Source organism: Leucopleurus acutus (assembly GCF_964270905.1).
Source record: "Leucopleurus acutus genome assembly, chromosome: 2".
NCBI classification, from domain to species: Eukaryota; Metazoa; Chordata; class Mammalia; order Artiodactyla; family Delphinidae; genus Leucopleurus; species Leucopleurus acutus.
In genome coordinates, this window is record NC_139143.1 from 190483074 (window position 1) to 190626425 (window position 143352).

At 54.0% G+C, this 143352-nt stretch overlaps 1 protein-coding gene across 1 annotated transcript; it reads right to left on the reverse strand.

Moving 5' to 3' along the window:
* Positions 1–8591: 8591 nt before the first annotated feature.
* On the reverse strand, positions 8592–116334 carry AJAP1 (adherens junctions associated protein 1; the record flags this gene model as incomplete). The annotated part of the gene is made up of 5 exons (XM_082861328.1): positions 8592–8664; positions 10447–10689; positions 12948–13035; positions 62199–62998; positions 116306–116334. 5 exons carry the CDS (start codon positions 116332–116334, stop codon positions 8592–8594), a joined length of 1233 nt encoding a protein of 410 aa, XP_082717454.1.
* Positions 116335–143352: the final 27018 nt, after the last annotated feature.

The following is a 143352-nucleotide window of genomic DNA, read 5'->3' on the forward strand; positions in this document are numbered from 1 at the left end:
TGAGGGCTGGCAGGGAGTATTTTCAGTGAAGTGTGTGGTTGGGATCCTCTGTAAGGAGACTCCTGTCTGGGCCCCTATTTCCACTGGCAGGCTCCACAGTAGAATTCTTGATGGTAGAGCACACAGGTTGACCAAGGGAGCCGACAAGAGACAGCATCTTTGCCACCATCTGCACCAAAATTTAAAGTCACTCGTGGGCTCAAGAAAGAGCAGGCAACCTCTGAGTGCCAACATGTGGGAAAGAAATGCAGAGTACACTGGCACTCCTTGCCAAACGAACGGGGAGCTCACATATTTCTGAGTTCTGCTCTGACATATGCACACACATTACAAGGATCTATTCCTTTAATTTTTGCAACTGGAAAATTTCTTTAATTCGGTCTATGCCTGTATAACACAAAGATGGCCAAGAATCCACCAGCCCCCACCAATCTGACACTCAGGCCCATCTGTAGGTGGCTGGCCACACACGTGTGCACATGGCTGTTAGGTAGCTTCTTCAAACAATTCAATGAAAAAAGATCGCATTTATGTGTATATAGATTACGTATATGTATGGATGTATATAAAACCATGGCATCCTTCGTTCTGGCCCAAGATAATAAATCACACATCGCGCCACTCACCAAACGCCTAGCAAACGCAGGACATGCCATTCAAGGGCCAGTTGGCGTGCATCAAGGCCACCTGGCACGGATGGCAGTGGGACACCAGGTCACCAGGAAGAAGACGCTCGCTCGCGGAACTGCATTTCCGATATATGCATATATATGTGCGTACGTGTGTGTGTATGCACATGTATGCCTGTGTGTGTCTGCGAAGTAGAAAACACCAGTTCATTCTGTTCATACTAAGCATGTTAAAGAAATCAGATTTTGTGACCGAGAACACATTTTTTCTTTAAAAAGGAACATTGAAGGTCTTCAAAAATTGCTACAGTACAAAAAAGGGGTGTGTGTGTGTGTGTGTGTGTGTGTGTGTGTGTCTTTATATATTTATATATGTACATTAACCAGAAAGAGCAGCTCTGTCGGAAGAGATGCCCGCTCCTGTTTTCTGTAAGATCTCTCCTCGCGGTTTGCTTGGCGTCGGCTTTGTCACCAAGTCTCTCGGGTCAGTACATGGCACATAATGGTATTATTGGCACAGGTTCAAAATCGCAGTACAAATCCCAGCTTCCGGTGTGTCCTCCTGCCCTTTCTCTGTCTCCAGCTCTTTCTCTTGGACCATCTTCTTTCTGTTCCCCAAAGAAGCTCTCGGAGAAGGCAGTTCCCCATAGGCGTCGGCATTTTTATAAAAATATATTTGGCCTATAGCGTCCTGCTCTGTGAGTTCCCCACCGGCAAACAGAAGTGGTAGGTGTGGGGACACTCCCCTTAGATAGTTTAGTTTTAGGTTTTGTGTTTTTTTGTAATTTGTAATTTTTTTTTTTTTTTTTTTTTACAGGTTCACCAACGGAATCCTGCATGGAAAGAAAACAAGGAGAGATTAAATGGCAGCGAGCTGAGGGCAGGAGGTGTCTACGCAACTCCTCTGAGCCTCGGTCACCGAGACCCGGGTGCACAGCTCCCTGGCTAATGACACTCAAGTGTCCTGGGGATGCCAAGGCTGTCTCACTGGACTTGGTCACCAGGGGCTGGTACACATGCTAGGAATCCCGGGGGGAACCTCGTGTTAACTACGGTAACTGATGGAGTGGTCCTCCTGCTTACGTGGGAGGGGGTCTGGGCTTCACAAGAGGGTGCTAGGCCCACCCCCAGCATTAACTTACAAGGGGTGCGGCACCCCAGGCCTGCAGATGACTGAATGCATCCAGCATCCTGCTCGCTCCCTTTCAGCTCCCACCACCACAGGCAGAGGGACCGCCAGCTCCACAGAGGGGCTATGGGAAGCAATGGAGTCCATTTCAATCCACTGCTCAGCTGGACGCTCGCTGAGGCTGGGACTCAGGAGAGGCTAATGGATTTCAGAAAAACCACCTCCCGGATCTCCCCAAGAGGTGATCCTGCTGGAGACAGAAAGAACGTGAACCACCATGCTTGCAGGCCAGGTCAGAGGGCTGCAAAGAAGCCGGCGGCTCTTGCCCAGCCTGGGGTGCCACCTCGGAAAATGGGGACGCCAGAGTCATCCTACCTCAGTGACACACCGCGAAGTCAGCATCCCCCAGGGACTCAGAGAACTACAGCCATCCCAGGCACGGCCAGGTGAGTCGGGACGCCCCACGGCTCGGGCCAGAGGGGCTTTGGCTCAAAGCTGCAGCTCCATTATGAGGATGGGGCCACGCCTCTCTCTGCTGTCACTCAGAGCCCTCACCTGCACCCACACTGCAGGAAACGCGGGCCCTCAAATGGTATAAAGAAGAAGGTCATGGCACCCTTCTTCGAAAGAGACTAGGGGGTAGGGTTCTTTCTCCTGAATCAAATAAGCCCCCTGGGTGATCCTCGACAGGACAGAGGGCTGAAGGGCATCCAGGTGGGGGGACACACCTGCAGCCCGCAGGAGAGCATCTGGTCAGCACTGACTCCGTCATCTTCTCCAAGGGCATTGGCATGCCAAAGTCTATTCCACGTGGGGAGGGGGTGGCGGTGCCCATTCCCTCTCCAGGACCCCTCCCAGTCTGGACGAGGAAGGCAGGGCCCCTGCTCATCACCTTGCCTTGCCTTTTACCTCTAAATGACACCTGTTTGGGCAACTCCAGGAGGCCAACATGGGGCATCTACTCATCTCCTGTGGGATGGCCTGCCCTGCTGTGAGCAGGGGTGTCATCGCGTGTGACGAAACGGACATCCCGTCAGATGTGTGCTGGACCACTCTCGGCAGCATTATTCCAGCTGTGCCCTGGCCCCTCCCGCCCCCTCCGCTTTCTAGGATTTGGGGGTGGGAGGTGGTTAAAACAGAGAGGAATGTCCCTCTTGTATGTCTATCTGTTTTCTAATTTTTTTTTTTTTTTGCTGTACGCGGGCCTTCCACTGCTGTGGCCTCTCCCGTTGCGGAGCACAGGCTCTGGACGTGCAGTCCCAGCGGCCATGGCTCACGGGCCCAGCCGCTCCGCGGCATGTGGGATCTTCCCGGACCGGGGCACGAACCCGTGTCCCCTGCATCGGCAGGCGGACTCTCAACCACTGCGCCACCAGGGAAGCCCCTTTCTAATCTTTTGAAAGTTAAAAAAATGTGGAGACAAATCCTATGTGATACCCCCTTATATGTGGTCCCTAGAGTCGTCATGGAGATGAAGAGTGGAATGCTGGGTGTTAGAGGCTGGAGGAGTTAGTGTTTAAGGGAGACAGAAAATCAGTTTGGGGAAATGAAGAGTTCTGGAGATGGATGGTGGTGATGGCTGTGCAAAGCAATTGTGAATGTACTTGACGCCAGAGAATTGTCCTGTTACAAACAGTTAAAATGATCAATTTCATGTTCTGTATATTTTACTACAATTTAAACATTTAAAAAAATACATTGAAAAAATATGGGGACACCAAAAGCTGGGCCTAGTGACCATTTGCCCAGTCCTGGGACAGTCTCCGGCTTGAGCTGCTGCCCGCTGTCCCAGCAGCAGGATGACCACCGGGCCCCTCTCCACCCTCAGGCGGGTCCAGGGTGGGGCTGTGAGCCACAGGGCCTCCTTCCCTAAGAAGGAAGGTTTCCTTGAGAACTGTAGCCTGGGGCTGCTCTCCTGTCCTTTCTTGTGACCTTAACCAGACAGATCAAGGGAGGTGCCGCTTCTGCTCCTTCCCTGGGGCTAGTGTCTCCTAGGGGTTTTTCCAAACAGATATTATCTGCCACTTAAAAGTCTTCAGTGCTTCTACAGTGTCTCCTCAGATTCTTCAGGACGAGGTCCCGCCCCCTCTTCCCCCATCCCTCCCTCTCCCTCTCCCTCTCCCCCTTCCAGGTGGCACCCTGGCCTCAAATCGCAGATCTCCTACCTGAAGTCCCCCAAGTTTCTGCTGACGGTCACCTCCCTGGGGAGGCCTTTGTGGATACCCTCTCCTTTCCTAAACATGTTCTCTGTTTCATTTCTGTTAGAGCATCGGTTCCATGGCTCCGTAGGCACAGGACGACCTGCACTGGTTTGTATCTGAGCATGTATATGTCACATATCACCCAAGTGTCACAGGGTGCCTGCCAGGTCCACCTAGGTTTGCCCAGGTGCCAGCTTGGAGCCTGGCCTGGGGAGAGAAATCAACACTGGATGAAACTCAGAGAAGAGGCATCTCTGTGAAAGGAGCTTTGTCCTATCCCCTTATCTGCCTGGAATGACCTTCACATGTTGCCTGTCTGGGAGGATGGATGGAGGGGCTCCTGGGCCACATGGGGGCCAAGCCTCTTCCAAACCTTCCAGCATCTGCTTCTATCTGGCATCTCAGGATGAAAAAAAAAGGAGAGAGAGAGAGAGAGAGAGAGAGGGAGCGATGGCTCCAACTCTGCGCCTTGAGTTGCCATTGGAACAGCAGTGCTGGCTTCCTGCTGAGGTGACTGTCCCCTGCAAGAAGAAGGAGGGGTCTGAGGCTACCTGGCCATCTTCCAGGCCTGCTCTACATTCCAGCTGAAACCGAGCTGCTTACACTCAGCTCGTGGAGGAGGGCTCGGGTTTTTCTGCTCCAAAGGCTCAGAGCAAGAGCCTCTCAGCCTGGCAATAACCCTGGAAGGGGCGGGACGGGGAGGTGCGTCCTGCTTGGAGAAGGGCACCGGCGAGGTTGTGTACCCGGCGAGGGTGTGCATGCAAGACTCTGGGCCAGAAAGCAAAGCTGTGGCTGCCGAGAGATCTGAGCGATCGGATCCGGTATGAATTCTGACTTGGGAGAAACCAGTGCCCTCTGCTGCCCAGAAGGGGATGCTCGGCTCCTGGGCACCCCAGGCTGCGAACCACACAGGGGGTCCTGGGCTTAAAGATCAGCATCAGCTTTTGCAGAACAAAGAGAACAGGCAGAAGGCAGCAAGGCCTCCTGGAGCGTGGAGCCTCTAGCTAGTTTCTCCACTTCCCGAAAAAAGCTCCTTCCCCACCGGTTTCCTTGGTGCTGGTTCTCAGCTTGGGGAGAGGATGGTTTCCAGGAGGGTCTGGATGTTGCTTTGAAGAAAATGTTCCTTTGACTTACAGAAGGTGGATATTCTGTTAATGTATTTTTTAGAACACAGTGGGAAGGCTCAGGTGCGTTTCTTGTTTTTTTTTTTTTATTAGTTATATCTTTGGCGTGTTTTTGAAAATAATAATAACACATGATTTATTTCTCACTTGCTTCAGATGCAAGAGCTTTTATGACTTGTCAGGCTGGGTTTGGAATGAAGTGGCCTTGGCAGACGGAAAGATCTGAACACTGATGAGGTTTCCTGAAGTTTACTCGCTACGTGAAAAATGACAGGAAATTAGCCCAAGAGCCAATGAAAGGTGTGTGTCCAAGGTCCCTTTCCTCGGAGCAGGAAAGGCCACCTCATTTTGTCTTGTCCAGAGCGTTCAATCAGGCTCCACCACGGAGGGGGTTTGAGGCAAGAGTTTGCCGGAGTCTCTCGTAGAGGTTGAGTCTAGGCAAACAGGCTTAACTTCTGCCCAGGCTGGGTCACCCGTGTGCACAAGCCCCAGCACTGGGCGGGGCTCAGGTCCCAGCTGTACGTGTGGGTTAGCGTGCACACGCAAGATGGTGCGGCAACAAACTGCTGTAGCATCATTAAAAATACATTTGGAGAGGCTTAACAGTTATGCAAGAGATAAATATCTCCGCTGGCTCTTAAACCTTAATTGAATGTTTTAGTATTAATTGCTATTTATTTAAGGGACAATAAGAACCCCAGTAAATCTGAACCGTCTTCCTGGCTCTTCACCACTCCATCTTCATGTCCAGGCACTAATTGTAAGCATCAGGGATACTTTGAATCCAAATGCTTTCCTCCCAGTGAGTGATAAACAGTCCGTCCGAGACACAGCGAAGGGATGTGGAAGCATTTATCAAGGACTAACAAGGCTGCTCGCGGGGTCTTCCTGGTCCGTGTCTGCGGGAGGAGATGGCTGGAGGCAGCCGTTGCCCCGAGTCTGCAGGCACGGTGTCTGAGCGTGGCCAAGCTCCCAGTAAGTCCCGTCGCCTCTTCTCACCTCCCCAAACTGCCCACCTGAGATCCATGTGAGTGGGTTGAACTCTTCCAACACAGAGGTGCCCCCTCCTGTAGATGGGGATGGTCCTGAAATAGCTCCTTGGGCGGAGCTGGGAAATGGGGTCCAGACACCTTCTGGAGAACATGGTCCCCGGGGCCATCTAGGGTGGCACGTGGGGAGAGCCTACCCCACTCCTTCTGTGCCCCATGCTGCTGGAGACAGAAACAGGCTAATGGGACAGGAAGGTCTTCTGGAGCAAAGACGTGAAGAAAAGCACTTTTCCCCCCAGTTTGATTTTCTTTTAAAGCCAGGGAGGTGGCTCCAATATTCCGATGTGAATGAGGAGGTCCTCGGCCCAGGCGTTTGGAGGCTCGGGGGCTGGCCTCCCACCTGCAGTGTCCCTGCCCTGCAGAGTCAGGCTGAGTGTCCCCAGCAGGGATGCCAAGGCAGCTGGAAAGCCCACCCTCATCTCCCACAACCCAAGCCTCTTCTCACTTGGTCGGGCTGGGGACAGAATGGGGCAGAGGCATCCACAGGGGATGGCAGTCAAGGCTCTCTGACCGGTGGTCGGAGCATGGCCCTGGAGCCAGGTGACCTGGGGTCACGTGGCCCTACCACTTACAACCTGCCTGCCCTCAGGCAAGTCACCTCCCCTCGCTGGGACTCAGTTTCCCCTGTAAGATGCACTGCTGAGAAGACCAAATGAGTCTCTAGACATCAAGAGTGCTCCAGTGAGCTGCCATGTGAATGTCCCATTAGGGAACTGTCCCCACCCCGCCCCAGGTTGGTGCTACCTGGAGTGGAAGGCATGTCCACCTCCAGGGCCGCAGGCCTGCAGCTCTTGGAGGAAGAGAGCAGAGGTCTTTGATGCGCACGGCTGGCATCTCCCAGGTCAATGCCTTATGCGTTTATGCATTTTTGAAATCCCTACAGAGATGCTGGTGCCCACCTGGCTGCCCTGCAGAGGCCTCATCAGGCAGGCAGGAACTCTGCAGCTAACGGGCAGGCTCCCCATCGCTGGCCTGGTCAGAACTCCAAAGGGAGCTCACCCGTGGCCTTAATGAGGAATCATATCCAGGCAAAGTCACAAATTTCTGGTGGATGAGCCATGCCATGGGCATCTGGCCCTTGAATGCTGGGGACAGACCTCCTCTCACCTGCCTCACCTGCACATCTCTACAAAGGCCTTTGGGTGGGGAGGGTCACTTACCCTTTTAATCTCATCATATTCCTTCATCCACCAACTGAACATAGAGCTAAGTGGATCATTTTGGCTTTGGGACAGGAAGTGAGGGCTGCAGATTTGATTTGGAGCAAAGATGCAATTCACTAGGGCTGGGATTAGGAACTGATTGATTCACACCTGCATCTCGAAGCAGCTGGGCCCCCCGGACCCCAGCTAAGTGTTGCAAGCAGAGCCTCTGAGGGTCCCATGTGCACCCCAAGAAGACAGCACCCTCGCCCCAGGCCCTCCCCTGACTCTGACAATGGCATTTTCCGCTCAGTCCCCGTATCAGAGGATGAGCAAAAATAAGGAAAAAAAAAATTTAAATATCAATAAGCCTAGAAATTGGGTTCCCTACTCCTGGCAGGGATCTGACGTCACACTTAGAAGGAATATCTGGGGGGAAAAAGATGCTCTCTGTGGATGAGCAGATGTCATCCTTTGAAAAACCTATAACATCAGAAGAGAAAATGATAAAAAACCAAAAGCCCTGGTCGCCTCTATTGACTGTGCATCCAGAATGTGCAGTCACGGGGTGAGATGCTCTTCCCCCCAGCAGCTCGCGTGTTTGGGAGGTTCGGCACAGAAGAAAGCAATTTAACGTGAGCATCAAAGTCAATATCATTGAAAGCAAACCAAATGTTCCTATCCAGCAGAGCGTGGAAAACTCATCCTGTTTTGGTACCTGTCCCTGGCTTCAAATTAGTAGATGTCTCAACTCTTCACTTTCTTTCTTTACCATTGTCTTTCTTATCTCTTATACTTATATTTCAAAATTGTATTTTAATTCCACTCTGTGTTCTCCCACCTTTCCCCGCCATGTAAAGATGTGATGGAGGCATGACGTCTGCCCACGTGGCTGGGGCCCTGAGCTCTTCTCATTGCGGGAAATGAGAGGTATACTTGTAGCTCGTTTCCAGAACTGGTGTTCCCTGCCCTACAGGCCATCCTAGGGGGTGGAACGGCACTGACGGAAATGGGCAGGGTGCCAAGCAGGGGGTTCCTGAGTCTGTTACTCCCTTCCACCAGGACATGGGGCATTTCTAACGAGTGCAGCAGAGAGACCACAATCCCAACCCTCTGGTTTGCATCCAGAACGGTGATGCCCTTGGAATTTCACCTGCCATGTCCAGAAGGGCTCCCAGTTATCCCAGAGGCGAGACGGGGGGTGGGAAAGGGGAGGCCAAGGGAAAACCAGTCAAGGTCCAATAAAAGAGGTACGTACCATAAAACAGACACATGGCGTCTGCCCTGCCCCCAGGAGGTAAAAAAGCCTTCGGCCAGTCAGCAGGAGATTTCAAACCATTTCTCAGACACAAAGGCCACAGGAATAAGATGCCGATCAGAAGAAGAGGGTCTGCAGTAAGCAGAAAAACGGGCTCACCAGGGCTGGTACATAACACCTGACAACCAGGCCGGCTCAGACCTGTGGCAGAAAACTGGCTTCTCGAGTCGAAAAGAATCCCAGGAAGGTGATGCTCGGCCTGGACCCACTGGCCTCCCCTCCCCATGCTGCCCAGGGCTCCCTTCTACCCTGGAAGGCCTCGGAGGACACGCAGCCTGAGGGATCCACACGTGGGAGGAATCTGGTGCTGAGACCCACGGTGGTACCATCTCCACATTTCAGTGTTTGATTTCCAGGACAAGGCAAAGCTCAGGGTCTCTGCCTCTGAGGGCAGAGATTCTACCCACTTTACTGCACATTCTAGAGACGGCAGGGCCTGATGACTAAAACGCGCACCCCCCCCCCCCCCCCCCCCGTCACCAGGTGTTTCATCCCCTTTGAGACCGAGCTACCATTTCCCAAGGCCAGTGAGACCCAACAGAGCATCGCCTTCAGCCCCAGGGCAAGAACCTGTTCCATCCAGCGCTTCCACACCAGCCAGCTATGCCCACCCTGCACGTGGACAGGGCTCTCCTACGACATAGGGCAGAGAGAGACACAGCGAAACACCAAGACCCATCCACTCCCTTCCCCCTCTTCCCCCAAAGCCTGAAGCACTGGTTGGCCGGGATTTACATCCAGACAGGCACACACGCATTCAGTGAAATGGTTTGAAAACGCTTTTGCCAATTCTTTGTGAACTCGTCCTTCTGGAAGGCTGCAGTGCAAGCCACGAGCTCCCCAAATGCTGTCGAGTAAAAGCGAGTCATTCAGAAGGATGGCCCTGAGGTTTCTGCTCTCTGAGGTTTCTCCACCCTCCTCCTCTGGGGAGGGAGCGTCTCAGATAGACAATACGGCAGAGTCTGGTGTGGAGACACAAGCAGAGGAGAAGCAGAAGGTGTTTAAGGAACACCCACTCGCTCTCCAGGACGGGACAAAGTGACATTAACTACGGGCACAACAGCTGAAGGTCCCCCCGAGTCTCCTCGACCTGGGTTCTGGGAGAAGCCCCGTAGGGCACCTTGGGCAGTGTCCCCAGCCGCCACTCCTGCCACTGACTGTGGGTCCCTCAAGTCAGCCTGGTGTCCTGCTCATTTCTTCCTAAGATCTCTAAGTTATTGGAGAACTCTTTTCTCTTTTAATTTACTAAGTGATTCATGAGTGTGTGCTCCCTTTAAAAAAAAAATAGCTATTGATGTTTTAATCTAATTCCGGATAAACCTTCAGAAGCTGACTCAAGGGTTTCTTAAATATTCCCAGGGATGGTTTTAGAGGCATGTCTTCTTTGAGGGATTACATATGATTCATAAAAAGGAGTGTTTAATAACCGGGAGTCTGGTTGGTATTTGATATCTTTGCGAGATTTGCTGCTGACATTTTAGCGATGGGGGTTCAGAGATATTGACCGGGGAGGGGACCGATCGTGATTTGTTGACATTTGGGAGGCTTGAGACTGCGAGGCTGGCTTTGGATCCTGCACCATAATGCCCGCTCAGCCTCCGCCATGCGGGATCCAGGGCCGGGTAAGACAAGTCCGTCCACCAAGCGCAGGGGTCTGGAAGTGAACCCCGGCTGCTGGATGTCTTGGCACCATTTTACGTCTACTGTGCCCCTCTGGTCTCATCTCAGCAAACTTAGCTGCCTGCGTTTGCTTGGACCATCACAAAGAAATGGGAAGGCCGCCTGACACAGATGAACAGCCCCTGCATCCCCAGGAGGGGACAGCGGCCGGGTCTGGCCCAAGCCTGTGCTTACCGGTTCCCGTTAAACGTGGATTTGTACTCCCCAGCTGGGTGCAGCGTCTCGTCGGTGTACACGGGCACAGACGCCCGGACACACTCGTGTGAACACTGGAGGGTTTCGTTATAGGCCGTGAAGATGTCCAGGCTGCTGGGCACCCGGGCGGTCGTGAAGTCCGTCAGGTTCTGGCAGCTCTCCTCCTGATGGTTTGCCTTCCGCTGGTGGCTGTTCCTACGAGGGTTCCCGCTCTGGGCGCAGCTGGAGGAGAGAGGAGTCAGGGTGGGGGTGGGGGGACGGGCAGACGCCGAGACCCACAAACACCTCCGGCGCTTACACTTGGAACCTTTATCTCCAGGCATGAATTACACATCATTTAATATTAAATGGTAATTCCTGGCCTCTTCAGAAAGATCAACCACAATCAAGCAATCAGCTCTTTTTTCAAAAAATAAAATAAAATAAAATTTGAGTTTTAAATGCGGCTGTTATTGCTGGGAGGATTAGAAGGTAAGGGGTTGACCTGTGTTATCGGAGAGCGGAGGCCTGGTTTGGCCAAAGAATGTCAGCTTGGGCAGAGGCGCTGACTCAGTTTCCCCAGGAACACCTGGATGGGATGGAAACTGTGATGGGTGCCCATGGGGAAAGCCATGTGCACGGGTCGGGGTGGCCATCGTTCATTTGGAATGGACCATGCAATTATCTTTGGGGAGAGTTAAAACTGGGGAACCCTTATCCTCAGCCCCTCCTCTGCCCAGGCTCACAAGTCGGAAATGAAACTGGACCATCGGGACCTATGGAGAGAACTGTGCTTTGTGCCCCGGGAAGTACCCACCTTAATTCCCTGTTCTTCTGGACCACAGAGGCTTCCAGATGCTGTGTAGCCCAGACACGGGGGTCCCACCCTTGTTGGCCAAGGGATTTGATGGAGAAGGTACGCAGGGACCCCTCCCGACCCCCGGAGGGGCAAGTTCACAAGGATGGAAGGAAGCGCTATCCCCACAGAGGAGGGGAGAGAGGAGGAGACGGGGGGCGCCGCATCAGGACACCAGTTCTCCTCCTTTCCCCCCCTTCACGCTCAGAGCCTTTGCGAAGCGAGGGGGCTCTGCAAGGGGCGGGAGTGTGAGCCCGTCGCCCCATACATTGTGTTAACTTCCTGCCTTGTCTTCCCAATGAGAGGAATCCTGATTGCTGGCGGGGAAGATCCACCCATAAATGGAGGTAAGAAGATGGATGTGGAAGCCAGGGGACACCCCCAAGGTCACGGAACCACTCATCCACCGCCCTGAGCTGTCCTTCCCAAAGGACTCTTTGAGGGTTTGCTGTAAACCCAAAAGTGTGGGCAAACCAAGAGGAAGCTTGCCTGCCTATTACAAAGTCACAAAGTCTGAGGTCTCCTCTGGGGGAGGGGCTTTCCCTCACCAAGATGGCCAGCGGGACTGGACCCGCTAAACATCCCTGTGGTCCAGGGCTCCGGAGCCCCTTCTCTGGACAGCCAGCCTTGCCCAAGATGCCCTGTTGGGAGCTTACAGTTATCCTTGTCATCTGCCCCAGAAAATGCCCCAGGTCCTGGGACTGCCGGCCATCAGGAGTGTCAAGGCCTCGCTGGTCTGTTCTGGGTGATGCCACTCCCCTCCCCACCCTCTCTAATCCTGGAGACTGGCTTTCTCTTGCATTTCCATGCATTTCTGTTACCTGGAGGCTGCAGGTAACAGAAGGATGGGAGGGCAGCTCCCTCCCATCAGCCTGTCTGACTTCCTACCACGGGTCAGCAGGGGGATGATTTGGGCGTATGACTCTACAAGGGCCGTTCAGCTTTGATGTTAACAGGAGCCTCGTTTGCTGGAGGAGTGACTGCAGGCAGACAGGGGCCTGGGAGGCATGCGAGCAGCAGGGTTAGCCAGAAGCTCCCTGATTTTCCCAGGGGTGTAGCAGGTGTGTACACCCAGCCAAGGCCAACCTCAAAGTAGGCCAATTTCCAGGAGGAAATAGGCAAAGACAGGCCGCCTGGAGCAAAGCAGTAACCTAGTTCAGCAGACACAGAACGGCTGTGAGAAGAAGGCAGGAGAAAGAGACCAGGACAGCCCAGGACAAGGAGGGGCAGGCGGGGACCCCACCCAGGCTGCTGGTGGGAAATAAGGATAAACTGCGCTGGGAGGGTGACATTCAAAGGTGCACTGGGATCCAAGGGATGGGCTTTGGGAACAGGACACCTGCTGCCTGAGGAACTAAGTCAAGGAGGCCGGGCTCGTGTCCTGCTGCAGAGAAAGCCACCAGAAGGACAGTGTCAGGGAGCGACACCCTCACCAGCCAGCCAAGCTGCCCGGGGCAAAGGTGAGCGGGTTTAGCAGATCAGGAGCTGCATGCTGTTCTCCATCCCAAACAGAGAAACAATTCCCTGGGCTGTAAGCCGAGATTGCGTTTGAAAAGTAAGGACTTTTCAGGACTTTTCTGTGCGTGCTTCCCCGGGGACCCCTACTGATCCCTGTTTCCAGGCCAGAAGGGCCGAGGATCCTTACCAGTTTTTTAAGACAAGAGTTGTAATCAGAGCAGCTATGACCATGATGAGGGAGACGGTGATGGTGATGATCTGATGGACCGCCAAACCTGGAAACAGAGAAAGGGGGAGGGGGGCAATGAAACCAGGGGCATGAGATGAAGGGGCCCAGGAAGGGGGGTGTGGCGACCTGTCCCATCAACCCGGCTCTGAATCCCGGGTCCCATCTTGTGCACACACCCTAGCAGGGGGCCCACGTTGACAGGGCCTGCCACATGCTGTGGGTACCGGGGCTGCTCTCACCTGGAGCCCAGGAAGGGAAGCCCCAGCCTGGCCTCTCTCAGTCCCTGAGCTATGACCCGGCCCCTGGGCAGCTGTGTCCTTTCTTGCACCTGCCGAGCCCTTCACCTGGCACAGGTAAGCACTGTCACCCCTCCTTTCTCTCCTCCCAACCTGGGTAAGTTCTGCTCCTCAAGTCTGGGCACCAGGGCACCTGGCCTGCAAGTGGGAGCAGGGTTTGGCCAGACCCAGGAGGAGCCAGGATGGCCCAGGATTTACTGGGAAGGTGGGGAAGAGAGACATGTATGTTGACACCCTTATAGACTCAGGCACTTGGATCACTGGGGAGCATCTTCCCCTTTCCAGAATACTTTCCAAGAAGTTCACTGCCAGATGAGCTTCCAGGGAATAAAAGATCCAGGCCCAGCCGCAGATGCTTCCCGAAGTCCCAGAAGAGGATCTGCAGTCTGGCCTCGTGGCTCCGTCTCCACTTGTGTGTGTATATACGTGGTGGGGGGAGGGGACAGGGGAAATGGCAGGACAGGGACAGCAGGACTGGCCACTCCAGAAGCAGCCAGAGAGCTGACTGAGAGCTGTCTGCAAACCCCACACGAGGACCAGGATGGCAGAGGACCGGAATTCTCTCCTCTGCCCCCCTCCTCCTGTATCATCTTTCATCAACCACAGATGCAGAGGGAGAGAGAAAAGACAGGCCGGTAACACCTCTGGTCCCCTCCCTGGCTAGGTTCCTGACAATTCATCTGTTACATCCTTTCTGGGACGTGGACACTAGGGCTGAATCTGCTGGTCAGTGAGGGACACTTGAAAGGTCAGGGCTCTGGCCCCACCCTCCTCCCGTCAGCAAGAACCACACCTGAGGAGCTGGGGGCCAAAGGCTGTGAGGGGCTCTGCAGAGACCCCTGCAAGTGGCAGCACCCTGCCCCCTGGGAGTGCTGACTTCCCATGTTCCTTCACCTCTGCCATTTGAGCATCTGTCTCTCTACATTCCAGACATCCATGTGCAGAGGCCTACCCATCACACTTGAGAACCCGGCATGTCCTGGGGTGAGAACACCGCGTGTGCATGGTCCAGTGTGGAGGGTTTCAGAGTGTAAGATTCTTCTGGTGGCCTCTCAAGGACACAGTCTCACAAACAGGTGTTACGTCTCTACCGAATATGATCCTCACGGGGGGAGTTGTTAATAAATGATTCAAAGTTGGCATGACCAGAAAACAAGCTTTCTCTTCCTGGCGGCCTCTCTTCCAGGCTATTTCTGTTTGTCCCAAGGAATTCCCTTCCTGAGTCCGCAGGATAGGCACCACTTGGAAAACGAGAAAAATCCATGAATGCCATGGGCCTCCCTTCATTCATTCTTTTATCCATTGATTCAAGAATAATTTACTGAGCACCTATTGCATGCCAGTCAGTGACAGTTTTGACTAACTCAGCCATGGTGTCCACCCTCAGGAACAGATTCTCCGGTGCACATTTTTTTAAGTGGCAATGTTCACTGTTGGTTCTGGCCAATGACTTCCCATGCACCTGTGCCCAATATGTGGCATGTATTATAAATTTCTGAGCCGGCTTGCCCTCCCTCTAGGACTGCCAAATCAGCTTGCCAGTGGGGCTGAAAGCTAGTTATGCCAATAGGGACCACCCTCAATCTCACCATGAAGTGCCCAGCTGCCTCAGTAATCTCTATGTATTCACCAGCTTCCCTGAGACCCAACTCAGACTTTGTTGGCAGAGGGAGGTTGAAATGCATGTCCAGTTTAACGGACAACCAGAAAAGATGCCTGCTCGGTCTTCCCTCACCCTCCATCTACACAATCCTTCTGGTCCAGTCAAGAGATGGCCATGCTGTCATGAAGAGTATGTGCTCATCCTGTGTCTGTGCTTCCTGTGATGAGAAGGAGGCTGATGATGGTGATGGTGATGGTGATTATGATGGTAGTGATGTTGATGATGGTGGTGATGATTATTATGATGATAATGAAAGTGGTGATGATGATAATGGTGATGGTGCTGTTGCTGATGGTGATATTGATGATGGAGTTGGTGATAGTGGTGATGTTGAGAAAGTGGTGATGATGGTGATGATGGTGGTGGTGATGATGATGGTGATGATGGTTGATGGTGGTGATGGTGGTGCTGATGATGGTGATGATGGTTGATGGTGGTGATGATGGTGATGATGATGATGATGGTTGATGGTGGTGATGATGGTGATGATGGTGGTGATAATGATGATGGTGATGATGGTTGATGGTGGTGATGCTGGTGATGATGATGGTGGTGATGATGGTTGATGGTGGTGATGATGGTGATGATGGTGGTGGTGATGATGGTGATGATGATGATGGTGATGATGCTTGATGCTGGTGATGGTGATGATGATGGTGGTGATGATGGTTGATGGTGGTGATGATGGTGATGATGGTGGTGGTGATGATGGTTGATGGTGGTGATGATGGTGATGATGATGGCAATGACAATACTGATAGTGATTATAATGATGAAAGTGGTGATGATGTTGCTGCTGCTGATGGTGATGATGATGATGGTGATGGTGCTATTGCCGATGGTGATAGTGATGATGGAAATGGTGATGGTGATGATGGTGGTAGTGATGATGGTGGTGATACTGATGGTGATAATGAAGGTGATCGTGATCATATTGATGTTGGTAGTGATGATGGTGATCACAAGTATGCTCAACAAGTATTAGCAATTGTCAGGTGTGTGTTATCCCATTTATTCCTGGCAACAACCCTCAGAGGCAGATACAATCATCATAAATTATGGAAGTGAAAATCATCTGGGCAAGCTTGTGTAAATTCCTTGGGTCATATAGAATGTGCTGGTCCCAAAGCCCATACTAAGAGCAGTAGTATTGTATGATTTTGAGCTCAGACTTTGTTCATCTGTTTGGGCTTTGATCTGGGGTCCTTGCATCTTCCAAGAGAGAGGCTGGCACCTCTACCCTCTATATCCTTGAGGAGAATAATCTTCTAAATTATGGAGGCTGGTGCTTGAGCCTAACCACCCCTTCCATGGATAGGTCTCTTAAGGAGTGCTCCAGGCTCATTCCAAAAGCCTCTCAGCCATCTTGGCAGGTCACACCCCCAAACTCCATGGCAAGAACTAAACCATTGTTTCTTGGGCTAAACATGCCATCTTCTAGGTCGGAACAATCAACATCTATGGAGTGTAAACGAGCACACTGAATGGGAATGAGCCGACAGGAGTAGTAGGGATTTGTCCAAATTCAGGCCAAGCCCAGCTAGAGGCACTGAGAGTTCCCCTGGAAGAGCAGGGCACTCTGTGGTCCATGCTCTAATGTCTGCAGGGCCAGAGAAGGCCCCAGGCCATCACCGGATTTTTGACCTCACATCTTGTTACCCAGGGAATTCTTCTGTTGAGTTGAGTATTTGCAGTGACCAAAGTCCTTGGAAGGGAAGTGTTCCATGAACAGCTGTATCTTAGATGTTTAATTCTCTCCCACTCCCTCTGTGGGTGAGGATGGGAAAGCATTGATTCTCTCCTTCTGGTGGATGAAAGAAACTGAGGCCCAGAGGGGAAGACAGTTGGCTCAAGGGACCCCCTCACTGATGACTGCAAGAATAGAAGACCAGCCCTTTGCCTGAGGTTCTCATGAATCTTTGAGGCCCTTAAGAAAGAGCCAAATCTTCACCATCTTTATATCCACCCCTACATGCCCGCCCCACCACACACATAATGCCTGACACAGTACCTTACAAGAGTAGCTGTGTGGCATATTATTAAATTGATACCTGAAAAGTAGAGAATAAAAAACTAGGGGAGCAGGGAGAAAGGTAATGACATAATTCCAATATCTGCCTTGTTCTGGAGGTCCTCCTCCTGCCTTCTGTGTGAAATTTCTCCATAGGACTTGCCAAGTTAAAATTTGGAAAAAAAATGATATGTAGGTTAATAACCAGCTAGGATCATCTGGGCAGAAATACAAGAATAATATAACAGCTATGCTCTCTAGAAAGACTTCTCTACGCCTGTCTTCACACCCATGATCAATTTAATCCACTGCCTATCCTGCAGAGCCAGGACACAAGGCAATTCTCTACACTGGAGTTCCAGGGAAAAATCAAACATCGAACTACAGACGAACAAATCTGTAACCACATTCTTGGTAACAAAACTGGTTAGAGGCAAACTCCTTACTGCTCCTCACGTACTTTTCTTGCAAAGCAAACAAACAGCCTTGTGCTTCCACTCCTGGCCCATGTGTTTTGATGGGTCACTGGGCCCCAGACATAAGGAATCAATGGCTACAAGAAGACCCCACAGACCCCACAGTCATGATGGTTGAACAAGGACCGGGTCTTCATGTGGTAAGAACGATATTTGTAGGAAGCAGATTGGAAGATGGAAACCCCGTAAGGATGCCTCATCCTTTGCCTCTCTTTGGGAGGTCACTCCTAAGAAGATAATAGAACCACTCATGAGAAGTTGGGTAGTGTTTCAAGCATCTGTCCTATCCTTCAGGCCTCCCCAAATGCCAGGAGTTGTTTCCCCATCTTTGTAAGTCCCTTAAGTTTGTGTGGATCCTGGGTAGGCAAAGCTTGACATGAAGCGCCAGATAGTAAATATTTTAGGCTTTGCGGGTAGTATGGTTTCTGTTGCAACTTCTCAACCCTGCATAAGAGAAGCCGTGGGTCATAGGCACACCAATAAGCATAGCTGTGTGCCAATAACACTTTATTCACAAAAACAAACAATGGCCAGATTTGGCTCATGGGCTATAGTTTGCAGACCCTGATTTAGGTGAATAGCTGAAGGTGGTGTGGCTGATTAACTAAATAGAAGTATAGAATCTATTTTGAACGGTTGGCTGAAGTCGGGACTCAAACTCCCAACTTTCGGTTCTGTAGAACCTTCCTGCTCTACAATCAAAGGTCTACAGTCTTCTGAGACCTTCACTGGCCACTGTCAAGGTAATTTCAAAGACAGCCAAGCCTCTGTCTTATCAAGTGGGTCCATAACAACCAGCAGTGGGCAGTTTCGTCCTACTGGGTATGTCCATGTGAAGCCAGCTTGAGAATAGATCACTCTGTGTGATACTCAATAACAGGATTCTTGATTTTTTGGAGAGTGAAGATCAGTGAGAATCTTACCAATTGAGCCCCTCCAATGGCCCTCAGAAATAATTCAGTTATGTGTCTATCTCAATTTTTCCATTAGGGTTGAAAAGAAACCTCATTGTGTAAAACACAGTAAGGACCTACTGTAGAGCACAAGGAACTTCTACTCTGTACTCTGTAATGACCTATATGGGAAAAGAATCTAAAAAAGAGTGGATATACATATATGTATAACTGACTTACCTTGCTGTACAGCAGAAACTAACACAACATTGTAAATCAACTATGCTCCAATAAAAATTAATTTAAATAAATGTTCAGATCATAGAATTCTTGCATTGAGAGAGACCTTACCCCACTGGTCTACGGACAGGGCTTGCCCTGCCACAAATGGGACTGTTCTTAAGAGAGCATCCTCCAAACTTCTCTTCTTCTTGAATAATTTCTCTCAACATTCACACCTTCAACACTCACACCAGTTGTTCCCTCTGGTCAGGTCTTTGGTGCTCATTAAATAACGCAGACAGGAACATCTGTGCCATAAACTTTACTGATCCTGGGCAAGGCCATCCTCGAACAGCCTCTGTGCCAGCTGTTGGGTGGGCTGTGATTGGGTTGACAAGGTGGTTACTTTAAGGGAACCTGCACTCTAGACCCCTAAGAAAGGGGAAAAAGCAACCCACTTTCTCCTCTCCACCTTCCAAGGTCAATATTGAATTAATCTTCAAACTCTTTGCCATTCAGACATGGTTCCAGAGCACAGAGCAAGCTGTGTGGGGAGTCTTGCTTCCCTGTCCTGACAGGTGTGATTGTTCCTGCTAATTCAGGGGTTCTTTCTGCTCCTGGTAATTGCCACTGTATACTAATGTGCTAGGAATCAGCTGCCATGCAGATAATGAAAAATTATACCCAGAATAATGGATGACGACAGATGGATTACCAAGCGCTGCATCAATCAATAGGGCTTTTACGGTTATATTTGTGGTGGTTTGTAATAAGATCAGGCCCTGAAGATTGATGGGGAAATTGGTAATCCATCTCTGGTCTGGATGAATTTCTTACTAAATGGAGCCGAATTAACTGTCCATGTGAGGAACCAACCACTGCAGGACCTTCCCTCTAGTCCTGGAGGGGTGGCGTGGGCTCATCTGGTGGTAGGTACCCTTGGATGGAGGGAGGAACAAGAGCCTGGAATTGAGGCAAAGAGATGGCATTTCTGGGTTTATAGTGGCTCATGTACAAAGCAGGGCTCTTGTGCGCCTGCATTATGGAAACAAAGACCCATTGACAAATGCATCCAAGAATGTCTGTCTCCAGGGGTTGGACAGGTGACAGTGATGACAGTGACAGGTGACAGCAATGCCAATTCCACTGCAAAGAGACCATTCCTTTTCCACAAACACTGCAAAATGTTGACTGCACAGGACGTCTTTGACAAGTGGTCTCTGGGAATATGGTGAAGGTCTCAGCATCCATGGCGGGACAGGCGAGAGGCCGGCCCCATTTTCTTGAGGAAGAGGCACCCCAAGGATGAGGGGCTCTTTCTGAGGCAGTCGGCCACCTGGGGGGTGGGGGGCAGGCTGTTGAGGGAAAATGTACCTTCTAAAACTGGGGCGTTCACAGAAATACAAGGACACCTGCTTGGTGGCGGGGTCATGAAGACACCATTTTCTGAGTGACCCTGAAGAACCTTCCACGGGGTGAGTGATGGACATGCTTGAAGCTAAGACTCTGCTGAGATGATGTGTCGACCCATTGGAAGTCCCTCCAGCCTAGGGCAGGACGTCAGTGGAGAGAACACAGGCTCACCCAGGAAACAGCTGTGCTGACACCTCAAGGAATCACCCCATAAGGACCTCAGAGCCAGGCTGCCACCATGGTCCTCAGCCAGAGATGTCTGAACATGTCAGAAGGCACAGGGGATGGGGGTGGTCCCACTGGCATCTAGTGGGTAGAGATCAAAGATGCCGGCAGACATCCTACAATGCACAGGATGGCCCCATAAGAAAGAAAGATCTGGACCCAAACATCAAAGGTGCTGAGGCTGTCTGCTAACAGGAGAAATGCGTGAACAACAAGAAACAGGTGTCCACTCCTGAAACCCACGTCGCACCATCTGAACTGACTTCCCCGGACACCATCATTGAGGTAGCATGAGGTTGGTGGGTCAGACACATCCGGAGATGACACCCTCTGTGGCTGCGACGTGAGAAATATGGTCCTTTCCCTGTTATGACCCCTCTTCTCCCTCCAGCCCCATCCTCACTAATAGCAGAGATGGGGCTAAGGGCAGGGGTGCAGGACTGACTCAGGGGCCGCTGAGCCAATCCACGCAGTGAAGTGACTCTTGTTGGCAGTGATGCCACCCGTGGTTCTCAGTGAATCCGTTCACATGTAGCTCAGCACCACCGCATGAAGTGGGCACAACAATGCTCCCCGTTTCCACAGGGAGGTTGCACAGTGCAGCCTGGGAGGTCTCCAAGGCCACTCTCAGGTTCAATAATTCCCTAGAAGGACCCACAGCATTGAACACAGCTGTTATACTCCAGGTACGGTTTATTACAGTTAAAGGCCACAGATTAAAGTCAGCAACGGGAAGAGTCCAGGAGAGACCAGGAGCTTCCAGTCATCCTGCCAGTGGAGGCATGGACAGCACTGATTCCTCCCAGTGACCATGGTGACAACATGCATGGGGTATGGCTGGCCAGTGAAGATCCCCTGAGCCTGGCTGTCCAGATTCTTGGTTGGTGCTTGGTCACGTCCACATGGCTGACTTCCCACATGTGGCTGGCCTTGGTTTCCAGCCCGTCCAGAGGCCAGCCGACACAGTAGCCCAAGGCCCCCACTGTAAATCCCCTTATTAGCATAGACTGTGTGCCCTGTCCAAGGTCCCAGGTGAACAAAGACCCTCTTATCAGGCAGGACATTCCGAGGGTTGAGAGGTGACCTCCCAGGAGGTGGGCTCAAGAAATTTCCTTTGAGGGCTTCCCTGGTGGCGGTGGTTAAGAATCTGCCTGCTAATGCAGGGGACGTGGGTTCGAGCCCTGCTCTGGGAAGATCCCACATACCGTGGAGCAACTAAGCCCGTGCACCACAACTACTGAGCCTGCACTCTAGAGCCCACGAGCCGCAACTACTGAGCCCATGTGCTGCATCTACTGAAGCCTATGTGCTCTAGAGCCTGTGCTTGGCAACAAGAGAAGCCGCGGCAAGGAGAAGCCCGCGCACCGCAATGAAGAGCAGCCTCCCCCCACCACCGCAAATAGAGAAAGCCTGCGTGCAGCAATGAAGACCCAACACAGCCAAAACTAATAAATTAAAATAAATAAATTTTAAAAAAAAGAAATTTCCTTTGAGCAAGCTTAACCCTTTATGCACACACAGCCGAGACTCAGCAAACACGGGACTCGAACCCAAGCAGGCTTTCTTCGGGCCTGTGCTTTAGCTGCTCCCCTGAATAGCCCACTGGAGCACCGCTGTCCTTTCTCTGCATGCATTGGCCAGTGGCCGTGGAACCATGGTCCTGGGATGATGACATGCACTCTGCTCTCTGCAGCCTCCAAAAGGGACTTGACGTTGGATAACGTCTCCTGACATTAGCCTCAACTAACACTGTCCCATCCCTGGGTTGGCCACATCTGGGGGCAAGTTCCTCAGTTGAGAACTTCCTTTGCTTTTGGAGACTTGAACTTGAGAACCCAGTGCTGAAGATGAGGAGACGGAGGGAGACTGAGGCCTAACACGGCCACACGGCAGCCAGATCTAGACCCCAGCGGATGCATCCAGCTACCTTCACTCTTCTCAGCACCGTCTTCTCAGCCAAATCCCAGCTCTGTCCCTCCTCAACCTGAAGGGCAAGCTCTGCCCATTCAGACCTGGGATCTTAGGGAGGGTGGGGTGCGGGGCACAGAGAGCTTGGGAGACCCCCCTCACAGGCAGCAGGGTTTGCTCCACGTTATGGGGCTGAACTGTGTCCCCCCACTCCAAATGCAGATGTGGAAGCCCTGATCCCCACTGCCCTAGAACATGACCTTGTTTGGAAATAGGGTCGTTGCAGCTGTAATTCGTTAAGATGCGGTCATGCTGGAGGAGGGTGGCCCCTGATCCAGTATGACTGGAGTCCTTGTCAACAGGGGAAATTTGGACATAGACACACACAGGGAGAAGACCAGAGTGATGCTGCCACAAGCCAGGAGAGAGCCCAGGACGGATGCTTCCCCAGCTCCTCAGAGGGAGCACGGCCCTGCCAACACTGGCCTCAACTTCTGGCCTCCAGAACAGTGAGAGGATAAACTCTGTTGTTTAAACACCCCCAGTCTGTGAGACAGCATCACGGGGGCCCCAGGAAGCTACTACACCTTCTGAGCCTTGTGACACTCAGGCACGCCAGGGGGTCACTTAGGGTCGGGAGGCCCAGAGCCTCCCCTGCATTTGTAGAATCACGATCCACCTCACAGCTGACTCCAGAGCCACAGTCTCTTTTTCCTTCTTTTGCCTCCCTCACCCTACACCCTTCAGCCAGTCCCCCGACTGGGCCATCACACGGGGAGGTGGCCGTGCACTCAGAGGCACAGTCTTCACCGCACACTTCACCAGTCTCAAGACAGCCGACACTGGGACACTTGATTTGGTCTTTCTGTAGTGGACTGAACAGTGTCCCCCCAGAATCCACGTCCGCCCAGAACCTCAGAATAAAACCTTATTTGGAAATCGGGTCTTTACAGATTTAATGAATTACTTAAGGATCTGGAGATGATGTTATCCTAGATCCAGGGCGGGCCCTCAAAGCAATGCCTGGTTATCCCTTATAAGGCATACAGGAGAAGAGGACACAGAGAGAACAGGGAAGAAATCCACGTGAAAATGGAAGCAGAGGCCAGAGGGATGCGGCCATAAGCCGAGGGACTGCAGGCGCCAAGAGCTGGAGCAGACAAGGAGGATCCTCCCTGGATCCTCTGGAGGGAGCGCAGCCCTGAAGACACCTTGCCATTGGCTCCTGGGCTCCAGACCTTTGAGAACACATTTGTATAACTTTATACCCCCAGCCTGTGCCCCAGGACGTGGACACACTCGCTTTGCCTCAGTTTCCTCATCTGCAAAAAGATCCCAGGGAAGGTTTATTCGGGGGATACAGGCAGTCATTAACTGCTCTCTCCTTAAGGGCAGGCATCCTCCTTGTGCAACTGTGAGGCTGGTCCTGGACAGCCCTGCTTCTTCTCTCCCCTATGGCAACAAATTCCCTCTGGAGATGGTGTTAAATGCAGATCCTGACTCAGCCGGCCTCCCAACCAAGGGTCTGAGATCCTGCATCTCACCTGCTCCTGGGGCCGCTGATGCCACACTCAGCGTAGCAAGGCCTTGGAGCAGAGGTCAGAAAACTGGGCCACGTCCCGCCCACTGACTGACATTGTAAATAAAGTTTTATTGGCACAAGGCCACGTCCATTCATTTACATGTTGTCTAAGGCTGCCTTTGTGCTACAGGCAGAGTTGAGTGGTGTGGCCCAAAAGCCTAAAATATTTTCTGTGTAGCCCTTTATGGGAAAGTTTGGGACCCCTGCCCTAGCGGACAGCACCAGAGTGCATGTGGCATGACTGGAGGGGTGGGTGGGCAGCTAGAGAGAGTGAGGGGTGACCTCTGTTACCCTGCCCACCCTTTTCTCATGTGCCTCTCCTACTGCATGACCACATGGGTCAGAGGGTAGAGCCATAGGGTCGCACCTTTCAGCAAGTGGCAAAGGCTCGGGAGGGTTTCTGAACTGGATTTAATGGCTATGCACATGGGTCACCCATGGAAGCCAGGCCCCATCCATCTGGCTGCTCGGTTGGTCTCCGATTCAGTGGGCAGCAGCAACCAGGATGCTGAAGGGGGCCCAAGAAATGGGTCCCCAGCCTGGGGCCCTGGCCACCCCGGACATGGGGGTCAGATCTGCTCATTAACGGCAGCATTGTTTCCAGCAAAAAGGCCAGTCCCCGAGGGAAATGCAAACCACGCAGAGGGGATGGAGTCCTGAACTTCCAGGCAGTGTGCACATCGGGGCGTCTTAAGTGTGTCACCGTCCCCACCTCTCCCGTGTTGTTTGCTGATCCCCCCCCAGAACGTGGAGGCTCATATAGGTACACACGTGCACACGCACACAGGGCCTGCACACTCACACGTGTGCGCATACCCACGCGCGCGCACACACACGCTGAATTCATTGCTCCTCCCATTGAAGAACAGAAGCAGCTGATACTCAGCTTTGAGCTCAGTAGCCAAAATGGAAATGACCCATTTCCTTCGCAGAACTCCCAACAGTATTTGAATATTTCAACAAAGGACGGCAGGCTGGGGAGGGGCGTCTTGCGGGGGGCAGCCAGTGGTACTGCCTGATGCTAAGAAGAGGTGGCGCGGCGGGGGGGGGGGGGGGGGCAGGGGGCAGTGGAGGGACACACACGGTGCCCCACCAGCCAGCGCTTCCGAGAGCACAGGACCTTCTGCAGTCAGAGCGGCATGGTCCTGGGCCCCCGGCAGCTGGAGCTCTGGGTCCCACGTGTCAGCTGCAAAGTCTGTGACTGGATTACTCGCCATCAGAACCAGCACCCACCATTGGGACGGAGTCTATATTTAGCCCATAGAACGGTGAATGGCTCAAACCTCTAGGCAAAGAGTGAGGCCTGCCCACCTACCCCCCAGAGCCACCCTCACGATGCCACCTGCACGTTCCCATTTTGCAGGCCTGCGCTGCCAGGGCTCCGGACCAGGAGGGGGCGCACAGAAGGTGTGTGGAGGATAGTGGCACACATCCTGGTGATCGTGACCTCGGAGTCTGGGCAGAGGCTCAGGCTGCCTTCCTGCTACAGGAGAGGGCTGGGCCTGCCGGCTCAGAGTGTGGCCCAGAACAGACTCCCTACAAACGTGCCCCAAATAAACAGGAGGACCAGTGCTGCATCCGTACCAGAAAGCCCCAGGGCGCTGGGAAAGGTGGGAGGGATAAATTAGGAGTTTGGGATTAACATACACACACTACTATACATAAAAGAGATAACCAACAAGGACCTACTGTATAGCACAGGGAACTCTACTCAGTATTTTGTAATAACCTATAAGGGAAAAGAATCTGAAAAAGATTATATATATATATACACACTTTGCTGTACACCTGAAACTAACACAACACTGTAAATCAACTATACTTCAATAAATAAATAAATAAATAAAAGCCCCAGGATGTTCAGAGATACCACAGCCTGGTTCCCACTCACTGTCCAGTCCCAGAGGCTTTAGTTCCACTAATCTTTTTATTTAAAGCTCTCTTTTAGAACACATTCCCTGTGCCCCAGACACCTCTCCAAATCAGACAGATGGGGGCCCAGACTGTGGGCTATTTACCTCCCTGTGGTGTGTGACCTTGTCCCCTCTCCATTTTCAGTGATGTTTCAGCGTGTTGACCGTGGCCCAGGGCACACATGCCTGTCTGATGGCTCCATCCGAGAGGAGCAGACCTAAGCGTGGCTCCGCAGTCAACAGGCAGATACCAGGCGAAGGACAGAGTGAGTGATTCTCGGATGCCGGCTGAGTACTGGAGGGGGATTCAGCAATCTCAGACAGAAGACCCCTCGCAGGTCGGTGTGTCACAGGTAAAGACAATCATGGGACAGCGACAGGTGTAATAATGAACTCCACCACGTTTGGACCTGGCTGGACTTGCATTCCGACCTCAGCTCTGGAGCTTCGAGCTTCCTACCTTCGGAATTGCTCTGAAGGTTGAGGATGACCCACTAGCCTGGTGCTCCCTGCAGTGCAGGTGCCGCCGCTGCTCCTGGCCCAGGGTCTCAGGTACAGGAAAGAGCGTGTCTGGGGCTTGGCTCTGAGAACATGATTTCAGATGGAAGCTGCCTGCTGATTCCTGTATCCTCCAGGGTCACTCATGAGAACGCCTTCTGCGCTCAGGCCGTCGGGGGCTGGGGGAACGCTGTCATCAAGCAGTGGCACGTGATGTGCCCTTTGATGAGCGAGGCGGGATTGGGCCACGACTCTGTGCTTTGCCTGCAGGACCTCAGACGGCCACCCATCATTTCCCTGGTCCCACGCAGGCCCTGAACGTCCCCCAATGAGACAGGATTGAAGGGTGACACCTCATCTGCAGACGGTCCCTGCTAGATAGGGAAGTGACACATGTACATTCAGGGGCTCTTTATTGAGGACCTACTGTGCGCAGGCACTGGGCTAGACACTAAGTTGCAGCTGGGGACAAAAGCAGGTGTGTCCCCACCCTGTGCACACTGCAGTCAGAGACCGAGGGGGCAGGTGCCACCCAACACACTCAGAAATAACGGTGCATTGCTCTGTGACAAAGGCTCCAATGACAAGAGGTACCGTGAGGGCCTATTATGAGCCAATCCAGGAAGGCACAGAAAGGGTCCCTAAGAGACTGAGACCCTCAGACTAGTCCCCTGGCTGTGATGTCACCATGGTGGCCCCAAGTGTTCCTCCCTCCCTCCATCTTTGTCACTTGGAGTGCTCCTGTCACCCCCAGCCCCTGATATGGTGACCTGCCCCAGCTCTCCTCTGGGCTGGGCCAGTGATGCAGCAGAGGCTGGACATGGGTTTATGTGCAAGGCTGGACATGGGTTTATTTATTTTTTTTGCGGTACACGGGCCTCTCACTGTTGTGGCCTCTCCCGTTGCGGAGCACAGGCTCTGGACGCACAGGCTCAGCAGCCATGGCTCACGGGCCCAGCTGCTCCGCGGCATGTGGGATCCTCCTGGAGCGGGGCACGAACACGCGTCCCCTGCATCGGCAGGCGGACTCTCAACCACTGCGCCACCAGGGAAGCCCTGGACATGGGTTTATGTGCGAGGCTGGCTCCTTTGCATGTTGTTGTTGCCATGGGAATATGCCCAGGACACCACTGGGGGATGGGACACAGGTGGAGCAGAGCTGACAGCCTCAATCCTGGGATGGAAGCCAGCCCAGATCAGCAGACAGAGCAACCCCAGCCATGTGCGCGAACCCCAGGAATTTCCTGGTATGGTTGCATTCCCTGAGGTTTGGTGCTGCTTGTTATGTGGCATCGCTAGAGCCATGGCTAGCTGATACACTAGGTGAAGAGGGAAGGGGACGGTTCTTCCTGGGAAAGAGGAGGAACTGCATGGGTGAAGGTCAGAGTGGGACTTCCTGGGAGGCCTTGTGGCAGGAGTGATGCGGGGGATTACAGCTCCCTGAGGGGTGTGGTTGTTTCCAGTCCAGAGCTCAGAGAACCAGTCATCTGAGATGCGGCATCTGATGCTCGCAGACTTATTCACTGTGGTCACGTCCCCGACAACTCCTTATACATGAGCCTCAGGCTCTCCCTTCATGAACGCCAGGCTCTGACACACAGGATGAAGGGTGAGGACCTGGGAGGATTGGTTGGATTTGCTTGGTAGAGAGAAGGGTGAGGGAGGGGGCCGTGGACTTCCTTAAGGCAGCCCACCTGAAGGGACCACCCTGCCTCCCCAAAGGCTCTTCTCCGTGTTCAAAAAAAACAAGAATTCTGTGAGTGCAGCTTAGGCCCCTCCTAGAGATTTGTGATGCACAGGTTCGAGCATCCTCCGTAAAAGAAGCCGATTTCAGAAAGCTGGTTTAACCCAGCCTTCCCCAGATGCTGAGGAAACTAAGTACCCATGGAGCTCCACAGAACGTGGGCTCAGGAGAGGAGCACGCACCCCGTCTTGTGGTTCTGCTGCTTCTCCAAATCCCGCTCACTTGCTGCTGCACCCTCGGCTGTCAACAAACGTTTGCGGATGGAGACAAGGAACTCAATGTGGGAATCGCTGATCCAGGGGGGACGATCTTTGTTGCCTAATCTTGGCTGGGACAAGCTTCTGCTTTGGAGGTGAAAAAGCCAGAGAAGAGCTGTCCGGGATTCCTGTCCACGACAAACCCGCCCAGAGCATCTGGAGCACAGGGTCCCAGGCTCTGAGCCAGGCAGCCGTACATCAGCCCTGGCTGAGCTGCTTTCGGCTTGCTTCTCCTGCTTTGGGGCCCTGCCTTGGCCACTGCTCTGTTTCTACACTGAGAGCCATCCCATTGATGTAGGGAACAAAACCCCATCTGTGACAGCCTTTCTGCGAGTTCTAAGCCAAACTTGCAGGGTTAGACTGAGCCTGAGGGGCAGGGTGGGAAGGTCTGGCCCAGTCTCCATGGAGCACTGTGCTAAGTTTGCAAACAGAGCCCAGCCCGGAGGCCCAGTTGGCTGTCAGGTCTGCCTTCAAAATCCACTGACTGTGTCATCGGAGCCAGCAGGAGAGAGATGGTTATCCCCAGGTTCCATTAAAACCTCTTTGTAGCCAGAAAGTTTGGGGAAATTCCAATGCAATTTTGATGGGGGCGGTGGGGGGTATTAGAGAACAGGGGAAAGGCATGCACTCCCAGCACCAGCTGCCCACTTTTGAAAGGCTTCTCAGTGGGGAATATCCTTAAATCCAAATAGCTGCTGCTGCAGTCTTTATGCTGCTAACTATCATTCTGTTAAAACAATAAACAAAGAGCCACATTTAAAGGCCCCCATACCACCATCTCCACCCAACAGCCCTGCCTGGCCCTCCCGCTGACCTCAGGTGGTGGTCTGATGCCCCTCGTCCCACCAGGATGGGAGCAGACCATTCCTGTAGTATACTGCAGGGAGGGGCACTAGGAGAGAACCACACCCACCCAAGGCAGGGCCACCTGCCAGTCCTGCTGGGAAGCACCTGGCCCAGGTCAGGCTAGGCCTCCCTCTGCATCTTGCCTCTCTGAGGTTGCTGCAAGGTCAGGACATAAAAGGCCCAGGCAGTGATGGCTTTGGGACCAGTCCCCGTGATGCCAGGGGAGCAGGGAGGAAGGCCTGATGGTGGGAGGCCCAGGAGAGGGGAGGAAGAAGGAAACCGATGGGAAAACAGCAGTTCTTTGCTTTGCTCTGGGGTCCCTGCAACATTCCAACTCATGTTCTCAAGACAGGCTTTCAAAGCACAAGCCTGAGACCCCATCAGAGAGAACAAGCAGAAACAGAAAAATGTTCAAGTTCAGTCTGTGAAGTCAGAAGCCAGGAATTTCCTGAGAGTTCAGAGAACAGAAAAGGCATTATCCTCCCACCCCACCAGATGACAGCTGTTTGGAGTCAAGGAGGCATCTGTGGGCTACAGACATAACAGAGGCTGAAACCTTCCAAGGAGGATGGCCTTCCAGAAAGATGGTAACCCGGCTTCCAGTCTCATAATTGCAACCTTGCTGCCCGAGGAACAGCCTCTAAGCAGGGGTCTGCAGACTCTTCCTGCAAAGGGCCAGACGTTAAAGTTTAGGCTTCGTGGCCCATATAGTCCACACTGCAACCATTCACCTCTGCCACTGTAGCTCAGAAGCTGCCACAGACCAACGCAAGCAAACAGGTGGGGCTGTGTCCAAAGAAAAAGTGGACACTGACATTCACATTTCAGATAATATCCATATATTATGAAATAATATCTTTTTGATTTTTTCCCAACCATTCAAATGTGTTTTAAAAAAACATTCTTAGCTCCTGTAACGTACAAAAGCAGAAAACAGGTAGGGTTTGGTCCACAGGCTGTAGTTTGGCAACCTCTAGTCTAAAGCTTCAGATGATCTCTATAGCTTTTCGGATACAATGTCCAGCATCTAACACAAGATTACCAGACACAGTAGGGGATAGGACCCAATGCACAAAAATCAAGACAGAAAAACAAAATAACAGACAGAAAAAGTAGTCTCCTAGAATATCCAGGTTTTGTAGTTATTAGACACCTCATTTCAAATAACAGTGACTAATCTCTTATTAAAGAAAACAGATTACAAGACGGAGCATTTCAAGAGAGAACTGGGTAAATACTAATATCTTATATATAAAGAATGCATATGAATAATTTATATATTTATGTACAAATAATACATATGAATTTTTTGGAAGAAAACAGAATATACTCCTGCTAATTCCTATGTGATTGACCTTGGGCAGTTCTTGCTTCCTTTTGGGGTCCTAGTTTCCCCATCTGTGTAGCGGGGAACTAGGCCTACATTGTGGTCCCTATCCAAATGTTCTTCTGAGCCTTGACATTGTACCTTCTAGGGGGTCGAGAAGGACGAATAAGGAGGCTTTGGGGTCCCCACTTCTGTTCACACTGTACTGCTCCCTTTCAACCTGTTCTCCATACTGGAGATAGTAGATTTCACTAAAAAGCACTTTGAAAATTTTGGGTTGATTAGTGCACAAGGGCCTTTGCAGAAGCAAAGAAGTAAGATTCTGTGAAAGGAGGAGATGCATGATCTTCAAAGGCAGGGATGGGATGATCAGAAAAGGCCAGGGAAAAGGACCTGTTGGGTGGTCAGAACGAAGGCCATGTGGCTAAGGAGCCCCCAGGTCATTGTTGGCAGGAAGTCTGTGCAAAGGGCATGAGGAGTCCTGGGCAGAACAGAACCCACTGGCACCCCTGCATCAGGATGTGCCGTCCCCAGCTTTGCAAGGTCTCCCTCTACCCTGAGGACCTAGCCTTTGTCTCATGCCTTGAATTCCACCCTTTAGCTCCTGGTCTTTGACAGGCAAACCCTCCTTGGAAGACTGAACCATTCAGGTGACTGTGATTGGGTGGGGCATGGGGAGTGTGGGAGGTCAAGGTCTTTTCTTAGCAACACAAGGGATTCAGAGAAGCAAGAAAGTCCCAGGTCCTGATGAACCTGGTGATGTCGAGAAGCTGAGGAAGGACGGGGGCCGACCCTCATGGAGAGCTCCACGCCAGGAATTGCACCAGGCTCTTCCTACTTAGCCAGTGTAGACTCTACCACAGGACAGTCAGTCCTCCTTCTTTAGCACCTGCTATGTGCCAGGTGGATCGCTTAGTCTTCCCTGCTCTGCAGGATGGCGAATACAGGGCACACAGAGATTGTTGCATGGGAGCCCTCCCTGGCCAACCCTGGCAGGTCTCAGCACTCTGATTGCCGTCTCTACACTGACCGTGCTGTGGCATCCTCTCTTACCAAGACCCCTCACCTTCTACATGCTTGCCTCTGCTGGGATCTCCCTGGGGAAGTTCTGAGCCCCTCATGCACAAACCAAACCTGTCCCTTCCTTGCCCATCCATCTCGGTGGACGATCTCAGTGTCTTCTGTCCCTCTCCCTCCTGCCTGCCCCTCCTTTGGTCACTGACACACTGTGGCTTTACCTCTCGTGTATCTGATGGAGTCTCCTCCGCCCACTGAGCCCTGCACTTTGCCTGGTGGCTTCCCTGGCTAACTTGCCCTTTCTCCCTGCGGGCACTCATCACCATCCAGCAGGACAGCAGCAAGTGGGGCGGGAGTAGGTCTGTTCGCATTAGGGGCCGGCGGGCGGCCGAGTCCAGAAACTAGGGCCCCCGTCCAGCCCCACAGCCACTGTGTCCAGAGTCACCCATGCTCTCAGCTTCTGCCCAGGCCAGGCTGGCGTGTCAGGGCCCAGGGACCGGCCCTTACCACACAGGAAGTGGGAACACATTTTTTAGATTGCAGGGATGCTTTTCCCTTGGGTTTTGTTTCAACTGCCTTCCATCCTCCTGGGTGAAATACCGTCTTCTGGGCTGCCCACGAGCCTGCTCTGCTTTTCAGAGGAAAAGGCCAAGTCCAGTATAAAGCTGGGGTACAGACACCCCAGACAGACGGGCGCAGCCGTGAGTGTGAGCCGTGTCCAGACTGGCACACCCTGGCGGTGGGCTGGTCCCCGCCCCCCTGGCTCCTGCCCACACCCCCTGGAGAGAGTGCTGCATCCCAGGCTCGTCACGTGACCTGATTTCTGGAACTGAATGGAATGAGAACACTCGTTCACGGCTGCCCTACGTACTGTGCTGGACAAAGCTGGCAAAGTCCTTCTCTCTCTCTCTATCTCTGTGTCTCTCAGAAGGTCAGACCCCTCCCTCACTTCCTTTTGGTCCAATCATACTTGACAGCAGGGGTCCTCTCACAGTGACGGAGGACGAGGCTTTTCACAGGAGGTTTGAGGCTCCCTGCATCCCCTCACCCTTCACCACGGCACGTGCCCCACTTCAGCCACCCCCAGGGACCCGCTACAAAGGATGGGGCAGATGCCTCCGCCCATCAACACGACAGCTGCCACGTGCGCCGTCCACTCCAGGTTTACTGGAAAACCACTTTAGAAGTTACAAGGATGATGAGGTCAGCTGTCGGGTCCCTTTGGTCACCTCCCGTCTCCATCTTTAGCACAAAAGCCTGGAGGGCAGTGAGGCCACCGGGCAGCCCTGCCCTGATGGCTTGACGTGCGTCCACGCCTCCAGTGTGTCCCCCTGGTGCACGCGGGTGCACGCACGGGCAGACAGGTGCACACACGCACAACACGCATGAATCAAAGTTAACAGGATTGAAACAACAGAGCCCTTCGGGCTGCACTGTGTGTGGTGGTGGGTGCCTGGAATGTGACACAGGTTGAGAAACGGTGCTACAGGCTGAATGGCGCCCCCCTTAAAAGATAGGGTGAGCTCTGAGCCCCCAGGGCCTTGGAATGAGACCTTATTCGGAAACAGAGTCGTGACAGATGTCATCAGCTACGAGGACACGCTGGAGCAGAGTGGCCTCTGATCCAATGTGACGGGTGCCCTTACGACAACAGGCGAGGACGCACAAAGACACACGGAGAGGAAACGGCCACGTGGCCACAGAGGCAGCCATCAAGCATTTCGGCTCTGAGCTGAGAGTCACCTGGGAGTGGAAGAGCCAGGATCCTCCCTTAGGGCGCTCGTAGAGAGCACGGCCCTGCCATCACCTCGATCTTGAGCTCGGCCTCGGGGCTCTGAGAGTCCGTCTCTGCTGTTTGAAGCCTCCCTCGCCCCAGCCCGGTCTGTGGTGCTTTGTCACGGCAGTCACAAGAAACTAACACAAACAGTGAAGGCTGGATTCTGGGCTCAGGCAGCCACGTGTCCACGGAAGGGGCTTCTGGAAAGAGGCCCGGGATGCACCTGATACAGACATGCTCGAGGAGCAAGCCCCTGCTACCCTTGGCCTCATATGCAGACCCTCCGTCCCAGCAGCACAGTGACCACAGGGACACAGCCCCTCCCGACATGGCATGGGGTGACCCAAGGCCACCAGCTACCTCATCAACCGAACTCCCAATGTGGGGAGGCAATTTCTCGAGCTGGGGAGCACTTCTGGAAGCCAAGCTGTGACCAACCAAACGAACAGGCAAAGCATATTCTGGGGTTCATTCCGTTCAACCACTACCGCCCAAGCCGGGTGCCCTCTGAGCTGCAAGAGAAGGGAATTCAGTGGAAATAGTTAATACCAAATGTGCCGATTTCCATCTGAAGCCACAGAGCCTATTTTCAGTCCCGGTGTGAAATCAGCTTGCTGGCAGGCTTGGAGCGGTCAGTGTAGGACAGTTTGGGTCCTTCCGCAAGGGACGGTGGTGAGCTACCATTTGTGGGGTCACGGCTGCATGCCAGGAGCTGGGAGGCCATAACACATAGTAGTGCTTCTTCTTACAACAAAGTACTCTTACAGAGCAGGTGTAGTGGGTTGAACAGTGCCACCCAAAGGTATATCTAATTCCTAAATACCTCTGAATGTGACCTTATTTGGAAATAGTCTTTGCGGTTGTAATTGGTTAAGGATCTCTATCATCCTGGACTTAGGGTGGGCCCTAATCCAATGACAGGCATCCTTAGTAAAGAAAGGAGAGGGAGATTTGGGACAACAGAGGCACAAGGAAGAAGCCATGTGAAGACAGACGCAGAGATTGGAGAGATGCAGCCACAAGCCAGGGACCGCCTGGAACCCCCAGCAGCTGGAAGAGGCAGGAAGGCTCCTCCTCTGGAGCCTCCGGAGGGAGCCCAGCCCTGCCCACACCTTGATTTAGGACTTCCGGCCTCCAGAGCTGTGGAATGGTACTGTTCTGTTTATTTTAAGGCCCCGGTTTGTGGTGACCTGTCACAGCAGGCTCTGCTGTCCTCGCTCTGTGAGGAGGGAAGGGAGCTGGTCCCAGCTGCCAGTTGCCTGGTCCATGAGAGAGCCCGTGTTCAGACTCAGCTCAGCATGATTTCAAAATCCATACTCTCTCCACGGGTCCTCAAGTCCCAGCCGAACACTGAGCAGGCCATTCGCCCAGCAGCAGAGGGGCACGGGGCAAGGATTTTATCTAAGAGAATGAATTTCCCAGGACCCGGAGGCCTCTGCTGCTGGACTCCCCCTAAGACGCACGGATGACCCGCCTACTCTGGACTCGGAACCAAAAGGAAAAGGGAGGGAGGCTCACACTTTTCAGAGGCAGCGTTTCATCCCCCATCCTCTGCGCTCCACCCAGGCGCTCTGGGAGCTCCAAGACATGCATAATTCATTTCTGGGCGTAAATCAATCCCGAGACACACAGCTCACTGGCAGTGGGGGGGTCCCGGCAGAAGGAGGAGGGGCCCCCAGCGGGGACCCCCCTCACACCCCTTTCTCAGGGTTGCACTTTATTATTTCCTAATCAAAACACCAGACCTGTACCTGATGTCAAAGATGCAAGGCAGGGGCTGCAATGCCACAAAAGGCGTGGAGAGAAGCCTAAGTTTCAAAATAGGAGAGAAAACAAAGAAGCCAGAACACCTGCTCCCAGCTCGGAAGGAGGCCGAATCGTCCCTGAGCTGTTTCCGTACACGTGAGCTAAGCGGAGGCCCCGGAACAATTAATTTAGGAAATTGTCATCCTAGACTCCAACCAACTCCAGACCTTGAAGGGTCTCTGACGACCGTTTGTTATCATTACACATTGTTATTTAGCCTGATTGCCTGTGATTATTCTGATTATTTCAATTCCAGCAGCAGAGGGGAAAGGCAGCTGCAGGTTCCACTGGGATTGCCTCCTTTTTTCCTTCCAAGGAGACTCTGAAGTGTTCTTTCCCTGATGTGGTGGCAGCAGCTCAAGGTGGGGAGACAGGGTCTGGATCCCCAGGCTCCACCCAGGTCCACCTCCCCTGAAGTCCCCGTGACCCACGTGTCCTCTCTGCTTTCCCACCACGTCACGGTGGCACCTCCACCCTCGGGCAAACCACTGCGCTTGGCCTGAGGCTGCGATCTGTCTTTGTGTGGGCACAGTGTGTGTGCACGCATGTGTGTGCCGGTGCACGCGTGCCTGTGTGCACTGCAGGCCTCTGGCTGGGCACACCGGCGTGCACGACGCTTGTGCACACACGTGCCTGTATTTGCATTCAGATCCGCACTCCCCTCTCTGCACAGCTGGGGCAGGCCTGCGTCCATCTCCAAGGGCCCTCAGCACGACGCTCTCTGATAGAGTTCAATAATTGCTCTGCTGATTGATTCATTGACCTTGGACAAACCACTTAAATTCTCAGCCTTCTCATCTGCCAGAGGAGAAAATGTGTGAGAGTCCTTCACAAAAGCCTTCTATAGATATAAGGATTATACTGGGGGCTGGGAATGGGAAGAATGGCTACAGCCAGCCACTGGGAGCCAAGGCTCCTTCCGGGTCTAAACCCACATGCACGTAACTGGCCTGGACAAAGTGACCGAGGTCCTCAAAGAGCCCATTTGGTCCATACACTCTGCTGTTCCTCGAGGACACAGTGGCGTTGACTGGAAGCCGTGTGTCTCTGCACTGTCCTCTCCCCCACTCTCCTCAGCCTGTCCAGACATCCCATATAAGACAGTCAATCGCTTCACCTCCCAGCCCGAGCCGCATCCAGCCTCCAGAGCGCCCGGGGGACTGTCCAGCACGCTGCAGCCCCGCCTTCTCCTGTAATTATACCATCAAGACTGAATCAGCACACGAGCATTATTGAAATCAGGAGGCCAATTATTCCCAAATCAATTTTGAGTAGGTAAGTCAGGAATTGTTCTTGGCGAGACCTTCTGTAGATGGGGTTGAGCCAACCTGACCTTCCCGATGCAAATCTGCCCCAGCTGCCCAGAGCACTTAAAGGGCCAGGTCAACACCTAAAAGACAAACTCACTGGGGGGGAGTGGGTGGAGGAAGAGTTAGAGGGAACCATTCGGGCCCACCTATCCCGAGCTCCCTTCAAGACCTCAGCATTTGCCCGATGGCCTGCTGCTAACGAACGAATGAGCGAATACATAGACACATGGGAGGGTGGGTGCGTGGGGAGAGCAGGCACAGATACCTGCGGTTTCCATAACGTTTGTTTTCCCTGTTTTTCCACCCTTGCTGAGCCCTCTTCCCCTTATGCCCTACAACCTCAGACACCATCTCACGGCCCCATCACGGTCCTCCTCCCCCAGCCCTGCCTCCGCCCCACCACACACAAGCTCCTGGCGAAGCAGTGCTGGGTTTCCGACCTTTGTTTGCACCACCTCTGTTCTATGCCCTGCTGCCCCAGGGACTCTGATGACGTTCCGATAACCCAATAGTAAGAAGCCCAAATGACCCCATGGGTCCCGCAGCAGAGAACACATTTCTTCTTTAACAACAGCCTCTCATACCTGGCCTGGGGCAGATGTCACTGGGGACAGGGACCACACTGCAACCGCCGTGGAGCCACATTTCAGGACCCCCGAGTCACATTCTGGAGGCAACTATGGAACTAGCATGGGGTCTCCGGGCCCATGGGACCTGAGGGGCATCTCCCAGAACAGGCCAGCACACCGATCTACCCTTTCAGGTAACTGGAAACTAGAATATGGCCCAGAGGGACAGTCGTCTTTCCCATCACTGCCTCACCTTTTGTTTGTTTTTTCCTACAAGGATGCAGTTACCAAAGGAAACAACTCATGTGGGAATGGCCTCTGAAATCTAGGGCTTTTAGAAAAGAGTAAAAGTATTGTCCCTGGCTGTGCTTTGACTGGGGATGGGTCACAGTGTGCCCCTTTACACCTTGTGTTGATTCCAATGGCAGGAACTTTTTTTCTTGTCTGCTTCTGTGTGAACATATGCAGGGAGAGGCTTGGGGAGGAACTGCAAAAGGTGATAGGCTTTTAGATTGAGTTATTTATTTTACTTTGCATTTTGAAACAATTTCAAACTTAGAGGAAAGACTGCGAGGACAGGACAGATGCCCATGTGCCTTGTGCCCAGAGGCCCCAGCCAGCTTTGCTGATGGTCCCGGCACGATCCGGTCCTGGACCACACACCCCGTTTGGTTTTGGCTTGCGTCTAGTTTCCTTCAGTTGGGAACAATTTCTCAGTCTTTCCTAGACTTTTGCGACCTTGGCATTTTGGAAGCTAACAGAAAGATCAGGCATTTTGTAGCATGTGATTTTGATTCGCCCGACGCCTCCTCCTGAGTGGCAGATCTGGCGGGGGGGGTGGGTCGGGGGAATCACAAAGTGAGGCTGTGTGCTCCGTGACTCCTACCTGCCAGAGCAGAAGTTCCACGTGTCCCCTCCCTGGTGGGGCAACGAGGACCACTGGGCCCAGATGGCGTCCGCCAAGCATCTTCATTTCAAAGTTGCGTCTCCCCCTTTGTGAAAATAAGCATGTTCTGGGAGACAATTGAGATGGAAAGTCCCATTGTCCTCCCAACTTTTACTCACTCTTTTTATGGTCCGTCGATGTTTCTTGCCTGTATTAATTATTACCGTGAAGGTGACAATTGTTTAATTCTGTCATTCCTTCTGCCTTTATTAGGTGGCATCCTACTGTCAAGAAGAGGGGTCTCCTCTCTTAATTTCTTTATCCACTCAGTCACCCCTACTTTATTCAACTGGTTATGCCATCATTTCTTATTTTGTACCCCACATTGTTGCAGAGTCGGTCAGTGGAAGCCCCTTCAAGCTGGCTTCTCCATCTTTCAGACACATCCCTGTAGCTCTCTGGGCACTTCCTTACTCTCTGGCACAAGGTGTTCCAGGCCTGACTTGTCCCTTCCCTGCTCCAGCCCTGGAATCAGCCATCTCTTCCAGGAGCCCTTGCCCTTCAATAGAGAATTCAGGCCAGGGTCTTGCTGCTCTTGGGGTCCCTTAGCTGGGGAGTCAAGAAACATCTTCATGAACACGGGGGAAACCATGAGTTTGCACCAACCCCTCCACAGTGGGTTGAATAGCGCCCCCCATTCCTATCTACCCAGAACCTCAGAATGCGACCTTATTTGGAATAGTGTCTTTGAAGATGTGATTAAGTTAAGATGAGGTCATACTGGGAAGGGGTGGGGGCCCTACATTCAGTGACTGGTGTCCTTATAAGAAGGGGACATACAGACACACATGAGGAGATAACGCCAAGGGAAGACAGGGGCAGAGATTGGAGGGATGTGGCCACAAGCCAGGGAAGAGCGGGAGCCCCCAGAGCCTGGACAAAGCCAAGAAAGATCATCCCCCAGAACCTCTGGGGGGAGCTCAGCCCTGCTGACACCTTGATCGCAGACTTCTGGCCTCCAGAACTGGGAGAGAATGAACGTCCTCTGTTTTAAGCCCCTGTCCCAGTCTGTGGCACTTTGTTGCAGAATCCCCAGAAAACCAACACACCCTCCAAATGCAACCCACACCTTCAGATCATCCTCACTTTCCCCCTTTCCTTATCTGTGCCTCCTCTTCCCCAGGAGAAACTGGGCTCCCAGCACATGCTTGCCTGTCTACTTAGCTCTATCCCGTGCAGGAGGCCATCTCTCAACCCCGCCAGTCACTGCCCTGCTCTGACATCCCCTTGAATGGCCTCAGCCACGTGCATTGGCAGAAGGACTTCCCTTTATTTGCGGTTGTAGAGTCTGACGGCAACTCTGCGGTTAGAACCTCCAGAAAGCCTTTCTGTTTCCCATGCTTCCGACGAAGGTCGGGGCCAGAAGCAGGACACCCTTGTCCTCACCCTGTATGAAGGCGTCAGGTTTTGTTTTTTTTTTAATTTTTAAAAAGTTGTGATAAAAAAACACATAACAAAATTTATCTTCACCCTCTTTAAGCGCACAGCTCCGTGGCATTAAGCACATTCGTGCTGTTGTGCAACCATCCATCACCAGAATTTTCTTATCTCCTCAAACTAAAACTCTGTCGCCATTAAACACTGACTCCCCATCTCTCTCCCCCAGCCCCTGGCCCCCACCCTTCTATTCTCTGTCTCTATGAGTTAATGACTCTAGGGAAGCCGCGTAAGTGGAATCGTACACGATTCGTCTTCTTGGGACTGGCTTATTCACTGAGCGTAGTGTCCGCAGGGTTCATCCGTATTGTAGCAGGCGTCCTTCTTTTTATAAGGCTGGATAATATTCCACTGCACAGAGGGACCACTCTGTTTATCTGGTCATCCATCCATGGCCCCTTGAGTTGCTTTTACTTTTCGACTGCTGTGAATCATACTGCTGTGGACATGGGTGGACAAATAGGTCTTTGAGTCCCTGCTTTCAATTCTTTGGGGTCTCTGCCCCATCAGATCCTGTTCACCTTCCAAGTTGAAGGGATCTGTGCTCTGCACGGGGACGCCCACGCTGGCGGAGGGTCTGCATTAGGGGATCCCTACCCCCCAGTAGATATCCAGGTGCCAAGGACGCAGGAAGAGATGCTGGACTCTGGTGGGGAGGCAGAAGGAAACGTGCCTTTGACCAAATACACAACTCAAAGTCAGAGATGAGCGCCGCCGTGAGTCTTCGTGCTGTGAGGAGCAGAAGTCACGTGTACAGAAGAGGCTGCTGCCTCCCTCCCCATCCTTAGATGGCTTTCTTCTTTTAAAAATATGCTCTGAGGGTCATTTCTTTGCAGTGAGAGAACACGGAAAATACCAACAACTCGTGTGAAATACCAGCCAAGATGACTCAGTAAGAAAAAATAAAATGCAAATTGATCTCTGCCTCTTGGGAACTGATTTAAGAATCTGCTCAAAATCAAATTAACTTTTTGACTTATTTCCCCAGAAAGCTCAGGAGGCAGCAATGAGACCTCAGGTGAACACCCACCCGGGAAACACAGGGGTGTCGGGTGATGGAGTCACCTGCTCTCCAGGGCCTGTCACCTGGCTGTCGTGTGTACGGAGGGGAGAGGCTGTGCCGGGATGGACCGGTTCCCCAAAGCTGGCAGGACCCAAGCCCGTGGCCAAGCAAGATCCATTTGCTTGACGGGCACCTCGGCTGGTCCCCTGTGCCATTCAGCTCCCGGTGTGTACCAGCAGTCTCAGGCTGGTGATGATGGAGAATCTGTCCGGCCACAGGGTTTTCGTGCAGGTCCTGCCCATCTTCGCTTCCCCTGCATCCCTGCACCGGCACCCCGACCTGGCCTCCTGATCCGGCGTCTCTCCTGAACACAGCAGCCAGAGTAAACCATGAGAACAGAGGTTGGATCTCGTCGCTCTAACCCTCCAGGGCTCCTCCTCGTCTCCGGATCCCGGGGAAGTGCTGCCTGTGGTCTGAACGTCCTGCTCTTCCCCTCCGTCCTGCACACTCTGCCCCCCTCCCCACGCACTGGCTCTTCCACCTCTCCGAGGACCCCGTGCTGGTCCCATGCAGCCCCCAGGGCTCGCCCCTTCTACTGCTGCCTGACGACCCCTAACCACTGCACCCCTCCCCAGACACACTGACCCCCCATCAGAAGGACATTCTTCTTCTGTAAACTTAGCCTCGGTGTCCGGTGTCCTGCATGCTCACCGTGGTTTGCAATCATGCATTTGGGTAAATTCCTGTATAATCCCCCTTCCTGCCTAAGGAGAGCAGGGCCCCACCTCTCCAGGGCCCGCCACCAGGCTTGTGCATAGTAGGTCCACAAGATCTGATTCTTGGTGAATAAAGTCTGTGCTCCCTGTTGCCTTTGACCTTCTTCTGCTCCAGGGCAGATGTCCTGGCTCCAGGCCATCCTAAGTATGACGCTGCAGTGATTCTAGGACCCTGGTGTTGGGTCTAACTGCACCTCTGATAGATGACAAGGAGAGAAACACCACTTTTAGGGCGAAGGAGTAAAATCTGTCCTCAGTACTGGGTGAAACCAGGGCTAGGAGCTCTTGTGACCTCAGGCGGGCTCCCTGCACATAGCAGGGGTCTAACCAGCTCTTGGGACGCGGGTTCTGGGTTACCCCCAAACACACACGGCACCCCCGACCTCGAGTTCACGGCTTCCTCTTTTGGCCTCTGGGAAGAATTATATTGAGGTGGCTGGCATTTCTTTCCTTCTTCCCAAGCCCAGGAAAATGGGCTTCGGGGGGCCGGGACCCAGCAGCCTGGACCTGACTCCATCTGACGAGCTGAGAGCCACATTGGCAACAGTGTAAAGAGAGAACAAAGCGCCCGCCCCTGCCAGGTCCAGGTCATCATCAATACTTGCAATTTATGGGCTTGGCCAGGGCGCTGGGCAGAGGTCAGGAGCAGGCAGGCCTCCCGCCTTACCCCAACCTGTGGCTCTGCCTTCCAGCCCCTCCCTGCCGGTGCCTGGGCTCCAACCAGAGGCCCGGGGGCCCATGTGCTCCATCCACTTCCCGGCGGTAACTACAGGCTGCTAAGGGACGGGCGCCTCTCAAGAAGCAGCTCAGACCATCCCCACTTTGCAACGATGCAAAAACGGGTAATAACCCCATTTTCCCAACACCTGCACCACTTGGGCCTACCTGGCCTATCCCTTCCTTCCCAGGATGCTGGATCAAGCGAGGCTCCCGCCCGACAAGGGCCTGCAAACGAGCCCTCACAGGACAAACCACCCAGGCCTTGTTCCACACCCAGGACCTCTGGGACACCTGTGTCCCCGCAGAGACCTAGGCGGATCCCACCTGAGCTCTGCACCCCAAATTCAGAGGGGCTCCCCCGCCTGCACCCCCAGTGCACACGGCTAGGGGGCAGGGGGCTGAGCGACAGGGGCGCGCTCTTCATTAAAAAAATCCTCTAGGAGATCGATTTTTAAAAAATTGACTGGAGGAGGGAAGAATAAATTAGGAGTTTGGGATTGACATGTACACACTACTATACATATAATAGATAACCAACGAGGACCTACTGGATAGCACAGGGACGTCTGCTCGATATTTTGTAATAACCCATAAGGAAAAAGAATACATATATATGTATTTGCTATACACTTGAAACTAACACGAGATTGTCAATCAACTATTCTTCAATAAAAAATAGTTTAAAACAGGGCAAAAAAATCCCCTGTTCGTTTACTTATTGGATAGATACTGTGGAGCACGGTGGGTGCAATTCCTCTCGATATGTTATATAGGGTGAAAAAAGAAAGCGCTTATCAGGGCTCTGCTCGGAAGGGGCTGGGGGCTCACTGGGGAGGGAGGGCCTCGTTCCAGTCTTCTTTTGCAGTAATTTCTGTAGCACTACAGGGAAGGCGACCTGAGCACAGAGGGAAGGAAGAGATTACTTCTGGCCACACGGGATTAGAGAGAGATTTGTGGGAGGGGAGTGTTTGGGGCCAGTGGCTCTGGAACAGGGCAAGTACCGGAAGCAAAGGTAAGGCCCTGGGAAGGAGAAGGGTCCCTGGAGGCCGTGTGCGGAGGTGACCACAGCCTTGAACCCGGTTAGGGAGCATGGACTTTTCTCGTATACAGTGAGGAGCCATTGATGATTCCTGAGCAGGGGAGTGGCCACGTCAGATCTGGCCGCTGCGTGCAGACTATGAAATGCATGGAATAAACCCCCTTATAGTTCCTCCCGTGTGCCAGGCGTGTTCTGAGCACTTTCCAAGTATTAACTCCTGTCGTCCTCACAACACTATGAAGCAGGCATGTTTTGTATCCCAGTTTCACAGGTGAGAAAGGTGAGGCACAGAGCAGTCAGGCATTAGAACAAGGACGCAGCGGAGCTGGTTTTCAGACTTGAGGAGGCTTGGCCCTCTTCCCCTAAGCTCTGGTTCCCTAGATTGGCTGGGGGTGGCCAGGGCAGAAGACAGAGAATCAGGGCCTTTAGGAAACAGATCAGGAAGAGCCAGCCACTGACCCAGAGGCACTGGGCGGCCGGCCCCCCAGCACTACACGCCTGCCTTGGAGCACCTCCCGGGCCGTCTGCAGGCAGGGTGTGTGGCGGGCGACAGACTCCTCTAAGGCAGAGCCCCAACCCTGGGTCCCCAGCCAGGACCCTGCGTGCCTTACCCCATCCCTTCTGGGAATCACCCATCCCCCTCTCCCAGAAGTGACAGTCAGGACGGGAGACAGGCTGTCGTCTAGTCTGAAGTGATTTGAGCCCAGACTGCTCCTCTTGGCTTCTCCATCTAGCAGTAAGGACCCCTGGGTCCCGCCGGAGGCCTGGGGGGGAGCCCCACATCCACTGACCAGCTGAGCTCCCTCCACCCGCCCAATGAAGACAGGCAGCAGCTCAGACAGCACACGTGGACAAGCCGACTTGTGACGGGGACATGGGTGGGGGGAGGTGCGCTTGAGGGCCCTGGGGACAGAGGACGTCCCTGGACCTTGGAACCTGCGCAGAAGGAGGTGAGAAAGCTGACCCCTTCCCCACCCCACCCCCACCTCTGGCTCCTCCTCAGGGCTGCCTCTTTCCTTCCTCCCAAGAACGCCCACCGAGAGCTCATGCACTGTACGGGGCGTCACCCCTGTGGGTCCCTCTGTCCAGTGGGACGTGAACTGAGATCACATGACAGCAGGGCTGTCGTTCGTTCATTGCCCAAGGACGTCGGGCTGGGTCCCCAGGCAGCTGGGGAAAGGGATGGTGTTTCCCAAAGCTGATGCAGGGGTGTTGCTATGTCGGGGTGCGGGGGCTTTCCTGCCCCTCTCATGCACCTTTAGACCCCTCCCTCCCTTTCCTCAGATGCTCTAACTGCCTTTGCTGGGACCTCCCAGGGCCTGCACCTCCTGGGGAAGCAGCAGAAGCTGCATTTGGGCTGCAGAGTGGGCAGCTGAGAAGGGGCTTCCCAAGAACATCGGAATAGGTCAGGAGGAGGGGAAAGGCCAGGGCCCCACGAGGGGGGATGGCGGGGAGGAAGGCTTAGCCAGGCTTGGCCAAGGGATGGCTGACTCCATACGTGTGCGTGCTCAAAGGTCCAGGGTGCTGGGAACAGCAGGCCTTTGGGGCCAAGCAGTCTGCGACTGTCACAGACTCCTTGATCTCTTTTAGTCTCTATTTCCTAATCTGTGCGATTGACTCCAAAGAGTTGTTGAGAAGATTGAAGGAGATAAAGCCCGGGGTAGTGCAGTGCATTACAATAACATGCCTAAAGCCTAGAATCCTGACTCCATCCCTTATAGGCTGTGTGACCTTGGGCAAGTCACTTAACCTCTCTGTGCTTCTGTTTTGCCACTGCCGAATAAGGAGCAGAGGAGTGTCTGTCTCCCAGAACTGCTGTGCCTCTTACAAGACTGAATTCAAGCCAAGCACTTAGAACCTGGCTCTTGGTGGGTATGAGATACATCTAATTATTAAGAGTGAAGGCAGGAGTTGCACATTGACTCCCTTCCTTCATTTCCTGGGGCTCAGCTCATGTGTTGCTTTCTTCTAAGGAGGTGCAGCATCCCAGCTGGCACCTTTCTTCCTCCCCCCGCAGAACAAGTGCCTGGGGTTCAGGAGGTTTGCGGGTCTGTACATGGATTTTCATGGTCATGGCTGAAAGGGCCTTTTGCAAATTTCTCCCGTTTTTCCCTGGGCTGAGCCAGTCGACACTTGGACCTGATGGGTTATAAATGCAGCTAACTGGAGCACTGGCAAGGCCCGGCTCGCGCGGCCCAGCCCTCGCGTGAACAGCTCCGTTCGGCTCTCCCCCCGTCTCCTTTGATCCACACTTTGTAAGGGCATCTTGCCCTAGAATTATGAGCACAGAAATCAGAGCAAGAATCTTCCGCCTTCTATTTCTGGCTCTGACACAGACGATGGCGTGTGGGCAGATCACAACACCAGAATCTTCTCTGGCATCTGGGAAATAGCACAAGTCACAGTGGCCTTGTCCGGCCCTTGCCCTGCCACCAATGGGGGCTGGGGGAGGCTCACCCCGGACCACTGTGGGGCAGCTCAGGACGCCCTGGAACTTCCCCACAGGTCATGCCCAGTGGATTTCCCGTGCTTGGGAACAGGATTAGCTCTCCTTGCTCCGTTCTTCCGGAACAATGCGAACAGGCTTCTCGGAACAGGGAAGGCAGCTGCTCAGTTGTACATGGTTCCCACTGGACTAGTCACGTGCTTCACGAGGACGGGGGCAGAGACTATTCCGACGACTATAAAGGCCCCATAGCACAGAGCCAGGCACTCGATATATTCTGGTTGGTTGAATGAATGATTTATTGAATGAAAGAACGAGCAAATGGGATTCGCCTGGGCATTTTCTCCCTACTGGATGACCCGCTTCTACACCCAAGATCTGGAGATGGTGGTTCTCAGGGCAGCTGGGACCTTGGGCAAGTGCAGACCCACATCTCCCCAGTGGAGGCAGTCCGAAGGGCGCATTTCATGTCCGTAAAAAAATAAATCAAGTGAAAACCCTGAGCCAAGCCCCGTGGGGCCCTGCTGCCTCCCAAGGGCCTCCTGAGAACGCAGGGGAGATGACGACGGCACACTGTAACTCACCCAGAGTTCCAGCATCCGTCACCCACGTGCCGAGGGAGGCCTGGCACAGAGGTCACCCCATTTTACAGGTGTGCACACAGAGGCCCAGGGCCCCAGGCCCACCCCAGGTCCTGCAGGGGCCAGGGAGCTATCTCAGTCCTGGGCTGCTTCTACAAAGCTGCTCTATACCTGCTGGCATCGGGCACCGTGGGGCACCCGGGGTGGGGGTGATGCTCTTGTTTATAGAAAGTTCTAGCATCGAGGAGGCTGTCTGTAATTCGCTGAGGCAGAGCGTAATTCGGAGTGGACTCCTCGAGGACCTCCAGCCATGCATGGCACAATGTCCTGGGCTCCAGGACTCAGGTGACAGCCGGTGGACCAGAGCACCGGTGGAAGCAGAACTGCCAGGCAGGGAAGCTTCCCTCCAGCATCTGTGTGCTACTCCTCCCCCCCACCTCCTCCTGGGAGGCTGGGCCTTGCCCAGATCGGCCACGTGACGCCCTAGCAGGGTCCTAAGATGAGACGGCATAGGGTCCCCTGGACCTGCACAGCCTCTTCGGTACACTCTGACCCCAAGGGTCCTACATCACCATGCAGCCCCCTTCCTCAGCCTCTCTGGGGAAGAGGGGGACACAGCTGTCCCCAAACCTGTGTGTTAAGGGCCCTCTGAGCAGAGGTTCTGGCTGAAGGGCTTGTCCTTGTACCCTGGGAGGCTGTGGAAATGCACCCTGGGAGGCTGTGGAAATGCACCTCATTGGCCCCGAGAGGGAAGGCAAGCTCACATCGCTCCCTCCCAGTGGGGCCTTTCTCCCTAGAGGGCACGTCCCACGGCCATCCCAAGGCTCTGGGGGCTCCCTCTCTGTTACTTTCACAGCTGAGATTAGGAGGGGATGCCTTCGCCTCCAGGGAGGGGTCTTGGAGGATGGGCAGCGTGGAGGGGATGCTGCTGGCGATGGACATCCCAGACCCCTTCATGGTGAATGCAGAGAACCCTGGCCCCCTAGGATGGATCGGACCCGAGAAAAAGTGGGGAGCAGGGCACCATCCCAGAGCCTGGCTTCGGCTTCTCTCTAGAAGCTGCCAGCCTAAGATGCTACCGTGTGAGCACCTCTGCCTTTGTCCCAGGGCGGCCGGGAGCCTGCAGAAGCTGGTCCTTCTGGAAATCCATGCAAACAGCACCCGTGTCAGAGTGAGCTTGCCCCGTGGGCCTCCATATGCCACCAGCCAAGCTGTGGGGTCACAGTCCCTTAAACCACCTGCTTCTTCCTCCTTCTCAAGCTGACCTGACAAGATGACTTGGCTGACCAGGCCCACGGCCCCTCGGTCTGCCTGCCCTGCCCTGTACTTTTCTTTTCCTTTCCTTCAGCTTTACTGAGGTATCATTGACAAATTTAAATATATTTAAAGTGTACAACAAGATGCTTCGATATCCTGTACTTTTCTTAGCTCTCGGAGGGCACTTAAAATGCCAAGATGAGGCTGCAGCTCTTCCCTGGAGATGACATCTTGAAAGACTCTGAGCAAATGTCAGCTCTTCCAGTTACTTCAAAACACAACAATAAAACGTTCTCATGGTAAAAGCATCTGCAATCTCCTTTAAATTCGGAAGCTGAATCTATGAGTGAGACTAAGAAGAGATACCCAAGGGAGAAGGACATACTTTCTCCTTGGAGGGAAAGGAGGGGTGCAGGCAAAGTTTGATCCAGCCAGGGAGGGGACGTGACCTGCTCAAGGACCAAGCGTCAGAGGGGGGCTGGAGTGTCTGTTCTTCTCTGTGCAACTCTGGATGCCCAGCTCCACCCTGCCCCTGACAGGTGCTCCAGAAATCCCTGTTGCTTCAGGAGGATGGGGCTGCCTCCATCTGGCAGGTGTGGGCTCAGCACCGCAGGACAGAAAGGGCTGGTGATTTCCTCCTGCGGAGATGCGTCCTCCCCTCTGGCTCTGGCCTGAAAGGCGGGCCTCAGGCTCTGTGGTGCCACCTGCAGCTGCAGAACGGGGAGGCCCCGCATCATTTCTGCTGTCTGGACCAGCGGGAAACACGCACACCTTCCGGGAACTGACATATCCAGCAGGGGAAACAGCGGCTGGTGTTTTTGCTTGTCTTTAAAAATGTGTAAGAATGAGACAAGATCAAGAGGAAGTCAAGCGTTTTCCCATCATCCCGCTTCTTCTCTAGGTGAGCTGCAGATTAATCCCAGCTTCTGGAACAGCTGTGCCAAGCTCACTGCCTAGAATTCTCTTTCAGTGTCTTCTAGGTTTGTTTTTCCTCCAAAGCCAAAGTCAACAACAAAAGCAACCTCTACAAGAACCTCTGCCCTAAACACGCTGCAGACATGTCTCTCTTCCTCCCTGTTCCTCCTCTGATAGGACGCTAAATAATCCACGTGTGGTCGAGGGAAACTTCCAGAAACTTCTGTTCTCAGGGATGAAGAGCCCCTTCCCTCCAAAGCCATCTTACCAAACACTCCCTCCTCAAGGATTTACTCTCATAGGGCTACACAGACAGGAGAGAGGAGCTGTATTCGGCTGACAATGGGGGGCAGAAAGAAGGGGGTACTTTTATGGGTTGAACTTTGTGCCCCCACAGAAGATGCTGAAGGTCTAACCCTGAGTACCTGGAATGTGACCTTATCTGGAAGAAGGGCCTTTGCAGATGTAATCAAATTAAAGATCTCAAGACGAGATCATCCTGGATTATCTGGGTGGGCCCTAAACCCAACGACAAGCATTTTGAGTGGACTTGTGTCCCTCACAAAAGCTATGTTGGAGTCCTAACCCGCAGGACCTCAGAATGTTCCCTTATTTGGAAACAGGACTTTTCAGGGGTGATCAAGTTAAAGTAATGCCCAGCCCTCATGCTCCAGCTGGACTACCCAAGTGCCCCGGTGAGCATAGTGACACCCATGGGGACACAGACCCTGTCGAGGGTTCCTCCCACTCTGACTGGCTCCCCTGACACAAGAAAATGGAGATCTCGTCAGTGTTGAGGTCAGGAGCCAGGCCATTTACTCATTCGCTGGAGGTGCTGTTTACACGTGGGAAGCCAAGATGGCTGAGCGTATTAATTAAGGATCCGTCTCTAGGTGTTGATGCATAATTTATTTCAATGATTTTCTTCCCCAGGACACAAAATAACAACGGGCTCCAAGCTGGCCAGGTCAAGAGGGGCCAGAGACTGGGGGCAGCACCCTTGGGTTCCGCAGGCCCCGTGACCATCAGGGGCTGATGCAGAGATTGACGGGGGTCCTCAGGACAGAGGCGACAGGCCCAGCGAGGCTGGTTCTGATGACAGAGAGACCACAGGACAGTGGGCTGGGGGAGGAGAGGGTCCCGGGCCCAAGGTGGAGAGGAAAACTCCATGAGGAGATATGGCCCAAGATGGACGTTTCCAGGAAAGTTGTTTCTGTAGCAGAGCTGGTGCTAAAATCCGTGTTTCAGGGGAGTTGAGTGAGTTCTCTGGGATGGGGGACTCAGTCTCACGGCCACGAGGAAGTGACGCCTGGAATGAGCTGCCTGTGGGTCCTCCCCTAGTCGGGCCTCCAGATGAGCACCTGGCCTGGGTGTAGGAGGTAACCAGGAGCCTCAGAGCAGTTAGACCTCTGCTCCCGGCTTGACACCTCTGGAGCCCAGAGCCCATGAGACCCCAGGCAGAGGACCCAGTGAAGGACCCACAGAAACTGACAAGTAGGTGGTGTTAAGCCCCTGAACTTGCAGACTTTGTTACACAGCACGGCTGACTATTACAGCCTGGGAACTGGGATGCCTGTGAGTGGGTTTGTACGGGTGAGTGCGTAAACAAATGACCGTCAGGGGGATGGGCCCAGGTGGGCCGCCAGACATGAGGCCCATCCTTCCATGGCCAGTGGCGCCCTCGCCTTAGCCCATTCAGAGAGAAACGCCAAGCCCCTGGAAACGTCCATCTTGGGCCACATCTCCTCATGGAGATTTCCTCTCCACCTTGTGCCCCGGACCCTCTCCTCCCCCAGGAAACTCCTGAGGGACCGGACCCCAGGAGGCCTCCTCTCCCCCCACCACCCTCCCAGCTGCCAGGTTCTTAACTCAGGAGCAGAGAGGTGCCTATCTGCCTCGGGGGGATGGACAGGGATTTTAAGTGTCCCGATGGTGATCAAGATTCCAAGGATAAACTGCAGATGGGAAGAACTGATATCCGGGGATCTGGCCAGAAGGACGGTGGGCACGAGACTTCAGGATATCCCAGGAATGAAAAGCCTCCCTGCCCGCCTCCACCTGCTCCAGGTGGGGCTCTGCCTTGCATGGCGCCCACCCCATGGAAGCTCATGGCAGTGGCAGAGGGTAGACCAGAGCATGTTCATTGCCTGGATGCTTCTGTTTTCCTAATAATGGACTGGAGGCACCAGCCCGTCCTCAGCTGCTTGCCGAGAAGCCAGAGGAGCTGAGATGCTGCTGGCCTTGCATCTGGCCGCCCTCGACGGCTCACTGGCTCCTGAGCCTCTGGAAACAGTGCCCAGTCTGATATCCATGGATGTGTCAGCCGTCCACTGGCCAGAAGTGCGCCCCAGTCTTGCCAAGCAGGCAGCTGACCACTGACCACTGTTTTGAATGCAGCCCCAGCCCTGGGCCTGGGGTCCACACACCCTGAATGTCCACCCAAGTACGGGGACAGAATGTGATTTCCAATAAAGCCTGGGCCTCAGAGGGAAGAGTGAGGGACTCGTTTCTGAGTCTGGGTCTGAGTCTCAGCCAGGAGCAGGGCCAGTCCTGGTGTGGATTAGAGAAGACTGCTAAAAGGTGCACTCCACATGGCCATTCTGGGGCTGGCAGGGCCTCCAGCCTCGGGCAAGACTCTCACGGAGGAGAAACTGACCCTTACGCCTGGAAGGGGCTGACGTTTTCATGGGCTTCGAGGTGGAAGGCAGCAGAAAGAGCCCGGGATGTTCTGTGAACTTGGTGATGTTTTCCCAAGAACCGGTTTGACTGGGCAGGTGGAGGCTGCAAGGCCCTGGTAGAGGGGATGCAGGAGTTGGTACAGGGTGGCAGCTGGGATGTACTCTTCCACGTCTGCTGACCCGCAACCTAACCAGGTGAGGACACCGAGGTTACCTCACCAGGTGAGGGGCCACAGGTGGGGTCCGGGTCATTGCCAATGTCAGTGTGGACAGAAGCTGGCTTGCACATGTGGGGGTAGTTCTCCCGTGGCTGCTGTTGGAACTTAGAGAAACCTGCTCCAAACCTGCTCTTGACCAGGACTCCCACATCCTCCCCACCTCCCTGCACGGGCTCCAGCCCTCTGCCCCGCTTCTGCTCTTCCCACACTCAGCCTCACTCCTGCCACACGGCCTCCGCACTTGCCCCTGGAAGGCTCGGGCCCACATCTCCTACCCTCCACACACCTCCTTCCCGCCAGCTCACGTGCCCCACCTCCATCCGGGCTGATCTCTGTGCACCTGCCCACCGTCTGTCCACGCCTGAGGGGGCAGAGCCTCCTCTTCACGCCCCTCGGGGCCACTTCCCACTCGCGCTGCCGTAGGTTCTCAAGTTAAAAGGGGGGGGGTGTCCATCATTGGGAAAAGCAGGGCTTCCTAGACCTGCCTTCCCCTCATCACCTCCGCTCTCTCTACCGAAGTCCAACTCAACCGCCCTCTCCACTGAGCACAGACGCTGGCCTCCAGCCACCAAGGCCAGCCCCTCGTCCTTTAAGGACTTTGCCTCCACAGTAGCTCTGTTCTCTCCCCACCGTGAGTTTTCATTCTCTGCCGGACCATTCGCGCGGGCAGGCAGGATGCCCGAACGCTCCCTCATCACAAACAGCAAGACAAGACAGCAAAGTCCTGCGTCACCTCTGTGGTCCTCTCCCCTCCGCTCTCCCCCTTCCCTCGCAGCGCGGACTGCGCAAAATCTCCAGCTCCGCCCTCCGCCTCTGCTTGTTCACCGCCCGCCCCCATCGCTCCACCGGGGCATCTTCTCACCAAGCCTCCAGCAGTCCACCCCTGACACACGACAAGGGTGACGCTCCCTTGGTTCTCACCTCCCTGGCCTCCCAGGAGCTCTGACACTGGACCACATTCTCCTCCCCCACTCTCTCCTTCTCTCCCTCCTCCCTCCCCCATCCCCCTTCCTCCTCCCTCCCCTCCCCCTTCCTCCTCCCTCCCCTCCCCCTTCCTCCTCCCTCTCCTCGCCTCCAGGCTTCCACTTACCACCGTCCTGCCCCCCTCCCCCCCACCTCCTCCTCTTCCTCACATTTCCTGGACTCCCCAGGGCTCTGTGTCCATCCCCGTCTCATGCGATCCACACTCCCTCCAGGTGATCCCAACCCTCCGCACCCGGACATCAGAGGGCTTTGAGTCTCCGCCCCAGGCCAGACCTTCCCCAGCTGCAAACTCACAAGCCCAGAAATCCGCAGACGTCCCCACCCGGACAGCGCACACGGCAGCTTGACCTCGACACGGCTAAAGCGGCCGACATTCTTTTCCAATCTGTGCCCGCCCACGCTGCCCCGTCTCAGTCAAAGGCACCACTTTCAGTTGAAGACACGAGTTGCTCAGACCCAACACTTGGAGGCCTTCCAGGTTGTTCTCTCTCCTCACTTCCCCGTCCGATTCTTCAGAAAGTCCACCCACCGCCAGCCTCCCCTCTCCACTGGGCTGCCTCCATCACCCGCACTCCTGTCCTTCCCCTACGGTTGCCCTCCAGGAGCTTCTGCAGGACTACGGCACTCTGTTCACCCCATTACACTCAGGATAAAACCCAGAGCCCTTACGGTCGCCCCCAAGCACCTCGCAACCTCGCCCCAGCCACCACTCTGACCTCCCCGACTCCAATTCGTATGACCCGCCCACCAGAGCCCTTCTGTCACTCATCACATCACACGGTTTCCTTTGCCTACACCTTCCATTTCCCCGCCATTCCCTCCTTGTCATCATTCGGGTCCTTGGGTGGGGAGGCCTGCCTCCCCGGCCACACTCACCCACCCACCGCGTGTGCATCCTCCTCGCACACGTTCGTACATGGGGTTTCCTTATTTGTGTTTTTACATGTGCCTGTCTGCTGCCCCTGGAGGGGACAAAGACCGTGTGTGCTGTCTTCTGATGTCACTGCAGAGCCTGGAACATAGTAGGTGCTCAGTAAACACTTGAACTGAATGAACAAGTGAGTGAATGATGATCTACAGGGATGAGGCCACTGGGACCTCAAGCATTTTGATCTCTGACTTGTCTGTGAAGCTCAGTTTATACTAAAGGAAACTTGCTCCAAGCCCCAGTGGCTCCCAGGGCCTCTGGGCAGCTCTGGCCTCGTGGGGGAGGGTCAGTGAGGGTTGGGCTAATGCTCTCCCCCCGCAGGCCTGCCTACCTCTCCAGCAATGCCAGGACTGGGGGCAGATGAAAAAATCTGCAATTTTCCCTGCCTCTGCAGGAGAAAATCCCCAGGCACTGCCAACCCCAGCCAGAGCTAATGAAAGCTCCTCCCACTGTAGTGGGTTCAGTGGCAGACCCCCCCCCCCCCCGCAAAGATAGCCATGTCCTAATCCCTGGAACCTGTCAATATGACCTTATTTAGAAAAAGGACCTTTGCAGATGTAATTACATTAAGGGTCTCAATAGGAGACTATCCTGGATTATCAGGGTGGACCCTAAATACAATGACGGGCGTCCTTATAAGGAGAGACACAGACACAGAAGGAGTAAGCCATCTGAGGACAAGGCCGAGATTAGAGGGATGCGGCAACAAGCCAAGGACACCGGAGTGCCCAGCAGCTGGAAGAGGCAGGAAGGATGCTCTCCTAGAGACTGTGGAGGGAGCCCAGCCCTGCCCACACCTTCATTTTGGTCCTCTGGCCTCTGGAACTGGGGCCACCTTCTGTGGTTTTAAGCCCCCCAGTTTGGGGTGACTTGTTGCTGCAGCCCTAGGACACTCACACACAGAAGAAAGCTTCTGTGTGCGGCACGCAGGTGAGGGCGAGGTCCAGGGAGGCCTAGGACTGCAGCCGGGATTCTCGGGGGGCAGGGGCATCTTGGAACGTGGGGACACATTTGGTTGTCACGATGACTGGCATCAGCTGGGTAAGGCTGCGATGTCACCCGCCCTGCAGTGCGGGGGACAGACGTGCTCCCCCAGAGACGGCCCTCTGTCCTGTGTGACTGCGAACATCCTGCCACACATTCAGGCACATTCTGAATGCTCTGAACCCGGAGACCCTCCTTCGCCTCCACGTACAGACCCAGAGTATTCTTTACATGATTTTAAGGAGCACCGAAGTTTCCCAGAACGCAACCACCACGCACATCAAAAGGAAGCTGTATTATTTTTGTCCCCAAGGTTGCAGAGAGCTGCTCACCATTTCAGAAAGTCACGTGCCCTCAAGGCCCAGAAGACACCTGTCTCAGCTCGTGTTGGCACCAGGTTCCTGGTGCTGCCCCAGGGCGGGGGGGAGGGTGCCTTTGGCCACCTCCTTACGCTTCCCAGTGAAGACGTGAACAGACCAGCCTTTATCATAAGTAACCTTCCTCTGTGATGCCTCTATATCACACTCGGGGCACCACTCGAGCGTTTAGAACCACTGCTTTCGCAGGCTGTATTTTCCATGAAAAGGTAGGTGCGTTGGAAGTGAGTTAAGGGAGCATTTGCAAATGTGTATTCGGAACTCGGGCTGTGCGTCTGGATGGTCAGGGGGCCTGCCCTAGAGCCCCGGCCTTCTCCTGCTCTCTGGCACCCCCCTCCCAGCCCGGCTTTCTCCAGCTGCCTCTGTCCTCCGGGGTGGCCCCTCCTGCCCCGTCCCCACAGAGGATGCCGGTGCCCTCCTTCATGCTGATGGGGGATAGAGAAGAGGACCCAGGTGTGCGTCTCTCAGGGGCTGTGCCCTCGGCCCAAGGACACACCCGTGGAGTCCTGGCCAGGGCCCTAGCTGCTGGCCTTTCTGGGCAGCGTGTGAAAGCACACCGTGTTTTCACATCTGACCCTTCCACGCCCCCGGCCTAGGCTTTGCTGGTGGAGACCCCCCGCTCCGGGAGCTTCCGGAAGGTTCTTTCATCACTGGACCTCACACATGGCCCAGACAGTGCAAGCAAATAAGACAATCGGCTTCCTCTCGGACTTAGGACCCCTGTCCCCACCTCACTCAGGATGTCCTGAAGCTTCAGGCAACAGGGGTGTGCGGTGGGGAGGGTCCCCCCGGAGTCATGGAAAGGGCCCTGGCCTGGGGGTGAGGAGAGCTGGGTGGGGGTCCACCTGCCCCCTGACTCCCGATGGCTGAGCCTCCCTCAGCATCAGCACCACCCCCTGCCCCCCAGGCCAGTTTTGAGAACGTGGAGAGTGAAGCCGAGCTGGGAGCATGGCAAGTCCTTCCTGGGCTACTTATTGGGGGAGGGTTGTGTTCCAGGAGGGTCTGGAGAGAAGCAGGCTGTCCTCGTGCAAAGGATGCTCCAGCTCATGACCTCCCCTTGGTGTGACGCCCCCAAAACACACACGGGGCTGCCGATGTGGCTCGTTAGGCGGTTCTGCTGGGTCTCCGGGGTAGGTCTGATTGCTGAAATCCTTCCAGGGCAGAGAAGGGTCACAGAAGAGCTAGAACAATTCTGGCTGGGTGCCTGCACATCCTCATCCTAATACCTTCGGGGAGCATTTGAAGGACACAAAATAAGTAGCACGTTCCCAGCGCTGGCGCCGTTCCGACCCCCAAGGTAGCCACAAGAGGAGGTGGACTCCATCAGCTCTGCCCCGGCACTGCCGCAAGCTCCGCGCTCCACCGGGGTCAACACGGTCAAGTCTCAGGATGGCCTCGCGAGGTGGAAAGCATTTCCCAGTTGTGCAGGCAGGGAAGCCGGGACTCCCCGAGGCCACGTGCATAGTCGAGGACATGCCACTGGCCCGCAGGCGGGCCTCCAGGGCCTGGGGCCGGTCCCGTCAAGGCAGGGGCTCTCCCCACCAGCCCCAGCTTTGTCCCCCACACAGCTCCCCAGACAGACTCGGCATCCCTGCTGCCAAAGGAAACTTCTGGAAAGGGAAGCCGCATCCTCTATTATCACTGATCATCACCTCCTAACCACAGACTTCAGGGCAGAGAGTCGCTGAGCCCCATCGAAAGCAAAGACCAGAGGTCTGGTCTTTCTTCCCGTCTGACCGTATGGCACCTCCATCACCCGGCAGTCGGGGCTGAGTCTCCGGAACTGGGCAGGGAGCTCTGGGGAGCCCTGACCTTCCCTGGGAACCTACCTGCTGCAGAGGTGACGGCACTGTTTCTTCCTCAGGTATAATCACTTGGGCCCTTTCACGTTAGTCACTGTAACCCAGGACCACTCCTGGGCAGGGGCGGGGGACAGAACGGGTGACGTCTCACCCCAAACAGAGGCTCTGAAACCCCATGGCCAGCAACCACCCTGATGACCCCAGAGCCTGCCTGCGCCCGGGAACTGCTGGGCCCACTGCCTGGCCCCCCGGCTGGCAGGCAGGCTGTTGACGCTGTAAGCGGGGAATGCCAAAGCTCTCCAGGGCTCTCCTTTCACTGATGACAAAATAGGAGGGAAACAGCACCAAGGCCGTTCTTCTGGTGCTCGGCAGAAGGTCACACGCCTCTCACGTTGCTGTGTCAGTTCAGAGCTGGACCAGGGACCCCAAGGGTTTTCTCTTCCAGATCCTGTTCTAGAGGTGAGAACACAGTCCCGGGGTCACCCCCCCGGGCTCCCTCTACCAGGCAGCCCTCTGGGCTTCCAGCAGCGCTGGCCTCCCTGGCCTCTGCCCCTGTTCACCCTCCCCGTCCATCAGGACTCTCCTCATTCGCCCCTCCTCCCCTATCTGTGTTTCCAGAATAACACCTGAGCTATTATGGCCTACATGGTGTTTGTGACACTTCCTCTCACGCCCTTAACTGTCATCTGTCTATTGTGCCCTTCCCTGTCTGGCTTTCCCAAAGAGATTTCTAAGCTCCTTGTAAAGAGGGCACAGGGATGGGTTTTCCTGGCCCCTCCCCGCCCCAAGGTGCAGCATCTAATGTCAACTAAGGAGTGGATGGTTCGCTGTGCAATTCATCAGAAGCCAGAAACTCTGAGACCAGTTCTCTTAACATAGTCAAATAAAAATTCTAAAAGTGATGTTCTGTCTAATATTTAATTTCAACACTTAAAGTCATTCCCTGTGAGTTGACGAAACCATATACCACCGTATATCAAAAGCATCTGTGAATGCGGTTCCCGTGGAGGGGAGAGGCATCCTGCAGGGGTGTGTCTCCTGCAGCCTCCCAGGCCCTGGATCACGGGCAGCCCCACCGGCACCCTTAGAGGACACTGGTTTCCAGATTGAGGAGGCATCAATTCAGGTCTCTTCCGGCATCTTCCGAGGGCCTGGGGAGGACAACAGCCCAGGGTGGGTGGAGGGTCACCGCTCACAGGTAGAAAGCACACGAGGATGGCCACCATGGTTTGGGATAAGAATTAAAGAAACTTCCCGGTCCCGAAGTGCTCTTAGAAGGGGAATGAGGCCCTGAGGGAAACAGAGAGCTTAAGAAGCACAAAATGCAGTACGTTGGAGCAGGAAGCATGTGAAGGGAATACAAGGAAGCCGGTGATGGAGTCGTCTCCAGGAGAATCCGAGGCCGGCTTTAATGAGTCAGCCCATTTATCCACTTGGTGTGAACACAGTTTTGCTCAGCAAAGGCAGGGGAGAGCTCAGGGAGGCTGGACAGGTCCCGGCGCCGTCAGCAGACACACACGATCCCGCCTGTGGCCAGGACGGGTCACCCTCCAGAACCAGAGCTGGCACGACAAGCCATACCACACCCATACGGGAAGTCCCGGTGAAGACCCCGAAGACCAGCCTCGCCGTCTGCAGCGTTTAGGATGTTGAGGAAAAGCTCCACAAGCTCACTTGTTCGTTGATGCTCTTACCCCAATTAAGCCACTCGAAATTGTGAAGTTCGTGAGTCATTGCTTCAAATATCTTTAAATTAAGGACGGATTCATTTCCCTGGCAGCAAACACCCAGCAAGTTAATTAAAAGGGGCTCAGCATTTAAACCGCCACCGCAGCTTTAAACAGAAGGGGAGGAACGTGTCTCTCTCCGTTACGCCTGCTTCTCTCTCCCTTCCCCTCCGATCCCGGCATTTAGAAACTACTCCATCACCATGGGACTTGATCCCAAGGTCTCCCCGCTTCCAGTTCAGGTCATCTGACCAGCAGGGTGAGAGAAGACGACACCAGCCCGTCCCACCAAGAGGACACTGAAGGCCCCCTGGTGACAAGGACAAAGGAACCTGGAAATCATCCTTGGAAACGCGTGAGTGGATTCCAGTGTAAAAATTACCAGACAGAACTGGGAGGACATCTGAGCCATCGCATCCTTGAGCTGCTGGGTGTCACAGATCTGTGACTGATCCAGATGGGGACACATCTCGAATGACAATGGGGACCTGGGCCCTCCTGGGCAGTGCACCTTCCCGGAGTTGTGAACACAGGCAGGTGGGGAAAGCGTCAGATGTGTCTGTGCAGGCAGGAGCCGGGGGCCAGCAGGCAGGGTCGAGGAACGTCAGGTCTGGGAAATCTTTACTGAGCGCTAACTGCAGACCAAATGCCCAGGAGATCCCGCAGGGGGCAAACGCGGGGACTGAAACCGGCTGGCTTAAACTGCCCACAGCTCCCTTGACGAGGTTTAAGATTAAAGCCCAGGAAATGACTTTCCGTTTTTCTCCTGGGAGACACTGTAATTCCAGACTCAGAATACGACCAGCAAGAGAGCTGTCACTGGAGAGCAGCGCTTCACTGTGGTGAGCCCTCTTTTCCGGACCTCAGGTGAAGTGCTGACCGTCTGGCACTCAGACTCTGCCAGCACCGTGCGAGGCTGCAGCTCAATGCCTTGGTGAACCTGAGCCGGGTGATTTTCCACCCCAAGCAGCTCCTGGCTAAGCATCAACTGCACCTCCGCTCGGAGCACCAAGGTCAGGGGTGAGAGTGTGGGACCTCATCAAATGACGTCACCACGGAGCCGGTGACAGCAAATCATCACAAGGACAATAATCATCATTGTCATCACCATCACCACCATCACCAGTACCACCAGCACCATCATCTCCATCATCATAATTACCACCGTCTACACCATCTCCATCAAAACCATCATCATCACCATCACCAGCATCATCACCATCACCAGCATCATCATCACCATCATCATCACCATCATCATCATCATCACCATCACCAGCATCATCACCAGCATCATCACCATCACCAGCATCAGCATCATCACTTCCATCATCACCACCAGCACCATCACCACCATTATTTCCATCATCATCATCATCATCTCTATCATCATCATCACCACCACCATCATCATTATCGTATTAGCAGCAGCAAACATGTCCTGAGGAACTATGATGTGCCGGGCACTGAGCACCTGGTATGTACTCTCTCACTGAATCTTTACAACATTATGAGATTTTTAATTCTGTAATTCCCACTGAGGCACAGAGATAAGAAGGAAGCTGCCCAAGTTCACGCAGCTAATACAAATGAAGCTAGGAATTGGCAGGCAGGCTGTGGCACTCTCAACTACCACACTAAAACTAGGAGAGATTTCCCAACCGCTTTACGTGGGGCGTGACTCCTGCTCCACGTCAGGTGGGCCCTTGACAATTCCAGCAGCTTTTCCATATAATGTTAGCTCCTGACAGATTTCAGAGTGCCCCGAATCACCAGCCACCTGCCTTTCTACACCCACCAATGCCTGTGCTATGGACAGACAGGAATGTTTAGACATTCCCCTTCTAAACGTTTCTCTACAGAAGCAAAAATAAAACAACTTCCCAGATCTGATTCCAAAGACACTTCTTTTGACCACAGAATTGACTTATCAAATTCTTCATATCACTTCCTAAAGCCTTCATTCCAGACTTTGGGGCACCCCCCAGCTGTGAGTGGGCAAATCTGGCCCTGTTTGTCCTTGACGCCTGTAACCCTCTCCCCAGAGTCACTCTTGCTGGGTATAAAAACATCTGGCACGGATAGAGGATTCTTAGTTGCCAGGCACCGGGTTTTGTACTTGGGGTTGATTTACTGAGACTTCACAGCAACCATTTAGGAGAGATATTTCTAAACTTTCATAAATGAAGAAAATGTAGCCAACAGAGAAGAGAACTTTCCCAGGGTCGGCCAGCTACATGCAGCAGAGCCCAGATTCACATGCAGATCTGCAGCCTGGAAGCACGTACCGCTCACCGTGGTGCGCAAGGCCCCCCAGACCACAGCTCTGGGATCCCCAAGACCACCCTTGCTGCCTTAAATCCTGTCGGAGAAGGGTGAGTAGTAGTCATACTCCAACGAGTTGGGGGGCCTAGGTCTACATCTGCTAACTAGGGGGATCTGCAGGACCCCTGCCTGGGCTCTCAATGCCCTGGGGCTTGGATCACTTATGTAGGACCAGCTGAGCTTTGATGAGCCCGGTTAGGGGAATCAGCATTTCCTCTCTTTCCTTGCCTTGAACGCGAAGCTGAGGACCACTGGCTGCCCCTACTCAGCATCCAGCATCACTTCCCAGAATGAACATTTCTCTGCATTAGAAACAAACACACATACTTTCCCCCTTTTAAATTTGTTGTGCTAAACAAATTAATCTAGCAGCAGATTATATCATGAAGAACCATAAATCTTTTCCAAGATAAGCACCTGTCAAGCTGGATTAGCAATATCCAATGTACTATGAATTAATTTGCTAAGCCTTCTAATGCTATCCCGGGCATTTAACGTTAGTAATAACAAATGTAATTTGGAAGAAATGGGAACTCGTTTTCTCATCCATGTCTATATAGTAAGTGACGTAGGCAGAGGAGATGACAATAAATGAACGCACCACTGAATTCTATCATGATGATGGCTTGCGAGTTTATCGAGGTAAAAACGAATGCTTTGTAAACTGCTCTTGGGCGCCTGGCACGGAGAAGACGAATGGCAGGGCCTGTGTGTCTCTAGACGCCAGAAGGGGGCTATGCGGAAGACAGCTGAGGCACAGCCCCGCAGACCCTCTCCCGTGACACCCCCAAGCTCACAGCCTCCGTCCCTCCAGCCCGGCCCCCGGCCCCGGGCGTTGAGGTGGAGCTTGGCTTTGCTTCCACAGATATGTCCCAGCCCCGGGCGTTGAGGTGGAGCTTGGCTTTGCTTCCACAGATATGTTGCTTTCAAGGGAAGAATCACGCAGCATAAAAAACCGCAGTTCTCTTAACCAGGTGAAGGAAGGAAGTAGGTCATGGAACAAAGGCCACCCACTCCCTGGAAACCTGTCCAACTACTGACCATACCCTGCCTGTCGGCCGGGATACAGAATGTGGTGCGCACACGGAGTGCAAGGGACAGCATGGCAACCTGGCTGCGGAGGGACCCTGACGAGCAGTTCTCTCTGTCCTCCGGGTTCTGTAGAGGATCCGTGTCAGGTCCAAACCCTGAGGAAGTGGAGAAGCAAGCCGGGGGTGGAGGAGGCTTCATGGTGCCCCCACCCCTTTGGGCTCATGTCCTGGACTTGCATCCTGTTTTGCAAGTCAGCAGATACTGCTGCTAGTCTAGGATGTGCAGGCACGGACACAATCTGTAAACCTGGGAGTCATGGTGGGGCATGGGGCCATGGCTTGTTCACAGAAGCCAAGGATGCTGGCAGTGGGTGGGAACACGGAGGTCCAGGATTCTGGCTGTCCCCTGGCCGGCCTGAAGCTGGGTACATGCAGGGGGCCTACCAGCGAAGGGACAAGCTTTGGCCTGGGAGATTTTCAAGGGCTACTCCTTTTGAAGCAATTGGAGGAGTTACAGGAGGAGAAGGAACAACAAAACGACGTTGCAGCAAGATATTCCAAAGCCAAGAAATGCTAGTTGTCTACACACACCTAGAATAACACGGGCAGGAGAACCAAAGCCATCTGTCAGATCTCCATCCTCCAAACACCTCCTAACCCATCTTCAGGGACAAGACACCCCCCACCTGAGTCAGTGTGCAAAGCCTCAGCTAACACCACAGGAAGCTCCTCCTGCTACACGGCCTCCGGCTCTCCTGCTGTTTAAGGTAATTGCTAATTCTAGGCCAGTCTGACAGTTGCCCCTCCTTAGGGCCATACCCTTGAGGGTTTTTGAAGACACCACATACCCTGTCTCTATCAGCAGATGTGCCCACACCTAACTCCCAGGCTGGCCCAGGAGCTGAAGTTCTGCCATTCAGGAAGATGTTTCCCTGTGTCTGGTGGGGCTCAGACACCCCTACACGGGCAGGGTGGGTACAGTGCCCACTTCAGGGCCACCTCTAGGGAGAGACCCTCTCCCCGCTCCCTTCCAGCAGCTAGAAGAGCCTGGCCCTTCCTTGCAGAGCACAACCCAGATTTGTCAGGACATATACACGTGCAAGTTCACAGACACACAGCGCCCCATCTTCCCGTGAGGGGCTATGGCTTTAGGTTCCCTGCTGGGAAATGAAGAGTCTCACAAAACGGCATCACCCAGGCACAGCTCAGCATCCCTCCTAAGCCACACCCCCCCCAAAATATCCCCCCAACCCAGCACCAACCAGAAAAGAGGTGGGCGTACCTGAGGTCTCCCCCAGAACCCGCGGGGGCTTGCTGACTTTGCCACTGTCTCTGCTGGGGCTGGTGGAAGGCTCCGTTGTGCTTACCCCAACCGGTTTCCCACTCCTGGGGTCCAGGGGCTCGGTGAGCCCCTGAGTCTGCAGTGTCACGGAGGTGGCCGTGGTGGCGGTGGCGGTGGCAGTGGCCACAGCTGTCTTCCGTGTTTGGAAGATGGAGACCGTGGTGGGGCCATAAACGCCTGGAAATGTATTGGATTCCGGGGCCTCCTCCTCCCCCGTGGGCCCCCAGGCAATGAACTCCGTCTCCGTGGTGGGCCTGCTGCCTTGGAAGTCAAAGCTGTTGAAGGCGGGCCCCTGCAGGTGCCTCTTCCCCCGCCGCAGGAGGGCCTGCTGGTCCGTGGTAGCTCCGCTGCCCCCCGCAGAGGAGGAGGGGCCCAGGGAAGGGCTGGATTTGGCAGCGGCTGGGGGCTTGGCCAGCCCCCCTTTGGGCCCCAGAGCGGCCACCTGGTCCCTGGGTCTGTGCGCCCGTCGGGCCCGGGGACTCAGCATCTGCCCGTGACTGTGACCACGCTCCAAGCGGGGCGGCCGGGGGCTCCACACGGGCGCTGGGACCCGGGCGGGCTGTCCGCTCTTAAAACTCCACAAGCGGGGCGGCCGGTGGGGCAGCCGGGGCAGCAGCCGGAACTCGGGGCCCGGGCCCAGGGACTCACACGCGGGCAGATCCAGGGCGAGCTGAAACATGGCTATAAGGATCCAAGCATGGCTTCCTAGAGAGCAGCCGGGCCAGCGGATGAACATGGAACTGCGTGGGAGAGAGAGAAAAGCATCAGTGGGGGGGCCTCTGCCTGGGGGGCGCTCTCCACCCCCCACCAGGACGAGGAAATGCTCTTCTTGTAATGAGCGCTAATCCCAGCTTCCAAAGGGGAAAGAAACCCTTCATTAGTTCACTTCAAAGGCCGACTCGAGCGCGGTCTGTTAGCATCTTAGCAGCACAGGCCGAACCACACGTTCTCAGGACCCGGCTTCACCTCCAAGGAGCTTGCCCGCACGTGGCCGGCTGAGGACAAAGCGTCCGCTTACAGGAGGGAAACCGAGTCTCCAAAGCCCACATCTGTCAGCTGAAGAGATGACCTCACGGGCCTTCCATCCCCGCTTTGCTCTGACCCTTAATAAAACGGAGGCGCCAAGAGGGGAGGGAACGGCAGGGCTGGAACGTGGTCCACACCCTGGGTCCAAGGCCCGGGCACTTCCCTCCAGGTCACAGACGTTCGCGGTCCGAGGTGGGTGATGCTAAGCCTGCAGCCTGCGGTCCTGAGGTCTGGAGGGACAGGGGTTTCAGCCTGTGGGGCTTCACGTGGAGCAGGGTCCCAGCATCTACTGCTCCGGGCCAGGTCCCGCGCTCTGCCAACCCCACCCTCTGCCGCCTCGTATCTCAGTTGAATGTGCCGATTTGAAAGCAGGCTCGTGGCCTCAGATGCCGTTACACATACACGGGGAAAGCTGCTGGTCTGCGGCCTCCTCTGGTTCTCACTCAGGAAAAGACATGCTGCGGGGAAGCTGAGAGTCCATCAAGGCGCCCACTCTGCCCAAGTGCTTGTCCTGCCGATACTTTTCTCCCGTGCAGGTGCCCTTGGGAACCCTGTCCTCTACCTCCTCAGCACAGGGAGGCTGGGGAGGGCACACCCGCACGGCCTGGCGAGGGCAGCGAGGCTGAGCGCGCCCTGGGACTGGCAAGGATAGAGCCAGGGGAGGATGCAGTGCACGTGGAGGGTGGCGGGCCCCGGGCCCCGCGCCCTGCCACCGGCTTAGGTAACTGAGGACCTGGGACAGGCGCCCTTCAAAGCCAGAGCTCGTCAGCAAGGCCAGGTTTAGAAATTGACACGAAGCCAGAGCTCAGGGATGGTCGCAGGTGGGGGTGGGAGAGCATGTGTGTTGCACTGAGTCGTCAGCCCAGAAACACTGTAGAACCAGGCCTGGGGAAGCAGAGTTTGGCAGGTTTTCTTCCAAGGGTGTCACGTGACTTTAAAAGGGACTGAATCAGTCCGTGTCTGTGTGAGTGTGTCCACGTGCCTGGGGCTGACTTTTCCCTCACTGACACTTAGGAACGTGCTGTCCCCCCAGCATGTTGAAAGGAAGAAACTTGTATTAATGAGCGCTAATTGCCGAAAAGGACACATCCTCAAATAACAAGGCCCCAGTTTTTCAATCAGAACGCGAGTGCTTGGCTGCAGAAATTAGGAGCTGCTCATTATGCTAATGCGTCCGCGCCAAGAGGCTGCCGGTGTGCGGCTTCTCTGCACGGCCAGCCCTGCGTGCTGCAGGGTCCAGGCCAGCCTCGCTGCACACGGAGATTCAGGTCAGCGCGAGGTGCCCCCAGGCGCACACCAAGGGCGGCTCCTCTGTGGCCACAGGTGGCCCAGGGAGGGGGATGCTTTAGAAGCTCAAGTTCTCCCACCTCTCTATGCATTTGCACGCGAGTCCAGCCCTCAGGCAAATGAGATGCTGCTTCCAACAGGTGTGGTGCCGCGGCCTGGAGGGCACCACTGGTCACCAGCAGGTACCACAAGGCACTGCTGAGCACCCCCATGCCCCACTAGGCACCCCCATGCCTCACCGTGTCCTCCCAGGCTTCACCAGGTCCCACCAGGTCCCACCAGCTCACCAGGCCTAACCAGATCCCACCAGACCCCACCAGGTACTACCAGGAACCCCCAGACCTCACCAGGTATTATCAGGTTTCACCAGGTAGGAACAGGTCCCACTAGGCACCACCAGGCCTCACCAGGCCCCCCCCCCCGGTACCACTAGGCCTCAACAGGCACCCCCAGGCCTCACCATGTACCCCCAGGCTTCACAGGGCACCACAGGTCTCCCTACACCCCACCACCTCACCAGGTCCCCCCATACCCCACCAGTCACCATTAGGCTCCACCAGGTACTACCAGGAACCCTCAGGCCTCCCCAGGTACCTGCAGACTTCACCAGGCCTCACCAGGCACTCCCAGGTACCACAGTCACATCAGGCCTCACCAGGCCCCACCAGTCATTACTGGACTCCACCAGGTAGTACGAGGCTCTGCCAGGCAGGCTGAGTGAACGGTAGTCACACACACCTGCCTGCCGCCACCACCACCTGGAGCGGCATCACCCCAGGAAATTACAACAGGGCCTGTGCCTGCCCGCCCCGCACAACTTCACATGCAGGGTATTTCTGCCATTTTCCACCAATCGTGAGCTGTAATTGGTTACCATGGAAACCCTTCTCTTTCCACGCCCCCCCAGCTGTTATGCAGAGAAGCCAACCCGTCGCAACAGCGGGGAGAGCTAGATTTGTTTTTCCTCTTCAAGTCCATTTTCTTTCTTTTTGAACGGGTAGATTTGTTCACAGAGGGAAATACAGAGGCAGGTGAACAGGTCAGGACACAGGCTCCACCCACACCCAGGAGCCAGGAAATGCGGGGCCTGGGCGGGGGAGCAGAGAGAGACCCTCCCATAGGGAGGTCAGGGACCGATTCCAGGGCCTGCAGGGGACCCATCATTGGTCTCTCTACAGGGGCCAAAGGCCCCAAACCCTCTGCTCTGTCACCAGGCCTGCTGCCTCTGTGTGCAATCTAGACCTTCCTGGACTCCTGTGTGGGACCCCCTGGGGTGAAGACGCATCTCGGTGTGAGAGGATTCAGCCACATCTGCGAGGACCATGTGAGGGGCAGCCAGTGACCTCTGTCCTCATCCCTCCAGCTAGTCCTGAAACCAGGCAGGACCCCAGGAACACTCTGCAGTGTCCCTCTGACACTGCTAAGCACAGGGCTGGGAAGCCCCCAACTCCACACTCATTTCACGGTTAAGAGGTTCTTGGAGGACCACTCACGGATCCTCTCACCCAGGAAGGCATCCACAGTGCCATCAGCCATTTTTCAAGATGGCAGAGGACCCCACACATTTGCAGGGGAGGCCCTCAGAGCCACTAACCATCAGAGCCAGCGGGTAACCCGCCAAGGGGGCCAGGCCATGGCGCAGGCCGAGTGCGGCCGGCTTCCCCAAAACCCTGGGGCATCCACAGACGCCTTATGAACGTGCCACCGCTTCAGCCCCACGAGGATGGCTACAAGCAAACAGAGGGACAACTCCGAGTGCTGGCGAGGATGTGGGAAGACTGCAAGTCTCGGGCGTTGTTGGTGGGAATGTGAAACGGTGCAGCCATTAGTTTGGATGTTCCTCAAAGTGGACCCAGAAATTCCACTCTTGGGTGCAGAAACGCATACACGAATGTTCACAGAAGCATTATTCCTAACAGAGGAAACTGGAAACAATCTCCGTGTCCACCAGCTGATGAGTGGGTAAAGAAGGGTGGTCCAGCCCTACAGTGGAACGTTATTTGGAAAGAAGTGCTGATATACGTTACCACGTGGATGGACCCTGAAAACGTCACGAAGAAGCCAGTCACAAAAGGCTACAGGCTGTACGATTCCGTTTACAAAAAATGCCCAGAAGCAGTCGATCCACAGGGACAGAAAGTAGATTGGTGGCTGCCGGGGGCTGGGGGCGGGGGGGTAGGGAGTGACTGCTAATGGTCACAGGGTTTCCTTTAGGGGTGATAAGAGTGTTCCGGAATTAATGATGGGGACAGTTGCACAACCTTGTGAATACATTAAAAACACTGACCTCTACACTTCAAAGACGTGGATTTTAGGGTATGTAGTTTGGATCTGAAGAAGTGGATGTGTGCCGGGGTAGTGGGTAGACAGACTTGGGGCACATTGCATCGCGTCCTAATTCTGTTCCCTGTCCCTGGCAGGTGGGAGGACAGAAAGGATGCTGGGGCCACAGCCAGCCTCGGCAATGGACATGCGGTGGAGACTTTAGATTCGTCCACACGATCCTTGCTTGAGTGCCCGGCTGCCGCGTCTACACCCTGTGACAGATGGGCCCCGGATGGCTCCCCCTCGGCAGCGTCCCAGCCTAGACTTTCAAATGAAGAACAAAAGCTCCCAGCCACCCCCCACCCCACCTGATTGCTCCCAAATTGGGAACTACTGCTCCATCCCACTTTATTTTCTAGTTGGCAGGCTTTTTGCTTCTCTCCCTTTTAAACTTTTATTGAAATCCTTTTTCCCCAAGAACAGCTTAATAAGATTCAGCAAATTGAGATTCAATTTGATACCTTCTGTATATTTTCTTCACTGAAGAAAATCACTGTCAATTAAGGGAGACAAAGACATCCCTTCCACTTAAGGGTGCGCTTTTCTCCAAGCAAGGAGTTTGCAGGGCTGCCTTCTGCAAGCAGCTGGCATCCACCTACCAGAGCACAGGGGCTGGGCCAGAAGTTTATGCAGGAGTCTGCACGGTCCAGAGGCCATCGCGGAATCTCCAGGACGGGGCAGAACCTGAGCGGTATCCGACAGGTGGCCAGCCTGTCCCAGCCCTGCCACTAGCAGTGACAAGCACCCCATGTACAACCCCAGCACTGGATGACTGAGGAAGACCCTCACCCGTGATGTCTCTCTTGGGCTTGCCATCAGCTTGTTCGGGGGACAAGCCACAGTGGGAACAATTCTGTTTGACGTTGGCCTGAGCGTGGGCTTGTTGCTTCCACTCCGCAAGCCCCAGGTCCCCAGCCTTACATGAGGCGGTTGGAGCAGGTGGCACGAGGTCTCCTCATCTTCTAAGAAGAACCGTGCATCTATGATCAATAACGGAGAGGGCAGCCTGAAATGACTCCGAGGACGCAGGCGGGACGACACAGATGTGCTTCCTCCAGCACAGAGCTGGCTCTGGGGGAGTCCGTGTTCCTAGGTGGACATCACCAACCCCTACAGACACGGGCATCCCTTCACCTGGGGCCCCTGCTGAGTCTGTCTGCCCCTCCTCAGCATGATCCTGTGTCCAGAAGCCTCTTGATCCCCCCCCCCCACTTCTGTTGGTGTGTTTGTTTAAATAAGCTTTTCTTTTTAGAGCAGTTTTAGATTCATAGAAAAATTGCACAAGGGCACCGAGAGGTCCTGTGTACTCTTCTCCCAGATGCCTCGATGTGAACATCCCACATCACCATGGTGAGTTTGTCAAAACTTAGGGAAAGCACGGGTCCGTGATCATGAACCAGATTCCATACTGCATTAGGGTTTCACCAGTTCTCTCTTCCAGCATCGCACATAACATTAGTCATCACGTCTCCTCGGGATCCTCCGGGCTGTGACGGATGCTCGGACTTGCCTTCTTTCGATGACCTTGTCAGTTTTCAGGAGGACAGATCAGGTAGTTTGTAGGCTGTCTCTCTACTGGGATTTGTCTGGTGTTTTCTCATGGTTAGACTGGGGTGATGGGTTCTTGGGAGGAACTTCAGAGGTGCAGCCCTCCCGTCACATGGTATTGGGGTGCCTGATGTCAACACGACCCACCTCTGCTGATGACCTCAGCCACCTGTGGTGTCCTGTCTGCCAGCCGTCTCGACTGAAAAGTGATGACCCTCCCCTTTCTGCACGCTCATCTGAGGAAGCAGGACCCCAAGCACAGCACACACTCTGGGGGGACAACCCACTTTGTATTTAACTCCTCAAACCTCACCAGTTTTGCAGTCAAGCCATGGAATGGGACAAATCTAAGGAAGCCACTGTCCCAAGCGAAGAGGATGGTGGGTGACAGGCAGGACTTCCCCTTCCTTTCAGACCTACGTTCCAAGCGCGCTCGGGGTGTGGGCTGGCAGCGAGAAACTGGGGTGCTCCAGCCGCAGGATCTGCACTCAGGGAGCTGGAGGGAAGAAGTCATGACCTTTGCTCTCAGGACGTTCAGAGGTGCCCCGTCTCCTGGAGCCTGACAGGGTGACGCTGCTCTTCGCGAAGCCCAGAGAGCAAGGGGCGGCAGGCTTGGGGTCCAGGATGGATGGAGGAGGCAGCAAGCCTTCTGAGAACAAATCCTGGACCCCCAAAGCTGCAACTAAGGGGAGATGGCGGCCACACTCAACTCTGACCTTTGGGCAAAGTGAAACTCCCAGTAGGCGAGCCTTTGTTTCACCACCACGTCTTCTCCTGACAGAAGGCACATCCCACCAGGAAGAGACATTCGGTTCTACGTGAGAAGGGAGAGCTTGGTGCCCGGTGGGGGAAAGGTCCTGGTATCCCTGATTCCGTGTGGCCCCAAGGTGTCTGCCATGGAGAGAGCGGGACGCGGCTTTCCAACACCATGAGATATTCATCTCCCCCCACGCTCCGTACAGGACCCTCTGGTGCCCAGGAGCACTTGGGGGCCTCCTTCCAACCCGTGTCCCCCAGCCCCCCATCACCAACAGGACAGTGCAGCAGGGGCTCTGGCTACATCTCAGGAGCAGAGACCCACCCTCCCCTCTCACGGACACGGGTGGCTCAGCCTCTATCCCCCAGCACCAGCTCAGGAAGGGAGCAGAGCACGCGCTCTCTTCTGGAAAGCAGTAACTGGTTCAATTTTCCTAGTGAAACAAACGCAGCTGTGAGTCACTCGAACGGTGCTCCCAGCCCGATGTCACCGTGATGTCCTGTAGAAGCGGCTCCACACTTGGCCCCGGGACTCGCGGGGATGAAAGCATCGCTCCCTTTCAGGAGAGGCGCTCTGGGAGCCTAGGTTTTGGTCACCCGCGGCCCCAGTGGATGTCGGGCGCACACGTGGTTTCTGACACAGAGAAGGAGCGGTTCAGGAAAGAAACCTCCAACGTGACCAGATGTCTCTGGCTACCCTCCTTCCCGGAACGTGGGGTCAGCCCCGGGGGCGGGGGTCCTCTTGACACCCTCCTACTCCTGGATGCAGTGGGTGAAGCACAGGCACACCGGTCTCCTGACGGACCCCTTTGTCCTGGAGCATCTGTGGGTGGGTGTCTTCATCCCAAACCCTCATTGCCCAGGTGTGGACAACAAGAGACCCACAAATGAAGGGGCCTGGCTGGGGTCACCACGAGTCCAGGACTCAGGGAGTTAAGATCTCTGTGCTCAGAAACTAGGTCCCAACACCCCTAGACCTGTGGGGACAGGGACACGCTAGAAAAAGCAGAGCAAGGACAGACCCTCTATAACCTGTAACCACGGTGACTCCACTCCCTGGACAGTCTGCACAGAGGCTCCGCCCAGGGGGAGGCGGCTGGGTGGGCGCTGGACCTGAGCAGGTGGGGTCCACGCCCCTCCCAACCTCATCCAGCCGCCAGGGCCCTGCAGGTCCTGGGGAATTACTTCATAAGCTCTTGCAGAAGACAAGAAGCCCTGGCATGTCAGTGACGCTGTACAGTCCACACAGTGCGTTCACACCATCGATGCTCGCACAGGGGGCATCGTGCCCCCACGGGACGTTCGGCAAGGTCTCAGACGTTCCTGGTTGTCAGCAGCTGGGGATGGAGGCACTGCTGCTGGCATCTCGTGGGCAGAGCCAGGGAGGCTGCAAAACATCCACGTGCACAGGACAGGCCTCCACAGGCTTATCCAGCCCCAAAGGTCCACAGGGCGGAAGCCGAGAAACACGCCTGCACACGGATGGTCTGCTTCTCCTGGGGCCTGCTGAGGTGGGAACGACCATCTCTATCCCCAGGAGGAGAGAGGCTTGGAGATGACTCATCCACACAGGCTCCAGAAGCGGCCTTGTGTGGTGGTGACCTCAGGGGCTCAGGGCTGGCTACTTGACTTCCAACCTGCTAGCCGCGTGAGCTTGGGCAATCAGTGGAACCTATCTGAGCCTCAGTTTCCCCACCTGTAAAATGGGCTGAACGTGGGTACCCACACCAGTGTGTCACGGGGACTCCATGGCGAGTGCTTTAGGCTCGGCTCCCAGCCGTGGTCCCTCCACTCCCCCCGTGGCTGTGGATAGCACCCAGGGGCCCATCTTCCCTCCCCAGGAGCTCCAGAGTGGAGCGTCTGCAGAACTCGGAGCATGGGGGCTGGTGCTCACAGGCTTCACAGGTGCTTGGAGGAGACTGAAGGATAGCAACGTGCTGGCATTCTGGTTGCCTGGGCAACGCGCCCGCGAGCATTCCGGAGGAGTGAAGTGGTGACAAGCGGTGGGTGGGTAGCCTTGTGGGTGGGAACGCTCTCTCCCCGGGAGTGGGGAGCAGGGCTTCTGCGTGTCTGATGCTACAGCCCCTGCCGACGTGGCCAGGTCCCCACTGTCCTCTTGCAGCCCTGCTGCTGCGGGACAGCAGACAGGCCATCCAGGAATAGCAGCCCCCAGCCCCCAAAGTGTCCCCAGCCCAGCTGGTCCTCTGAGAGGCTCAGCTACTGACTCCCCAACGTGGTGTCTGTTCCCTCTCTGGGCAGCACCCAGGATGTGACCAGCAGCTGCCCCAGCGGCTGAGCAGCCTCCTTGGGTCTGCCAGCCCGCCTTGCCAGGTACCCTGGGCCATCCTTCCCATGCTTCCTCTGCAGGTGGGGGCAAAGGTCTGAGACAGACCCCCAGCATGAGCTGGTCCATCCCGGGGTCAAGCCTGTCTTCTGCATATCTCTCTGGGCAAAGGCAAACAGACATGAGCTGGGCGAGAAACCATCCCCGCCAGCAAAGCCAACTCAGAACAAGGTCTAGAAGACCCTGGAAAGGCAAAGTCAATTCTGCAAATTCCAGCCAGTGGTTCTCAGCCCAGGCCTCCCATGAGAACCACCTGGTTGGGGGAAAGGATGGTTACAAAACTCTGAGCCTCAGCTCCACCGCAGCAGGCCCACTAATCAGCATCTTTAGGGAGGAGGCCCAGCATCAGCAACGTTTTAGGAAGCTCCCCAGAGGCGTCCAGGGTTGAGAGCTGAGGAACGTCTCCTGTCCCTCACTGGGACCCAGTTTAATCCTATTTTATGTCCATTTTTAACAAGAGATATAGGATGGGTTCGGTGGGGCAGAAGGGATGCTATAGACCAGTGACCCTTCAGCACACAGGTTCCGGGTACCATGTGCCAGGGCTGTCAGGGAAGATGCTCACGGGAAAGTTCTTACACAATCACGTGAAGAGATAAGGGCCACGGCACAAATGCATATTTATGGAAACAGAGCTGATCATGGACAGAAAGGGCTGAACAGAGCTGATCATGGACAGAAAGGGCTGAACAGAGCTGATCATGGACAGAAAGGGCAGAGCGGGTGCCAGAACCATCACCCACATGGACTAAACGCCAGCTCCGCGTGGGGCTCTGGGCTTAGCGCTCGACACGAATTGTCCCATGCTGCTCGCACGGTAACCCTCTGAGAAGAACGGCTGTTACTCTCATCTTGCAGAAGAAAAAAAAAGAACAAAAATAGTAGCTGTGTTTTTCTCTGGAAAGAAGTCTCTTAAAAATACAACTGAAAGCAGCTGATGCTGAAGGAGATAAATATTCAGCCCCGGAGGGAAGCTGGTTCTGGGAAGGATGTGTTCCTCCAAGGTTTCAGGTTTTGAGAACTGTCCCATTGCCTCTCTGGCACTGGGAAACATGCATCCCCCGTAGAGAACATTCCGTGTAATCTCAGACACCGCTCCTGGTGAGAGATGGCTCGCTACTGATAGCCTTGTCCCTAAAAAGTGGACTCGAGAATAAATGACGCAGCTTCCAAAGCACCCAATGAAGTTCCTCTTTCTCACGGGAAATATCTATTTCAGTTTGTGTTGCTCTTGTTACATCGTATTTACGAAGCTCGTTACATGTGCCCGGCACTCTGTAAGCCAACCAAGAAGGGTGGAGAACAGTGGAGGCATCGCTGCTTCTCAGCGTCTCAGAAGCAGGGCTGTCGTGGGATCTGCAGGGATAACGAAAGGATGCCCTGATGGAGGTGGGGAGGGCAGGGCGTAGGGAAGGAAGAGCGAGATGGCTGAGGGAGAGCTCTGGGGTCAGGCGGATTGGAGCCGAAAGCCCAGCTCTCCATCACCCGCTCACCCAGCGTATGGGCTCCTCTGGACACTGTCTCCTGAGGTGCTCATGTGCTCATCTTGTGCGAGCGGGAGGGGCGGGGGGGGATGACACTGACAAGACGCTGGCAGAGCTCTCGGCAAAGCGCCCAGCTACGTGGCTTAGGAGTCAAGAGGAGGCTGGACTCAGGCCACAGGAGGCAAAGGCAGAGGAGCTGTGTGTCCAGGGAGAAAGAGCGGTGGACCTCCAGAGGAGCCCCAGGGACCAGCTCAGGCTGTGACCCCCTAGTTCTCTCCAGTGGTCTCTAGGCCAAGCCTGCCCATCTCTGACCTCCAGAACCCCCGGAACCGTCCCTTAGGGAAAGCTGGGACCACTGCTCAGAAGGGCTCAGTGTGGCTGAAGCATGGTGGGTCCCTGAATATCAGAAGATGAGCGATGAGGAAGACAAAATTGATAGTTTAAGAGTTTGGAGCGGGCATTATGAAGGAGGTGCAATTACAGAAGAACCTGGAGAGGTCCGGAACCTCGCAGGAGGCTCCGGTGTTGGACCAGGCGCATCACACAGAGGAAGGATGACGACTGGCCCCTGCAGCTGATGGGGGCGGGGGGAGGGCAGATGACCTTGAAGGTCCTCCGGAGTCTAGTCTGTGAAGGGCAGACTGCAGGGAGGAGGGAGAAGGAGGGTCCTCCTCACACAGCCAAAAGCAGACCCAGCCCACTTGAGGGGACCCAGGGAGCCCAGTCCTCAGGCAGCAGTCTCCACGCCTGGCTGCAACCACGTTACTGTCCTCAGTCTTTTGTACCTGAGTGTAAATGAGGCTGAGATGAAACGGGGCCTTTGCAGGGGATGGAGGGACCCATACGGTGGCCTGCACGGGGTACAGGGTCCTGAGAGGGGGCCTGGGGGGCAGGGGATGGTTGCGTCTGTGGATAGGGGAGAAAGAAAATGGTAACTTGGAAACGAGCCGGCACTGCCAGAAGTCCATGAAGTCATCTGTGCAAACCCTACAATGTAGGTCACGGTTCTGTCTCCACTACAGCAAGTTCCTGTGTCCCCATCAGGAGGGGACTTGCCAAGAACAGAGGCTCTGCTGCCGATACCCCACCCTTGCCCAACCCCACCGAGAGGGAGAGCGCCTAGACCCAAGTCCCACTGGGCTGCGGGCGAGGCCATGGGAAGCGCCAGGCGTGATGCTGGACAGCCAGGAGCCGAGCCCCAACCACACCCCCCGAGAGAGGCAACCCCACTCCACCACGTTACCCACGAGGGGATGTACGTTTCAGAGGTATCGGCGCACCTGCCCCAGGTAACCAGCCAGTGGGCGGTGCCTCGGGGACCTGGCCCACCCTGCGGCCATCTGGCCTCACCTCCCCCAGGGCCTGGGTGCGGGGTGAGGAGGCCAGGCTCCAGCCAACCGCGCGGGGAGACAGAGCCGGGGGACATCCTGCCTGATGGACATCTCTGCTCTAACCACCGCCATCCACAGCTTCCCAGCTTCAGATTGAACACAAACGGTGACGGGGAACTCACTACCTCCACAGAGCACTGAGCGGGTGTAGGGCGGGGGCTTGGGTAGAGAGCCTCCCCGGGTCATTTCCACCTCCCACCCCAGCTGTCCTGCTGGGAATCAGGACTCATCCAACCCCCGAGAGGCACTCCACGTGCAGGCCACACAAGCCTGGACCACACGCGCATGCACGCACATGGACACACACGGACACACATGGACACCCAGGTGAACATGTGTCCCCAGCCATACCTTTTCCAGTTCACCCAATGTCCCCTCCTGTGGCCCAGCTGTGAAACCCACCATCCCAGGTTTCTCGCCTGAATCCCCAAGTCGAGTGTCCAGAGCTCGGCTGCAAACACAACGTGGCATAAGGCTGATGGGGCAGCCACCACCGGCAAGGGGACATTTGGGGAAGTTCTTCCCAGAAGAACCCAGCAGAGCTGAGTGTCAAGCTTGGCAGACGGGCTCTGCCATCACCAGCTGCCTACCGCCGCCCCGCAAGCAATGTCTCCCCTTGGGGTCAACCTCCCCCCTCCCTGAGGCCCTGTTATAGGCCGAACTGTGTCCCCCCCCAAATTCATACATTGAAGTCCTGACCCCAGTATCTCAGAATGTGACTGTATTTGGAGATGTGATCTTTAAAGAGGTAATTAAGGTAAAATGAAGTTATAGGTGTGTGATCTTTAACTTTTTTTTTTTTTTTTTTTTTTTTGGCGGTAGCGGGCCTCTCACTGCTGTGACCTCTCCCGTCGCGGAGCACAGGCTCCAGACGCGCAGGCTCAGCGGCCATGGCTCACGGGCCCAGCCGCTCCGCGGCATGTGGGATCTTCCCGGACCAGGGCACGAACCCGCATCCCCTGCATCGGCAGGCAGACTCCCAACCACTGCACCACCAGGGAAGCCCTAGGTGTGTGATCTTAATTCTACATGACTCCTGTCCTCAGAAGAAGAGATCAGGACACAGACACACACAGAGAGACAACCATATAAAGACACGGGGAGACGACAGCCATCTACACGCCAAGGAGAGAGGCTTCAGGAGAACCAGCCCCGCCCAAACCTCCAGGACTGGGAGAGGACAAAGGTCTGCAGTGGCTGTTGGGGCGACCTGAGCTGACCAGGACAGGGACCTCTCTCTCTTGCTGCTCCCGCCCGGAGGGCTCAGAGTTCAGTGCCTGCGGCGGGTCCTCATTGTCACTTTCTCCTGGGGATCCAGCACCATGGTTCCAGATACTGTCCCCGCAGAGGTCGCTCACAAGCACGGCCCCACCTCACAGATCTGGACTCAGCACAGCGCCTGCTAAGCCCCTGCCCACCTCAAAACGGCACACCCATCAGCGCAGCCAGGGGGCACTGCCGTTTACCAGGTAGCACAGTCAGAACTCTGCCCTCAGGGCCCGCCGCCCCTCCCCCCAACCAAACATGTGCTCAGTGGGTCCTGCCCATCCCTCCCTTCCACGCAGGGGTTCTCAGCTTCCGCACATGGACATCTGGGCTGGACCACTGTTTGTGGGAGGAGCTGTCCCGGGCACTGCTGTCCTCCATCCAGAAGATGAAAATGGCACCCCAAAGCTGTGGCAAGCATTCTTGACGTGGTCACATGTGCCCTGGGGTCGCAGGTGCCTAACACAGGTAGGCAACTCCCTCTCTCGGTTCCCCGGCGCCCAGTGCATGCGTGGCCAGCCTCATCTGGAGAAAGAAGGGCCCCTCTGCAGCTGGTGGGAGTGGGGGCTCTGGCGCTCCTGAGGGTGTCCTCCGGGCCATCGCCTCCCACCACCTCGAGGAAGCCATCCACGACTACCTCCCATCTTCCTCTCTCCCGAGTTTCCTCTGAAGCTCAGAGTCCATCCCCCCCAGTGCCTGCCCATGGCAACCAGTGACCACTGCCTGCCCCCCAGCCCCAGCCCGTTAAGTGGGTCTCTGCATCCCGGCAGCATCACAGAGGCTTCTTGGGTTTCTTCAGACACTTTCTCCCCACGAAATGGGAGAGGAACATGACCCCACCGACCTCCCAGAGTCGTGATGAGGGAGGAAAACTGCAGCCTGAGGTGGACGCTTATTGAATTTGATTCTTATTTAATATTAGTTATGCTTTAATACTAATGTTACCTGGGCGTGTTAGTTTTTGTTTTCATCCAATGATTGCACAACCCTTGATTACACAGCTACAGTGATGGGCACTGGGGATCTGGAAACAAAGAGACAGTGTCCCCACCCTCTCTGATCAGTGCACACCTTAGGGCCTGGCTCACAAATGCACGTTCATTCATTCACTCATTGAGGGAGCAAACAAATAAACGAATGGATGAATGAATCAGGAGCTTGCAGTCCACTTGGAAAAACAAGGGTTTTACCTGACAGATAACCCAGGGGCAAGGCAGTCAACCTGTTGGGGCAGATTCAGCTCTGTCTGGATGAACCTGGAGGGCTGCTCAGAGGAGGTGACAGGTCTCTAATGCCGTTCAACATTTACCAGGGAGGGGAGATGAGGAGAACAGAAGGAATGCCATGGCTTGACCTCTGGGGTCCACTCGGGAAGGCCCAACAGCAGTCAGGAGGGCTGCCCAGGAAAGTGCTGGGGGTTGGCGGGCTCCTAGGACCCGTGTCCTTTCAGGGTGTAGAAAACCCCTCTCAACGGTCACCGAGTGCTTCGCCTGGGGCAGGGATGAGGCTGGACTCTTACATTCACAAGCTCAGTCAGTCCCCACGATGACCTGATGATGGAGGAACAGCCGGCCTCCCCAGCCTCAGTTTCCTCATCTGCACATCGGGGGGAGGTGACCTTCCGGGTGCACACGGTTCAGACCCTAGTGGCCCTGGGGCACCACGGCTCTGCTATCTGCCTCATGGGTGTGGAGGGTGAAGAGATGCACTTGGCGAGTGATTCCTGGAGGAGGATTTGGGGAGCCACGTTGAAGCCCTGCGACCCCGGTGAACTCGTGTGGCCGTAGCTCCCAGCCCTGGGGTCCCCGGCGTCTGGCTGCTTTTCTGTTGACCAGGAAACTCCCCTGCTCCCTCGGTTTGTTTTATTCCCAGGCAGCCCTTCCTTGGGACCTGCCCACCAATGCACTGAAAAGTCACCCTGACCGTGAATCACACGGACGCACTTCCCTCCGGCGGCCCATGCCCATCGCCTCCCAGGTGTGGGTCCAGGGTCAGCAGGAGGGAAGGTGATGAGCGAGGACGCGGGGGAGAGGAGAGGGCAGCGACCCGGGCACAGGACAGATGACCCAAGTGCCTGGCAGCCCTCTTCTCAGGAGGGACAAGCGCCAGACATCTCTGGGGTTCACGGTCCAGATGAATCAGGAGACCCGGCACCCCGCCTTCCTCCCTGGATCTCCCTTGGCTGGCCCAAGACTGGTGCCCAGTAACTCCCCAGAGCTCTGCTGTGTGCCCCACCCTCTCAGGGCACGTGGGCAGCCAAGGACCGAGGGGGCAGAGGAATCCGTCCACCCACAGCACCAACCCCTGCTGACCGACCCGCACCGTCCACAGACCCCGGGGGATGAACCCTGCTGCCCAGAGGGGGACCAAGGGAGGTGGCCAGTGGGCCCTGCCCAGCTCCAGCCTGAGAAGGATGGGGGAGGGAGGCATGGATGCTGAGAGTGGCTGGACACTCCCAGCCCTGGGCATGCCCCCTGAGGAGGAACAGAGTTACACAGCCTGGGGACTCTCCCCCTCCACCAGAAATGGTTCAAGGACCTCGAGCGTCCAGAGAACTTGCAAAGTCCCATTTCTCCTTGTGGACTGTGCAGCCTTGGGCAACAGTTTAAGCTCTCAGCATCCCCTCCTGTAAAATGGACAGAATGCCTTCGGTGAGGAGTAAATGAAACAAGGTCAGTCTGGGACCTGGCCTGGGCACAAGCTCCATAAATGGGGGGAGCCCGCCTCTCTCAACCAGGACTGTGTCCAGCTCCCGCCAGGCCTGGCGGTGCAAATGCAAAGAAACAGTGCCATCCTGCACCCAAGGGCCTCCTTGGGGTGCCCGGGGCAGCTCCAGGTTGCAGATCCCTGAGGAGGAGAGAATTCATCCAAGAGGGCAGCCGATGGCTGCTCGCTGGGCCCCCATCCTTAAGACAAGAGGTCATACCCGTCATAAAGGGTTGGAAAGCTCTGGACACCTTTGCAGACACAGCTCAGCACCCTGGACCCCGGAGGGGAGGGCAGGGTCGTGGCCAGCCCTGCCCAGGGAACAATGACAGGGGCCGGAGCCTGGAAAACCGCCTGTGGGGTCTTGTCAGGTACAGTCCCTCCTCGGGCTTCCCGGAGGAATTTGGGCACACTTCTGTCCTTGGGCAGTGGGGAGGCACCCCTTTGACTGTATGCTCCTCCAGGGAAGGGCCAGGTCCTGTTTGTCTCTGTCAGGCAGCAGGAAATACATCCATGAGTCCGCAGGGGTGCACTGGGTGCCACCAGTGCCCAGAGCTGGGGAGGTTCTGTGTTACAACCTGGGGCAGCGGTGAAAGCCGGACGCTGCCCTCGGGCCAGGCAGCCGCCCTGAGAGAGGCACCCCTCTTCTCATTCGAAGGAAAGGAAGAACAAAGCTCTTCTCTGACTTGCCTCTGCCGGGGGCTCCCATCCCCTCACAGCGATGCTGCCGGCCAGCCCCGTTTCTCCGTCCCTCCTCCACCTTTCACAGCTGTCCTTCACGGAAGCCCAGCGCTTTGCTGCGTGGAAAGCACATGGTCCTTCACGCTGACACTGGGCACGCACAGCCCGATCAGGTCTCAAGGCTGAGGACGCAGAAGCTTGAAATCCAGACTCATCCAGGTGCAGCCCCCGCAAAGGAGCAAATCCAAACCCCAGGTCCTGGGGGCTCTGTCCTCATCTTGCATCCTGGTGGCTTCCCGCCGCCACCCCTTTCCGAGGGAATCTGCCGGAGGGTCTTCGGTGATGGAGGGTCTGGTCCTAACCTGCCGTATGCGCAGAATCTGCTGGGAACGCCCTCTACCTTCTGCAAGGAAGGTGGGCTGGGTCTCTGGTCCAGCCTCCACCCGCTCGTGGGGGCTCCGCCAGGCGCCACTCACTCTGCCATCAGCTTGGAAAGTAGGTATTTCAGGTGTAACAAATTGCTTGTTTGGCTGCTAATCGGGCCACCCTTTGGCAAGGGCACACAATTCAACCGCCTCAATCAGTTGAATTCATACTGGGAGCGCTGTTCTGATTTATCGGTAATTGTGTCTGAAACCTCTCTGGGGCAGAAGGATGTCGGTGTGTTTCTCTCTCTCTTTACTCTGCCAGGAGCTGTTCCAGACACCCCGTTCCCTCTACGTGGTCTCGGGAACACCCCATGGAGAACAGAGAGTGTCCTAGACCAGGGCCACTGTGCCAGGTCAGCCAGGAGCCCTAGTCGCACCCAGACAGACGGGGTGACAAAGGATGGGGACCTCGTCTCCCACCCCACTTGCCAGGGAGCCTCAGACGCCCGTGGGCCTGAGCCCCGACGAGTCGCTCCTCCTCCGATGGGTGTGTGCTGCCTGCGTGCCCGCTCTGAGCGGGGGTCCTCGGAGCCTGCAGTGCCTCTGTGCCTCGGTCTCCCCATCTGTGGAGAGGAACGATGCTCTCAGGGACGTCCCTGCACCTTGTGAGTTGATATGATCCCAGTACACAGGTCATCTCTGCAGCGAGGAAAACCGCCAGAGAAAACATAGAATCGGGGCTCTTTTTTCCCCCAGAATTCTATTCTCAAGTTAATCACTTTGTTTTTAAGTGAGAAGCTACACCTTGAGTGTTTTCACTAAATAAGTCTATGTTTGAATGTATTTTTAAATTTCTCACATGTTGCATTTCACCTAAGGACCTCTCTCTCTCTCTCCCTGTTTCTCTCTCTGCCTCTTCCTCTCTGTCTCTCTTTGTCTCCCTCCTTCCCTCCCACTCTCCTCTCCTTTTTGGACCCACAGTCCACCGACGAGCTAACAGACATCAGCCAGACCAGCTCCCCGTTGGACCCTCCCGGGCCTCGGCCAGCACGTGCCTCCGAGACCCAGGCATGCTGAGCTGGCCCAAGGCCTGGTCAGACCGTGGAGGGACCACCTCCTCAGAGCCTGAGAGGGATAGGGCTTGGGCAGCCACGCCGCCGCTCAGACCACGCATACGTGGTCACTCTGAGAGCACGCTGATGCCCCCGCGGCTCGGCCAACACCCGGGCCACACGCCGTCGGCCCCCAACCAGTCTCCGCACGTCCCACATCCGACCCTACGGGTCTCGCGAGGCCGCTCTCGGGACGCCTCTCCAGCCTTGTCCAGCAGAGCCCAGCCCCACCGCCCTTGTCCCGTTCTCACCACCGCTCCTGCATCCTCTGGCCTAGGCGTGAACCCCTCTTCCTCTGAACACCCTCCTGCATCCCCGGGAAAGGCCGGGTCCAGAGAAACCTTCTCAAGGCACAGCCCTCATCAGTACCCACTTAGAGCGCACCCCTTTTCTTGGCCGGGGGCCCCTGAGGCTCTGAGTTTTGTCCTGGTCTGTACCCCAGCCCCCCTAATGCCCAGCACACAAGCATCAGGTGGGTGAATAGATGGATGGATGGATGGATGGACAGCACCCGTGTTGGTCCCTCTGTGGGATGCCTCCCTCCGTTTTCTGTCTGCACTGACCACCCCGGTCCTGGGGGTGAATGACAGCCCCCTTCTCTGAATGAGAGCCACATTCATCGCATAATTCAGTTCAGCATTTCACAGCTGTGGCCCAAGTGGTTATAACCCACACATGAACGTCCTCTTTTCTTAAAGAGGCCTTAGTTACGGGGGACAGAAACTCCTGCTATCATCCCTTCAAACTTTGTCTGCTCTCTGCCCCACCTGGTACCATTTAACCCTTGCCCCCACCGTCCGATGATAAACGCAGGTAAGATGTTAGGCCCTTCATTTCCAATCAAAAAGGAAACCAAGACTCAGGTCCACCACATAAACCCCAGGGGTTCCGGCCCCCATCCAGAGGCCGCCCATCAGGCTGCCCCCACCCAGGGTGACCTCACACGGGGCATGATGTGTTATGGCTCGACTGGTGCATTGAGGCTGACGGAAGGTGTGCTGGTGTTTCGATACTTTTCCACGTTGGGTTTAAGGGAAACCTATTTCTGAATTTCAGCTGAGACAACAGATAATTTTGGGAGAGACTGCAGAAACAATCCATGGCTTCCCTAAATCCCCCCAGGATTCTGCCGTGTGGCGAGTGCCCACGTGGATTTCATGAGGTTTCTAAGCACTCCATCCTACATCCTCACTCTGATCGTGGCTCTAAAAGTCAAATATCTTTTCTATGTTTGTTGAGTGGATTCTACAAAGAGAGAGAGAAGAGAGACAGACAGACATTCATCAGTCTTTCAGGAAGATGCCAAGCTAAAGGTTCTGGAGGGAGGGACCAGGAATCCTTGCTCTTGTCACCATCCATGTTCTTGGTTCTGATACACCCTGGGTGGGGGCTTCCTAGCAGGGGATCTGGTTCACGGATGACAGGCAGCTGCCCTGATCAGCTCAGGGCAGGGAGTGGGGGCAGCAAGGATACCGGTCCAACTTAGGGACACTATCTCTGTCTACCCTGATCCCGCTGCAGAAGCAGAGACTACCTTCTGCTTGAACACTGAAATCCTAAAAGCAGGGCTGATACAGCCAGTGAGTCACACTGAGGGACCACAGGGATTGGTGGATGCTGGAAGGCCAAGGGGACACACAGACCAAGGGGTTCACCTTGCCCAGAGCCGAAGGCTGTGGCCAGTGGTCCTGACTGCAGCTGGGAAGAGCAGAAAAAACATTCCAGAAGGATGGTTTTTCCACGTTCGTATCTAAGTGAATCTCCTTTTTTATCTGCTGGCTTTGAGATGGGCAGAATAGCAGTGAGGGGATAAATTCCTACTGGTGCCTCCTGACCAGAAAGGCTCAGTGGGGACCTGGCCCAGCTTACCTGCTCCCTCAGCATCGGTGAGGGATCTAGGAGGATTGGGGTTTATCATTTCATTTACTTACTGAGGCCGATTAACTGTGCGTGGGGCACTCTTTTGGAAATGGGGTTATGCCGGGGGCACAAAGGAATTAAGGGTTCACACTCTCAGGGAAGAAAGAAACCTTGACCCCAGCCCAGCTCAAGGTTCCGGGTGCGGGGAGGGAGATGGTCATCAAGGTAGGAATCTGGTCCGTGAAGCCCAACAGTCCTGGGATGAAGGCCAGCTCAGCTGCTCGCTTCCTGGGCCAACAACACAGCCTTCATGCAGCTCCCCTCCGTGAGCCTCAGTGTCATCATCTGTAAGTTGCAAAGGACAGAAGGCGCCTGGTAGGGTTTCAGAATGAACAGGGATGATGGATGCAATGTCTCCAGCACACGGCAGGAGCTCAGTGTGACAGGGCTGCTGCATAGGCTGAATGGTGCTCCCCCAAAGACATGTCCGCCTCCCAGCACCCTGAACCTGAGCACATGGCCGTATTTGGAAAAGGGGTCCTTGCAGATGTGATAAGTTGAAGACCTGGAGATGAGGTCACCCTGGACTAGCTGGGTGGACTCTAAATACAGTGACAGGTATCCTCGTAAGAGAAAGGCAGCGGGAGATTTGGGGTGAGGAGAAGGCCATGTAGAGATGGAGGGATATGACCACCAGCCCAGGAATGCGCGGGACCACTAAGAGCCGGAAGGGGCAGGAAGGATCTCCCTTAGAGCCTCGGGGGGTAGCACGGCCCTGTGCACACCTTGACTTCAGACCTCTGGCCTCTAGAACTGGGAAAGGATATATTTCGGTGGTTCTGAGCTCCCTAGTCTGTGGTTATAGCAGCCCCAGGACACTCACACAGGTGTGATCACTTGATAAGGGGGCACTGAATGGAGGAGACCCTCCCTACCAAGAGTTTTAAGGAGGAAGTAAACATGAGGCTAAATTATTTCATCGCTTCAGCAACTATCAACCGTCAGCTACCTGACACGTGCTTTTGGGGTAAAGACCCCAGAGAGGCAGAAAAGGTCCTGAGATCCAGGCTACAGTTTGGGTTTCCCTGGGAAAACAGGAGGCAATCCCTAAAGGGAGGGGTTCTATTAAATGTGGTGTGTGTTTCAATGGCTGCCTGGGTCCCTGTGTCTGTCCCCTGACCCTTCCTGCCATCTCCAGCCTGGCAAACAGACCTTCAGCCCTGTAGCCTCAGGTTGACCAGATGGCTGATGGCGGGCCACCCACAGCACCTGCCTCTGCAGTGGGGGGAATGCTGGGGTTGGGGGGCAAGGGGAGGCCCCACAGTGCATGTTAAAAAGGCACCAGGGTGCGGTCTTCATCCCACCTGTCCGTCCCCTGCCTGGGGAGAGGGCTGCAGCCCCAGAGTTCCTGGTCTCGGGAAGGAGCGCCTGCCAGCAGCATCTTGAAGACGGAGATGCCGTGTCTGGTCTTGTCAGCATTATTAGTTAGGATCGTGGCTGCCACCAAGCTCCCACAAATCGTGAAACACAAATTGTTAGCAGCTTGAAGACCATGTGCGAGTAAACCCCGGCAGCGAGGCATTAAAAGATCCCCTAAATAAGCGTCTTCACGCAAGGCAGTGAGGTGGGAGCTCATTTATACCCTTTTCTGCTCGACACTTGTTCCATCAAAGGAAGCCTCAAGCAGCCTGTGGAGGGGCTGTGCAGGCAGCACTTAGAATGCAGAGATCTGCTGATGTTTCCTACGGAATTAGACAAATGGAACCACTCTTTCATTTTATGATTGAATTGGGTAATGTATTGATGGTACAGGAAGAATCAAGGTTATGTCCTTGTTTTTCATGATTTATGGGCTGCGAGCATTTCGCAGCTTCTTCTTCTGGACGCAACCACGCTAACGCGGGCCTTCGGAACCCAGGAAGATGGGCTGTCACACAGACGTGGGACGGCGGTGGACAGGCTCTCGGTCACTATCACACCCTGCAGAGGAGGCCGGCTAAGAGGGGACACTCCGGCAGCAGGAGGCTGGCTTGGTCATTCTGCCTTTTCCGCCCTGCCATGATGACTTACAGTGACAGAATGTTGAAGACAATTGCCTGGGACCAGGTCTGAGTCCAGCTCCAAGGCCACCGAGGAGCCCTGCTCTCCCAAGGAAGAACCTGGCTGGCCCTCCAGGGGCAGGTGAGCTCACGAGATTGTCTGATCCCACCTCTGTTCAATCGCTGTACCTGCTTTGCCTTTACTAGCTGCCCTTAGACAAGTGGACATCCCTGTGCCTCAGCCTTCCCATCTGTGAAATGGAGAGATGCCTGACTATCTCTGATGGTTAGGACGCAGCTCTATTTGGAAGCAAGTGATGAGCCCCAGGTGCCTGCAAAACCTTCTCATCCCAGGATTCTACCCAGGAAAGGCAATGTGTCTGGAACGTCTAAGAAGCAGGAGGGAAAGAACTTCCCGAAATCATCAGGACACACAGGGCATTTGTTCACATTGCTGCCTCCCCTCCCCTCCCCTCCCCTCCCCTCCCCCCCTCCCCTCCCCTCCCCCCCTCCCCTCCCCTCCCCCCTCCCCTCCCCCCTCCCCTCCCCTCCCCTCCTCCTCCCCTCCCCTCCCCTCCTCCTCCCCTCCCCTCCCCTCCCCTCCCCTCCCTTCCCCTCCCCTCCCCTCCCTTCCCCTCCCCTCCCCTCCCCTCCCCTCCCTTCCCCTCCCCTCTCCTCCCCCTCCCCTCCCCCCTCCCCTCCCCCCTCCCCTCCCCTCCCCTCCCCTCCCTGATGCTCCAGCCCCTCCAACCCCACCCTCTGCCTCCCTCAGGCAGGCCCCTGAGCTGCCTTGGGTCTTGTTCCCCTGAACTCTGCCTCCTGCCACTCATTAAGCTGATGGCTGGGAAAGCCGTGCTCACAGGGGTGGCGGGCAGCTCCCTCACCCCAGGCGCGAGGCGGTCTCCTGGCCCACTCCTTCCCACCCGCCCTGTGAACTCTTAAACCTGCAAGAAATGCTGAGCCAGGAGCAAATAAACGGAGAACAGTTTCCACTGAGGACAATTACCAGCTCTTTAACAGCTGCCCCCGAATAGCCGGGATGCACTCCCCACCCTGCACACGCGGAAGGCAGCCCATTTTCTGAACCCTGGAGCTTTGCAGAGACAGGAAACTAAATCTGTCCACTGAGCCCGGCCAGCCCAGCCCTTGCACACCCAAGGGCCCCATCGTCCCTGGCGTTATGGGCTGCTCCCCTGGGCTCCCCGCCCACCCCGCATGCCCTCCTTGGGCCCCCAGCCCTGTGCATCGCGCTCTCCTGACCCTTCTCAGAGGCACCTGTCCAGGTCCCACCTGGGGCTTTCCCAGGCAGGGATGGCCTTTCCTGCCCCTGTGGCCCCATCTGTACCCACTCCAGAGCTGGCACAAGGCAGGGACCTCAAATGGCAGCGAAATGAATGAGACAAACGGTGAGTGACAACTTCATCTCGTCCTGAGTCTCATGGTGATTTTGCAGCTCTGAGGCCGGAAGATGTGCAAGAGCTGCGGGCACCCAGTACAGGAAGCCCCGTCCCCCAAATGCACCGAGAAGCCATTTCCCACATCTCTTTGCTCTCCTAAGTTCGTGGAGTCACTTTGCCTTCCGCACACACCAAGGTCACAGAAGATTCGCTGAAACGGAACGGACAGGCTCCGAGGCTCTCAGAGTGGGTCCCTGGCGAGTGGCACCAGCATCACCTGGGAACTGGTAAGAAATGCAAATTCTCAGGCCCCAGGCCAGACCCACGCAATCAGAGACCCTGGACCTAGGAATCTGTGTTGTCACAAGCCCTCCAGGGATGGGGGTTCCGAGCTCTGCGGCCGAGTGGGAATGCCAGCGGCCCTTCACGGAACAAGGGCTGCAGGCAGGCACTGTGCACGGCACTGTAAAGGCCTTAATTTAATCCTCTTGTGCCCCTGAAGGACAGATGCTGTTACTAACCCCCTTCTACAGATAATGGGAATGAGGCACAGAGAGGGTGATTAATGCACCTAAGGCCACACAGCAGGTAAGAGTCCAGATTTGAGCCATCTGACTCTTACAATTAATGCAGAACCGGGTCTCTGGCAGGCGGTGCAGGTGGAGCCCACACACCGCACACTGGGCTTCACAAGGCAGAGGGGACCTGGCTTGACAAGGGGAGCTTGACAACGATGCAACCTTACTCCTTACAAAACCATCATCATCATCACACCCCTGTCCAAAGCCCCGTGAAGGCTCAGCATGGCTCTGGGTGCTGTGCGGGTGGGGATACAGGAAATACACAAGGCACCTTGGGTTTGAAATCATACAAGACCAGGTAGATGCTCTGCAGGCACCCAGGAGCCACCTGGGAGAGGAAGCTGGGAAGGGGCCTCTGACAGCCAGGGCTGGGGCGGTGGGGACAGGAGTTGGCCTCTGAGGGCTGGTGTGGCCTCAAGCCTGGAGAGCAGAGGAAAGGTGGTCCAGGTGCAGGCGCAGGTGAAGGTGGATCTGGGCGGGGTTGAGGGAGGGAACTACACGGCGAAGGTGGAAGCAGGACAGGTGGCCAGGCTGGACTGGGGCACGGGCGGAGCATCCCCGAGCAGGGAGAGGCCACTGTAGCAACGACAGCCTCAGTAGACAATGGGTCACTGTGCACAGAGACCCTCATCAACCAGCCTCACATCCCTGCAACACCAGCACCTCCACGACCACGATCCTAAGACAAAAGCTTCCTGCACGTTTAGCATCTCCAAATCCACGGCACCACAGCCCTGATGCGCCATGGTGTTACCCACGGACCCTCAGCCAGACTCCCTAGATCGATCCCAGCCCTGGCCCCTCCTGGCTGTGTGGCCTTAAGAATTTACCCTCTCTGTGCCTCAATGACATAGGTCATCACAGGGGTGCTGAGGACTGACCAGCATGGTGTCCAGCACTCAGCAGGCTGAGAGATGCTGTCACCACGGCTACTGTCACCCTCATCATTTTGCAGGTGGGGAGATCCGGGCAGAGACCCTGACAGACTTGCCCGGAGCCACGAGCTGACAGTGTCCCCCCTCTGGTCTGTCAGATCCCAAGCACACGGCTTCCTGGCCGTGGCCTGCCTCTCCTCTGCAGGGGACACAGCCAGAGGTGCCAATTCAGGATGTGGCATTTCTAGGGAGGCCTCTTCTCCACACCCATGCTGGGGTGCAGCGATTTCTCAGAATGAGGAGCTTCTGCCCCAGGATCGCCTCTGTGCAGCCACGTCCCCTCTGCCCAGCTGACTTGTCCGGTGAGGAGTGAGCAGAAACGCCTGGAGCAGCCCCGCCTCGGGCCATCCCCAAAGGCCCTGGCGCCTCTTCCTGGAGGCCTGCCAGAGGGGCAGGCATGGCTGCATCCCGCCCTGACTCTGGCAGGCGCTTGGCCTCCTCTCCTTGGCCTGTGGCTGGCAGACGGGGATGCCACCAGCGTGGCCCAGTGGACACCCCTCTCTGTTGCAGTCTGTGGCAATTTTGCACACTGTCCGCGGTGCTGAAAACACGAGCCTCCAAGGGGCTTTACCAAACAGTGCGGGCATTCAGCGGGCTGCCGGTTAACAGTGGGCATTTCATCAAAACGTCTGAAGTAACACTTGACGTTTGTCCAGTCTAGACAAAGGGATTTTGTATGAGTTTGGCCGTTCAATCTAAAAACCGCACCTGTCTCTCTGATTTACTTAATTCTTCCCCTCAGGATTTTAAGCCAATAACGGGTGCTGGAAAACACTCCATTCCAAACAGAACTTGCTCAGAAGTTTATCTTCACAATGTTTCCAAATCCACCCGAATTCTAATGTCACAGACCTATTATTTAGCTCATATGCTGTATACGTTATAAGACACTAGACTATAATCCTGCAGAGAAAGGCTCCATTTCTACTCCCCTTCAGCCGAAAGTCCATAAAAAACACAGCTAGAAAGATGCTTGTGCTGGAACCCAAGCTCCTAAGTAGCGATGCTACAGTGACTTTGCATTCTTACCGGGGTAGGAACAACTTTTATTGGTCTAGGTATAAAAACTCCAGTGCACCTGAAAATACAGCTGTAATTCTCCATCCCCAGGTGGCCGTCTCTGCCTGGCATGTGTACCGGCCTTGAGGATGGCTTTGCAAGGGAGTGAAATGGACAGTGGGGCCTGGATGGTGGCCAGAACCAGGCCCAGCAGGGTGATGCCTCCATGCAGTCCCGTGATGGTCATTCACACACGAGCATCTACTGAGGAGAAGGCCGTGGGCCCAGCAGACCCACAACTGAACTCCTTCCTAGATTTTGCCTTCCAAGGGGGTACAGTGGGATAAACAGCACACCCCAAATTCATGTCCACCTGGAACCTCAGCACGTGACCTTATTTAGAAATATGGTCTTTGAAGACGTAATTAAGATGAGGTCATGCCGTATTATGGTGGACCAAAATCCAATGACTGGTGTGATGTGTAACTTCATGTCAGCTTGTCTTGGCCAAGGGGTTTTGGCTAAATGTTATTCTGAGTGTGTCTCGGGGGTGCGGTTTCTGGGTGAGATTACTATTTGGATCAGTAGACTGAGTAAAGCAGATTGCCCTCCCAGCTGTGGGTGGGCCTCATCCAATCAGTTGAAGATCTGAATAAGACAAAAGGGCTGAGTAGGAAGGATCTCTTTCTACCTGACCTCTTTGGGCTGGGACGTCAGGCTTTTCCTGCCTTTGGACTTGAACTAAAACCTTAGTTCTTCTCTGGGTCTCAAGCCTGCTGGCTTTTGGACTGGAACTTCCACCATCGGCACTCCTGGGTCTCCAGCTGGCCGAATGCAGATCTTGGGATGTGTCAGGTTCCAGAGTCACGTAAGCCAATTCCTTATAATAAATCTCTTTTTAGGTGTGCGTATATATATGTATATTCTTTTTGTTCTGCTTCTCTGGAGAACACCAACACAACAGGTATCTTTATAAGAAGAAGGTGAAGGCACACAGAGACACAGACAAAAGTAAGCCATGCTAAGACAAAGGCTGAGATTGGAGTGACGCAGCCACAAGCCAAGGAATGTTAAAGATTGTCAGAAACTGGAAGAGGCGAGGAAGGATCCTTCCCTAGGGCCTTCCGAGGGAGCGTGGCCCTGCCGACACCTTGGTCTTTGACCTCTGGCCTCCAGAACTTTGATATAATAAACTCCTATTGTTTAAAACCCCCGTCTTTGGGGTCCTTTGTTATGGCAGCCCCCCAAAACGAATCAGCTGGTGTCACTTATGATCTGAGGTCCCTACCAAAGGGTCCAAGACATGAGGGTCTTTCATTCATTCATTCACTGACCCATCAAATATGTATTGAATGTCTGCTCTTTGAACGTCTCTGTTCTGGAGTCTGGGGACACAGGATACAACTCTCTGACCTCGTGGGGTTTACATTCTAGGGATAGGAGACAGGCAAAACACAAATCGAGTAAATGCTACGGTGGACCAGACAGTGAAGAGGGCTGCTGAGAAATGACTGCGTCAGGAAGTACAGTACAGAACACTCAGGGTGCTGTCCGAAGTCAGGTGGTGTACCTTTAAGACTGGGGGGAGCTGTGGATTCATGGCATAGAGCTGTCCCCCAGGGTCCTAGTCAGCAGCTTGTTCTTGGCCTTCAGGGGTGAAACAGGTATGGGTGTGCACACTTGACCTCAGATACCTGCTGTGTGTCTTTGGGCAAGTTACCGAACCTCTCTGAGAATTAGTTTTCTCAGCTGTTAAAAGGGGATGATGATAGGGTTGTTGTGAGTATGAGATGTTTCAAGGTAGGTACACCTTGCCCATGGTCCTATTATGTCCACAAATGTCAGCGATTATTTGGAACCCCTGGCAGAGCAGTTTACCACAGTGGTGGACCATCCTCATGGTCTCTGCCTCCTGGTGTCCATGCCTTATATAATTCACTCCCATGAGTGTGGGTAGGACCTGGGACTCCCCTCTAACCAACAGAAAGCAGGAAAGGCGGAGATGTCGCTTCCGGGATAGCATCACTTAAGATTCTAACATCCCTCTTGCTAAGAGACGCTCCCTCTCACTGGCTTTGAAGAAGCCAGCTGCCACGTTGCAGGCTACCACATGGAGAGGGCCACAGGGTGAAAGGTCGACAGCCAGCAAGAAATGGAGCCCTCGGTCAGGCAGTCTTCAAGGAGCTGCAACAGCCAGGGGCTGGGCAGTGGGTCCTTCCCCAGCTGAGCCTCAGAAGAGACCACAGCCCCAGCCTACAGTTGACGACAGCCTTGCCCAGAGCCCAGCTAAGCCAGGCCAGGCTCCAGACCCACAGAAAGTGGGAAATCATACATATGAATTGTTGTAAGCCACTGGGTTTGTGGTGCTTTGTTATGCAGTCATGGATAGCTGATACAAACACTGCTCATCTTCAGAAACAAGCCGGGCCCTGCAGTGCACAGAGCTGGACCAGATTCGCTGATGTGAGTGACACACACACTTTCTGTTCCAGGCACCTTTCTATGTGATTCACAAATACACACTCTTCCTCAGCTGAACCTGCAAAACTCCCATGAATTGGAGGTCACAGGGAAGATTCTTAAGGGAGAATTTGATGTGGCCCCTAGTGCTGAAGAAAGGGTCATCCCTGTACATGTTGCAGGAGGTGCTTCAGTCGGTTCCACTTCGGTGGCCGAAGCCACCACTTACTGGTTCCCTGCACTGATCCACACTCACCAAGCCCCTACAGGAAGAAAACCCTCTATTCACGAGAACAACGGAAGTACTACACTCCACACTTATATCTGGCCATGCAGCATGGCTTGAGGGGTCTTAGTTCCCTGACCAGGGATCAAACCCAGGGCTCTGGCACTGGAAGCTTGGAGTCCTAACCACTAGACAGCCAGGGAACTCTCTAATATTTCTTCTTAAAATGAGTGAATTGGCATTCTGATTTGAACCAGTAGTTAGCTCCAAGGACCACCATGAACAGAGGAAAAAAAGTGGTTCATTTTCATCATTTATGGGATGGATATATTTACTATTGGCTCTTAATGACCCGAACGTGTACTCACACATGCATTTTTTTTTCATGTCGTTTTCATTGGGAACATTAGCTGGTTCCTTCTCATGAGGCCAGTGTCTTCCACCCCATGTGAATCTCCGCCAACCGACTTGAAAAGAGTTTCTCCTGCAAACCACAGCTTCACGCCCACTGCAGGCCAGCTTTGGTTTCAGATGTTAGGTTTTAGGGCTTTTTTTCCCTTTTTAATCCTTCTTTCCCTTCTTAATCCCCTCTCTGTCCTCCACTTGGCAAAGCAGAGTGGGTCAGGAGAGGGTGAGGTCCCCACCCCCTCTGGGACCCCACCCTCTCTTCCCATCCCCTCTGGCAATAGAAGAGAAAAGCCACTGACCATCTCCCGTGGAGACCCTCCTCTATTTGAACAGCTCACTTTCTACAAATAAAAGCAATTAATCTCAGCAGCTGGCTCGACAGGGGCTGCACACCAGGCAGCCTCTCTATTAGGGGAAGCAGGGGCGTGAGGTCAGAGTCCTCAGCCTTTGGGAGCCCAACAAGCTAGAACGCGCCTGAGATCACAGCCCACCCCGACTGGCTACTGGGGTCTCCCCTCTGCACCGTCCCTGCCACCTGCCACTCAGCCCGGGCTTACACGCCTCTTCTAGCGGGGAGCTCACTCTCTCCATGAGCGGGTGATTGCATCACTGGACACCTCCTGCAACAATGACGTCATTGTTTACCTTGAACTAATCTCAGCCACCCTGGGACTCCTGCCCACGTTTCCGTCCAGTCACAGGGTCCACACATGCTCCTAAACAGCCCTGCTGACTGGGAAGCTCAGCTCACGCAGCACAGGCCCCCTCCTGACTCTCCCAAGCCTTCCCTCCTCCTAGATGAACACACTGCTCCAACGTGCCCATGTGTTCCGTCCATCTGTCACTCACCCGTCCACAACTGGGTCAACCCACCCTGTGCAGACACCCGCCAAGGATGCGCCAGGCCTGTGCTGGGGGCTGGGACCCAGCAGGGGTGAGACTGACAGAGCTCTGCTCTCCTGGAGCATCTGTCCCAGTGGAAGGAACCAGAGGGTCCACGAGGCCACGTTAGGTGGTCCCCAATATCCTACAAACACGGAACTGTGGGATGGGGTCTTGCGGGGTGGGCTTGGACACGGACGGCCAGGGACGTATGTCGGGACAGAGGTCTGGGGGTGGGTACAAACAAGCCCAAGCACACGCTGGGTATTGGGGCCAGGTGGTCGCCGCTACTTCTGGAAAGTTCTCTCCGCGGTTTTGGGTGGGACAGGCTCAGCCTGGTCATCTCTGCGATGGAACAGGAAGGAGGGTGGTGGGCACGGGTCAGGGTCTCTGCAGTCACCTTCTGATCTGCCCCCGAGTGTGGGCAAGACCGCCAGCAGGGCTGCCTCTTTGCAGGTGGAGCCTGACACCGTCTTCTCCACGAAGGGCCGGGACAGGTGGGCGGGGCTGGGAGGGCATGGCAGTCGGCCCCACGAAGCCAGGATGAGTCAAGGAAACAAGAGCGAGCTGGCGCTTCTGCAGGTGGGGACTTCCCCCCCCCCCCCCACCAAAATCGAGCCCAGCCCCCGGGCTGGGCAAAGGCCTGGCCGCCTCACACCCAACAGACAGCAGCCCACAGGGCACTTTTGCCCGCTGCTCTTTTTTTTTTTTTAACTTCTGGAGCCAACACCACTGCATCTACATCACCCACTCTTAGCAAATTCAATAACGCAATAATACCCCCACTGGCATCTAGAGGCTAAAATCCTCACGTTGCCCTTTTTGTGGTGCCTGGCCCTCGGCGAGACACTGGAAGACAAGGCCTGTGTGAGGGCTGTGTCATCCCTGAAACCCGATGACAGCCGCACAGGGGACCCAACGATCCCCGGTCTCCCTCCCTCGGCCCATCTGTCCCACCCCCAGATCAATGTCCAGGGAGTCTCTGGGCTGCAGTTCCCAAGAAACTGCCTTCCTTCTTCCTTCTGATGTGTGTATTATTTGAAGGCGGACTTCACAGGGTCCCTTTACTGTCTCTGAGAAGGGCTGGTGCAGAAGTTGACCTCAGGGACCCCAGGAGGACAGAAGCGAGGGTCAGTCTCACCAGCCAGCTGGACCGGAAACTTCACATACGACGGTGACGCAACAAGACCCATCTCGGGAGCCAGTAGCCTCTTCTGGAATTCTTTGCCAAAGTTTGAATTTGTCGTAAATAAACTCAATTTTCACTCCCTTCACACAAATCATCTTTTTTTGGAACTGGTTTAAAAAAAAAAGAAGAAAAAAAAAAGAAAAACCACGAGCAAGTGCATAGGAGATGAGGGAATTGGAGGAGTGTGACTAATACACAGGCACCAAAATGAAACGAGGCAACCACACGGTGCCCACTGATCTCTGCAGCACGAGAACCAGGCGGCAAAGGGTCCTCTCCTGAAAGAGGCTGAGCGTCCTAAGGCCACAGAGGCGGAGGGGGAGCAGCGAGTGACCGACAGGGCTGCTGTCCCTGGGCAAGGACACAAGCTTCCTCTCCAGTGCAAGTGTCTGAGTCCCTGCAGGAAACGAGGCAGCTTTGATGCTGTTTCTTGCAGCAACTTCACTGGACACCCCAGGACGTCCTGCTGATTCAAGGAGAAACCACTCTCCATCTGTCATTCTGCCCAGAAGGCCTTCAGGGCAACATGTAACTGGCTTTGGCCACACCACTGTCCACAGTGGGATTATGTGGGACCCTCAGACCCCGGTGTAAGGCACGCTGTGTAGTAAAGGATTTAACCATGACCAAAGAGGTCTGCCCTTTGCCTATGGCCACTGGGAGGTGGGTCCAGGCCCTGGGAATGTCCTGCCTGATAAGAGTGTCTGTGTTTTCCTGGGGGCTTGGCCACCAAACAGTCTAACAGTCTGATTTGGGGGGTGGGGGGAGGTTGGGCCTCACAGTATCTGCTTGAGCTCCCAAGGGACTGGAGACTGAGGTCAGCCACGTGGGCAGTCAACCAGGTGTATGTGACCGAGCCCCAGAGAAAACATGGGACACCAAGACTCAGGTGAGCTTCCCTGGGGGACAACACTCCACGTGCACTGTCACACACTGTCACCGGGAAAGCGAGATGTCCTGACTCACGGGGAAGGGACAGCTGGGAGTCTGTGTTTGGTTCCTTCCTGCACTCCACCCATGCATCTCTTCCCGGGGCTGATTTTAATCTGAATCCTTTCCCTGTAATAAACCTTAACTGTGAGTCTAAGAGCTTTTCTGAGTTCTGGGAGAGCCTCTAGCAAATTACTGAACCTGAGGTTGGTACTGAGGACCCCCAAATGCTTCAGCTGGTGTTGGAAGTGGGAGTGGTCCTGGGGCCCCCGAACACCAGACCCCATGTAGGAAGTGACAGTGATCCTGGGGATAGCACCCTCTGACTCTGCGTAAGCATGCTCCCATCACTGGCTCCTGAGGGGCTCAGGAGAGGGACGGTGGCTGGAGAGGAGGGCACAGCATGAGCTCTGGGTCCCGCCCCCTCCCTCCCGTCCTGACGCTCTGACATCTGGGCCTCATGGGGAAGGGAGAGCGTTCTCCAGCCTGCAGGAGATGCTGGAGCCAGCACCCCAGACAACGTCTCCATGGCCACATGGCAACATGATTCACGCCCTGTGCAGAATCTGTGTTTGAAAACGCTGAATGTCAAGAAGGAAGAGCAGAAGTAGGCAACGAGACAGAAATAGGCACATGCAGATGAAAGGAGGCTTTTGTTTGCACAGAACTTTGTGCCAGAGACCCCGAAATATGGAGATGGGAGGCAGAGGAGGGTGTAGCCTGCTTACTCCACCCTGTCCCCTGTGCAGTCAGAACTGGGGCTCTGCAATCTTCTCCTCAAACCTGAGCTCCAGACCAGTGTCCAAGAGCGTCTGCCCACTGTGTGCAAAGCCCCGGCCAGCTGCCCTTCTGGTCAGAAAGTACGCCCTTGTGTCTGACTTCAGTCCTTCACTCCACTGCCAGCACCTCTGCTTTCCCTCTGACCTCACAGCAGGGATCAGCAAACTGTTTCTGGAAAAGCCCAGAGAGCAAGTGATTAAGGCTTGTGGGCTGGGTAGGGGTCTCTGGCACAACCACTCAATCCTGTTCTTTGTAGCACAAAAGCAATCACAGACAATACACAGGTGAGTGGGTGTGGTCATGTGCCAATAAAACTTTATTTATAAAATCAGGCAGCAGTGGGATATGGCCCTCAGACTGTCGGTTGCTGGCCCCTGACCTACATAATAGCTCCTAAAGCCCAAGGGTTCTCACTGAATCCTCTCTCCAGTGCCCTCTCCCTGCCCACTGTCCTGAGCTGCAACCCAAGCTCTCAGCCTGTTTGTAATCTCCAGGACTAGGACAGCCAGATTTAGCAAATGAAAATACAGGATACCCAGCTGCATTTGCATTTCAGAAGGTCAACAGCTCTTTCTTAGTATAAGGATATCTTGTGTAAAACTTGGGACATACTTATACCAAAAACGTATTTGTTGTTTGTCTGAAACTCAAACATAACTAGGCATCCTGTATTTTATCTGGCTGCCCTATGTGGGGGCAATGCAGTTCAATGCAGTCCATGAAAGCCCCAAATTCTCTGCTCCTGACTCAGGAGTGGAGCCTCTCCTGAACCACTAATTCTGAGAAAGCCTTAGGAGAGGGAAGGAGAGAAAGGAAGAAAGAAGGGGATGGGGAGAAGACAAACAGGAGGAGTGGGGCAGGGGGAAGAAAACTGGACATCAAGGGCACCTCGTTACCTAAGTCATTTGTATCAGTCAGCTACACTGCGTAACAAACTGCACCTGTACTACAAACTTAGCAGCTTGAAACACCACAGAACCTCAGTTCTGTGGGTCTGAGTCCAGAGTGGCGTGGCTGGTCCCCTGCTCAGAGTTGCACAGCTCACATCAAGGCACTGACAAGCTGCATCTCCTTCTGGAGACCCCGGGGAAGGGTCCTCTTCTGAGGTCACTCAGGCAGCCAGTAGAATCCAGTCCCCATGGTTACAGGACTGAGGTCCCCGTTTCCTTGATGGGTGGCCCTCTCCATATCCACACCACGTCACACCCTTCTACTGGTTCGAATCTCCCTGCTCCCCTGCTGCATCTCTCCATCTTTCTGTCTCAGTATTTAGGGGCATGTGTGGTCACACTGGAGCCACTTGGATAATCCAGGATAATCTCCCTATTTTAGGATCAACTGATTAGTGACCTTAATTACCTCTGCAAAGTCCCCTTTGTGTTCAGGTGGCATATTCAGGGCAAAGCATCGCATCATGGTCACAGACCAGGACCTGCTTGGGAGCCACAATTCTCTCCCATCGCCCACTGAGACATACACCACTGGGGATCCCATAATGCACCAGACAGACATGGCCTCTTCCCTGGAAATGATCTTGGAGAGAGCTGGCATTTGCAATGGAAGCACCCCTACCCTGGGTTCCGGTCCCCAGAAATGGCTGCTTTGGGGCTATCTGAGGAGTTTCTGCCAGACATTCTGCTCCCAGACTTCCAGGCTTACCATCGTCAGAAGCACAGTGCAGGGCCCCAAACAGAAACAGACTATATCCCAACACCATATGGGCAAAGCTCCTACAGAAACAGTCTTCCATCCCTGTAGAGCCCCCAAGACTGGAACATCTGACTGTGTGTGGCCCTGTGGCTCCTGGAGGTTCGGCTGTTTCATTTTTGTTCACTGTGTGTGTTCAATGTTCATGCTCCAGTGATTTGGGGTCCAGTAGCCTTGGTAACGTTTGGAAGACAAGAGGTCCATCCACGGAAGGTCCGAGTGACCCCGACTGCCCCCACCACCCAGTACAGACATGGGCTCCACGACAAACCCCCATCATGGTCCACACCCGGGAGACAGCCAGTACTTAGCTTAAATTACACGTCCTAACAATTCCCAAGCAGCTCAGAGAGTCTCAAGCCACAGAAACCAGGGATGGTGGCTGAGGGGTTCTGAAAGACTCCACCAAATGGGGAAGGACAGTGCTCTGGAGAGCTCACTTCCGAAAGTATCAACCTTGCTGCAGCACCTGCGTGCAAGTGGGAGGTCTGCACTGCAGGTCCCCACTTAGACCATCACGATGAAAGCAGGCTCTAACCAGCTTCCCTGTGAAACTCTGCGTTCCCATTAATTACATTTTCTGGTTACCCACGGATTCAATTTTGTTCTGTCTGCAGATCTACAAAAGCAGGAAAAATAACGGGCCACTACCTTTTAGATTTAGAAGCATGGCTAACAAGGTTTCCACGTCATCATGCCAACGTCCTTGGATGAACGGGGATATGACGTGAGCACAGACTCGGGAGGGCATTTGGAGAAGGACTGCAGGGCCTGGGAGAGGTCCTTCTCCTCCACCTCCTGGGCTGTGATGGGGAAGGGCGGGCCTGTCCTGAGCCCTCGGCCCCGCACCTGTTCGATGGGAAGACCCAGGTTCCGAAGCTCCAACGGGCATGAGTGTTAAGAAAGACGGTGCGTTCATGTTACGTGATACATCGTAAGCTCCTGGTAACAGTCGCCTGCTATTGCTATTTTTTATGAAGGCTGTCGTCCTCGTATCCATATCATCATCACCATTATGCTTTGGACCTCAGTTTCTTCCACTTTAAAATGCGCGAAAGCACCCAACTTTATTCATGACTGTGAACAAGTGAAATGATGCATGGGATGTGTGATGCAAACTCTAAAATACCAGCAAGTGTTACTATTACCATCACCTCCACTGAGGAGGAATGATGAATAAGGTTCAGGACATTTTCTCAAATGATCTCCATGCCAGGACATCCCTTAAAAGATGTTTTCCTAAAACTTAAATCCCCCTATTGACATGGTGGGCTGTGGTTTGCTTTTCCCCTTCCTCCAAAAGGGAGAGGGCAGAAGAACGTTCTGGTAAACCACGTTCCAGTTCACCTGGGATTGTTCCTGATTCACACTTTTTCTTCACACGTCGCCCAGCAGGTTCTTAGGACTGGAAACCACAGATGGATGAGGTCGGGTGGTGAGACCTTCACTGCGTCGCTTATCAGGGACCTGGGCACTGGACCAGAAGGGTGGCAGTGTCCCAGGAGCCAAGAGCAGAGTGGACGTCGCACTTCTGTGCCAGCAAGATGCAGCTCTCAAGGAAAGGCAACAGGCTCAAGAAGCAGGCTCATCACCGGGGAAACTCCAAGTTCACAGCCCACGGCTGGGTCACAGAGGTCCCACCTAACTGCGGGATCCAGGCTGGCGTCTCACTAAAAGGATAAACGTCGGCTCAGGTGTTTTTCAATAGACCACATGGCTCAGCTCTGAGGTCCAGGAAGAGGGGAAAGCAAAAGCCACGGAGAATAAGATTCATCCCAGGGGCAGCTGCTTTAATCCACTCCCCAAATGGCTCATAATCCCTCTTTGCTGTAGAGCTTATAAAAAGCACTGCTTCTCACCCGAGCCTCTGCCCTTAGGGATGTGTTAGGAGTAAAGATGAAACAGCTGCTCCGTGCCCAGGGCTCCAGCACTGGGACCACAGGCAAAGCGGAAACATGGCTGCTCTGTGATGGGGTAGGGGTTGGGGTCGGCTCTGTCACTGGGCAGCCAGGCGCTGGGCTGTGTTTTTCACGCAGTGACCATTCTCCCAGCCCCACATGGGGCGACAGCCCCATCCTTCACATGAGGAAACTTGGAGGGACCATGGGAACTGACCAAGATCACACAAGCGGTGCAGCTATTTCCAACCCAGGCAGGTGTGGATGAAACTCATGTTTGGGAAGTGCTGACACGTAGGCACACACCTCAAAGAATCGAAAACAGGGTTTGAAACAGACGCTTGTACGCTCACGTTCATAGCAGCACTAGTCACAATAGCCAAAGGTGAAACAACCCAAATCACTGTGAATAAATGAATGGAAAACAAAATGTCCATCCACACAATGGAATATTATTCAGTCATAAAAAGGAATGGAGCACTGACTCAGGCTACGTTCGGATGAGTGAGAGAAGCCAGACGCCAAAGGTCACACACTGTACGATCTCATTTATATGAACTGTCCAGAATAGGTAATTCCATAGAGACCGAAAGCAGATTGGTCGTTGCCAGGGGATGAGGGAGGGGAAGTGGGGAGTGACAGCTAATGGGTACCAAGTTTCCCTTTGGAAGATGAAAATAGTTTGGGACTAGCTAGAGGTGATGGTTGCACAATACTGTGTTTGTACTAAACGCCACTGAAATGTACATTTTAAGGCAGTTAATTTTGTTATGTGAATTTCACCTCAATTTAAAAAAAAAAAAAAAAAAGGGTGTTGGCTGAGTCTGGAACCCTCCTGGTGGCGGAGTCTGGGTCCCTCCTGTGAAATCCAAAGATTCACTGTGGCCACTGACATAAATTCTACCTGCTTGTGACTCAGTAGGACTCGAATTCCTACACAAGAGGGGGTCTTAGAATGATGGGAGGGGCTGAAGGAGATTATGGAGGGGGCTGGTTCGAAGTCCACCCTTCCCATCACCTCTAGGAGCTGCCATGGACATCAGCCCTGGAGGCACCCCGTCTCCCAGGTGGGGGCTCCCGGCTTCAGGACACGCACAACACGCAGAACGAGAGAAGGATGTGCTGTGCTCTCTCCGGTGTCCCCCTCCCAGGACTGGGGCTAGACAGCTGGCTGCCCGGGAGTCTGGTCAAGTTCCTTTGCTGACTTTGCAAGACCTTAGAAAAACGGCTTAACCTTGCTCTGCCTCAGTTTACCCATCTGTGAAATAAAGCTAATGATGTCTCCTGACCTTGGAGGGCTGTTGAGAGATTCTGTCAGTTAAAGTGTTTGAACTGCTTGGTAACTGATGGATGAAAAGGGCAAAGATTTGTTAATTGGGGATTTTCACGTCCACTGATGCCTTATACCCAATCCCCTACACAACACACACATACCACACACACCCCACAGACCCAGATACACAAACACACACACACCTCCACATAGACACCCCTACACAACACACACATACACACCACACAGACCCAGATACAAAAACACACACACACCTACATGTACACACCCCTACACAGAGACACACAAAGACACACAAAACCTAACATACACCCCACAGTCATAGACAGACACACACACATACACCCCCCACAACACACAGACCCCTGCACACGCCTATATACATACCCCCCACATACACACACCCCACACAGATACACACCTCCACCCACACACCTCCACACACACACACACACCCCAGCTCTCTCCTTAAGCTACTTTAAGAAGAGGGCCTTCATCTTTACTGCTACGCAGGTTTGGACCCACATGTGGGCAAAGGAAGCAGCGACCGCAATGACATTATTTGAGGAGGAACCAATCCCCCAGTCTTCCCTTTCCTACTGGAAATTTCCACCTTGACTCGGCACTGTTGGTTGGTCACCTGGCCCTGCCCACTCCCGGCACCTGGGGGCCATCCTCACAAAGTCACTGACCCTTAGGCGCCCCCCAGGCCCCTGGCTGTGAAGCACGTGCACCACAAGTACTCCTTGAGCAACAGCAGCCACCCTGCTCCCTCTGTCTGGACACACCCTCCTCCTCCTTCCAGATGGGGGCCAAGTGCCACCTCCTCCAGGAAGTCTTCCCAGGAGCTCCTGCTTCTTCCTCTCGGCTCCTGCAATTCCACCTGCACCTCTGCTCCCGCCCTGATGAAAAGTCCCTGCAGGGCCAGAGAGGGTCCCTTGTCTTCGTGGCCAGCACATCACAGCACCAGGGGCAGGCCACCATGCCTGCTGAATGAAGGCTGCAGGAGAAACTCTTCCTCGGCCCCGTCAGGCCTGCAGCCAGCCTGAGCTGCAGTCCTGGGGCAGCACACCCTCGGGGCGCCACGTAGTGGCTGAGGCAACAAAAACACAGCCCTGATCTCCCCCATGACCCTGGGGACGAGAACCTGGAAACGGATGCCAGCTGCGTGAGCCTGAGCCTCAGGTTTTCTAGAGCATCAGGCTTCTGTGAAGAGACTCAAATTAGCCCGAAAATGCTAAGGGAAGGAGGAAGCTGGGGACAGGGTAGTAACGGGCAGTAAATTAGCCCAGGGCGGGGCTTTCATCAAGGGCGTGCCAGCACCCCCCGATACCCGCCCGGTGTGATACCGCAGCACTAGGGGCTGGCGCCTAATGGGGCCATTCCACCAACATTTTCTGGGATTTTGAAATGTGGTGTCATAAAAATAAACATGCTTACTCTTGTCTTTGCATAATTGGCTCCCTAAAGAATCCTTGCATTCTGAAAGCCACCGTGTCCCTCGGCAGGAAGCACAGCTTTTTTCAGCATCTGGGTACGGTCCTGCATTCTCTCATTACAAAAAAGAGGGGGGTGGGAGGAGTGAGGGAAACAGACTCCTGGGTGGATCCTTCCCCCTCATCACAATGTGCTCCTTGCTAAGCATGAGAACATGGTCTTCAGCTGGCCTGGAGGCTGAGGCTTTTGTCACAGTCTGGTCCCACGGTTTCTGGAGGTTCCTTGTAAGTATGCAAGATATAACCCTACGTAGTCACTGATTCTCATTTAGAAAAGTCAGTTTTGTAAACTAGTGGCTGCGCACCGATGAAGCCCATCGGCCATCCCCGGGTAATTCCTTGCCTAAGATGGCTTTCTGCATCAGTTTGGGGGACTGGATCCACAGGAGAACATTTACTTTCGATCGTGGGTGCAGCCAGGCCAGGAGGACAGTGATGAGACGTGTCAAAGCAAGCTGTGTTATTCAGGTGCTCGAACGGGACCACGGGGAGCCCAGCAGAGCTTCACCCGAAAAGGTTCGTTTAAGGAAAGAGGATCAGGTGCGGACTCACCCTTCTTCATCTCCAAAATCACGGCTAACTCCCAGGACCATCCTTGACCTGTGTGAGGTGACGTTGGCAACCCACCCCCAGTAGGTGGGCGTGGTCCGGAGGTTCTGCAGCCAACACAGCAAACCCAAAAGCTCTGGACCCGCACTGTCTCTTTCATCTGAAATGATAGCTGTTGTTGGAAGGTAGTCCATGAGGGTAAAATGGCATCACTGCCCCACCAGAAGAAAGCACAGGATCCCAGATAAGCACGGCTGCCCCCGTCAGGCTGCCTCAGCTATGCCGGCTGAGTGCAGGAGGATGCTTTGTCGTGGGGAAGCTTTTTGCAGGACCACCTGCCAACCCCCGCCCCTCCACCCCCAGGCCACAGGCTGCCTCCGTCCAGCCATGGGAGCCACCCCCAGGCCAGCTAGGAGCCCTTGCTCTAATGAGTCAACATGTTCCCCTTCACAGTAGCTTTGTACCAAGGCAGAATGGAAAACTTTGTCCTGGTCTTTATCTCGCCAAAATGCAGCACCTTGGGGAGACACAATCGACACTCAGTAAATGTGCATCCCATGAAAAACGAACAAATAAACAATGGCTTATGTGCAGTCAGCTCTTCTCTTCAGAGCGAAGGGAAGGAGCAAATCCAAAGCCAGAGGTGGAATCCCGGACACCTGGCTTGTGCGTTTCCACTAAATGAATAACACGCCAAGGGCTTCTCTGACCCCCACCCCTGCCGAAGCATTTACACGGATGGCTACAAAGTACATGGCATGGAGAAAGACATGGAAACAATGTTCACAGCAGTGTTATTTGTATCAGCCACAAAGTCGCAACAAGCCAAATGCCCATCAAGACATGAATGGATAAACGAAGTGCGGTATGTCCAAAAAATGGAATGCTACTCGGAAATAAAGAAGCCCACCACGTAGACAGACCTCAAGAACACTATGCTAAGGGAAGAAACCCAGACAAAAAAAGTCTGGTTTTGTTTAGAGGAAACGCTCAGAACAGGCAAATCTATAGAGCCAAAAGTCAGAGGAGGGGTTGCTTGAGGCTGGGGGTAGGAATGGGATTAACTGTGAAGAGTACAAGGGATCTTACTGGGGGGTGGGGATGGGCATGTTCTAAGATGACTACAATGATGGTTGCACACACAGTAAGTTTACTAGAAGTTGAATTGTATACTTAAAATGGGTGAATGTTATGGTACGTAAATTATACCTCAATGAACGCATGCACGCACGCACGCGGTGGTGGGCAATCCTTTTTATCCAGACTTCTAAGTTATGTTAAACCCAGCTTTCTCAGTGTGGTCATTCATTAATTCCCAGTTTAATTTCACAAGAGCTTTCAAGAGAGGCTCCCTTGGATTTGGTGACATATTTATTTTTAATTAGTAAATAGATTGAATAACTGTTTCTGTGGCACAGGTATGTTTTCATCAATGACATTTTATGAATTCTTTGCTGCAAAATCATCTCTCACTTAGACTACAAAACTTTTACCTAAAATTGTGGATGCCTGAAGGACTTGTAATGTCAGAGTCAGGGCTTGATCCACAAAGTGCTGACCTGACATCACAGCATCTGGGTCCTTCCCGGCTTTATGTTTGGTTTAGTTTAAATCTTATTTTGTTTCTCTCAGAAGGGCAGTGTGCGACTTAATCAGGGGAGTGAGAAGGAGATTTTATATAAAACATGGGAGCCATAGGGGACAGTGGGAAGAGCATGCATGGACCCTGGAATCCATGAAACTTGGATTCAAATCTCAGCTCCCCCACTAGCCAGCTGTGTGACCTTGGGCAAATCACTTAACCTCTCTGAGCTTCAGTTTCCTCCTTTGTAAAATGAGAGCAGCAACACCTGCCTTGCAGAGTCGTCATGTGGATCCTGAGGACAGACTGAAGTGGTATACATTGGCTGGGTCACTTAGTGCAAAGCCAGGTTACGGAAAGGTCTGGAACTACTGTGTTTCAGTGCCTCCTAGCTGAACATAAAAGGACAGAAAAAGAGAAGTAACAGGTCTGGTTCATGGGATCTCAGAGGCTCACAGTCAAACCTGACATAGAGTTTCCCACTGCATTACCCAACTTCATTCCACAAGCATTAATAAAGCGTATACGTGTGTACACACACACACACACACACACACACACACACACACACACACTCCAGTTCTTTTATCATAAAGACCAAATGAAGTGAAAACAGCAAAGACACAAATGAACCCTATGCCTTCACAAACCTGAGGCTCTTGTCTTACTGATCTGTTCTCGTGTTTCCTTGGAGCACGGTCCTGATGCCACCCTATGTGCCAGGGCAGGAAAGTGGGGCTGTCCCCAAAAAGGCTGCACTACTTTCAGAGCTGACCTGATTTATGTAAGGATCTGGACAGCTCTTCTTATCCAATAATTATGCACCAGGTCATTCATTACTGTCACCGGTAAAGGATCTCATCACATTATCAACACCGCATGTTCATATGCTGCTGCATTTTGCACGCGGAAAGGTGTGGCAGAATCAAAACAGCAAATTTGGTAATTTTTTTACCCCTTTCCCCATTTCCACATCACCTGTGACTGTCATTAAATCCAAATACATGGTGCCTAAAGAGGGAACACACACACACACACACACACACACCATCAGATGTTAACCTTTGACAGTGAGGTAGAGAATACTCGTTTAATGAAACTTTTTATTTTGAGTTAATTATAGGTTCATAAGTGCTACAAGACATAACACAGAGAAATCCTGGGCACCTTTACTCAGTTCCCCTAGTGGTAACGTCTTACAACACCACAGTACAATGTTATAAGCAAGACACTGACAGGGATGCAGTCAAGACAGAAAGCTTCCCATCACCACAAGGGTCCCTGAGGTTGTCCTGTTATAGCTATTCTCTTCCCTTCTATATCTCACTCTCTCTCTAACTCCTGACAGCTAGGACCGTGTTCTCCATTTCTATAATGTTGTCATTTCAAGAATGCTATGGAATCATCATATAGCATGTAATCCTTGAGGTTGGCTTTTTGTCACTCAGCGTAATTCTCTGGAGGTTCAATGCAAGCCGTTGCATGTACCAATAGTTTCCTCATTTTTATTGCTGAATGCTATTCCGTGGTGTGAAGGTACCATGATGTGTTTAGCCATTGACCTCCCTTAAGGGCGCCTGGGGTGTTTCCAATTTGAGACTTTATTTATAAAGAAAGCTGCTATAGGGGCTTCCCTGGTGGCGCAGTGGTTGAGAGTCCGCCTGCCGATGCAGGGGACACAGGTTCGTGCCCCAGTCCAGGAGGATCCCACATGCCGCGGAGCGGCTGGGCCCGTGAGCCATGGCCACTAAGCCTGCGCATCTGGAGCCTGTTCTCCGCAACGGGAGAGGCCACAACAGTGAGAGGCCCGCGTACCGCAGGAAAAAAAAAAAAAAAAAAAGGAAAGCTGCTATAAACATTCACCTACAAGTTTTTGTGTGAACAGAATTCTTCATTTCTCTGATAAATGCCCCAAAGTGAAATGCTCAACTGTATGACAGCTCATGTTTAATAAGAAACTACCAAAGTGCTTTCTGGAGCGGCTGTAACATCTTACCTTCCCACCAGCAGTGTATGAGGGATCCAGTTTCTCCACATTCTCGCCAGGATTTGGTGTCAATATTTTTAATTTTAACCATTCTGGTAGATGAACAGTAATGTCTCATTATGGTTTCAATTGCATTTGTCTAATGGCCAGTGATGTTGAACATCTTTCCACATGCTTTTTTTTTTACCGTCTAAATACCCTCTTTGGTGCCACACCCCATCATGGCTTTACTTGTTTCTAAATAGATTGTTCCATTTTTTTTACTGTGAGTTTTGAAAGGTCTTCATGTAGTTTGGATACTAGTTCTTTGACGAATATGTGGTTTGCAGATATTCTCTCCTCCTCCTTCCCTGAAGCTTGTCTTTTCATCCTCATAAAAGTCTTGCACAGAGAGCCGATTTTAAAATTTCGATGAGGTCGAATTTATCAGTTTTTCCTTTTATGGATTGTGCTTTTGGAGTCAAGTCTAAGAACTATTTGTGTAGCCCCGTATCCTTCAGGTTTTCTCTTTTTCTTCCCTTAAAGTTTTATAATCACATTTTACATTTAATTGCGTGACCCATTATGGGTTAATTTTGTATAAGGTGAGAATTTTTTTTTTTTTGGCTATGAATGTCTTTTTGTTCCAGTACCATTTGTTGAAAATGCTATCTTTCCTCCACTAAATTTGCACCTTTGTCAAAAATCAACTGTGCGTATCTGTGGGAGTCTATCACTGGATTCTCTGTTCTGCTTCATTTATCTGTATATCTACCCCTTCATTGATACTACACAGTCTCGATAATGGTAGCTGTATAATGTCTTACAATCAGATAGATGGACCCCTCTCATTTTATTATTCATTTTCAAAACTGTTTCAGTTATTCTACTTCCTTTATGTTTACATAAAATTTTTAGAATTATCTATATGTGCAAATATTTTGCTGGGATTTTGATAAGAATTGTGTTAAACCTCTATATCAATCTGAGAAGAAGTGACATTCATACCATGTTGAGTCTTCCCATCCACGAACATGGTATGTCTCTCCATTTACTTAGACTTTCTTTGATGTCTTCCATCAGCATTGTGTAGTTCTCAACATACAAGTTGTCAGCATAAGTTTCATTAGATTTACACTGAGATATTTCATTTTTTGAGCAATTGTAAATGGTATTGCGTTTTTTCATTTCAGTGTCCATGTGTTAACTACTAATAGATAGAAATACAATCCATTTTTGTACATTTATCTTGTATCCTGCAACCTTGCTGAATTCACTTATTAATTTTAGGTTTGTTAACAGATCACGTGAGATGTTTATGTAGACAATGATATCCTCTGCAAATAGGAAAAGTTTCATTTCTTCCTTTCTGTATGTCTTTTATTTCCTTTTCTTCCTGTATCACACTGGCTAGAATTTCCAACATTATGTTGAATAATAGTGGTGAGAGTGGACATCCTTATCTTGTTCCTGGTCTCGGGGGAAAAGTGTCCAGTTTCTCAACATTAAGTGTGAAGTCAGTGGCAGCTTTTTATAGATGTTTTTTATCAAGTTGAGGAGGTGCTCCTCTATTGCTTTTTTCTAGGAGCTCTTATCACAGATAGGTGTAGAATTTATCAAACACATAGGATCATATGATTTTTCTTTTTTAGCCTTTCCTTATGGTAGATTGCACTGACTGATTTCCAAATATTGAACCATCCTTGCATCCATGGAATGAACCCCACTTTGCCATGGTATACACTTCTTTTTATATATTGCTGAATTTGCATATTTGTTAATACTTTGTTAAGGATTTTCTTGGTCTATTTTCACAAACCATATTGGTCCATAGAATTGAGAATGTTAGTTTTTGGGTTTCTTGTTTGTTTGTTCTTTAATAGCACTTTCCTGCTGCCAGAACTTCTCCACTGAGATCTTCCCTTCCTCCAACCTAAGCATTCTTTTTTAAGGACCAGGGATTCCATGAAATAGCATGAAAATTCCAGGCAGGGCCCTGGTATACTGTGGCCCATCAATCACTACTGACCTCCTGAGATCCCACTCCTGGAGACACTGGTGATTAGTCCTTCTTCACCCTTCTTTTGCTAGAATCTTCGCAACAGCTGACAAAGCATTATGTCCATTTGAAGAAGCTGCACCATTGGATTTGGTCAAAAGAAGGCATTTGATCTGCAATTCAGTTGCCCCGAAGTTCCCTAAGATTGAATTTAGGGATCTTACAATGAACCTGTGCCCTGCTTAACAATATCTGTGCATTCAAAAAGATTTAGATGAGATCAAAATGGGCGCTTTCTCAGAGCTCAAAGAGCTTACAATTTAATTTAGACAGAGCTCCCAAATTGTGGAATTGTCCCACAATACAAATTCTTTATTTGTGTTGTGAAGGAAAGGATGACCACTCAGGGCACCTCAGCAAAGTACACTCTCTTCACAAATCATGCCCCACTGCCAGGAAGCCGTGCCCAGCGCTGAGGCCTTGCACTTAGTAAGTGCCCCATCAGTGTTTTCTGAAGGCACAGGGTGGGCTGGTCAATGCAAGGGTGCTCCCTCCAAATCCGTTCAAGAGCCCTGTCACATCCGTGCAGCACTGGTAGGCAGCCCACCAGCCCCGTTGGAATCAGCTTCCTCTCTGCACATTTGTCAGAAGCCAGGTCCTAATGTGGTGTGTTCCAGGCTTCCTCATCCAGACCCTCAGTCTGGTGAACATAGCAAGTTCCCTCCTACAGGAGTTTTGTTTAAAACCTGATCTCTTCACCTGGAGTTGGAGCTCCTGATAATAAGTGCTGTGATGCCCACTGGCCCCTAAACTCCCCAAAGACACACCCACTCCACCCACACCACACACATGCACACATACACACACACACCTACTTCTACAAAGTTCCTAAAGGTCTTCATTGAAACCAGGCCTTGGTGATTCACCAACTCTCCTCCTCCCATGGGCCCAAGGTGTCACGGACTCTCAGCATTGGTAACAGATGCTGATGGGGGCAGGAGAGAGGATGGAGGCCGCCCCCCTCAGGTCAGGTCCAGTGAATGTGCGCTGCTGGAGCTAGGAGGGGCCACCAAGATGTCTGTCACCCCAGGGTGTGTTCATTCCAGTTGCTGGCTCTGGGGCACATTTCGGAAACATCCCTCCAGGAGGTCAGCTCTCCTTTCTGACAGGTGACACGGCTTCTGAGTTCAGCAAGCCCTTTCACTGGTCTTTCCTCTCCATCAACGGACCCCGGCCTGTGACACCTGTTACAAGCGCCCTCTTCAGTTCTTCAAAAGCGTTTCATTACAGTATGGGACCCCGGCTGGTATGAGGGACCTGCTTGCACAGCCCAGCTCCCTCTCCAGACAGAGGGCCCCTGATGGCAGCAGCCACTGCCCTCCCCTCAGCTCACTGTTCTGCCTCTGGCCCTGGCACTGACCCGGCACAGAGCTGTCATCAGCAAACACCCACTGTTGAATTAGGAGGGCTGCTAGCCAGACTGGCCCTCCTCAGAGCTCTTCCTAATGGAGCAATGGTGCCAATCTCACACACTGGCTGGGGAGGTGGTGGTCTCTAAACATTTACTTTTCTCACTTCTGAATTTCCATAGGAAAACGTCCAATATGACAGCTTCTTACCCACGGGTCCACTGAGCCACTAGAAGTGACTAGTTCAGCAGGAGATGTGCTGTGAAAATAAACCACACTCCTGATTTCCAAGACTTAGAGCAGCATAAGAACTTAAAATGAATCCTCGTTAGTACAGGTTTAGATTGACTACACCTTGAAATGATATTTTGCATATATTGGAAAAATTAAATATGTCATTCAAGTTGATTTCACCTGTTTTTTTTTTTCTTCTTCTTTTAATGTGGCTACTGGAAATTTTCAAAATACCAAGGCAGCCCGTATAGTATTTCCACTGAACAGTGCTAATCTCTACTCCGATAAGAGTATTTTTACCCCTACGCTTATTTCCCCCTCCATTATTGGAGTGAGGGGTCTTTAGGGGCAGAATCCCACTCATTTCCTGGTCTGCACGGCATCTGCTCAGGGTCAGGCAGCCCTGGGTGCTCAGGAACTGACGAATAAACTAAATGAGTGACATGAGTGAACGCAGAGATCAGGGCATTTCTCTACGTTTTACAGACAGTTACAGCAGACATGTTTTCTGGACTATAGTCATCATGCTGTACATGACATCCAGTACCTGACATCAGTAAATAAATCAGTCCTTCCCAGACCTGATTTATTTTATTACTGGAATTTGTACCTTTGACCCCTTCACCCACTTCACACACCCCCACCCCCACCCCCACCCCCACCCCCACGCCTGGCAACCACCAATCTGTCGCTGCATGGCATATTTGAAAGTTGTTGAGTAGAACTCAAAAGTTCTTTTTTGTTTGTTTTTTTATTTTTTAATTTTTTTAATTGAAGTATAGTTGATTTACAATGTCTTGCTAGTTTCAGGTGTACAGCAAAGTGATTCAGATATAGATATATAGATATAGATTTCATTCCTTTTCAGATCTTTTTCCCTTATAAGTTATTACAAAATGCTGAGTATACTTACTTCCCTGTGCTATACAGTAGGTCTTTGTTGATTATCTATTTTATATATAGTAGTATCTGTTAATCCCAAACTCCTAATTTATCCCTCTCTCCCCCCAAAAAGTTCTTATCTTAAGGAAAAAAATCCGTAACTATGTGTAGTGATGGATGTTAACTAGATTTACTGTGCTGCTCATTTCATATGCGTGCAAGTATGGAATCATTATGTTGTTCACCTGAAACTAATATAATGTTTATGAAAGTCATACCTCAAATTTTTTTAAAAAGCATGCATATTTTATCCAAATACAGTGCAAATTCCATAGCTCACATTTAAGACAGGAGCAGACATGTCAAGGTGTGTATGTGTCACTAACTTTCCTCAACATACTCCACCTGCCCACCTGGACTCATACTGACCAGAACCTTCTCTTTCAGGTGAACTAGCCCTGCCCCTAGTTAGTCCCTAGTAGGTACGTAAACTGTCCCAGTTCCCCAAGAAAGCCGACGGGGAGTGGAGACCTCAGCCCACTCTAAGGACAATAAGTTTGCCTTTTGCCCCTGATCTGCACCCCCGTGTCTCCCGGTCCTCCCTTGGTGATACCTTAGTTCCTCCATCCCACTGCTGGACCTGTGCCACCTGCCTTCAAGTTCTCTTCCCTTCTACACCCACCTTTCCTCACAGAAAGTTACAAAGTAGATGTGCTCACTCCTACTGAACAGGTAATAACTGAAAGCGCTCAGTGGGATAGTTTTTCGTGAACATGTCTACATTCCACTTGTGACTAAATTTCAAGCCAAATGAATGAACCTCTAATGGTGGAATCGTGAGCACCAGTAAGTGAGGTTAAAGAAGTTCTATATTTATTGGGGGCAGGACAGAGTCTCAACCCAAGGCCAGCCCCGCCTGGGCATTCCTTTCCTAAGTCTCAGTTTGTAGTCAGGGATGAGTAACCACAAGGGCAAGACTTGTAAAGCAAGGGCACTGTGCCAGGCAGCAAATTGACTCATTCACAGACAGCTCCTGAGCATCGACTAAGCAGCAGCACTCTTCTCAAGAGGTGATGAAGGATGAGACAGTCCCTGCCCTCACGAGCCCACAGTCCACAGATCCTCCCTACTGCCAACGAGGGAGCCTGAGCACAGGTGCACCACTGCCAGCTGAAGACCCTGAGGTGAAACACAGGCCTAAACACCAACTCCTTGGGGAGGGCAGGCAGGGAGGGCTTACTGGCCACACGGTCCAGGTTGCTGTCCATTCAGGGCTGAAAACGGTGGGAGAGCAGATGCAGCGAGCTCTACACGCCAGCCCTCCTTGGCCGGCCACCAGAGAGAAAGCGCACCGAATGGCAGAAGCCCCAGTGAGTGGACAGAACCAGCACGTGAATGGTGGACTGGGAAGGCTGAAGCACAGATGGACCCCGCATGGCTGCCACCCACCTTTTCTTGGGTGGGAGGGGAGAAAGAAAGAAAGTGACAGCCTCTTGCAAAGTGCACGCATGGGATGGAAATGCAAGTACACGCCCTAGCCCCTCCTCCCCCAGCCCCCTTGGTGCTGCAGCAGGACCCTATTCTTTGCCAACACACGACACCCTGGTGGTATACCCAGGTCAGTGGGCTGGGGCCGACAGGGCAGGATGGATGCCACCGTTCCCACCGCCCTCCACTCCTGCCTCTCTTTGGGTCACGTTGGAGATATTTGCCAACTATGAAGATCCCCACAGATGAATGGTGGGTTTCTGACCTCTCACCATCCACAGGGCCCTTTCCAAAGAGAGAAGCATCACTCACCACCTAGCCACTTGCACCTGCTGGGGCATCCAATTAACTCAGCGGCTCCAGAGGCTGCTGGGAGGCAATTCGGTGGCTAGCCCCTGCTCCCGCCTCTGCCCACCAGCAGCAGTAGGGGTGAGTCCTGCACGCTCTTCTGTAACCAGGACCCAAGGGCCCCCAGAGCTCGGACATGGGTGGACCTCAGCCTCTGACTTTCTATGAACTGAGAATTAATCCAAGGTATGTAACCACCACTCCCCGCTGGGCGGCCTTCTGACTCACTGGCTCCTTAGAATTCCAGGGGGTCTCGGAGAGAGAGAGTCAGGGGGCAGCGGGGTCTGTCCACTCCAGCTGCAGCGAGCCCTCCTCCTGCCTTCCCCTCCTGTCTGACTGGCATCGGGCAGGAGGAACCCTCTCGAGCCAGACTTCAAACATGAAAATCTAGATCAAGGATATATTTGGCTTTCCAAGCTAATCTCTACATCAATTTGGTCTCTACTGAGTTGTAGCCCTTTGAAGAAAACTTGGCAACTACGTATGGAAAGCAGATGACTCTTACATAACCCCAGGCAGGAGCCCAGGGGCTCTGGGAGGCTCAGCGCTGGCCAGCCGGGTCGGGGTTTCGTGTTCACCCACTTCATCGTGACCCAGGGTGCAGCTCTGACCCACCGTGCTCTGGACACCCTGTGGTTTTCCTACAAAACAGCCGGGGAAATGAAGGACTGAGGAAGCACCACCAGCCCACACCTGCCAAACACCTTGATGGTGCCTGGGTCAGTTGGCTGGAGACCATAAGGGCGGGACGGGATTCCACCACTCCCACTGCCATCTGAGGGACCCCATCTAGGAGGATGCAGGATGTGGTGGGGAAGCAAACTGCTCCGTCTCCAGGGACAGGAGACAGGCATCTCAGGGAGCTGTAGAGCTGTCTCTGCTCGCAAGCTACCTTGCCCTGCTTCCCACTTCTGTGCCGTCTTTGATGCACAGAAGAAAAGGAAGCAGATGAGTAAAAGAAATCAACCGAAGGGACAGACTGGAAGGAGGCCACTGCCCCCTCCTCTGCTTGGACAGTGGATCCCCTAGGTGGGGGAGCGTGTGAGGGGAGGGGGCTGTACCCGCGTGGCAGGAAGGATGTGAGTTGCCTCCTAAAATGGTGATTTATTCCAGCAATATTGTCCCGGATGAGTATCACGGCCACTGACACTCAAGGGATTCCAGTGGCAATCAATTTGGTACCAGCAGCTGGAAGTGGGCACGAGTCAGGACTGACGAGGAGGGCAACGTCTGTGCACAGAGCCTCTGACTCCATCCTATAAAGCCTGGATGCACAGCCCCAGCTGCTGGAGGACTTTACAGGTCGGGATGGGGACAGCCAATCCACTGGGACTGTTCACCGAGGCCTGGGGAGCTGTGAAGTGCCCAGTGAAGGAAGAGAGTCACGTTATGTTGCTATAGACCCACCCCCCAGGCACACCCAGGGCCTTCAGAACAGAAGGGGCGACAGAACCTTAGGCTGGAAGAACAGGCAGAGGGACAGCAAGGGACACAGCCCGGGAGGAGCACGGCACCAGCTAGCCCTTGCCCCCCTGAGGACACCTCAGGGCAAGTGTCTTGCACGCTCCAAGCCCCAAAGGTGCGACGTGGAGGGCCATGGCCTCAGAGGCCACTCACAAGCAGACAGCCAAACTCCAAAATCTGCACTGCTTGCTGAGTAAGCATCCCCTCCAAGCTGCTCCTAGAACGAGCTCTGATGCAGCTGGCCAGGCTCTGGATCCACCTTCAAGAGATACCTTTATCTGAGCTGACAGACGGTATTTTTGGAGCTTTGCTACAACGACCACCAAAAAGGCATAAAAACAGCTCCAAAAGACTCAATCTGTTCCTCCTCCTTGGAAGAAAAGGCTCCACGCACAGCTCATTTTCAACACAGGAGCAAAGATCCAAGCCCAGACTTTGCCTCGCAAGTCAGAGCTGAGAGCCCTCAGGTCCTGCCCAGAACTGCCTTCTGTCACCTGGGCCCCAGGTTCCGTGTTTGCCTGACCTAACCAGGCCCGAAACCGGGCAGCAGGACACCCAGCGTTCACCTGGGGAGCCATGGAGGGGCTTGGGAGCAAAGGTGACGGGCTGTGTTCAAGGAAAAAGCGCATTACCAGGTCTCAAGCAAGCCATCCCTGGCTTTCAGTGACTGTTACCCTGTGCCTGGTGAGACGCAAAAGCACAGACCCTCCAAGCACGGCCCCTTCTCCTGGCCAGGGGATGGCTCGCAGACACGACAGAGCTCTCACCTGTCAGCCTTCCAGAGAGGTGACAGCCCGTCCTCAGAGGCACATTTACAGAAAATCTATTGTGCTAACACTGAAAGGAAAAAACCAAAAGGTCAAACTTCAAAATCACCAACAGAACTATTTCCTAAAGCAAAATCCCAAGTAGATCTCATTCAGGGATGCTTTAGAGGAACTGTTTTAGTGAATTTTGAACGCGCAGAGAGGTTTTTTTTCTGTGATATTTACTCTCCTCTCTCTTTATCAGAATGTACTAATCTTTCAATCTAGCAAGTTAGTAATAAAAAAAGATGTCAGTTCAAATAACTTGCCGGCAGTCAATCAGGAAGGTAGTGCCAGACAGCAGCTCAGGAGGCATCTGGGAGCTGAAGGTGCACCCCCCCTCCTCCACAGAGCAGGGACTCCTTTGATCTTTCCAAAGGCCCTGGGGTCTGGCTGAGACCCGGGAGGCAGATGGCAAGGCACCTGGAAGGGGTCACCCGGGCAGAGCTGCCCTCGCTCTATTTAGTGTGCATCCCAGAACGGCTGAGCCTACACCTTAGCTAGTCTGAGCACAGGACATCGATTCAGGCAGAGCCAATATCCAACGCAATCCGCTTCAGGATTAACCTTTTAAAGCCCAGCCCACTGAACACGACCCGGCCACCAAGACAAGGAATGCCCCTTTCCAGAAAAAACGCCAATGATAACATCTGACAGTTTTCACTAGATGTTTTAAACAGTCTTTACCCCAGGAGTGCGGAATTGCCTCATAAAACAAGGGTAGCTAGGAAACGCTTGGCGGGCTCCGTCCGCTTCCAGTTTCTCAAAATCAGGACGCGCATTTGATTCTCCCTTCAGCTCGCTCCCCCCGAGCGTTAATCGGGTGGCGATGGGGGCGGCTCAGGCACCGGCTCCGGCAAAGACCGGCCCCTTTCTACCCAACGCAGGAGCGCAGTGCATCCCAGTGGACAAACTCGAGAACGGCACTCTTGCTTTCCCTGCCTCCGCCTGCGTCCTCCTAGGTCTCGGATGCAATCCGGGACCCAAACGCACCAGCTCCGCGGAGCGCCCCCCCGGCAGGAGGGCGATGGCTTGGAGGCATTCTGCCTCGCCAAGGGGACAACTGCCCTGCTGGGTCTCAGACCTCTCGAGGCAGGGGCTGAAACCCGAGCACCACTGGCAGGCAGATAAAGTTTGCCGAAAAGGGTCTCCCTGGGTACCCCCACCGGGTGCTCCGAGCTCGAACGCCCTCTTCCAGACGGCCCTGGAGTCCGGACACAGACAAGCCCCCGGGGCGCTCCCGGGGTGTTTGCCTGCGGGGGGTGGGGTGCCCGTAGGGAGTGCCCGCCCGCCCTCCCCCAGAGCCCCAGCGCCTCCTGCCCCAGCTGCCCGCCAGCTGTGCGCGCCCGTCGGGCCCGGAGGTCACCAGCAAACAGCTGGATCGGCAGCTGGGAGCCCGGCAGGCCCCTGCTCAGTCAGTCACGGGGCCCCGAGGAAGGGGAAAGGCGGGCGGCGTGGCTATCAGGCTTTGGTTTGCTCCAACTCCGCTTGTCAAGCTCTCGCCGGGAGGCCGGAGCCCTGGCTTTCCCCGGCAGCGCCAGCCCCCGCCCTGGGTCCACGGCCCGCCGCGCCCAGCGGCCCGCGCCTCGCATGGGCCCCGGGGAGGAGGTGAGCCGGGGCGGCCGGCCAGCACACTGCGCTGCTGGCGCCGGGAGGCGCGGGTGCGCCCGGCCGGCCCCAGAACCCGGGAAACTGGAATGGGGCGCCCCTGCCCCGACCCGGACGCGCGGAGCCCGGGAGAGCCGGCCGCTCCCGGCGGGGCCACGGGGCTCAGAGCTCCGGACCGGAGCCCCGACCCCGCTCCAGGGGCACCGGCTGGCCGTTCGCGGGGAGCGGAGAAGGGGTCCCTTTATTCGTAACACCGAGCAAAGCGCCGCTTCAGCCCTGCTCGGTACCCACGCACCCGCGCGCCCACACGCTCCCCGGCGCCGGCCGGGTCGCTCACCTGAGTCCTAAAAGCTGTTGAATCCACATGGTCACGTTTCGGGGAGCAGAGACTCAGATCTCGCTCGCCCCGGCCATCTGCGCGGCGCCCGCGCCCGCTCGCTTCCGTCCCGCGGCGCCGGTCTCCGGCTCTCGGTCCGCCGCGGCCCGCTGCCCGCCGCCCGCCGCCCGCCGGCCGCGGGGCGCAGAGCGAGTCAGAGCGCGGCCGCGCGGGGCTCCATGCCGGCCGGCGCGCCGCCGCCGTTGGGGCGCATGGTTCAGGCGGGGCGGCCCGCGGGGGCGCACATCCTCCGGCCCGGGCGCGGAGCTCGCGGCCCCCTCCGGGGGCGACCCGGCGAAGGCGGCTGCGAGGCGGGGGCGCCCGCTGCCGGCCCGGAAGGGGCGCGCTCCAGCGCCGCGGCCGCGCGGCGAGGGTCGGGGGAGCGGCGGCTTCGCCCTCCGGGGCGGCGAAGAGGGAGGCGGGCGGCGCCGCCGCGCACGGTGCGTGTCTCGCGGCGCGGCTCTCGCACCGGCCCGAGCCCCGCGCCGAGGGAGCGGCGAGGTCCGGGGATGCGGGCAGAGGCGACGCTGGCGGCCGCAGGTCCCCTCCGCGCGCCACTGGGCCGGGGGGCTCTGCCGGGGACTCCGCTGCCGCTCGGCGCCGCTCAAGTTGGCCGGGGGCTCCGTCTGAGCGCTCGCTCCGCAGACGGCCGCGGCGCGGGAGGCCAGCAGGAGGCGGGCGCGGGAGGCGCGCGGGGCGAGGGCGCCGTGGAGCGCGGGGCGTGGGGACGCGCGGCGGCGGCGCCGCGCCGAAGAGGCGGGCGGGGATCCCGGGGCCCCGCCGCCCGCGCCCACCGCGCCCGCCGCAGAGCCGCCCGCGCCGTTTGGCCGCCTCCCTCCGCGCGTCTGCCTCCCCGCGCGCTCGCCCCCGCCTCCCCGAGCGGGTCCCAACTCCGCCCGCCCGGCCCGGCTCACGTCACCCTCTTCCCCGCCCCTCAAACTGGAGCCCGAGCCCCCTGCCCGGCCCCGGCTGCCGTTCGCCGCCCCGCCTTGCGGTGGCCCACCTCGCCGCACGGGGCTGTGCCCGGCCCTGGTGACGCCGCAGGCGGGGCCTCGGCCGCCCCTTCCCCAGCCCTGGCCTCGTCCCGGTCCCCACCTTGGGAAAGGCTCGAGAGAGGCCGCTGGCTCGGATTGGACCGCCGGGCGCAGCCGGGTGGTGTTGCCACGGTAACCGGAGGGCATGCGAAGCGGTTCGAGGTTCTGACCCGGTTACCGGTGCGCCCAGTGCACCCGGAGAGCTGGTTTTGGGCAGGGGGCGTTCCCGAGGAAGCACTCGGGGGGCGCTTGGGGCGGGGGCTGGGAGAAAAGTTTCCTACTGGCGAAGCTGCGCGGAAGAGGCCGCGGGAGTCTGAAGGAGGCGGGGAGGGTCCGCTGCTCGGGATTCCTCTCTCCCCGCGGCCTGGGCGCGTGCTTCGAGACCTGGCGTAAGAAGTCTCTGTGTCCCTGGTCAGAGCTTCAGGACCTTCCGACCCCCGCGCAGCCCGGTCGGTCCTGCATCCCGACGCTGCAACAGGCCCCGGGCTGGGCGTCCAGCAGCCCCGGCTCGCCCAACTGCAGCTGCTGCTCGGCCAGGCCCTGGAGGAGGACTCCTGCGAGTTCCAGGGCGCCGCGCCCCAGACTCTTGGCCCCAGGAGTTCCCCTGGGCCTACCTGGTTAGGCTGTACTTGCAAGGCCTTAACTACAGGAGAAGGGGCCCTTGGCGGGGTCCTTGAGAAGTGACTACAGTGAAACTCCTCATTGAAGGCCAGACCTGCTGACTCCGTGGGAAGCCGCGGACAAAGCCGTGCTTTCAACTCTCAGCGCCCTCGAGGGAGGTGCAAAATCAGAGGCCTTAGGAATCAGCTCTTGTGCTGCAAGTGTGGATGTGGGAGTCCCTGGAGGGGAAGCGAGAGGTGTTCTATGCAGGTGCCTCCCCCAGTGAAGCTCTGTAACCGCCCAGCCCACGTGAGAGACCCCCAGTAGCAGGAGAGGCCTCCCTGGGGAGGGCGTTGGGTGCGGGGGGAGCGGTTGTGGGACAGAGCCAGGCCCAGCGCCCCTGGACTCACAGGCAGGCCCTTCATCCCTGAGCCTCTAGGTCCTTGAGAGCCGTAGGGGTCTCCTCCACCCAGGCAGGAGGACAGAGGGAGGCGACCTGCTTCCCCGAAGGAGAGGGGCAGGGGACAGGGAGGTGTGGTGGTCAGATCACAAGTCTTGACCCGGCAGCCCAGGAGCCGCTGTTCACTCACCGTGGGGCCCTGGGCACATTATCAACCTCTCCGGTCCTCAGTTTTCATGTCTGTGAAATGGGTTCCATAGTCCCTTCCACACAGAGGTTTTTGTGGGGGTTAAATGAGATTGCCTCACACACGGTTTCACTATTATTGTCCGAAGAAGCAGCAGGCTGAGTCAGCACTTTGCCTACCTGGCCACTCCTGGCTGGTCTTCCCCTGGAGACCTCTCTCTCCCTGAGGGCTTTCGGGGGCAGATCCCAGAGGGACGTCCTGGAACAAAGGGCCGAGCCCCCGCCGCTGGGAGAGAAGCGGTGCCCTCACTGCTGCCACCTAGCGGGACGAGGGGTGTTGCTGCACCAGGGAGGCCCTTCCAGGAGCCAGAATAACCCCGGAGAAGGCTGAGGGGCCGGGTGGGCCTGGGGGGACCCCGAGCCCCTCGACTCCAGGTACCCCTCTAGGTAGCCCTTCGGCAGCCTTGTGCAAACCCACGGACCTTGTCTCAGAACGTTTTTAAGTGCAGAGACGAAAATACACAGGATTTTTAGGAAACCAAGTGTATTGAAACACATTATCAAAGTATTAAAACAGATTTTTGATATAGCAATGTACATTCTTTTTATCACGTAGGGAACGAATCTTCAGACCCCAAACGTGCCACAATTTGGGTGTCCGGACCCCCGGCCGTCATAGTTTGGGCTGCCCACAGCCGTGGTGACACATGAGGCAAATGGCTGCAGTTTCTGTGTTTAGCGGTCACTGGCGTGTCACAGCACCTCGCTCTGCTGCCTACCTTTATAACAAAGAAATGTTGGGTTTCGGATGTGATTTTTTTTTCACCATCCAAGTGAAAAGACTCCTTGAATTCTGCCCACTTTACCCTGGAGGATTCCCCAGACCTCAGATAGGAACCTCTGGGTTGAGAACACAGTACATACAAGTGTTTTCGGGAAACAGCTGTGAGGCCAAGCAGTGACAGAGTCAGGAGGGGAAGTCACACAGCAGAGGTGCACCGAGATAGCCCTGGCCGCCTGAACCCCAGGGGAGGGAGGTTGCCCTCCACCCCGCCCACGATGGAAAGTCGGATTTAGGGCAAGGACCCGCTGGTTTCTATTACCCTTGGGCACTGATCACTCCAACTCCTCCAAAGAGAGCGACAGTCTATTATTCGGTCTGTTTTTATTTTTTCTCTTGATGCGAACATTGTCATTTTTTACAGGCTGAAACATAATAAAACCACGACATATTTCACCATTAAGGTAACTGGTTTCTGGTACTTGGACAGCGTCTCATATTTCTGACTAGTTCATTTTTCTCCTCTTTTGGGAATTTGGGAAGGAGAGTGTAAGTCATCACACACACACACACACACACACACACACACACACACACAGAGGCCTACCAGCTTCAGCAAGTGCAAAACGGAAGTTTTCAGACGTACCCACTGTGGAAAGATCACCCGGTCCCCTACCAGGAGAAACCTGTGCCCAGGAACCTGGAATCACAGGCCGGCCCTGGCCCTCCAGGAGCCCCCTCGCCTCTGCCCTGCCCTATTTTCCCAACAAAGGAGCTGGCTGACCCCCCAGGAGGCCCTCTTTGAAGCTCTCTTAGGCCATTTACCTAATGGCCTTCACAGACTTGACTATTTTTAAAACCCATCCAAAGCCAAATTGAGCTGCCATTTTCCATTTTTCTCCCAAGGAGGTAAATGTGTCTTAAGCATGACATTTGATTAAGTAGCTAAGTTTGTGATTTTAAATGGAAGGGAAATGCTCATTAAAATTATTATGCATTTCTTTAAAGCATTCATACTATCTTCTCTGCACCCCGGCCTTACTAGTTTCCCCCACCTATTAAAATGTGCAGTGGGGAGGAGGGGGAGGGGCGGGAGGGAGGAACTCCAAGGCACTTTTCCTTCTCTGGGGAGGGTAAGTGCCCTGACTTTGGAATCCTGCCCTTACCCCCGCCCACATCTGAGTTGTTCCCAGGTGGGTCTGCACACAGCCGTGAACTCCACCTGAGGGCAAGGGCGAGGCTGCGGGGGTCAGAGGCTAGGAGGGAAGCTGAGACTTCCCCTGACAAAATGACTCGCAGGACAATCTTGCAGCACCCCAGGCGGGGCCAGAGGAAATGCCAGGTCTCTACTACCCATCCAAATACACCTGTGTATCTGAACGAGAAAAAGATGGTCCCTCCCCTTCCTCAGAGCAAGTGATGGGTTCCTACCGCAGGTGGAAAGGGGGCTGCCTAAGAATTTGATCTGGTCTGGGATAGAGAAAAACCCTCATTTCAAGGCTTTTAGCAATTCTCTGTGATGACAGATTTGCTGATTCGATTGAGATGGACAAGGGTGAAGAGGATGAGCGTTTATTTGCATCACAAAATAAAGTGACAATTTGGTCGCAGTCCTTCGGCATTACGGGATCTGGAGGTTTGGGGAACGAAGCTGGAGAGGAGAGGGTCTGGAGGGCGGGCAGACACGGGCCGGAAGGCAATCAGGGCTGGGGTGTCTGGGGGCTGGGGCCGTCCAGCTGAGTCCTTACATGTTCTCACATGACTGAGTCCAAAGTCTGAGGGTTTTGTCCTGTGTGGCGGTTCTGCTCTGGGTCAGTGGTGCTCGTGTTGAGGAGAGTCAGGGAGCGATGAGCAGGATGGTCTCTGCTGCCGGGCAGGTGGAGGTGGGGGGAGACCACAGCAGTCGAAACAACCAGGAGGAAGAACTGGGACATGGTGACTAACTCCAGAAGAGATGTGAAGAAAACGCCCTTCCTCCCTCACGTTCCAGAAGACTCCGGGCCTGGGGTGGTTGGGGGCTGTGGGGGCAAGAAGGGCTGCCTGACTCCACAGAGTTCTCTGGATGGAGCTCTAGTTGGATTATCTGGGTATTAAGGAAAAGCGGGGGCTCGGGGATCAGGGACATGAAAGGGTCAGGCCCCTGGTTACACTTGCCAACTTAAAAAATAGGCACAGTATGTGAGTTGTGAGTTAAGTTTTATTTGGGGCAAAATGAGGAAGCATTTCAGATAACTCTGAGAAACTGCTCCAAAGATGTAGCGGGGAAGGTCAGTATAGATGTGATTTTGGTGACGGGGGAGTCCATGCAATCAAGCACATATTTTTTTTGCAGAAGGTTTCTGCCAGTCATGAGGAGCAGACGTCACCGTGAAGGATTTTGTGCTTTTCTAGATACGAGGAGATAGAAGAATTAGGCTCATAAAATTGGCTCCTGAAAATATCTAACTATCTGAAGCCCTGTTCTGCCAGTTTTTCCCAGAGCACCGAGCACCTCATTTCTGCTCTTCACCCTGAACTCCTTTCAGGGGATGTTGAAAGTCAGCAGCTGCAATGATTTAATCACTGTAGAGGTAGATGGCAAGTACCAATTTGTAGTTGACACACTTACCAAGAAGGTAAGGGGCCTGGGGGACATCTCTCGCTGGCCCCAAAGGTCCGACTCCTTCTAGGAGGAGAGGTGAGAGAATGAGGATGCGCTCATTGTGTTGACCAAGCCCTGGGGGTGTGCAGGAAAATAACAGTGAGTGAGGCTCCCTGGGGAAAAGCTCCCCAAACAGGGGATGTGGTCTCGCCCTTGAGTGGTCGCTGCTACTGGCTGCTCCAGGGACCCTTGGCTCCAAGCAGAAAGGGCAGAGCTGGATGCCACTGATTCTGGGCTATCGGTGTCTCTTCCAAGTCACTTCATAAACTGCGTCCATCAGCTCAGACTAGATGATGTTGCACCAACAGACAGCCCACAGAGCGCTGTGGCTGAACCCAATGAAGGTCGATTTCTCACTCATGCTCAGGACCACCGTCTGCTCCATCAGCCCATCAGCACGTTATTGTCATTCTGGGACCCAGACTGAAGGAGCTGTTCTCACCCAGACACCCCAACACACAGCGCAGGGCAGAGTCACGGCAGAACCTCACGGTGACACTTAAGGCTTCCCTGGGAAGGGGCACGTGATACTTCCATGCACGTTTCACCGGCAAAAGCAACTGGCATGTCCAGGCTGACATCAGTGGGCTGAGGAGACAGAAACCTCACACAGGGAGGGGTGAGTGACACCTCTGCAAATGAGTAGGTACCAACAATTCAGGAAGATTTCATATCTTGTTTTCACAGAGGCCCTAAAGTTGACAATGGCAGCATTTGTTCACAGGGAGGCAACATGCTTTCTGGCAAGCATGCTGTGTTTGCATACCCTTTTCTATCCCTGAACTCCAGGTGCATCTTTGACTCTCAAGGCTGGGAGGATTCTGGTCTCAACTTCATCCCCTACATAAGAGTCAAAGGCACCTGACTAATTTAGAGACAGACGCTTGTCAACAGTGGTGAGGGTGATTGGCTTACCCCTAACCGTACAGATGGTCAGATAATGAGTCTTCGGGGGCTGTGCTTCTATCTAGAAGAGAGAGCTGTGATTAGTCACAAAGGGTCACATCATCATCACCATCATCATCCACGTACTCATCATCTCTAAGATCCTTCTACGACCCCCTTTCTCAGCCAGTAATTCCTGGACCCTGTCTTCCCCCCGCAGCAGCTCGAGTGACATCTGGGCTTCTCTCAGCCAATCTGGAGAGTAATTGAGCAGAAAAGCCGCTTCTTCCTCTAGCCACGTCTTGTCCGAGCTATTACCCTCCACTCGAGGAAGATCTGGAACATGCCAAGGAGGGAGGAAGACGTTGTTTACTGAATGCCCCAGCGCAGAGCAAACGCCTAGCTGGCTCACGCCAGCGTAGCCTGAAGGCCACCCCTGTGTATAGGCATCAGCCATCATGATGGATATTACATTTCTGATCTCTTTGCAGTGCCACAGCCACCCGGAGAGGTTGGTGATATTATCACACCTGGGCTTAATATTGAAAACATCTTAACACTGTGCAGCTTGGGTACTGGGGTAGAGGTGGGCTGCGGCCACAGGGCCAGGCAGGGGTTCTGGGAGAGGACCGGCAGCAATCTGGGCGGGGCCGGGGCATTGGGGGCGGGGGGGGGGGGAATGCTGTTTCCAGCTGGTAGGAAGGTATTTCAATATTGTAATATCTGGCATGGCTGCCCCCTGCCATGCCGACTGAATACCCGGCCTGATCACATGCATATGCATAAGGAGTTCAAAGTGGATTGTCCAGGATCCCCCAGCAGGTGAAGGATGACTCGATGATCCAGTCTGGGCCAATGCAACCCCAAGGCTCTCTCTACTGTAACATACGAAGGACACGTCACAGAAACCCATTTCACTGCCCGCTTTCTGAATATGTTAAAAAGCGGAAGCCCTGGTAGGCAGCGTGCGTTCAAGACAGCGATACCCAACTTCTGCGACTTGCTGCCCTGGACCATCATTTTCTTATACACAGTAGAGCTTGTCTCTGCATAATCAACGCTGGTCCTTACTTTCACCTTTGAAGCTGTGCTTTTATGAAATGTTCACTTTTGTTTGTCCTCTAGAGAATGTGGCTGCAGTTACACGCTGCCAGATGACCCCCCCAATATCTACTGTCCCCATCCTCCTCACTAACAGAACTTGGGTGGCGATGGTGGCGGGGGAGGTGATAAGTGTGCCTGGCCAAAAGCTTATACATTCCAGCCCCTCTTGTACCCAGGGCGGCTTGTGATACCGTTCTGGCCAATGAGATGTAAGCAGAAATTGCTGGATGGGATGCCTGGCGAAGTTCATTAGAAGGGGGCTGACCTTTTGCCATCTGCCTTTTGCTTTCTCTCTTGTCCTTATTTTTTCCTGGAATGCAGATGGGATGCAGGAGGTGGAACAACCATGTTGTGACCACGAGGTGACAGGTATGAGGGTGGAAGCTGCATGCCCAAAATGCCGGAGCAAAGGCATAGAAGGAGTCTAGGCCCCTGGGGGCATGGTGGACAGCCACGTGCACCCTAAATTACCTGCCTACAGACTACCTGTTAGGCAAGGAAAATAAACCTCTCATTAGCTCAAGCTTCGGTTGATCCCAGTTTTCTATAACTTTCGACTAAATGTAACCCTCACTGAGAGCAGGCCAGTGCTTACCTCTAAGACTGGTGAAACCCAGGTGCAGGTCTTCATTGCTTCAAGATTCTAAATTTTCTGGGATAGAATTTTACCAACTCCTACTAAAGGTTATAATCAAAGAGGATGCCTGAGATCAATCTGGAATCAAGAGTCTAAATAGAAACATAACACAGGGGGCTTAAGTCTTCACATCATCCCCTAAACATCTTGATCTATGCCTGTTTCACCAATGTCACATCTTTAGCTGAGTTCTGCCTTGGGGTGGGTGTGGTAAAGCTAAGGAATCCATCATCCGTTTGTTTCTGGAAATTTCACTGAGCGAGGGAGGTACATGTATCCCGGGAGATGGTGACTCCTGGCTCATCTGGGTTTCATATCTGATGCTCCGAGTTCTCCTTTGTTGCAGGAGCCAACAAAAGGTTCCAGAGAAGGCAGCACGGGTCTGCCGTGTCTGGAGCAGGTGTTTAAAAGCTGAATCAGGCCCACGGCTTCCCAGATGAGCTTGAGTTTCGTTTTCCCAAGCTATATAAAGCGACATCAGCAATCCAGGGTATCTTTTGGAGGAGCGATGCTACTAGAACTCTTCCCCCTGCCCCCACCTCCGTAATCAGCAGGGACGTTTGTATGCAACAAAAGGAAGCTAACGGTAGTCAGAAGGACACAGGTTTTGTTTGTTCCTTTTTTAAGAATCAAACAAATAGTTTCAAGTGTTGCCTCCACCCCATCCCAGATCTCAGACTAGTTATGTCACTTCCTTTACCGTGGTTCTCACATCTTTCAAATGGGAGAGGAAAGGGCAAACTTCAGGAGGGTTAAATCATAAAGCCTGGGCAATGCTCCTGCCATGTTAGATGCTCATACATTGTTGCCATTTTCAGGAAGGGGCTGCTGTCAGTGAAATTGCTGTACATCTGAGGACATGCGTCAGCTATTAATTTATTCTTCATGCAGCAAACATTTATTGTGCATGATCCTAGGTGCCAGGTAAACTTTGATAAATGTTAAACACACCTGCACTCTGTCCTCATAGGACTTACAGTTCAGAGTAGAATTCAGACCGTAAACAGATATCCAAGACAGAAATGCATAATCGTCCATTGAAACATTTCTGAAGGTCACTGGCTGGCTGTTGTCTGGTACTCGGCACCATCACCTCCCCTCTTAGCTCCCTCCTGCTCTCAGGGGCTAGAAGCCTGCAAACTACGTTCCTAGGCTGTCTTCCTGCAGAAGCAAATGTGAATGGCTGTGGAATGACAGTGTCTGCATCTCAGAAGAGAGTAAGAAACTCACACAACAAGAAAGCCAGGGCGACATCCATGCATATTCACGAGAGTAATAAGCTCCTCAACAGGAGCAGCAGGACCTGCCGTAGGCAAGGGTCTGCCGCGCGCTGTGAGGGGCGTGAAGCTGCCTGTGCCTCTGAGCAGGGGGAAAACAGTGGTGGGAAAACAGTGGTGCACACACATCCGGGGCACCTTCTCTCCAGGCAGAGCAGCCAGCAGCTTAGTCAACCGTCCCTCCATTCATGTGTTCATTGAGCCAACATGTATTCTGTGACTGCTGAATCAGACAAATGAGGTCTCTTCGCTCAGGTTGTTCTCTAGTTCAGTCTAGTGAGTTTCAGAAAACATAGGCTGAACAAAAACTCCCATTGGAACCCAGACTTGGGATTAGGGGCTGATGAGGTTTGGGTTGTCTTCATGCCCAGATTCCTCGGGTCAAGTTCCAAACGCCAAACAGCCAGGTGGGAAAGTTAGTAAACTCTCTGTGACTGGGGCATCACAGACTTATTAAACCTTGCTTGAAAACTGGGAAAGAGGCAGGTAGCCTCATCTGCATAATGCTTAAGAAGGTGATTGCCATCCTGGGGGACATGGGTGTCCAGAGGGGAGGCTCTTGGCAAGCAGAGTGGCCAAATGTCCGAGGGATCGTTGTCCAGGAGTGACCGTTCACACTGCCCTGTCTTACTCTCAAGAGTGTCCCGGTTTGGACTTTAAATTCTATGCTGACTTAATCAATCAAGTAATCCCACATCCAAAGCTTCCGGGCATTAAAGAGACCACCCGGGGGATTGAAACCACCAGGGGTCTTAAGACTGAGAAGTGAAAGTCCATCCAGAAATGTGTACCTGCAGGTTCATAGCAGCTTTATTCAAAATTGCCCAAATGTTCAAAAACAGACAAATGGATAACCAGATATGGACCCTCCACACAACAGAAGATTATTCAGCCATAACAAGGAATGAGGCACTGACACATGCTAAAACATGGGTGATCCTTGCAAACATGAAGCTAGTGAAAGAAACCAGACGAAGGGACATGTATGAGTTATTGATGAGAAATGTCCAGAATAGGGAAATCAAGAGACAGGGAGTAGATTACTGTTTGCTCAGGGCTGGGGTGGGGGTGGGGGATAGGGAACGATAGCTAAAGGGCACAATTTCTGTTTGAGATGATTTAAGGTGATGAAAACGTTCTAAAACTGATTCATTGACGATTGCACATGTCTGCGGATATGCCAGAACCATTGAACTGTACACTTTAAATGGCTGAATTGTGTGGTATGTGAATTATATCGCAATAGAGCTGTTTAAAAAATCGTGCATGGGTAAAAATCTATTCGAAGCAAGGTAAACTAGTGGATTTTAATGTCATACAATACAGAAGGTACGGATATAGAATTCCATGTTGCAACTACCGTTAAGAAACCACCACTTATGGACATGTGAATTGGTACAGCCACTATGGAGAACAGTATGGAGGTTCCTTAAAAAACTACAAATAGAACTACCATATGACCCAGCAATCCCACTACTGGGCATATACCCTGAGAAAACCATAATTCAAAAAGAGTCATGTAGCACAATGTTCATAGCAGCTCTATTTACAATAGCCAGGACATGGAAGCAACCTAAGTGTCCATCATCGAATGAATGGATAAAGAAGATGTGGCACATATATACAATGGAATATTACTCAGCCATAAAAAGAAATGAAATTTAGTTATTTGTAGTGAGGTGGATGGACCTAGAGTCTGTCATACAGAGTGAAGTAAGTCAGAAAAAGAAAGACACACACCGTATGCTAACACATATATATGGAATCTAAGAAAAAAAAGTGTCATGAAGAACCTAGGGGTAAGACAGGAATAAAGACACAGACCTACTAGGGAATGGACTTGAGGATATGGGGAGGGGGAAGTGTAAGCTGTGACAAAGTGAGAGAGGGGCATGGACATATATACACTACCAAACATAAAACAGATAGCTAGTGGGAAGCAGCCACATAGCACAGGGAGATCAGCTCGGTGCTTTGTGACCACCTAGAGGGGTGGGATAGGGAGGGTGGGAGGGAGGGAGATGCAAGAGGGAAGAGATATGGGAACATATGTATATGTATAACTGATTCACTTTTTTTTTTTTTTTTTGGCAGTATGTGGACTTCTCACTGTTGTAGCCTCTCCCGGTGCGGAGCACAGGCTCCGGACGCGCAGGCTCAGCGGCCATGGCTCACGGGCCCAGCCGCTCAGCGGCATGTGGGATCTTCCTGGACTGGGACACGACCCTGTGTCCCCTGCATCGGCAGGCGGACTCCCAACCACTGCACCACTAGAGAAGCCCTGATTCACTTTTTTATAAAGTAGAAACTAACACACCATTGTAAAGCAATTTTACTCCAGTAAAGATGTTAAAAAAAAAAAAAGAATAGAATGGATGTATGCATAAAAAAAAAAAAAGAAACCACCACTTGTCAAATTTTCACATAGTATCAAAAAAGATACCCACAATTATCTGAAAAAGCTATTAAAATGCTCATCTCTTTTCCAACTACACTGATGTCTGAGGCTGGGTTTTCCTTAGATACATCAACCAAAATGACATATTGCAACAGACTGAACAAAGATTCAGATGTGAGGGTCCAGATGTCTTATGCCATATCTTTTTAATTTGGAAATGTTATTTTTAATAAAAATGTTAGTTACATTAATAACAATAATTTTTTAAAAGAAGAAGGAGATGCAGACTCTGTGGCTGGCTGAGCCTATAAAATCGGCACCGTGCTGTTACTAAACTTACATAGCCATTCACCCCTTCATTCAAAAATTCATCAGATGCCCACTCTGTGTCTGAGGGATGATGACGATGATGATAATTATATTAATTCCAGCTAACATTATAAACTAGTTACTGTGTGTCAAGTGCTTGATAAATTTGTTCCATTTCTCCCAACAGCAGCCCTTAAAGTGAGAATATCATTAGCCCAGGCAACTGCTCCAGGGGGCAGCCCAGGGGCAAGTCTGCAGAGCGTGTTCTGGAGCCTGGTTCAGCCTTTTGCTGGCAGGCAGGCCTGGATGAGAATCGTAGCCCTTCTGCCCTTGTGGCTAACACACAGGTCCTCCCCATGGGGGGGGGGGGTGAGGTGGGTATGTACACTGCAGCCATGTCGTTCTTAGCGGGGTGTGGAGTCAATGTTCAGGGGATCTTCCCCATCATCATTATGGGGGGACATAAGCCCCAACCTTGTGCTCCCAGATGGGACTTCCAGTGCAGAGACTTAGTTCAGGGGAAGGAGTTAGAAAATCACATCCTGATGGCTATTGGTTCCCACCTGCCTGCTTCCTGGTCTGCCAGCCTCATGGTTGTTGCGAGGTATTATGAACCAAACGTTTGTGTCCCCTGAAAATTCATATGGTGAAGTCCTAACCCCCAGTGTGATAGTATTTGGAGGTGGGTCCTTTGGGTTTAGATGAGGTTATAAGGGTGGGGCCCCCATGGTGGGATTAGTGCCATTATAAAAAGTTGATGAGACCAGAGCTTGCTCTCTCTCTGCCAGGTGAGGACAGTGAGAAGGAGGCTGTCTGCAAGCCAGGAAGAGAGCTCTCACCAGGAGCAGAATCATGGGTTTCCAGCCCCCAGAACTGAGAGAGATAAATGTCTGTTCTTTAAGCTGCCTGGTCTACAGTATTTTTCATAGCAGCCTGAGCTGACCAATACAGGATCATGTGAAGTCTCCCCGCCAGCCCCCAAGAGGTGCTAACTGCTCCTCTCATGGTCTCTCATTGGTTCAGAACCCCAACGGATGGTTAGGAATATCCAGGAGCCCTGGAGGACCAAATTTTCTGTTTCTACCAAACTATGGACCACAGAAGCCTCCGCCTGCAGGAGAGCCCTGTTCTGTCCACGTTGAGATTTCCAGTGGCCAGTCGATGAGACATTTCAGAAGGGTTTTCTACAAGGTTGGGGATCCAGATGGGATCTTTGTCTCTTCCTCTGTTTAACCAGACTATTCCCAAAGCCAAGCCCTCCTGCAGCCTCTGGTCACCCTGCTCAGCCAGAGCGACCACTTGGTGCTCACTTGGGTGCTTAGAGAGCAAGGTACACGCTGCTACTTTTGCTCCCACCAGGGTCAAGAAAGTCGGTGAACTAGTTTGGCCCCAACGACGCCCCATTATAGGATCTCTCTTGAAGAATCCTGTCTTTTCTAGCCTCATTTCAGAACCTCTGATTCATGAGCATGTGGGACAACCCCAAGGATCCTTTGCCTTGGGGCCTGTCGGGTGCTCCCCACCTTCCCCTGCACAGGACTGGAAAGGGGTGACCATCGGGGGCACCTAAGGTTGAAATGCATAAAGGGAAGCACCACCCTGCCTGTTCTTTGCAGGTCACTCCCTCCAATGAGCATGCCTGAATGAGTTTCCTCACTGGAGGTCAAATATCACTTCCGAAGGCTCCGTCCTTCTCTCTTTGCTGGTGTTTCCCTTGTTTTTCTGCAGCTCGATGGGGATGGTCCTGTGAAGCGAGCAACTTGTGACTTCATTGCTGGCAGCTTCCTGTCCTCCCAGCAAACGGTGGAGGAGGGCAGCATAGGGGCAAGGGCATCCTAAGTGATTGGCCTGGCTCTTCCGCCCAGGGATGGTGGTTCACTGCTCCCCTTCCCTTACTCTGGGTATCAGTAACTTCAAGCAGGCAACTGCTGCGTCCAAAATGAGGGATTTCCCTGTATTGGGGGCAGAACAGACATGACCACCTCCTGAGGCCAGCAGTGCGGTTTGGACACGTGGCCTGAGCTGCTGAGAAATGTTTGTCCTGGATCCTAATATGTTTAAGTCGCTGGTGGTCCCAGGGGTTCCTGCTGTGACACTGAAGCATCTTTGCCAGATCTTCAGAAGGCCTGGGGCAGGGACGAGAGAGCCCAAGATGAGAGCCCTATTTCTGCACGCGCCACATTCCCTGGCTGACATTCTTCCTGCTGTGGGAAGGGCAAGGCTCAGATTTGGCGCACAAAGTCAGAGAACACTAATTAGCTCTCCCCCAACTTCAAAATGAAAATCCCGGTACCATACGATGATGGTGATTTTTGTGACTGTCATTACCGTCACTCCAATCACTGGGGCTCCAGCTTTTTCATACCAGAATTTCAAAGCAGAATGCTTTATAAGGAGATGGCTATTCATTTGTACAACGAGAGACATCCTTTGAAACTGGGGCTTTCAGACTCTTGATGGGAAAATCTCTGATTTCTACTCAGCATGATTAATAGGCTGAGGAGGTCCCCGAGAGTGGATCTGTCTTTCAAGTGGGGTCCAGGCATTGTTGTCAGGGGCAAAAGGTCCCCCCACACTGCAGAAAGCTGTTCCTTGAGTGTTTAAGCTTCTGAGACTCTCTTCAGCCTACTCTGTCCCTCTGATGCCCACCCTCTTCCCAGGAGCCATGGCATCAGTCAGAGGTCAAGGGCAAACCAGATCTGTGTTGCAATAGGGAAGCACGGCTAAGATGCAGGCTCTGGCCAGACTCCTTGGGTTCAAACCCTGGCTTTGCATTGGAAATCTCAGCTGTTTGTCTTTGGACAAGTTACTTAACCTTTCTGTGCTTCCGTACAACGAGGGTAAATAATAGTTTCTCCCTCTTGGGGGTTCTAAGTATTGTATGAGGCGTCATAGATCCAGTCCTTGGAACAGTGTGTCATGCATAGTAAATACCCAGTAAATTACGGAGAAGTGGATGATGGCTATGGTGATGTCACTTCCTGGCTTACAATCCAATAATGGCTCTCAAGTCCTCCCATCCAACACAGACCCTTGACACAGCACCCCACAGCACCCAAGGCTCTTCAGGGCCTGGCCCTTCTTTCCCCTCTAGGTACCTTCCTCGGTGCTCGTCACCACGCCACCCACCCGCCCCAGCACCGCCAATGCCCTGTACATCCTGAAGTTCTCTGCACCATCTCGCTGGCCCTTTGGCTCTGTGTTGGCCAGTGGACCCCCTTGGAAAGTTCCTCCTCCTTGCTCCCATGTTCCTTGGCCAACTTGCCCTGGTCCTTTAGGACTCAGTACAGTCTCACCTCCTCCAGGAGGTCTTCCCAGCCTCCCAGTTGGATTAGGTGTCCCACCTCTGTGTGTCCACAGCACCTCCTGTGTCCTCTTTGTTGCCATAATCCACGGCCAGTATCCCTTCCCCAGCCTCCTCCTCTGTCTTCTTCCTTCATCCTCATCTCCATCCACATCACCTTCTGTTCCTCCCACTGGACCATCATTTCCTCCAGGGCAGAACTCGAACTGGCCATCTTAGTAACTGGTCCTTGAAAATGCCCAGATACTGCCCTGGGAAGCCCTGCCCAGCTCCGCCAGGAGCGCACGAGCCTCAATGTGTAGTTTGGTGTTTGTGAGATAAAGCAACACCCACACTTCTTAGAAAGCTCTTTCCCTTCCACCAGGCTTTCAGGAGACACAGAAAGACAACATAGAGGGACCACTCAATGCCTGGCTCAGTCAGGTGCTGAGTAGCTGTGTACTGAGGGGGTGGGTGAATAAGAGGGGTGAGCAGGGTGGGTAAGTGTGAAGGTGGGCAGTGCCGGTCATCCCAGCCAAGGCTGGAGCAGGGCTTCTTAAACCCTCTCTGGCCTGCAGGATGGCCCCTGGGGTCACCTGGCATACTCCCTCCCCTGTGTTATCATAAAACCCTCGGACAAATGAAAGGATGTCATTTCCAGAGAGGCCCCCAATAAGTAGACAATTCCTTTCATCGTTGTTAAATATCATAAGTGACGGATTCATTCTGGAAGCATAGGACACACAGGAATTTTGCTGAATGCCGGGCTCTTGCCTGCACTTTGGGTTTACCTGGCTGAGAACAAGAGGTTAGTTTAACCGAGAGGAGATACTGGATGAGAGCTGCTTGGAAATAGGGTCTCCACGCGGTTCCTCCTTTCTGCTATCGGTTCTGTAGAGACAGGCAAAACTCATAAATTGTCTTTACGTGCCCGAGGAAGGTTACGTAATTTGGGGCTCTGGAGACTTTTAGAAACAAATGAATAGCAAAGCAAAATAGCTCGAGATGTCGGACTCGCTCAGAAAGGACGCAGGCCCACCTTCCAGGAGAGCGGAGACAAAGGATGCAGAGATGGGGATCCTGGTGGGAGGACTGGCCGTGGAGCCACGGGGAAGGAGGTGGAGACAGTTGTTTATCTCCGACTTACACGAGCCCACCCACTGCGGTCCATGCTTCTCGGCAAGCTCAGGGTCTCCCTGGTGACCTGTGAGCAGTGAGGCCGTACCTTCTGGTGCCTGAGAGGAAGCTGATGGGACTGGAGGGGCCGGGCACCCTCAAGCCCTCTGATACAGCCTGAAAACTGCTTAATTTGGGTCTCTCTCTTCTCTCTTCCTGATATGAGGTTGCAAGAGGGGGCCAGGCACCCCCAAACCTGAGCCCTTCCTATGGTCCAGGTACCCGGACCTGGTCTTGGTGTTATTTGTGGCTCACAGACTCCTGGTTTGAATAACATCCCAGGGTGGGGGACAGCCTTGGAGAGGGGGTACCCCTCTGTCTGTGTCATGCTACCAAGGATGAGAGAACCAGCCTCCACAGTGGGTTGGTGACCTCCTGCTGTGCCCCTTCCCTGGGACCCCCTGCCAACATTTCTCAGAAGCAGTGTTGTCGTGTCCAGTCTCCTGGATGTGACCTGCCAGCCCCCGTGGTTGTTATCCCGGGCCGAAGCTCTGCAGCTCCCAGCGCATGGAGCAAGGTCTCAGGCCTCCCTGGGTCCCAAGCCCATTGTCTCTCTGAACCTTCCTAAGACACTCAGTGACAGGCAGACAGCAAGCACTCCACTGCCTCTCACACTAGATACTCTCCTTCACTTCATGCATAGGGATGGACCCCTGACCACGTGCAGGGCACATAGTAGGACCTGGGGGTGCAGCTGTGAACAAGTCCCTGCCCTCAGGAGACGTCTAGTCTGGTGTGGGGTTGGGGGCAGACAATTAGGGCAGATAATGAACAGACACTGTTAGATATACATAATATATGGATAACCTCCCCCATGGTAGGCTGAATAATGGTTCCCTATGATGTCCATGTCCTGATGCCCAGAATCCGCGAGTATGTGACCTCTGCTTGCAGACGGGAGTAGATGAAGGGTCCTGAAATTAGGGATTGTCCTGGATTACCTGAGAGAACCCAGCGTCATCACAGGGTCCTCAGAGGAGGGAGGCGGCAGCGGGTCAGAGTCAGAGATTAGAAGACTCTGCCCCGCTGACCTTGAGGATGGAGGGACGGGCCACCAACCAAGGAATGCCGGCGCTTCTAGAAACTAGAAAAGGCAAGAAAGGATTCTCTCCTAGAGCCTCCAGAAGTCAGGAAGGCCTGCTTCCTTGATTTCGGGACCTATGATGTCTAGAACTGTAAGAGAAACAATTTGTGTTGTTTTACGTCTCCACGTTTATGGACTTTTGCTGGAGCATCAGTAGTAAACTAGTATCCCCCCCCCCCAATAAAAGTCTATGAATGAAATAAACCAAAGTAATGGGCTCAAGAGCGACTGGAGGAGGAGGCGTGGGCTCGTGGCTTCCCCGGCAGACAGCCAGGCAGACCTCACCGTAGAGGTTCCCCCAGACGGGAGACTGAGCTGGTGAAGAGGGACCAGCCCAGCGCTGCTGATGTCAGAGGGCAGAGTCTCCAGCCAGTGGAGGCAGCAGGAGCGGGGGATGGGCAGATGGGGGCACAGCTGCGGGGCGTGGCTGGGATGCCGGTCTCCACCCCCTGCCCAGGTTCAGGTGCGTTCGTCCGTCTTGTTTGGCACCAGACAGCCCCAGAGCCTCTGTCCACAGCCGGGCCACTGGACTTCACAAGCTCTTTCTCTGATGGTCCTGAGCCCCTCCTTGCCTTGGGTCCTTTAGAGAGAGCTGTAGGGGTGTGGCCTGGCCTTGGCGGGTGTCCAGTGAAGTCCCTGTGTAGTAAAAATTCGGCCTTTTGCCTAAAGAGTGGTCTGGTCTTTGCCTTAGGCTTCTGAAAGGTGACCTGATCACCCTGTCAGGAGGATCAGGAGGGCCTTTGGTGAGGGTGGGGCTGGCCATGCCGGGAAGACCACCCGTATGACTTGGTGATGGGTGCTTTGGGCCGTGCCGTCTCAGCCAACCTGGCGACTGAGATGGACCTTGCGAGCCATCATCAGTTGATCACCAATCAATCAATCATCGATCCATTATGCCTACCTAATGGAGCCCTGAGAGAGCTCAGGGGAGCTTGCTTGGCTGGCGATGCTGTGTGTGTGTCGTCCACCCTGATGCTGGGGGAGGGTGCGTCCTTACCCCACAGGGAGACAACAATGAAAGCGTTGTATCTGGAGCCCACCAGGCTCTTCCCTCGGTTGGTTCTGACCCGTATCCCTGCCCGTAATAAACCGTAACCGAGTGAACAGTTTTAGTGGGTTCTGTGAGTCTTTCTAGCAAAGGATCAAACCTAAGGGTGGTTTGGGGATTCCCCTCCACAGGTGCTGGTGTCAGAAGTGAAAGTCGTCTTGGCTGAATATTGGGGTCCGCCGACTTTGGCAGTCTGCCTAACTCTGGGTCCCCCTGCTAAACACTGAAAGTCACACCCTCCCGGAGGGATGTCCAGCTTTTGCCCCAGGCCCCAGCACTGGGTCCCGGCCCAGGGCTGATGGTCCCAGGAGCCCCGCACCCCCACCCCAAGGAGGGCTCCAGTAGCTGCTTCCTCATTCCAGGTCCTCTGCTGCTCATGATCATGGCTTCTGGCTCCGTTTCCTCTCTAAGAAGTGCGCACTAGAAAAACAGCTCCACCGGCTGACCACCTTGAAAATGCAAATCAGTATAATTTCAATCAATGTATGCAGCACCGAGCACTAAAAATGCAAATTTCCTGCTGTTCAGAGAGCAAGAAAGAGCGGTGCCTTGTTTGGAAAGAAGGCTCAGATGGCAGGAGGACCTTTCTGGATCCCCTGTGGAAACTTGGATCTTAACTGGGACAGAGGAAGAAGCAGATCTGGGTGATGTTAGAGGCTATGGCTGCACCAGCTGGGTCCTCCAGGTTATAGAAATGGGCTGATGGCCAAAGCCTGTGCCTAGGGGTCCCTTTAAATTAGAGAAAAAATGCTCATCTGCCTTCTTTATTCACTGCCTTCCACTTTCCCATCCTTCCCCTGCTTCTCCTCCGCATGAGAACTTGGTTGTTGGAGGGCTTCCAACTCCCAGGTAGAAGCAGAAGTGGGAGGAGACCTGAGTTAAAGCCCTGGGAGGCCACACCCCAAGGAGTACCTGGCCCAGGTGAGGGGAGACCTGGGGGACTGGCTCCAAGCCGGCCTGCACCCTCGGTGGATCCAAGGGAAGGTTCACCTTCATCTGCTCCGTGATCTATCTCACCAAGCCGCTCCTTCCTCTGGGAAGCACGACCCCCAGGCCCCCAGCATGGTCAACCCCTTCCCAATTCCCTACCTGCACCACAAGTCCTTGATCACCTAGCCCAGTTGCCACGTGTCCACATGCTGACATCGGATCTTCTGTACCTGTGTCTAAGCCGCTTGAGGGCCGCACCACCGGGTTTTTCTCTCATACATGCTTTGCACAAAATGTGTTGAAATGAATGAATGAATGATGCCCACCTTCTAGTCTGTCCAGATGCATGGAATAGTGGGTTCTAGATTCCAAGGGTGAGCAGTCTGGTGCACCCTTTCACCCAGACGGGAAGTCCCAACCCAACACACCTGTCAGGTGGCCACCTGGCCGTTCCTTGAGCTCGTGCAGGGAGATGCACAGCCTCTACTGTGCGTGACGATCAGCACAAGTTCAGCGTCTTAAACAACATCTGTAAGTTATCTCACATTTGCTGTGAGTCAGAGGCTGGGTCCTGGGTGTGATCTCACGAGGCTGCCATCACGGTATTGCCGGGGGCTGGGGTCTCATCCGAGCTCTCAGGGTTGTTGGCAGGATTGAGTTCCTTGCAGCTGTAGAACTCATGGTGGCTTCCTTCCTCAAATCCAGCAGCAGACAAGAGTCCCTAACCCAGGAAGGGCCCTGGTCCCTCTTGTAAGGACCTTCCCCTGATTGGATCAGGCCCACCCAGGACAACCTCCCCTTTGATGAGCTCAGGATCAGCTGATTGGGGACCTTAATGGCATCTACAAAAGCCCCACAGTCCATGGGGGAGCAGCAAATCACTGTTCTGGCTGGGCCCCAGAGAACCTCGATCATGGGGCCACCTTGGAATTCTGCCTGTATGTCTCACAAGGCAGCCTTTCCATTACCTGCTGGGACCCTTGGAGTTTCCCTTCCCGTGTTTGGGTCCCACATCACAGTTGGCAACTCTGGAGGCTGTGGCCTGATCCCTCCTCTGCTTCTTCCTCTCCCTGACCCAGGACTCTCTCCAGACACAGTTCAGCCCAACACTTCCCACCCCACCCCACCCCCAGGGCACCACCCAGCCTGCCAGGCCTCCCACCCCAGCTGCCTTCACGGCCCCTCCCAGCACCCCCAGGGCCTCGTTTCCTGCACACCAAAGAAAGGCCCTCCCATACTTGGCCCCCACCTCCATCCCCATCCTGGGCACAGCCAGCACTCTCTTCTCCAGGCTCTGACTTTGGATACTTCTCTGATTATGGAGACTTCTCTCGAGCCTGTACCTTTGTGGTGTTGCTCATATCCAGGGCCCCCTGCCCCCTCCCTTCCTCAGGCAGTGATCTGGTCCCCCAGCCACAAGGCGTTAGCTAAGGGACATCTTCCACCACTGGCCTGTCCCTGTCCCCGTGTGGTCACCTGGCTTGGCTATCTGGTGGTCTCCCGTGCATCTGGGACACAGGGAGGACAGCCAAGAGCCTCACCACCAGGCTGGGCAGGGCTGCCCTGGGCTCTGCCCCGGTGTCTTCTGGAATCATCCGTCTCCGCAGGTGGACACTGTCTGGGGAGGAGGAAACTGAAGCTCGGAGAAGCTGAGGCCGGCCTGGGTCGAGGGCTGCAGGATAGAGTACCGGACCAGTTAAACGTGAAGTTCAGATAAACAAGTAATTTTTTACGAATATATGAGGCATGGGCTGTCTCTACACCAGAGTCTACATGGTTTATCTGCAATTCGTATTTTGCTGGGCGTCCTGCATCACACAGCTGGGAACAAACGAGGGAGCAGGAATGGGAGTTGGGACCTGCCCCCAGAGACCGGGCTCCCCCTCGGCTTGAGGACAGGACATGTCGGCATCTACCACCTGCTTTCCCCTCCCCGCAACGGGGCCCACAGCGCAGCCCTGGGCAGCCTGGAGGCACAGCCAAACGCCAGCGGTGAGTTGGGTGAAACAGCAGGTTCCTGCCCTTGGGGGTTATGGGATGACGTTCCTGCAAGTGTTGTCCTGGTGACCACCTGCTGCAGATGAATGTCTGTGTCCCCAAATTCATACGTTAAAGCCCAATTTCCTGGGAATTCCCTGTTGGTTCAGTGGTTAGGACTCTACACTCTCACTGCCAAGGGCATGGGTTCAGTCCCTGGTGGGGGAACTAAGATCCTGCAAGCCTCGTGGCATGGCCGAAAAACGAATTAACTAATTAAAAAGGAAAAAGAATTTTTTTTAAAAAAAGCCCTATCTCCCAATGTGATGGTATTAGGAGGTGGGGCCTCGGGAGTCTTAAGGGCGGAGCCATCATGATGGGATTAGTGCCCTTCTAAAAGACGGGAGAGTTGCTCTCTCTCCACCTTGTGAAGACAGCGAGATGATGCCTGTCTGCAAGAGAGGAAGCCGGTCCTCGCCAGAGGGCACATCTGCTGGTGCCTTGATCTTGGATGTTCAGCCTCCAGAACCATAAGTAACAAATGTCTGGTTCTTAAGCCCCCAGTATGCGGTATTTGCTACGGCAGCTGGAGCTGACAGACCCGCCGCATCCCTGCAGAGACTACACCCCCCTCCCTCCCCCCTCCCCCTCTCCCTCCCCTTTCCCCTCCTTCCCCTCCCTCCCTCCCTCCCTGAAGCCTCGCCCCCACTGGGCCTGCTTCTCCACTTGAGCTATTTATCAATGCAGGGCAGGCCAGTTCCATTAAACCCTCAAACGGAACCTTATGGGCATAATCGTTTCCATGATCTGTGTCTGCTGAGAGTGGGGCAACTTTCGCTCCCTGCCATGTCACTGCCCACCTTGAAATGTCATATTGAAATGATTAAGCGGATGAACAGTTTTATTTCCTCCAGCAGCTGACAATTCCACAAATTGGAGAGATTTTAATTTCAAGTGGCACAACAAAAACCTTCCTTGTTGCTTTGAAACTCAGTGAGGAGGCTCTGAGGGGAGCCCTGGGCCTCATTTGCTCAGCGTATGGGGGGCTTTGGACTCGGCGTCGGGGTGCAGGCCTGGCCTGGCCCACCTGGACCGGTTTCTGTTCTGCCGAGAGCCCCTGCCCTGTGGCCAGCGGTCAGTGTCCCCACACCCCACACCCCCATGCCCACAACTTCTCGCTCTGGAACAACTTAGAATCCAGGCTGTTTGGAGACGCAGAGCTGATTTTTGGAGTGTTTTCGATGTCCATGTGCTGTTGATGCTGAAAACTTGGCCTCTGTGTCCCAGTGCCAAATTGAATCTCTGAGATAGGGTTTCAGGTGAAGTAGAAAAGAATAGCTTTATTGCTTTGCCAGGAAAAAGGAGACACAATGGGCTCGTGCCTCAAAAACCGTGTGTCCGGGCTTCCCTGGTGGCGCAGTGGTTGAGAGTCTGCCTGCCGATGCAGGGGACACGGGTTTGTGCCCTGTCTGGGAAGATCCCACATGCCGCGGAATGGCTGGGCCTGTGAGCCATGGCCGCTGAGCCTGCGTGTCCGGAGCCTGTGCTCCGCAACGGGAGAGGCCACAACAGTGAGAGGCCCGCGTACTGCAAAAACAAACAAACAAACAAACAAACAACTGTGTGTCCTAACTCAAGGGAATTTGGTGAGGAGTTTTATAGCAGTGGTCCAAGGGTAGAGTTGCTGATAAGGATCAGGATGTGTGCAGGGCCTGCACTCCTTTAATCTGGCTTCAGGTGGTCTCCTCCCTTATCTCTGCATCCTCTCCTTTCCCTGATTAGCAACTGTTTGTGTCTGCTCTTTGAAACTCAGGGAAGGTCATGGGGGCTGGAGTCTATTCCCTACAAACAAGAAACAAGGGACACAGAAGGGCTTACGTGCCCAGGAGCCCCCCAGGATTCTGCTCAGTTTCAGTGGTGGGAAGGTCTGGCTTTTACACATGCAGCCTGTCCAGCCTTCCCAGCTGACCTGTCCCCCAGCCCAGCCGTGAAGGCACTGGCTCCTCTGTGGAACTTCCTCTGTGGATCACACTCCTGTCCCCACAGAGGAAGCCCCAGCGGGGCCTCTCCCAGCTGCATCCCACAACCCTGCAGGAAATGGCCTTGTGGCTGTATGTGGGCCCCGGCCAGCCTGCACCTTGGGCTGCTGTTCCTCCATGAGTTGGCCTGGTTTCCTCTCCTTGCCAACCACCCCACAGACTCAGCCCCAGCGCACTCCCCTCAGGCTGCTGTACCCCACATGCGTCCTGCCCTCCCCCCGGGGTCCTGCTTCCTCCTCCTTGCTGACAAACCAGCTGGAAAAAGAAGAAAAAGGACAAGTTTTGTTTCGCTGTCTTCGCCAATTCCCGTGGTGTCAATACTCCCAAGGGGTCCGATTTAAGCTACGAACTGCAGAAAAACCCACTCACAAAACTCCCGAATATCCGACAATCAGCTCCCCTGAGCCCCCTCTGTATAAGCACGACACGTTCTAAGTAGGAGCTGAATTGCTGTGTTTGTGTTTGTTCCGTCTCCACCTCCAGAGGGCAGGGCCCACGTCCCCTCCATCCTCCTTGGCACCCACAGTGCCAGCTTCTCCACCCTCCTTGGTGACACGTGCTGGGCCTGCCCTCCCCAGACCCCACCCCAGCCTGGCCTGGCTCCCATCCTGCCCAGACCAGCCACCTCTTGGCCAGATCAAGGCCCCCGCAAACCCCACACAGACCCAGCCTGCCCTCTGCCGCTCCCTTGACAATTCTCTCCTGTGCTTCTCCTACATGAGTGGCCACGGCTCTGGCCTTAATCATTTCTACCCACCAGGTAGCTTGGTGTCAGGACATAAGAGGGCAGTAAACCTTTGCGGAGTGAAAGGACCACAAACATGACTCTGGGGCAGCAGGAGACCCCCAGAGGAAAACCCCAAAGCCACCGGTCACCTCCTCCCCGGGGTCAGTTTCATCCTTACATTCCTGCCCCAGACCTGCTTGGACAGACCCCCAAAACACTGACAGTGTGTTTAGCTATGTTGGGCACATAGTAGGTGCTCAATAAAAGCAAAATCTGTGGCTGAATGAAGGTCAGGCTCCCACAGGAGTGTTCAGTTGGCCCGGGAACCAGGGAGGGGAGGGAGTGGCAGGCTCCTCTGCATCTGTCATTCTTCCTGTCACACAAACGCCTGGAATTAAAGCCTTGCCATTAATTGCAATGGATCCGTCTAGAATGTCTTCCTGTTTGTAATTTGGACAAATTGCCCTGTATCCTCTCTCGATGCACGTGGTGTGCAAAGTGGCTCGGGGAAGGACTGATTTCTTTTCTGTTGTAAGAGAGACTAACACCCTGTGGGAGGTTGCTCCAGGCAGGTGCTGGACGTGGCCTTCTCCCAGGGCCAGCAGAGGTGCTCCAGACACAGTCCACCTCCAGACAGGGCTCCTGTGCTCTGTGAACAGTCTGCTGTCTTGCTTGTGTGGGAGGAGCCAGGAGGGAGTGACACCTGGAGGTTACCTTCCTCACCTTCCCTGGTTGTGCTGGGGAGTAGGGGGTGCAGGGGGTGAGACGAATGAGCAGAGCTTGGCTGTGTGCAGAGGTGGAAGCTGCCCAGTCTTGGGGTGACCTCCAAGTGAGCTAATGGGGTTGAGCAGGTGGAGTCAGATGCTCACCTGGACACAGTTGCAGGAGTCAAACACAGCTGCGTTCAAACCTCTACCCTGAGCCAAGCAGCTGTGTGATTCTGGTAGAGACAGAGAAAGACTCTGGGTTTCAATCTGCACATCTGCAAAAACTAGGGAGATGGGGGATGTTACCTGCCCAAAGGTGGGTGATATTTGTACAGCATCCCTCCCTGAGGAGCCATGTACCCCCCATCACTCTGGGTCCTGATGAGAGCATCTGTCCAGCTGCATCCCTGCCACGTGGAGGAGATATGTCTGGAGCAGGGCCCCTGGAACCTCTCCAGGCTGTGAGTGCAGACCAGGGAGGGCGAGAGCCCGGGTAGATGCCACCAAGTATTCCCTTCATTCGTGGGGCCTCATCCCCTTTTGTTTGGTAGGTGCAAATAGCTAGGTTTCCCCACCTCCTTTTCTGGAGATGAGGTGCGTGTCGGTGAGCAGAGCAGAGAGATAGACCCCGCCTATCTGGCCCAGCTCATCACACCTCCAAAAGGAGCCCCCTCCCCAGGCTTTGCCGTTTTGCGGGGTGGGGATAGAGAAGGGCCCTGGCAGAGTCGGTGTTCCTGCTGCTGGAAATTCTAATGCGGAAGATTTGGCCTGAGTTCTGGGGTGTGTTAGGGAAAGACAGCAAGTGCTGAAGACTGTGTTTGTCATGGAAGCAGTGGGGCAGGAGGGGCTGACAGTAGGTGTAGGGTCAGCTCCCCTGTTCAGATGGGCTGGAGGAGGAGAGGGTTTCAGCTCCTGGGGCTCAGGGAGGCCAGACACTCCTGGGCAGGGATGGTTGGCTGTCCCCCAGGAGGGGGACTGTCTTGGTCCATTCGGGCAGCAATAACAGAGCACCACAGACTGGGGGCATTAGAAACAGCAGACATTTATTTCTCACAGTTTTGGAGCCTGGATGTCCGAGATCAAGGCACCTGGTGTCTGGTGAGACCAGCTTCCTGGTTCATAGACGGCCATCTCCATGCTCTGTCTCCACGTGGCAGAAGGGACAAGGAAGCTCTATGGGGTCCCTTTTATAGGGGCACTAATCGCATTCATGGGGCCTCCACCCTCATGACCTAATTATCTCCCAAAGGCTCCACCTCCTAATACGATCATATTGTGGGTTAGGATTTCAACATATGGATTTTGGGTGGACAATATTCAGTCCATAAGAGTGACCTTTGTCTCAGTCTGCACATGTTGACGAGACACCCATCAATTTGGCATTTGTGCCAGATTTTTCATTTTCAAACCAAGTATTATGATGAATGTTCATGTCGAGAGCCATGTGGTCCAGCAGATGCCAGCTTTTGGCCCCCAGTTTCCATGAGGCTCTCATCTCCTAGTGCATGAGAGGCAGGCAGCAAGAGGTTTTAGTTTCACATGGGGTTCAAGCTGAAAGACCACTGATGATGACAGACCAGCCTTACTCTCAACCTTTTCCAGACCAGGACGTCTCACCTGCCTCCAAGTGGGGACCACCATTGGGCACTGCTCATGCATGAGTGACAGTGAGCACACCCTCCATCTGGCCTCCCTCCAGCAAGGGGAGAAGTGTCTCATGTTGCTGCCCCACACCGACCAACCTGGTGAACAGCCAGCTGTGCTGTGGCCAGCGCCACCACCTGA